Source organism: Ammodytes marinus (assembly GCF_949987685.1).
Source record: "Ammodytes marinus genome assembly, chromosome: 14".
NCBI lineage: Eukaryota > Metazoa > Chordata > Actinopteri > Uranoscopiformes > Ammodytidae > Ammodytes > Ammodytes marinus.
This window is the reverse complement of record NC_137218.1, coordinates 25604008-25736476: the sequence shown is the minus strand read 5'-3', so window position 1 is coordinate 25736476 and position 132469 is coordinate 25604008. Positions and strand designations below refer to the sequence as shown.

Genomic DNA, 132469 nt, shown 5'->3' with positions numbered 1-132469 from the left:
GGATGGATGGATGGATGGATGGATGGATGGATGGATGGATGGATGGATGGATGGATGGATGGATGGATGGATAGATAGATAGATAGATAGATAGATAGATAGATAGATAGATAGATAGATAGATAGATAGATAGATAGATAGATAGATAGATAGATAGATAGATAGATAGATAGATAGATAGATAGATAGATAGATAGATAGATAGATAGATAGATAGATAGATAGATAGATAGATGGATGGATGGATGGATGGATAGATGGATGGTTAGATCTAACCACCATCCTGCTGTTAGCACAAAGCGGAAAAAAGGCACAATGTTTAGTGAGCTGTTTAGGGAGTGGTAGCATGCGTCAAAGTTAGACATTTTATTCGGAGGACCAGAAAAAAAGCAATGATAGGATTTGATAATCCTATTGACTGATCACACACTGATCCTTCTTTGCTGTTATATTTCATATTCGGCCCGGTGGAGGTCTGAAAATCTCTAAATCTGATTTTCAATTTAAAATAAAAATCAATGATGTGTCCATGTTGTGAGAGGGTCGGGGTTGCAGAGATAACCTCTTCTTTTCTTTTTTTGCCTGGACCACATGAACCTCGAATGCAACCGTGCCATGTTTTTCTCACCATGGAATCTCTTGTGATTAATCCCCCTGACTGACACACATGCCTGGCCCCACCAGGGTCTCTGCTGCCACTTATACAGAAACTCCCTCAGGGCTGCAGCTAGTGCCACCGCTGCTCCTTCGCTCCTCTACACTGTGTTATCACGTCCCACACGTCTCCCTACCATTGTTAATGCTGACAACACTAAACTCTACTCTTCTATCGACACACACATCGAGGCTTGCCTAGACTCATCTGCTTGCCGAGTGAGCTGACATCTGCAGTTGGATGTCTTCCAAACACATCAGTCTCAACACTTCCTTTTTTTTACATTACAAATACAGATACAGGCATGTATAGAACATGTGTATAGTAAAAAAAAGACAAGAAATAAAAACAATAAAATAGATATAGAGTAAGGACAGATAGGGAATTTCATGGTTGCAAACAACAAAATAATACATTCTAACATGTAAAGGTGCTACGAGGAACCTTTAAATATTATTGAAACTCTCATTTTCCCTTGATGATCATAAGATACATGTTACAGCAAATGAGTTCTATTTTTATATATATTTTTTTTCCTAATGCCTTTGTCATGGGTCCTTCACCCTGAAACTATAGCTGGCGTATTAAAAACACCCTAACCCTTATTCGAAAGGGGCTGCAAGAATGAACAAAAGCTGAAAGTTCCTCGGAGCACCTTAAAAGCAAACACACATACACAGATAATCAGTCTCAACACTTTATAGTTCGTCTTCAGTTTCTCTGCCCATGTCTAAAAGACTGTCTGTGTGAAGTTACGCATGATACAACCACCTCTTCCTTCTCTTCTATTCTCCAGGTCCAAATTCTAGTTGGCTCTTGTCTGTGCTAACACAACAGAACTCCCTCCTGGCTGAGCTCCCAGCAGACCTTTTTTACTCCAACCCCCTGTACAGCTCATACTAGAAAGCCTGTAAAGCCCTGTCTCACTTTCATCCACACTAAATTCTTCCATTTCGTCGGCCTGCTCACTGGCGCAATAGCTCTGGCTCTCCCTCATATTGAATTCAAAAGCTCAGCTCTCTTTTCTCGCTGTGTTCCCAGTGGTGCCATGACCCTGTCAGGACTACACGCATTTGCTCCCTATCTCTCCAAGTCTCAACTAAAAAAAATTCTATCTCGCTGAAAGATTTCATGTCCCCCCCCCACCACCACCACCCCCACCACTACCACCAGACACTATAGGCTATTCCTTGTGTGTTTTTCCATTTGATCCGGCTCTTTTTTTTTACATTAAGAACCATTCGTGTGTGACTATTTTTCTCTTACACATTGACTACATTTCATTCTGTATACATGAACAGTCAGAATACATGAATATCAATGTGTGGATGGAGAGCTCTGGCTTTTAACATACAATACAATAGGATATCTAGTTTCTGCAGTGGAAGGACCTTTCAAACAAAAACATTAATGAAAAACATTAGAATGTGATGGTTCCCCACGCCATACGCCAATGCAAATCACACTGCGCAAAAAAAAAACTCTTTCATTGTGTCTCACACCATTAAGAGCATTTCCCAGAGAGTTTTAAGCCTGTTGTATTAATTACTTTAAGGCCTGCATGAAACCCAGGGCCATTTAAAACCAGACTCTTTAATTGCCCATGTTGTTTCACGTCTCAATCCAATTGAACACATCAACTATGTTTTCCTGTTAGTTCTGCTTAACCCTATTTGCTTGTTTTTCTGCTTCTTAAATGCTCCAGATAGCAGAATTAGCACAGTTGGAAGAAAAACAGCTATGGTAACAGTTTTTGCTGCCCGGCCTACTGTTGGTTTTTCAATCAATTATTGACCTGCCAATATATTCAGCACACAAATAGCCAACAGCAAGATGGGGTATGTGTTAAGAATAATTGCTACAACCACCAACGCCAAAGTCAAAGGCTGTAAATTGTATTTCCTTAGCCACAGCTAAAACATTTATCCACATAATTTGCCCTCAGTCTTCTTTAACATAATTATTTGTTTAGCATTTTCATTTCAGGTTGGCTCACCAGCTTTATGAATGTGGCTCAGAAGATTGATTTTAAAATGACTCTTGATACCGTTTCTAAACAGAAAGTCAATAATTGGGGTTGCTTGCACATATAGGCATCTGCAGCGCAATGCTGCACCCTGCCATTCTAAACCAAACACTCCATCAGCTTATACAACCACACTGCATATATTCAGTATAATGTGTTGAAAATCGCTACCATCAACACATTTTCAGACTTTTCCTCATATTTAAACCAAACAGCAAACACACTTATTACTTATCAGAGATTCCAAGATGGAGAAGGGGTTTAGTGAGATAAGCCATAACAGTGTTAACAAGACAACACACAAGACAGATGCCAATGCTTTGGGTGACACAATAGAAAATGGCAGTGAGGGGACAGAAAGAAAAGCAACAACAAAAACAGGCAATGTAAACATTGTTTTCGGGATCTAAGGGCTTTTTCATAAAGCAAACTTACCAAATGAGCCAGGCTAATCTTGGTTAGCCTGGCTCATTTACAGGTAATTCAGCTCCATAAAGCAAGCTCAACGTAGTTCAAGCTCAGTCACTATGGAAACGTATGCAGGGAGACTAGCCTGGTCAGGGGCAGGCTAGTTCTCAGGCTCAGCGTGAGTTGCAGCTCAAACAGAGTTTACGTAGCACTGATCCAACAGGAAAGCTGTACGTTTACCACACTCTCTGGAGTGCTGCCTTTTCATTTGACCTTATTAACTCCCTATGTGTAACAAAAAATCCAACATGCAATTGAAACCAGGTTGGCGGCAAAATACGACGGGGTGGTGAGTTTGAAATGACAACAGAGAATAAACAGTGGAGGGGCAGACTCGTTGGAGAGTAATTATCCCTCAGTAGTTCTTCAGCTAGCACATTAGCTCACTGAGTTAAAGTCAAATATATCTGAGGGCACGATAGTGACTCTAAATTCAAAGTTGCATTCATTTATAAAATTAACCACAAAGAAGACCATTGCTTTTCATTCCATCCATTCATAAATTTCTAAGCACAATAGCTTATGTTAACATGGTATGTTACATCATTCCTTACAATATATTTTTCCACACGAAATTAGCACATATTAGAGCCCAGAGCAATGAACTGAAGAGATGTAGCACTGTGCAATAGCACTGTACGTATGCTCCCACCATGCCAAGCAGCTCATTTAAGCCTCTCTGCTACAACTTGCTACTTCTTGTTTGTGGGCAGACTGTGCCTCTGCAAAGCTAAACCATCATTGGCAAGTTCTATACATGCAGATGGTTCCCTTCCCTCATTGTTTCACTGTTAGTTTCTGTTCAAATTCTGCCGAGCTCTCATTGTTTTTGACTGAGAAGGAGTAAAAGTAAAAGGAATGCATTCTTACTTTCTAAGTAAGTACCAGCTCCTAGAAATGTACGACTCCCCAACCTTGACTGAAAATACATGAACCAATGAATGAATGCATGATATGTTAAACTGTGCCTTTTATCTATTCATTTTAGAGTAACTCTTTGTTGTGTTCAGTATGCTGATTGTCTAAGAAACTAAGTCTACATTCACGCTGGCGAGTGTGAGGCTATAGCCAGCGCATAGCAGTATGCTAACAATAGCAAAGTACACAAAATGCAGCTGAGCTTAACTTTTGCAAATACTCAGCTATATACCGTAATGGACAAATTGAAAATTGGACCTAATGATGGCGCTAGATGGAAAGTAAAGAGATCAACAAAGATAGAGTTCATCCCGAGGAGGACATACTGTAAATGTGTTTACCTAATTAAATAGAAATCCATGCAGGATTTGCTGAGACATTTAACTCATAACCCTGAATGTTGACCTCATAATAGTGCTTGTCTAAAGGTGAAAAGTCATGGGATCACTTGCATGACTGCAGAAAAACCAACAGGCTAATACACAAATATTTCATCATACATTGCAAAGCTAATTCTTTGCTAATTCCTTTTTATTTTTTTTAATCTCTCTACATCCATCGTGCCTTGTTACGGTGCAGCAGCTCAGCCTCCCGCTCCGTGCTGCCTCGTCTCTGATTTAATCTCCGGGTTTTAGTTTTAATGAGTGAGTCATTTTTCCCCCCTCCCTCAGGTGTCCATCTCTTTGACATGCCTGTGTGCCAAACGATGGCCCATGCTAACCGAGCACTCTTATTATTTGCTTGCCCAAGGTCAGCGAACAATCAAGAGATTGACTATGAGCAAGCTCACCGTTGCTGCCTCAGAGGGATAAACTGGATTAAGGTATTGGGGAGCGCCGGCGCTGTTAAAGCTTTAGAGATGGAAAACACAATCAGCATCTCTACGTGCCATGCCTCTTTCAATCATCCACAAGCAATCATGGCATGCATGGAACCCCCCTCCCCCCCTCCCCCCATCGCTTTGCAGATCCGACAGAGAGGTAATAGCATAAAATATGATCCTTGTAATACTGTATGTCTGTCATGGGCTTCATGATTCAAATCTGTTTGGCTAAGTTTACATAAGGATATAGATATACGTTCAATATTGAGACATAAGAAAAACAACTAACATGTGACACTCTGGATGTAAATATTAAATGACAATAATATATTCAATTTATATAGCGCTTTTCTCGCAATTAAAGGCAATGTTTTTCTAAGTCACCTTAACCTTGTTTTCTCTACGGAAATATTGCATGAATAATAAACCACATCCTACGCAGATCATGCATGAATCATTCTATGGTCGGAATGTTTTTTGTATTTCAAATAATGATCTCGCACCGCTCCATCTCTCTTTGTTTGCTTCATTCTAAATGCCTTCTGAAGGAACTTGTCATAAATTCTTTTTAAAAGGTATACAGCTCGATTTTCTCTCTCAAGAGGGCTCACAGTTATTATAGCTCAACATTAGGGGAAAATATGCTTTTGCATAGAAAGCCTACGCAAAACTCTCATACATCTGTCCTTCATCTGTGCGTTTGCCATAAAAACATTTTATCTTTTCAATCTTACTGTTGTAAATCTCATAGACCCAGGGTGAAAAAAATGAACCCTCATGTATGAATGCCTTGGTGAGTCAGAACATTTCATTTTGAGACACTCAAAAGATACCTTAAATTATTACTGAAGGAAGCCATTAAAAGAGAATCCCTACTGATTGTACAGGAACTACAGCATATAGTAATTAAGGCTCATTAAATTTGTAATCCATCATATTGAGTTACGTTGATGCCGCCTGGGCATGCCCAATGCTGCGTTCCATTGTACCTCGAGAAATCGGGAAATTCCAAAGACATGGAGGTGCACACAGTGAGCAGCAAGCAGAAACACCTTTGAACCAATTTTGAATTGGCCCTGCATTTGATTTTAGTGCTGGAAAGTCACCACAGACACCCAGAGTGTATTGCTCGGCAAAGCTGCAAGTACAAGCGCCCTAAACAGTTGGTCATTTTCTCCATAATCACCATTGTTTTACAGTAACTGGGCGACTGTGGCTCAGTTGGTAGAGCAGGTCGGCCGATGATCATGGGGTTGGAGGTTTGGTCCCCGCCCTGCCACCTGTGTCATAGTTGTTGTGTCCTTGGGCAAGACACTTCATCCACCTTGCCTCATGAGAATGTCGATAGTTAGCCTGCTATCGGTGTGTGAATGGTAACGTGGGAAAGGAAAACAGGTCTCCCTTGCAAAAGAGTCTTCGGTCTCAATGGGATATACCTGTATAAATAAAGGTAAAAAAAAAAAGTAACTCACTATTTGATAGATAGGACCTTAACAGAACCTTAACAGATCCAATCTTAACAGTACAACTTTAGGTAAAAATAGATAAACACAATAGTACATTTAGTCAAAAGTTATCGCACAGTTACTTTTTAAAGACTCTTCAGTGATGACAGAGGGACCGTTTTGCCTTGCAGAATCATGCCTTGACCTCTTGGGATGAATGCTGAAGGACATGTTTTGAAGTGTGAGGTTACATCTCTGTCTGTAAGGCCTTTTTTTTGCTCTTTCATCGTTGCCTCACTATCATCCTCAGTCCGTCCCCCGTGTTCTCTCCTGAACTGCAGCCCGTAGCCTCCGGTGGAGTCGTCATACTTCATGACTTATACATGAAGAGTCTGCTCTTTATTCATCTTCGGGAATCCCACTGTGTGAGGGCAGCTCTGTCTCTGTCTCTGTCTCTGTGTCTCTCTCTCTCTCTCTCTCTCTCTCTCTCTCTCTCTCTCTCTCTCTGTGCCGTCTGGATCATTTCAGCTACTGTGTCTTTGCTAACCTTTTCATCTTCTCACACACACACACACACACACACACACACACACACACACACACTGTCAGGAGCCTCTGGGAGTTCCATGGAAGTGAAAAAGGACATATATAAAACAGGACCTGTATTTAACCACCTTGCATCCATTAGTGTGTGTGTGTGTGTGTGTGTGTGTGTGTGTGTGTGTGTGTGTGTGTGTGTGTGTGTGTGTGTGTGTGTGTGTGTGTGTGTGTGTTTAGTAAATGTGTATGCTAATGCTAAATAATTAACTGACTGCAATGGTCATTAAAACCTGTGGTAGAGCAAGCGTGTCTTTTTTAAAACTACTTTAACTGTTGTCGATTCTTTGTGTTATTGAAGTCAACTGGACTTACTCAATGCTTTGGTGTCAATTTTAATGGTTGGAGCATCTTGATGACAGAAAACTGCAGTTCACTTTATCTATTTATCCTCCTTTATATTTATTATAACCATACTAGCGGTGGCTAGATGGATGGCAATGTCAGTCTGCCCGTCAGCCTTTCTGACTACTTTGGTCCAGGTTGAAATATCGCAACAATTATTGGATTTTTACATTGAATTTTGTTTGGACCATCTCACACCACCATGGTTGGAAAATCTTTCTAGTGACATAGATGATATTCGCTACAGATCTCCATGGTGCCCAGATGATGAATCTCATGTACTTTGGTGAACCCTCGACTTTTCCTCCTGCTCCATCAGCAAGTAATAGCTCACGTATTTTGTAAAATGCACTTTTTAATGTTATTCCAATATTAATATAGGTCCCCAGGTGTGACTAAAGACCCCCTCAGTATGAGATAAAACAACTTTCTCTCTTTTTCTCCACCTCTCTTAATACCTGTGTTCAATTACCCCCAAAGTGTGCACAGACATTCATACTTTAAAGACAATATACCATAACCACTATGGTGATCCTTTGACTTTTCCTCAAGCACCACCATGAGGTTTGACATGTATGGAGGACACTTATCTCTAACTAAACCTAATAATAAATACCCATACATTCTAAAGAGAGATGATTGTCTCTCACCCACCAGCTTTTCATTATAGGGACTTTAGACTGTATAGAGAGTATGCACTTAGGCTACATATCCCACCATGAGGACCATTCAGACGTTTATCAATAATTCATTACAGTGATTTCCTTCTAATCTAATTATATGTACAAGCTTGAGCACCGCTGTAGCTTTGAATGTCAAGTCATTAGATTTGATCTCACTTATCTTCCTTTCTGAGAGGAAAAACATCAAAACAGCAATCCTTCTCACTGCATTTTTCGTTTGATTTTTGTTCACGCTCCATTTTTGCCAGTAGGATATAAAGAGAAACCCATTAGTTGCGTCTTGCTGGTGTAATGGATTGAAATAGTTTCAACAACTGATAATATTGTGTTATATAGCAGATGATCAGGGGCAATATCTGAACATTTCATTTGAGTTCTGACTTTTGAATTTAGAATACTGACTTCAAATTCAGAAGATTGGATGCCTAATCAATCTGGCCTCTCTCTAATCTCCATGGGAAGGAGCCATGGAAAAATGCCCTGGCCAATCAGAACCCGCGTTGTGACCTCACGTTCGTCCGTTATTGTGGAAGGCAGCTTCTGATTGGTTCATGTAGTATTCAATCTAGATTTGTGACACCAGCCATATCGCACAAGGTTATTCGTCCATCCATGCAACATCAACGACAACAAGAACCAATCAAGGGCTGCCTTCCTCTAACAGAAAGGGCGAGGCTCCTCCCCACAGAGATTGTCCAGACTGATCTGTGAGAGAGAAACTAATGCTAGGGACTGGTCTCAACAGGCTACCTGTATGATAGGCACCAACACAGATCTAGCTTAGATTGTGTTGCTCAATAGTAATGTCTCACATAATTCAAACATAACACTACATGCATCTTTAAAACCATCCACTGTGTCATACAATCATGTCATTAAAATGTGATCTGAGATAAATGAAAATGTGGAATGGACAATAATTCCCTCTAGGATGGAAATACTGTGAGCTGTTGAGGTTACACATCTGTTGATGTATGCTGTTCTCGTCATGTATGCTGTTCTCGTCATGGTTCAATATATCTGTTTTTTTACAATAATTGAAAAAAAGTGTCAATAGTGGACAGAGCTTACTTTTTTTTGCAGATACATAATTTTTGAGTGTTTTTTTAATTGTGAGAAAATGTGGGGAATGCTGCAATTCAGCGTATTTCTGCATCATATTTTCTCCATCTGAGATGTTTGTTTACCAGAAATACACTGAGATTAATTGCGCTCCCTCTTGCAGAAAGCCTAATGAGACTTCTGATGAACAAAATTAGCAATGCTCTGCAGGAAGCATCATTCTTTAACTCCTGAATGTTGCATCATTTAATCATTATTATGAGAAGCTGTTGGGATGAGTAGCATGTTGCCACAAATCATATTTACTACGGAGATGGATTGCAAACACTTGTGCATGCAGGGTATGATGTCGGGAAATAAATGCAGCAAGTGTCCATCGTCAAATGCCTCTGTGTGTTGTCTGTCTCAGAGAATTATATTTTGCTCTTGTGGAAAAATAGATACAAATGAAACTCTGTTTGATTGATATGGAGGTCAGGAATGCTAGTATTGTGCTAATGAGGCGGTGCAGATCCTAATATACATCATCAGTGGCAGCTAATTAGAAGGAGCCACAAAGTAAAGCTAGACTGTGATCGCAGTCAGTAAAATGTTATGTGACTCAACATGCTTTTTACCCCGCTCTAATGGGCTTGTGGTGACATCAAGACAGCGGAGGAGCTCAAAGGTTGAACATGTTTCAGAGCAATAATCAGGGCTGGCCTCCATTTTGTGTCTTAAAAAAAATCATCAAAACAGAGTCCAGACTAGAAGCATTATAAGATCTGAGTTTGACTTCACACATCTTCGAAACTACAGAGACAGTGTCGCCTCATACAGTCATAATTGCAGGATATTTGTCCCAGCGTCTCATTTCCTGGGCGTCCGCAGTTATTTCTTTTAATAAACTCACAGCTCTCGCAGTGTTATTTTTAAGGTTTCAAGGTTTTTATTGTCTTTTTTTTTTTTTTTACTTGCTTACATAAAAAAAATTAAATACCGTTTTCTCCCGTCCGACGACTAATTCTAAAAGTGACTAGTGAGGGTGAAAGTGGCTGGTCATGTGGGGGGGTGGGGGTGGCGGGTGAGTGCAATAAGTTGTGTGTGTTCTGAGTTCTGATGGCTTGGGGGGAAGAAGCTGTTGTACAGCCTGGCAGACTTGTCCCGGATGGTAATAGTGCAAAGAGATGGTGGGAAGGATGGGAGGGGTCGGCTGCTATGTGTGTGTGGCCTTTCACATCCACAAAGCACCATGTGCTGAATAAGACATTGCCATGTACAACAGCAGTTTCTGCTCACCTAAATCAGAATAAGATCATAGAAGACATAATCCTATTAAGACAGCTGGAGTATTCCGATGTTAACTTATTATTGAGGCATACATAGCACTTCAATTGTGAGTTTTCGCTGGATTTTTCAGCATTCACCTCAGTTTGTGACTCATGCCCTGGGAGTTAAACTAGTGTGTGTAAACCATGTCGTAAACCATTGTGTAAACCTGCTTTAGAATTTTTGGCTGATAAAACAATGCAAGACAACCACACCCGCATTTTGTTTAAAATCCTGTCTTAACCTGACCATGGACTTTAATCAGAATGGGCTGTGCGTGTAAAGGTGGTCATGTGTGTCCTTGTGCAAATTTCTCTGACACCTGTGTGTGGAGCTCATGCATGATATAAGCCTGGCTATTTTTATCCAGTCATGAGTTCCAGATGATATACCTGATGGGGCCATGGCCTTAGCGGGGGTGGGGGGTTGTTATTGAGCCCTTCCCAATCAGCGGCCTGATTCATGCCTTGGGACAGATGATGAACAGCAGCTTCCAATAAAACATTACTGGAACGTAGGCGACGGAAAGACTTATTTCTGAGCATTCAGTCAGAACACAATGCAAACTGATTGATAGCCTTTGCTTCACTAGCAGATGATTAGATGTTGCTCTTTTCTTGTCTGAGAATGCCTCTGCCCTGAGGAAGCATGTATGAGAGAAGGGACTCATAGTGAGGGTTACACTGGAACTAAGTGTACTCAGAATTCAGGAAGGTCCTCAACAAAATGTGCAGTTTTATCACCAATGCCACAGATGTATTCAAACAAACTTTGAACAAAAAAAACTTAGATCTTTGGTTTCTGCTCAGAGCAAAAACAAACGTTTCTATTTGTGTCCAGTGTAGCTAGCTTTCTGGTAAATGTGTCATTGACTTGAGTTTCAGAAACAGGCACAGACATTGGATCATTTTGACGCCACTTCAAAAACAGCCTGCTCAAGTGTTCTACTCTGAACAACCAAATAACATAAAATAAGCACGGATAGAGAGAAAGAGAAACCAATATTAGGGGAGGGGGGGCAATGTGAAAGAGTCGGGAACACAAAAGTCTATTTTTTACCGTCTTTTTTTATGGCTCAGAGCTGGATTTTATAGCTGTCGCTAAATCAGCCCATGATCTCGGGCTACCGCAAGCTTTTTACTCCGATGGACATTTCAATTAATCAGTCAGGCTTCAATGCACAGGCAGGCAGAAAGGGACGAGCGCAGGGGGAAAGGTGCTCGTTATTTAAGCCCCGTTCTTCGTGCCACCGTTTCAGAGTTTCATACACAAACTGGGTACCACACTGAAAGAGCCACCTGGTGTAGGCTTGTGATCACATCAAAAGCCCAGGCATGATTCATTAGAGCCAATACGCAGGCTGAAGAATTTCGATTTTTAAATGACACTGGAGACATTCTTGTTACTGTAGGCGCTATCTTAAGAAAAAAAGGCCTTGCTCTAATTCACAGACCCAGTCCCTTTCATCTATTCATCCGGCGTTTTTTTTTCTTCTTCGACCCGGGGGCCGAGTCCACCCGCGCAAACGCAAAATGCATTACTTGTCATTCAAGAGTATAATGACTCACCATCCACTGTTCCTCCTGGCACCATCAAAGGTCATCCCTTCACCGCCATCACACTCACTCTTCGCTATGCAAAGACCACAGCAAAACTTGTCTCCGCTGCCCTCCCAGGTGCCTTTTAAAGACAATATTTCACTTTGGAATAAAATATTTTATAAATTGGCCGCACTTGTCCACCGGTTGTTACTATTCAAGTAGACTCAACCAAAACAAGACCATTCATACCATCGATCCAAACCAGGCTCAGTTCCTTGCTCAAGGACAGTAGACAAAATATTATTTTCATGGAGAAACATACATCCTCATTCATTTCAAAACCAGGGCTTAAAGGTGCAGTGTGTAATATAGGAAAATTCAATTGCATCTAGTGGTGAGATTCCATATTGCAAAGCTCCCTTGGTAACCCCTCCTTCGAATAATTACAAAAGCTTACGGTGGTGTTCAAGGACAAAAAAGCTTTTTACTAAAGATGGCATCATCCACCACTGCCTCAAGTCTCTCCACAATATCAAGTGATGAATTGAAGATGTATTTAGTTATTCATTCTATAGTACCTCGTCTTGTAAAGACAAGTAAGGCCATTTAGTTTGTCCGTTCTGTGCTACTGCAGAAACATGCGGTGCAACATGGTGGCGTCTATGGAGGGTGGTCCTTTCCTATGTAGACTCATTCTAAGGTAATAAAAGAAAACAATGCTTTTATTTTCAAGTGATTATACACTAATTAAAACATACATATGAACTGGGAAAACATGATCAAGTTGGCAGACATTTACTTCATGGTATGGCTCGCCCTCTGCTCAAGGAATTCATTAAACAAAATATAAACTCTTCCACAAGAGGGGATTTTAAAACTCATTAATTGATTTGTCAATTAATGTGCACTGTCCCCTTTAAATAAATAAAAAATATATATAAATATACAGTATAGGGGAGAACGGGGTAATCTGAGCCACTTTTTACATTTGCTCCCCTCTAAGCGAGCTAAAATAATTTTTCACTCAAATTGACACATTTCCCATTAATTCAGGATGTTTCCTAGAAATGGGCATTAGCAGAATTTTTTCAAGACAAAGGGCAGTGAAAATAGGATTGTTTTAAAAAAAGTTGTCATGTGGCTTACTTTACCCCAGCTGTGGGGTAAACTGAGACAGACCAGAAAAATCAAGGGGGTAAACTGATCCACTTACTTTTTCCACTCTGAAACTACCATAACAACACATATTGTAACAGTTAGAATCCTGAAAGCTAGCCACACATTCCAGAACTAATGTCGGACTAGTAAAAGAATGATGGGGTTTGGTCAATTAAGCAAAGCAAATTTTCTAAACACTTGAAAGTAACTCTGAACAAAATCAAATACAACATATTATAATTCAAAAGGTTTTAATAAGATTCAAATGACAGATAGAACCAGTTAGATAAGAACACAGTCTTGGGGTCAGAACACAGGACCCTTGGAGCCAGCTTGTGTCTGGGGGTCAAAGCATAGGAAAATCAGAACCAGCGAGAACAGCCTGGGACTCAGAACACAGGAGAAGACCCAACTGGATTATAACATCAGCCTGTCATACTCTACAACTAGGCCTACTCTACATTCCAGCCCTGAAGGTTACAGGGGAAGATGAGAAGGTGCTCTTTCCGTGTGGTTGCCCCAGGTCGTCTTCCTGGTGTATTTCCTTGGCATGATGGCTTTTCTACTATGTGTATGACATTAAAATAAAACATATGTTATGTAATATTACATTAAAATATGTTTAAGACTAAACTTAACTTGTGCCTCATGGTGGGGGAAAGTGAGACAGTGGCTCAGTTTCCCCCACAGCATTTGGCTCACTTTCCCCCACCACCACAATTTGAGAAAAAACTACCTCTCTTAGCATTTCAGGCTAATCTTTAGCTAATATCATCACATGGTTTTTATATGTTGGTAGTTCATCAACACGTATGATAGAAGTTTTTCTACGTGAATACATTTGCTTTGGCACAACAGTTGATTAAGTTGACAGCAAGAAAATTTACTTTTACATGCAAAATACCTATTTTGGTGAAAAAAACATGATTACCACAGCACCATGAGATCCTCTCTTTCAGGGCCATGGGGAAATGAGAGGGGCTTGAAAACATATATCTCACATGACCAAAAATGTTTTCCGTTGCCTAGATACAGGGGGTGGCTCACATTACCCGATGCCTCAGATTCCCCCGTTCTCCCCTATATGTATTATATTATATTTCACTTACCAAGTCTGTTCTTAAAAGGCCAATAAATGCTGCACACTGCACCTTTAATACAGTGCATTGCTAAGCAAACAGCATAGAGAAACATCGGCTCAGTGAGCAAGTGTGTGTGTTCCTATTTTCTAATTCCAGGGTCATTCTTTTCAGGATGTAATTTTTCCAGTTTGCTGTTATTGATGTTGTGCCGTGGGGGGGAAACAAACCCCTGGATTGCCGGTGGTAACAGCATGGTCCTGGGGGCAGTGCAATTTGGAGGTTGACTGCTCTTCAAACGTGATGGAACAATGGCTGATGAAAAGAAAATATATTGCTGCACTAAACCATCCACCGAGCCCACCACTGGAGCATTATGAAAGGTTCCTGCTTTAAATCAATATTAACACTTTATTTTAACGTTCTTTTCCTTCAAATCATATCCTTGTTTGCTCGCCCTCGCCTACATCAACACTTGGACGGCAGGCAGAGAATGCAACAGTGTGCTGCTGCTCAAGCTGCCGTTCCCCCTGCCAGCTTCAAAGACTCAGCCTCAGTCCTCAGAGGAGCAGTTTTTTGGAGATGGAGGCGCTGCAACAGACTGTGTGCATACATTTCCAAATCACACACAATGGGGGCTATTCTCTCCCAGTCTCATCTTGCCTCCTGTGCTGTCCTAAACGAAACGGCCAAGAACAGTGAATGTACTGTAAATTCTGTTTGTACTTCAACACAAGACAGAGATGAGAAATGTATAACGATCCCATCCTATTAGGAGCCAGTGAATCCGGCCCGCCCACACACACAACACCCTCTTTGGCTCACATGTTTATTTGCACTCCTCCTCCAATCCCACCTTTGGTAATGTCTTGTTTCATCCCGGCATCAATCACTCAGCTCCCCCCTTCTTTTCCTTGGGCATGGTCGTCTACAGATTGATTACCTCTCAGGAGTTCAATGTAATGACAGGAGGCCAAGCTAATTTTTGAAGTGATAAATGGTGAGCTAAGTGACTCCAATCCACTGGGGCAAAAGGCAAAATGGTCCTGGAGCATTCCCCCACTCTTTTAAAATATTTTCATTCGGAGCCTGCAATGCCCCAGTTTGTAACGACAGAGCTCTGGATGCAATACAAAAGTTACATTGAAGCAGGTGAAGTCAGCGATTCTGGAGAACGCTTCTTGTCTAAATCACTTTTTGACAAAATCGTTCAATATTTTCGAACGATTTGACCACTACCTGTCTGAATGTGGCAATTAATCAATGACTTGATTGCCAGACAAAAAAATATCTTGTTCTATTACCATTATTTTTGTTCCAGTTTCAATGAGAGCAATTTGCTCATTTCCCTTGTTTTATATCAATGCAAACTGAATATCTGATGGCTTTTGCAGCTTGTGGTGAAAAAGAATGAGCTAAAATAAGGTTTTTGCTACCAATATTTAATATGAAGGTCACACATATGTCAAATGCATACTGCTGACTGTAAGTACCAGGTAAATCCAGAAATGTTCAGCTAGTTATCGCTATTTATCCATATGTATAGGGTACTTTGTTGTTAGCTACTGTTCCCCTTATTTTCAATATGAAAGGAATGTCACACATGTCAAATTCATATTGCTGACTTGTGGGCCCAAACCAGGCGATTCCCAAAATGTTTAGCCTTGTATGCCTACATTTTTCTTGAAATGACAGCAATTATTTTATTTATAACAAGCAAATCATGCACATTTAATTGAAAAAATGCACCAAATACACTTAAGTGCTGCAAATGTTAAAGCTTTTATGAAAGATACATCAACTGAAAAATACATTGATTCCAAGAGACAGGGGGAAGAGACTGTTCTGTGACTTTTCACATGAAAAGGTTACAGATATTTTATTCCAGCGGGGAAACAAATGGCTCATATCGAGCGACAGAATGGCTGGATTCAGTCTTCTTCTCTACGTATTGACGGTGAAAAGCTATTTCACTACATTTCGTACGAGAGGTCCATCAACGTTGCTCTGTGTCGGTGAAAGCATAAGTGCGCCAGTCATTATGTGCATTAGTGGCAAATTAAATAGATTAGCTGCGAGTTTGTCGGTGCTTTCTCTCTCTCTCTCTCTCTCTCTCTCTCTCTCTCTCTCTCTCTCTCTCCATCTCCATCTCCATCTCTCTCTCTCTCTCTGCCTTTGCTCCACAATAAAAAGCCTCTCCATGCAGTATCAAAAGAGAGTCCAATTTTCCAACGAGCATTCAATTTAGAAACCTACCCTCTAATGGGAGTTGTTGTTGTTCAGCTCAACTAAGATGTCAACTAATGGCTAGGCTCTCAGGCAGCCATCTCCTTTGGCCTCTCAGTCTCTTTGAACCTATTCATCGGGGTAAGTGTACATGCAAAGGCAGAGCTCACTCTCTCAAGGCCCTCAGCACACACACACACAAACACACTCACTCTGTTCTGCTTTTAATGTCGTCTCCCACTCGTAAATAACAATCAAACGGGTCCCGGGTGGCCTTTCATAAAACACATCTGATTATGTGGGAAGAGGAGTTTATTAAAATTGTATCCCATATGCTTTGTGATTTTGCTGTGCGCCTGGAGGCAGGGGGTGTGTGTGTGTGTGACAGGTGCCATAAGTTCCCATTCTACCATTCTAATAATACCTACCCATGTCATCTTGTTTAGAACACAAATCATTTTTCATCATTTGTAATGTCTTTGTGAAAGTCAATCAAAAGCTATTTTGTGGATGAATGGTCAACAAAGGGATTACCGAACAAATGAATTGTTTCAGTCAGTTAATGAATCAGTCAGACATTTTATTGTTACAATTGACTTTTTGCATCCCATAGGCCTACATTTTTTGTTGTTGAAGAATTACCCCCTACAGCGCTTTTATATACAGAACAAAACAAGGCAATTCTATAAATGGATTACCACCTGCTGTAGGGGTACACTTTATTCAGATACACCCCTGTTGCATTATGAAGTCCCAGTACACAGAAAATATGACCTTTGTATTGGCTCATGTTTGACATTAATTAGCTGCCCTGTCCGTCGCTAAGCAACATTCTCCATTCCGGCGGCATCATGGGAGAAATCAATCACAGATAGTTTTGTCCCATGTGATTAATGCTCTCGTTTACATCATGTAGGAATGCTGCTCGCTCTTTGTTTCTGCTGTTGTTGTGATTGTGTTCTCCGGATCGTGAACACAATTTAATCACGTTTATCTTTCTTCTCTCATTTAAAAAGTCACTTTTCATTTGAACTCAAAGCCAAACAATTACCACAGAATTGTAGAAAAAAAGGGCAAGTAAAGTAGCTTATATTCTGTATTTTGTGTGATCTGTATGATGTCCTCTTGTATGATGACTTTGACAGTCACCTAGTGTACAGATAAACATCTACTTAGGGCCAGTCCCATTTCTCATTTTCACCCCTATCACTACCCCTTCACGTGAACGCGCAATTAGGAGGGGTAGGGATAATATAAGGGGTAGGACGAAGGGGTGAATTGGGATTGAGCCCAAATGTCTTGTTGTCCATGTAAAGAATACCCCCCAATATGACATTTGGTCTGCTATTAATGCAACATTTCTTTGCTTTTGTTTTGCTTTGCATATATCATAGGATTTTTTTTCAATTCAATGAAACATGTCCTAATGCAATTTTCTTAAAAACACTCATAATATTAGGTTAATATTTTGTAACAGAATCCTTTGTGCTTTTTAGGCTGTGCACTGTGGCATGCACACGTTTTGTCCACATTAACATGGTCAAACAAACAAGAACTCTGCTTCTCAACTCTCCAGTGAAAGCTGATTCAGCTTAGGACACAGGCACATTCCCATTAAGCCTATCGTTCTCAAAAAAGCATTAACATATGGCATCTATCAGTGAAATGCTGAGAAATAATAACGCATATTGATTAGTGTCACATGTCCAATTAACATTGAAACTCATCAAATGTATGTCCATTGAAATTTAGTGACTGGTAAACGATTCACATGCAGTTCTAAGGTGTCAAGTGTGTGCAGTCCTCTCCTTCCTTTATGTAACATTAGCTTGTTAATCACAGAAGCCTCCACACTTGTTCTAATTATGTACCTAGACCTCTTGTAATAACACGCTGTCAAGTAGCTCGCTGACTGCAATCAGCCATGCCTTCAGAAAATGTTAAGTTGAGGCCAGTGAAACATCATCATTTGTGCCCTGAAAAAGTTACAGCACTTCCCTCTAGGCATTTTTAAAGTGTTTGTGATAAAGAAGATATCAATAACGAGTCAATGAAGCACCTATTTAAAGAGTAAGTCAGGGGTATGGTTGGTTCTAACCGAGAGAAGGATTCATTTGGATTAAATATGAAAGACACTATTTTGTGACACAGGTTTTATAGTAATCATAGATAGTATATTAAAATGGATGTAGCATCCGGGCTGACCTCAGTTATTCACACGGCATCCAATAATCCTGGTTTATGTGCGTCGCCATCTTGTGGGATTTTTACTCCGCCTCACTCCTCTTGCCGAAAAAGGGAATCGACGTCACGTCCGGGGGAGGGAGATACACCCATCGAGCTGACGTATACCTCCGAGGCAAAGTGAGGGACAACGGGCGGAGAGCTGTCACTCAAGAGATCGCGCCAATACATTTTAACCTCCAAAAAGAATAAAAACTACCCCCCTCAGTGTTGTCATGGAGATATGACCTAAACATACAGACTAGAGTGGTTTTGTGGACCAGGCTGTAAATAGGTTTATTAATGGCGCTTTTCCACCGCAAATGTAGCTCGACTCGACTCAACTCGACTCGACTCAACTTGGTTTGGTAGCAGCACGGGTCGTTTTCCACCGCAAATAGTACCTGCTGAACGTGGGCGGGGTCGTCGTAAGGGGCTGAAAGCCTACTCCGGAGCAAAGTAGCAGAGCAGAAATTGCGAGCAGTTGTTGCACTATTAACTGAACCAACCGCCAAAAACACGGATGAAAAATGTTTAAGAAATACCCCCCTTGTATCTGTTTGCTAAAAGAAGTAGAAGAATATTGCTACGGGTCATTAAAAGGGATGGTTGTTGTCCCGATGTGTGACTCTGCCACACAGTCAGCTGTAGGGATGCGTCACGTACATCCCTATGCACGTAAACACGGGCATGATAAAGTTGACTGTTTAGTGCTTGTTTCAGGATACGTGTTTTCAAATGCAAGCTCAGCCTGAATATTTTATTGAGGTAATCAGTTCAGTCCGAGGCTTGTAATGTAATCGCTCGCTATCATGTCTGTCCCAGCTGGCTACTATTTAGCCTAGCTGCTAGCTGCCCTACATGTCTCCTCTCGTATGATAAGTAACTTCCCCAACAACCAGCACTGGATGAGCTTAGCGAATATATGGAAAATAAATTCAGATCTGTGATGCAAATCAAATGAAAGAGAGCCAGAGAAGGCTGCACGCGGCGTAAATACACTCAAAGTCCCAGAGAGTTGGGGAGAATAAACAACAGAATGAAGCCGGTAGTCTCTGGCCACTGATTGGCCAGACAATAGTCTCTGGCCAATCAGTGGCCGGCCGTCTGCCGACGTCACCTTTTAGCATCGGCTCAGCTCGCTTGGAACCTAGAGCGAGGCGATACCAAAAAAGCAGCCGCTACGTGGTACCAGGTACCATGAAATTGCAGTGGAAAAGCCAAAAATGCGAGTTGAGTCGAGTCGAGTCGAGCTGATACCATGCAGTGGAAAAGCGCCATAAGACGGCCTGTTTAACAAGTGAGTCAAAGAAAAATTGCTCAGTCTTGGTACCACCCCCAGTGGCCACCGGAAGGTACTAAAATGTGTGTCACTTCCTTATTGGATGCTGGTAAAAATCGCTGAGTTTGGGGCTTGATTGTAATATTCAAAACTCATCATTAATCATCAGCCAACCTCTTTTGGTTGAAGTATAACATAATAAGTAAATCGTCTTTGTTGTTAGCTCGATTGTTCTTAGTTGTTTTGGATAAGATTTACCAATGGACATTTTGTATAGCAGAGGTAAACAGTGAGTGTGAATTTTAGCATGGGGCCATGGTTCCTCCTGTCCCCCCCCCCCCCCCCCACCCTGAGGGCCACATTGACTGGAATGACTTTTCTGTCTGCTGTTCCCGGGCTACCATGTGCCACGTTAGCCTGCAGTTTCCCTGTCTGCATGTTAAGCAGCATTAATGGAGCTTGGAGGACCTTCTCCACAGGCCTGGGGGTGTTCCATTCATCTTTGACAGAGTGACTTTCCCCTTCCCATGCTGTTATTCTGCTGCAGATCAACTGCTCTGCTGTCACAGGTCTGTACCTCTGCACAGCTCAATCTAGGGGCTGATGAAGGCCAGCTTCACCCTCTGGCAGCTGTTCAGACGTATAGGCTGTTTTTTTGCTTGAAGGCTGACTCTCAATACGACAACAACTCCCTTCTGGCCCCCTGTGGATAAAGTCCTTGGAATGGGATGGGCTCCTTGGGGTCCGATTTAAAGGATGGCCACTTGAGTCTGAAGCCAGACACTTTTTGCGAGATTTAGGGGAACTGCAGCTCGAACCGAGACTTTTGAAGCTGTCGTCCCTTCTAAAATGTAAAATGTAATCTTGTTCCTAGCTTGAAGGCACGCTCTCATTAGAAAGTCCTGACTAATTATTAATTGATAACAATTGTTACTTGTAGTCCGAGGGGGAAGGAGAAGAAAAAAAACATAATTGCTAAATCAAGATCTGCAAGTAGTTGTTGGCTCTGATCAAAATAAAACACTTGTTATTGTTAATTGTTCATTTGAAACACTTGATCAGATAAAGATGGCTGAAAATAATGAGTCTCAATCGTCCTCTTGGAGTATTGCCGCGTAGTTTAGAGGAGTGAGAATATAATCTGAACAAACAGAAAATAACCCAAAGGGTTTTAAAGGAGAAACAGACGGATAATGAATTTCAATGGCGCAATGCAAATTCTCATTTGCATTCCTCATGCAAATGAGAGTCTAAAATGATGCTAAAAAACATTTATTTTCTCAAGTCAGTTTGTTTTCAAGGCCAGACCTACATGAGAAAATGTTGTGTCATACAGCGGGCTCAAAATTTTTTTTCAAGCCCTGGTCAATTTTTATTTTTCGGGCTATTTTGCTTCCATAACATGTCTTTAATACTAGCAATGAAAAGTCCAAACTGTACATTTAGGTCTTTATTTGACTAAAACCTGTCTATTTGCGTCTGTATAGTTTTTCAGGTTCAACTCGTTCAACTTCACCTCGGGCTTGACCAGTGTTACAGTGAAACTGTCAGAAGGAACTCAGTGTTTTCTCTAAGGTTCCTCCCTTGATAGTTCCTCTTTGTTGCACTGTGAACAACAGAGCAAATCAGAAGATGGCTATTTGAAAATGTCTTATTATATATTTATGTTCATGTAATTATGTAATGCTTTAGTCTATCTTAAGTACATTAATTAATTGAAGCCGATCAATGAGTTGAACAGATGGCAAGAATACAAAATCTGACCTGCACTGATTGTTTAAATATATATATATATATATTGCATGATTTACTCGTCTCAGGCCCAGACGGACTTCATTAAGGACTGTCTCTCCCTGTACCACACACTGGTTTGATCTCTTTGCTCATCAGACAAATCGCTCATTACAACAGCAGTGTGTGTACTTGATACCTGACATTTCATTTAGTGGCCTGACTACATGATTCATCTCTGTGTCACTTTGTTCTCGTCTGCAGCCAGACAATGACAGCGACAAAAGTCTCTGAGTCACTTGACTTTCTAAATCCATGAGTCATGTTACACAACTCTAATGAAGTGCACACTGTATATGTTAATGCACTTCAGGATGCCAAAAGGCTCAGAGGCAAATGATGTCACACTGGTGAGAGCTGCCGTCACTGCTGTTCAGAATACGCTCTGTGTTTTCTAAAGTGTCAGTGTGTTATTACTTAAATGTGTGCAGGGAAAGAGGTAGATTTTAGGTGAGCCAGAAAGATCTGTGGGTTCTCATTTGGGGCACTGTGTTTTTCTTCATACATACAGTGTAGAGCAGTTTAGTGGAGTGTGTTAACATCAAAATCTTACAGAGTGCTGTCCCAAAAATGTGTCGTAATTTTTGGGGGCGTTGACAACATTCTCACCAACACAAACACATGTTGTAGCCTATAATCACTGTCCCACTATCTGGTGATGGTTCAACCTATTCACAAATGTATCTTATATCTTGTTTGCACTCTTTGTAATTTGACAGGATTTTTAAATGCATTCAGCTGGCTGTCTGTTGACCTTTTTCAGACTGTCCTGTCTTGAAGTGTTTCAGCTTGCGCTTTTTTTAAAGACATTTATCAAAGTGTGCCACTTTGGTGGCATGAGGTAACGTGCTATTTTAAGCCAGATGAAGCTTGCAATGCCTGATAACACACTAAATCGTCCTTGTCTTAATGAGCCAGCTATGCGCTATATTGTCATGAACAATCTATTTTCTCGTGAGGTTTCAGCATCCTCATCAGTGTGTTGTGCTTTGTCTTGCACTATTCAGACTGAACATGCAAACAGGAATTTGTTTAGCGGTGGCGATACAGGCACTTTCTTTGACATTATTTATTTACTTTATTCTACGTTCATTTCTTATACAAATCAGTCACCCACATAGTATATCTGAAGGCATTAGAAGTCACTACGTTATAAATATGTTTATTTGAGATGCAGGTTTACACATATTAAATGAATTGTTACACTTCAAAATATATTAAACTAAATTAAATGTTTTCACGATAACAAATTTCCCTCTTTCTTTTCATGAATGTTTGTCTTTATTTTGGCATGGGATTTATCATTGGATTAAATGAGACTGTGTGCCCTATTGGTGAATAATCTCCAAAGCTATAGTAGTGCTCCACCATTGTACCAACAGTAGTTTACTGTTTAATTTTTCAACCGAATCTAAGCACATCAGACATCAAATAGAGCTACATGAGATTAATTGATTTTATGAGTGTGTTCATGTTATTTTAGTCTAAATGATTAGTTTATACCCAGTAGGATCAGATATTATATACATGTTTTCATTCTTAAACACAAAGGAAAAACTATGCACGAATTATCACAGTCAGTGCGTTTTCATGGCACAACTGATTGGATTAAGACATATACCGAACTGGACACTCGAACGGACCGTGTCACTTGTCTGAGTATACATGGCCTTTCAGGAATCGGATAAATGTCCGATGCATGGCTGTGTCCACTATGCTAGGTGGCGCTGTAGCCCTTTCAACAAGTGTTTATATAGAGCCACGTCCGGTTCCCTTCCGGCAATAACCCTACTATTTTTTACGTCGTCTCCAACCACTTCCTTGTGAAATCCTCCGCAGGGATTCTCGAGCAAGCGCAGAACGAGAACTCCGATATGCGATATCCGATCCCTGTATACATGCAGAGAGAATGCCGACTATGAATGAGTTATCTATAGGTGTTCTTATCCGACTTCGCTTGTCCGTTAATGTGCCGATTTGTGTGCGAAGTAGATCGGATAAAGGTGTTTACATGCATTTTACAAGTCCTGTTGAAGTCGTATTTGTTTATTTACCCGATTATGAGTGTTTGTCATGTTTTTTTTAAACAGCATCCTCTTCTTTAAAGAGAAAGCCTGGAGCTTTTACTCAGACATTCCTGTGAGTTGTCTCTCAGGATCATTTCCCATGCAGCTTACTCTTTCTCAATAAAACAATTTGACATTTCAATAGAATGGGGGAAGTGAAGCACATTAGTTCTGTAGCATGTACACTTTCAAAGGCAATTACACAGCATCAGAGGCTAAAAAGTGAAGCGATGGAGCAGGAAATCTTTTTTCTATTTGAAATGTGAAATATAGTAGGCCTATGTTAAGTATCGTGCAAGCCTGACTGTTTGCAGACATGAGACGATGCTGCCTTGTTATTGAGTAAATGCACATGATTTAAATTGTGATGCACATTGCACCGATTGATTATAAAAATAATAATAGTTGAAAAAAATGTAACCCCTTAGTGCACTGGTTGTATTCCATGGGAGATGAATTGTGCTCATCTTCCCTTAAAAAGCTGAAAGCTATGTTGGTGTAGTGGTATGTTTATCCATGGGTCTTTCTCACAGCAGACATATTCGATTGTCATAGCAGGAAAAGCATACTTGTATTCAATACCATTAAGGCCATGTCCTTGTTCTAGATATTGAAAAAATATATATAATTATTTCAATAACTTTCATACATTATGAGCATGTGCATTGAGCGTATATAGAAATACAGTTTTCCATAATCTCCGCTTTGGCCTGAGTTTTCAAAATGCTCTGGTTTTAGTGTCCAGTTGTGATGGTTGTGTGTGGGTAAAAGTCAGCACACAAAAAAAAATATATATATGGTTACGAAAATACCCGTGTAGGTGTGGACATGACCTAATAATGGCTTTGTTCCATTTACATGCATGGAACTGGCACACCTGAATTCAAATAAGCCATTTATTCATGTTTACTTGCAGCTGTGTTCGACAAGTCAAGATGTCAGTCTATAAACACACTTCATGATGCATTGAACAAGAAGCTCATAGAAATAAACAACATAATGTGGTTTAGGCTGGAGACTGACAATCAACAGGTTCTAGGTGTAGCCTACAGGGTAAACACCAGCCTTTTTTTGACATGTCACAACATACATTAAGAAGGTGAATGATAAAATGATTGATGGCTGAATTCCATTTAGCTGCTTCAGTTTCAGGGTCGCGCAATTGTGCACGTTTGGCTCACTGCCCGACGGCTTACTGAGACTCTTGAATAGAATGGAGCCGTCATTAATGTGTGTTCGTAACGCCCTTTGCTTTTCCTATACCATGGCGAATCAAAGTGTCGGCATTGAAAGAGGCTTTTAAATGAACACTCACCCTTAAGACCCTCTAAACCAGTAGGCCAATTTCAAATCACTGCAGAAGAGTCGAAAGAAAAATATGTAATAAAATAATGCAGAATTTTAATTTAAAGGACACACGGTTAAGATGCTGCTCAGTCACCATAATATATTTGAAAGTCATTACATTTTGTGCACTGATCCCTTAGATTTGAAGTCATTTAGCAAACCCACACACCAAGAACATTGATTGCAAATCAAATGTTTGCCTACTGAAGTAAATTGCAAAATGCACCCAAACAAGAGCTGCACAGTCCAAAAGTGAGACTCAATGATAGAACAGTATTAAACTTGGCTTGCAGTAATAGATCTAATAGAGCAGCACTGCCTGTGTGAGATAAGATGGTAAATAAGTGAGTATTCCTGCTTTGAGACTGTACAAGGAGAAAAGTGAACAGGTTTCATTAAATTGAGCAGTCACAGGATAGCATCCGGCTGTGTTATGATTGCGTCTGCACACAAAGAGAAAAAAAAGCATAAAGACATATTAGAATATTATAGTGAGCTGCTTTTTTTTCTCAGTTTTAGACCCAATTAATTGATAAGCATTTATCTAAGATATGCCCACTAACGTGTGCCTACATTTGATTTATTAATTTTCAAGTACTAATCAATTTTATGTTATTTAGACCCTTTATTTTCTTAAAAAAATATCAAATTTTGTATAAGCAAGACCATTTACAGTTTGACATATTTACCATGCAGTTGCACAATCCCGCCAATAGGCGGCTCAATGACACTATGGTTTGCGGCCTGTATCCACGTCCCAGGAATGAGGAATCTTTGAAGAAAATTAAGCCATGTCTCTCGTCTATGGTCTCATCATTGTTTTCTGATATTTCAGGTGGGTAATGTGTTTAAAACGTAAGAGAAGTTGCTATAACTGAACGGAGAATGTGCAGAGACGGTTTTAGTAAAGTATAAGTGTGGAAATGACTGTAATGTGTTGTGTAACTCCGACACCCACGAGAGAAGTGGCAGTGCCATAAACTGCTATTGTTAGCAGGAAGCTAGTTGCCAAAAGCTAGTAAAGACCACACTCATCTCTACCATGTTTGTATGGGGATTAAAACACACGTAGCTGGTTCCTTAAATTATTGTATAGTGTTAAAACGTGTATTGGTTTTGTACTGTGTTTAAATAGACTGTTTAAAAACGGGTTATAGACATTCAAGTTGAAGTTCATGAGTAACGTTAAAATATGTTCATGAACTTAAAGGTGCTGTAAGCGGAATGGTTCTTTTAGCTAACTTCCTTTCAGTGACTGCAGTTAGCAGTCCCCTCCCTCGTCACCACGTCACCACATTAATGCACTGCGGTCTTCAAGCAGCGAGTTATCTAGCATCATCTCAGATCCATAAGTGTGATAAAACATGATAAAAACCATCAAAACAGACATTGGGAAGGATTTTTACTTGCTCCGCCATTGTAGGCGCTGTAAGGCGCTTAAACATTCACCCATCTGTTGTTGAGACCATGAGTGAGACGGGTGTCGATTTGTAGCGTTCTCTCTTGTGATAGGATAAAAATTTCGGGATCCTCCAATAAGTTTATTTGCCGATTTCATGCAGAGCAGCTGACTGAGAGATCGGCTTTATGAGACGCTCACATTATGTAAGTGATCACTGTATGAATAAAGAGTGATTTAACACTTATATTAACACAAATAAACCGCTTACTTTACCTTTAACATTAGTGAGAAAGTGTATGTTACAAAATGTAAAAACCTACAGTTTATTTAAAAGATAATGTGAAATATATGAAAACTATGATATATGATATGAAGAAAACTGATATAACTTGTTTTTTGGATTGATGGTATATTTGTGTGTTGATGTTGAAGGAACATTACAATATGTCTACAGAGACAATAAATATATAGCCTACAGTAATATGATACTGGTTAAATAAATGGACAATGTGAAGGCAGAAAGTACAGTAAAGAACATGTGAATATAAACTAATGAGGTGTCGGTGAAGACAAGCCGTCAGACTGTCATCATTGTTTTTTGATATTTCTGCTTTCAATACGTCTGTCCACTGGCACTTTACATAGCAAACCCCCTCAAATTCATTTTTGAAGACGCATTAAGTTAGCTCACTGCTCTCAGTAGCTTTTATATAACCGTTCACTATTTGTGCAATTGTTAGTGAACATTTAATGAAATATAAAGATGACTGCTTTCAAGGAACAGGTCAGGTAGGTTAAACAGTGAAGCAAACAAAAATAACTTATACAACGTATGTTTTGTAATTAAAAATGACAATTTTAGGAAGATTAAAAACTGTAAGGTTAAATAGTGTGAATATTAGTATTTTGCTAATCATATTTAAAGGCAATAGCAGGTATGTGTGTTAGATAAACATGCCTTTGATAATTAAACCATTTTCTTTATTGTGTGTGACTTGTCATTTGCGTTTGTACTAATTTACATTAGATGATTTAGATCAGTGATTGACTCACAATATGGATTAATTCCCCGTAGAAGACAGCTCTGTGCATTTACGTCAAGCCGTGACATTACGATGTTTGGGTTTCATTGTTCCTTAACCATAAACATAAAGCCTGTTTGACTTACCGAACCGAACAAAACTAATCCATCTCCTTTTGACAGTCGGGGGTTCAATTCTTTAGCCTTATCATATTTTCTCCTTCAGTAATTGCCTTTCCTTTCTCTTTCTCAGGCTCAGGAAGGGGAATTGATTAAATTGCCAGTCTCAACGGCATAGACGGAGGAGAGAGAAAAAGCCTCAGTCAAAGAAAAAAACACAGTAAACCCCCCAGAGGGCCAAGTAAGTCTGGCACATAATGTATCTTTATCTATGACTAATGGCACAACTTCTTTGGTATTCTCATAACAGCTGAGCCCTTGCGCTATCTCTCCCAGAGGACACTGCTCATTTGAATGAGCTTGTAACAAATGTGTGTATGAAAATCTGTGTTGCCCCCCGGAGGACGTCAGCTCAAGTCCAATATGGTTTTGGCCACAGGATGTTAAAGTTCAATCAGTGTGGATGATTCTCCTTCTCGTTTGTCTGTGGTGAAATGGTTTCGGTTAGAGGGAGCTAGTGGATTACAAGAGGCGGTAATTGTTTGGAGAGGCAGTTGAAGCGCACACATGAATTTCAGATTATTTACAAATGTGTCTTCCATGTGTGTCTTCACCTACAGCATTTTTCAAAACACCCTACTCCTTCTTAGTTCACTCATCCCCCCTACTGACACCTACCTGCCACCCACTACTCTCATCGAGGTTTTATAAACCGATTTTCCCCCAGCAAGAAAATCAATCGGTAAGAGGTGGATTCCAAGAGGAGGGGAAAATTAAATAATTAAGGGTGCAGCGGTGGAAATAGCTGCTGAAATGAGCCTGTCTGACCACTTTACAAGAGGTTGTTTAATATTCCTGGGAGGTGGCCGAGTGTCAGGTTACAGATAACCTTTTTAAAAGACCAATTTACTTTTCACAATTATTTAGCACCACTATATTAACTAGATTGCAAACTCTAAGTGATCTAGCCTCTGTGAGCTCTTTCAGTTGTTAAGGCCCTATACACGGGGTCTGCGCAGCATGCCAATGACTTTACCTCGAAGTGGACAGATTGGAAAAATGTCGTAACTTTAGCAAGAAATCAACCAAACTTTAAATTGGATAAGTTAAAATATTCAAACTTTATCGCCTCTGAATCCAATCATGTGTGTTGAAATGAAACCAGGCGACAAACAAATAAAACACACTGACATCTGTCAAAGCAAATCATTTCATTTGAGTTAATTGAGTAAAATGAAAGTGCTTCATTGTAAAATGCCAGCAACTGACAGCAGCTCAAAATGCATTCAGTGTGGACTTGTGTTCGTTGACCTTTGAGTTAACAGGCAGTGGATTGTGGAAAATGGGCACGTAGATGTGTGAGAGCTGTCGACGGGTGAGGTCAGCTTGTAAAATTTAAGTCCCTCTCAGTTTGTTGTTTCATTTAAGTGCATTATAGCCTGCTGTACACGTTCATTCAATCTGTTAAATGAACTGAACCCACTCACAGCTTAATGTATTCACATCTCGTTTGTTAAACAGGTGTCAAAGGAAAGATCAGAAACTACTTCCTGGAGATTTATGCCATCCACGGCACCTGAAACATGAGGGTGGGGAAATGGCCGCGTCCCTGACATTCCACATCTGTTCTGCCTGGCATCTTGGCTAAGGATGTAGACTGGTCCCTAGACAAATGACACCCATCTTGACATGTTGTAGGTAAGGCAGAACAAAAAGAAATCATGCTCTTTGGTGTATTATGTCCACTTTTATGTGTCTTTAAGGGTACACTCACACAAGGCCCGTTTGACCCGTACCTGTCCCCCCAGTAGACCCACATGCCCGACCGGGCAAGTGAAAAAAAACCTTAGCGTTGAGCCCTGAATGATGTAATGTAATGATATAAAGCAACAAAACTGCTTCTTTACAAATGATGATATTAATATGAATCGTGATAATATCCTTTTTGGTTCCATTTGATTAAGGTGCTGTGAAGTCATAGCAGCGCCATCACCATAGAAACGATTATGTATGTAATTGGAAGTAGACATGCCTCTGACATTACTGCATGTCAAAGCCATAATGCCACAGGCTTTGAAGTCCTGTCAGCAGCTCAGCAGCCTCTTTGGACCAACTCTAATTGAAGCCAAGAGAACAGAGCTCAGGCCTGCTGGGATATGAACAAATCAAAGACTAATGATCAGAGCACAGGCCAACATGGACAAACCGCAGCATGATACCAACACTGGAGCCTTACGTTTTAGGTCAAGCAAGCTGGATCGCCTTTTAACCCATGTATTGTGCACTGGGGGATCTCAAGTCAGAGCAAGAACAACTTGCTTTGCTTTCATATGAACTGTCACAAACGCAGTACCTATTTTTCTCACCCTTTTGTTGCGGTACTAAGCCGTTCAATGGGTTCCCAAGAGGTTGGAGCTATACGCTGCAGTCCGTTGATTGGTTGACAGAATAATGATTTCCATAACTGCTGTGTGTAATCACCTCAGCAAGAGTGAAGAGTCTTGTGTGTAGAGAAAAATGTGGGCGTGCAGCTCTTTGTTTATTGTGTGCCGCTTTTCCTCTTCATAGGGCTTCACTGTATCCCGCTGCTGAGCTGTCACGAAAGTTATGTAGCTGCCTACACATAGACTATATTCAATGACAGTGGTAATCACCTTCCGGCATAAACCCCATCTACCATGTAATGGTACTGTCGGGAGTGGAAACGCATGCTAGATCTAGAGCTACCGTGCCCTGCCGAACCTTGCTGAACTGAAACGTGCTGTGCATCGGAAACGAGGCAATGGTGAACCGGTACTTGGTGTATGGCGGTCCTGAGAGCATAATGCGCTCTAACTTAAGAAAAACATGCAAATACTTCGACAGAAAAAAAGGAAAAAGAAAAGCATCTCCACCTATTTGACAGCAAATACTCTCTACGTATATTCAGAAACAAAGAAATGTAAGGAAAGGGATAGCAAATACTGCAAACGTCGGAAGTAGCACAGAACAAAAAGCTAGCTTAACATGACAAAAACAGTGCAAGTTCAATCCGACAAACTTGTGAGATTTATTTCTGTGTCCATTTTATACAAGGCATGTTTCCTGGGGTAATAACATGTGGCCACAGATAACTCAGAAATGGCTCACAGTGTGTTAAATGTCTTGTTATGTTATTTTTGGTTGCTGCTACATTAGTGGCAGCTAATGGGATCTGAATGAACGAACAAATGAATACCCACAGGCACAACAGATCCCCCAACCGACTGGCATGTCTTTAGATCATGGAATGATTGTTGTGTTGTTTTGTATTTGAATTCATGTTTTGTTTTTTATGTATCAAAAGAGTTGTGAGATTGGAGACGGTGTCCCAGAAACAGACTGGGTATTATCTGTTTGCAGCATTTCCTCTGAATATTACTTGTGTTTTGTTCACTTTGCGAAGATGTTTTTACTTCATTTGCAAGTCTTCTTAAGTCGCGGTACTTTGAGGTCGCAGCGCCGCCATTGTATTGTTAGATTTCTGAATGTTCAATCGCTTGCCAATTTAATGTGCCCTATTATCGCTGATGGAATTGTGAAATAGCATTTCTCAAAGAGCACATTCCAAGTCTGGACGCAGACAGTTTGAAGAAAGGGCCCAGTTGTTTTGCAGACTGTGCTTTTGTGAGATTTATCTCCTTGCATTTATGACGCAGGCTTAATTGGAACAGACTGTCCATACAGCTGAATTTGAAGAGAAATCACTCGGCGAGCGGAAGGCAGCAAACAGAAAGAAGGTTGGAGTGAATAACAATACAAAAAAAGTAGTTTGCACATACTATATCGAAATACATAGCCAGCACTAAATAAATAGCACTGAGAAGACACAAAGTGCCTTACTCTGTGTGTGTGTGTGTGTGTGTGTGTGTGTGTGTGTGTGTGTGCGCGCGTGTGCGCGCGCGTTTCTCAGAATAGTGGATGTCATCAAATTCCCTTGCCTCTGGTTATTTCCTGCCGCTTATCAAACAGAAGGCTAGCTTTTTGTCCCCCATCTCAAATCAGATGAAGAACTTGCACCGGCAAATGAAGACAGCCTGAGTTTAATGAAAAGGCAGGTCATCATGGGTATGAGGAAAAAGTCAAATATAGAAACTGCATTACGGATCTACAGCTTCACATCTTCCAATTCATAAAACAGAGGCCTCTTTATCTTGAGCACAGCCCCCAGACCCCCGAGCCAGAAGTGACACCCTCTATTCCAAGCTTATCCCTGTGTGTCTGTGACCTCCTTGTCAACACAGGCAGGTTATCCACACTGGATTGGAAGATGTGTCATCTCTGTGCTCTCCTGCCAGAGCCTGCACAGTGGCAGGTTATCTATTTCTTCATATTCTCTGTTCCTTTCTCTTTTATAGTTTCCTTAACAAGAGGCTGAAGACAGGAAAACATAATTACCTTTTCATCTGTGAAAATAATCCAGTGTCAATAAACAACCTAAACCATGCAAACCTGTTATGTTGCTAGCTATGGTGGGCCCCCTTTGTTTACATATAAGTGTACAAAGCCTAGGTTGTGTATTAACACTTTATTATTATTTTCAGCCCACACACAGTAAGGACAGGAGTCCACCATTAATGCAGTCTGTGCTACAGTGTTGCACATGCATGCACACTGGACAGATATTGGAGAAATGGCATCTTCACTTCATGTAATTAGTTCACATGAACATTAAAATCCTTTAAACTGCCATTTATAAGACATGTAATACTCAATAAACTAGTGCCTGGCCCACCCAGAAGTATGTGCGGACCTATAGACAATCCAAAAACATAATACCTCCAGCTATCGCCGGCACAGAGGCATACAACCTTAAGCTAATGCTGGATGTGGCATACAACAGAAAAAGCTAAGTTACAAATCAAAGCAGTACAAGCCTGTGTTTAATCTGACAAACCCGTGGGATTTTAGTGTCGATCCTTTGTTAGGCATGATCTCTGGGTAAGCAAATGTGGCCACAGATAAGACACTCACAATCATGTTAATAAATTCTCCAATCGGTCTGAGTGGCATGTCCTTATATTGTGGAAAGAGGCTCTGGGAAACTGTGTTCACAAACTTCTAACAGATAGAAGCTGCTGTGATACAGTGGGCTTGTTACTCCTTTGGCTAAACTGCAGCTCCTCACCACCACCATTGCTTGTTTCATCAGCCATTAGCATGCCATGCAAATGCTGTGTGAGTTTAAATGTTGTTTTTTCTACTGCAACAGTCAATGTGTTAGCCTGGAAATCCAGACCTGGCGCTGGCAAATTTAAATTTGCTAAGCCTGTTGGTCTGGACACGATCCATTGGAGCTCATTAGCTATGTCGGAAAATTCTGACTTGGTAACCAAATCGTTCTATCTGATGTGGTCGGGCCAGATCCCTCTGTATGGTGCTCTGGGGTGGACGTAAGCAGATGTCGACAGTGCTGGATATGCGCCATCGAAGCCGTGATGTTAAGAAACAAAGATGGATGCGGATACGTTGTTATACTGAACGATTTGGAAGATGGCACTCAAATCTTTCATTAGTAAGTTTGCTAAATGAGTTGGGAAAGTTTATTGATCGTGGCCAGACCCTATATTGTTCTAGATGTGGTTTCCAGGCTATCAATGTGTAGCAGCTCACAAGGAAACCTGGCCCTCCTGATAGGAGGTTGCTTACTGTAGCTTCCCTTCGTAAATCTGCATGGAACATAGTGGTTGGATTCAGCCTCACAATATACTGTAAGTATCATTGAGCACAACAATTTCCAAGAGAGCCCTCGAGCAATGAGCTGCTGTAGTTGCAGCAAAACAAACTCCTCTGCAGTAGATTTGAGAAGAAGCCTCTAACACAGCAAACCAGCTAAAAGCAAACTTTATATCAACTCTGAAATCAGTTTGCTTCAAACTTCACAGCAGTGATGTGGCATCAGATGGGCTCAGGGTTCAGAGCTAACCGTTGTTAGGGTGTAAAAATAAAAAATCGGGGCGTATCACGCACTGAATGGCTAGCTATGCTGAGGTGAAGTCAGGGTTTATACTTCTCTTTCTAGCTACTGTTTTTATTCCTCCGCTCCGGCTATAGCCAAAGGCCAGGGGCAGTATTTTTCCGGGTTGTCCTTCTGTCCATCCATACAGGCCATTCTTGTGGGCGCAATATCCCAAGAATGCTTTGAGGGATTGTTGTTAAACTTTGCACAGATGTCCACTTTGACTCAAAGATGAACGGCATAGAAATTTGAGGTCAAATGTTACTGCAACCTTACATAAGGTGAGGTGGCATTGACCTTGTACCATATTGTAGTTTCTTATGAGCTTTACCTTCATTAAAGCATTGCCCACCACCAGTGCACATTAACCGTTCAGCGATTGCATGTCTCACAGTGGAATATAACCGCCAATTGGAATTTTTTGTTCAACTTTGAAACAGCTATTTCTGTAAATCTTTTCTCAGGCCATTTGTAACACAACGATGTCAGACATCACTTTGTATAAACTATTTCTTTTTGAGCATGACCCAACCCTAACAGCAGACAGGAAAATGGAGTGAACCAAAATACCTTGTTTTGATCCAGTATCGACTGAACCCTCCTAGATTTCTCACCGACCCACCCCTTTCCACTGATTTTTGATTTGCTGAAAAAGCTACACAATGACGACCAGTGTTTTTAAAAAAAATCTCTCAGTTGTCAAGCATTTCTATTTGGATTGAGTATTAGATTAGCAGGATAAAGGAACACAGAGGAGTTAAGTGCCGCTGAAGCCTTTCAAAGCACAGCGGAATTGACTTGTCGGTCCAGTTTTCTGGCTCAGACTTAGTAACGAGTGAAAGGACATTATTTGTTCGTTTGTTCCACGCAGAGACCCTGATGTTTTCTGTGTTGAAAACAAGTTGCTCTTGAGGCCTTTTTTTGTAATGAATGACTGTCTTTAAAAAGCAACCCCAGAGAACAGCCTTAATCTTTTACATGCCAATCACTGAAATATGAATATGTTTCCCCTTTGTGATAGAAAGACCATGGTCCAGGAAAACTGTGTTACTGAGTGAAAGCGATTATATTGATAACAAAAGCCTCAAACCTCTGAAACTAAACAAAAACAGAATAATAAGATTCAATGTTTTCACCTGCCCCTACATGATATTGTCACACCACATGAGCTCTTGGAAAACAAGCCATTAAATCTCTCCAGGAGACACATTTGTTTGCATCATTACAAGAAATGGATGCTGTGTGAATACATTTCAGTTATTTTATGTTATTTATGGTAATGAACTCATCCGCACAACAGTCAGATCTGTATAATGTAAAATATAGTAATGTAATTATTTTGTTATATATTAATTACAGTTTTTCTCAGTTGCTTTGGTGCTTTTCTCAGATCAGAATGAAAATTCTCATAACTATTAGTTCAACCTCCGCAACATTTAGTCATTTGAGCACATCATAGTAGCAATTTCTCCTTCCTCTGAACAAATTGCAAATGCTTTTGGACATGTAGCCTATCAGTTGCTTTCATACAATTCTCTGCTGTTTTATAACATTGTCATTTGCTTATGTCATGTCAGTCAAAATGAACTATACTTATGGATGCTGAATAGTCGTTCCCAATAAAACTAATAGTCTTCATTTCATTGCTTGAGTCATTACATATATATGTCAAGCAAATTTTATACCTTTCTTTATAATTTTTTCCTGGAAATGTCTCCTAAATTGAACAATTGCTATCAGGTGGACTTCAGCTTTTACTCACGAGGAGGTGTGTGAAGTATTAGTTGTAACCAATGACTTTCCTCGCTGCATTGCAAGGGATAATATCCGTTGTGATGTAGATGAAAATATGTGGCCAGACAGACAGGAACGTCTGGATGTGCCAGAATGATTTACCTATATGTTCAGTTACAATATGTCCTCCTGTTATATTGTTCACATTTGTGCACAGCTCTACCAAAAGGGTGTTTTTTTATGTTTGTTCTAAATAAGTGACTGAAGTGTATTTTTCTTTTGCACAATGCTGTAGAATTGCAAAGAGCATACAGTAAAAATGTGAAACATACGTATTCAGTGTCTTGTACTCACTTACTCCCCTAACTACAGCAATGTGTAACTTTACTGTAGTTTTCAAATGGCTGTACAAGTAGTGTATAGTGCTGTCTTGAGCATTTTCAGGTAGTGTCACCGAGTTCTGACCTCTTTTTTGCATTGGAAAACACTGAGAGAATAAACTGTCATAATGAAAACATGACAAAGCCATTTGACTATCTTGTTCATAAACGATGGTGTCAAGACTTCTCATTTTGATGACACTGGCAGTTTCATTGACATGAATACTTGCTTTTGAGGAATAGACTATCCATTTTGAGCAAGTGACGTAGTTTTGCAGGTTATCCACTAGGTTTTGCAGTTTGCACTAATTGTTTTGAGAAATGCACTAACTGCTGTGCAAATGTTAATAGTGATGTGAGAAAAGCACCAAAGCGACTGAGAAACTGTATTTTGTTTTTGCCACCAGTTATTCTGAATATCAGATCTCCATTGTTTTGCCTCCATCTAGTGTTCAGTCAGGAAACTGCTCAGTGCTCTGGCAATCCTGTCTGATCAATAAAGCAAGCTGCAACTTGCCTCATCCGTCAAAATGCAAGGACAGAGACAACACTTCATGGATGAGAGAGGCACCAGTTTTTCTATATTGGAACAAATAAAAATAGCCCTTAAGGGATAGTTCCGTATTTTTTTGAAGTGGGGTTGTATGAGGTACTGCATAATTAGTCTGTTACTTTATGGCGATGGCTGTCAGCGCAGTCATTTTGATAACAGAGTTCTGGGGAGATGTCGCTGTAGCAGAAGTCAGCATTGTACTGTTGTAGATGGGGCGAGCAGAAAACCCTTTTTTCGCCTTGTTTGTTATTGCTTACTTCAAAAAGAAATATCCGGTCTATTCTAAATTTAGGATTTTTTCATTGCAGATTTGTGGACTGATACGATATACAGCAACCAGACCGCCATTTTTTTTTTGCACTTTTTTCAAGCGCGGTTCGAGAATGTATTACTACGGCAACTCGCATAGGTGTAGTGCAGTGTATCAGTCAGCAGCATAATTAAAAAATTCTAAATTTAGTGTAAAATTGAATGGATATTTATTTTAAAGAAATCATTTATATATGTGGCAAAAAATCCTCTGCAACAATACAATGCTGACTTCATCTACAGAGACATCTCTTCCAAACTTCTTATAATGACTACCCTGACAGCTATCTCCATAATGTAACAGACTGACTATAAGTACTTCAGACAACCCCGCTTCAAAAATACAGTACTATCCCTTTAAGTCAGCAACAGTTTTCAAAATAAATCCCACCGGGTGACATAACGGATGTATAGCCCTCCATTTAATACCCGCAAGTGAGTCATCATTCAGCTGTAATGTGTTTGTTTGTACTTGTCAGCAGAACAAACATATCTGTCACATAATGTCCTCTGGCACCTTCACTTCTTTCACCTCCACCAATGATGTCAGAGCAGCATAGTGTGTGTTTGTGCATGTGAAATGTGCAAGTGTGTGTTTGTGTGTGGGTGTGCGAGGGCGTGGGCACAGTACATAGAGCATCAACATGCATCTTCACTCACAAGGCTGACTCATCCCCATATATCACATGAACACACCCCCATGTCTTGGCACAGTTTTTTCTAATGTTTGCTTGTTTTGTTTTCCATCAGCTTGGCAGCGCAGGGTGTCGAGGAGGCGGAACAGTCTGAGCAGAGATGCATCACTGACGGGCTCACACGTCGCAGAAATTAAGTAAATCCTCAGGTGAGTCACAATTCCATATGAAAGTTCAGCTGCGATTTTCTCCCGGTTGGTTAGCCCCTTATTACTTTCGCACAAATGGATTTTAGCCTACACATATACTGTTCAATACATGTCAAAGCACGGCTGCTTAACAAATGATTATTGACACTGCGTGCAAAATATAGTTTTTATCAAGCATTGGGCAATCTTGCGATTTTTGTTTATTTTGCTTACATAACATTTCATTTTTCATATACTAGTATAGATAAAAGGTCCAAAATGTAAATGTATGTGTTTATTTTACCTAACCTTGTCTGTTTGCGCCTGTATATTTCTCCTGTGTATATATCATCCTTAAAGGCCATTCTCAATACACTCATATTTTATTTATAGATTGTTTTTAATGAACATACACACTGAAAGAACACTGAAAAAAGGAATACAAAAATAAAAGATAAAATAAAATGCATAACAAACATGGCGTAGTCTACTATACAGGTTTCTATGTCAAATGTTAAACAGAAAATAAAAAAGTCAAAGTGGGTGTCATGTAGTTCCCTTCAGTACTGTTAAATAGTCAAGGAAAGGCTGACATATCTGTTTACATTTCTCTGCTTTCCCTGAAATCTCATATTGAATTTTCTCCATATCTAAAGTACTGGAAAACTCTACGAGCCAGATGTCAAAACAGGGGCCTATGTCTTTGTTCCAAACTTTAAGAATCGTTTTTTTCGCGATCACCATCCCATACTTTACAATGACTTACAGTCTCTAGTTGTCTTGGCAAGCCTTGAATGGCCGTTTCTGGGTTGGGATGAAGGATGTGGCCTTAGACATCTGAATAAGAAGTAGATTTTAACTCTGGCTTTATTCAACATCTAGAGTTTTGGTTTAGATGCAAATATACACAGAATTAGTTCTGCCAAATAGTCATAGTTATTCAAACATTTCTGAAAAATATGTAATTTGAAAACAAAAAAATCAACTGGAAAAGTAAAAATTTTTCCTGATGAAATCTATAAGCTAGAAATGTAACTGCAGTGTTTTGCCTCAATCCATGGATCATATTGAAAAATGGCCAGCATGATTTCCCGAAGCCCCATGTGACATCAAAAGATGTTTGTCGAAGCAGTCGAAAGTCCAGAAAGATATTCACTTAACCCTAAGAAAACGAAAAGCTGCAAATCCTCACATCTTAAAATTTCTGAACCCATATGTGCAGATTCATTTTTATTATTCAACAATTGCTATAGATTAACAAGGGTGGCACTTTTCAAAAGAAATCTAAACTAATATAAAATATAAGATGTTTTTTCCTTTTTTGATTTGTCTTTTGTTTTAAAATTTTCCGGTTGATCAAATCCGGTAAAGTTCACATTCCTCCCATGCCGTTAAATTTAGATTAATTAAATTACATTGTGTCAAATAAACCAGTGACAGCGATAGAATATATTTTATCTCAGTAGAATTGCGCAGTATTTCCCTCTTACTTTCACTGCTCTTGACTCACACGAATAAACAGTAAAGTGGCACTATAGTGAGTGGACATGTGTTATTGTGCCAAAGAGGGAGGAGGAGGAGACGTGCCGTCATTGAGCGCTTGTCAGCCACACTCGTCTCTCGCTGGTGAGTCAAGGTTCTCTTGTGAATCACGTCTGTGAACGAGTTGAACGATGGGCTCAAAGTTTAGTCACTCTCCTCCTTTTTCTCACCACCAAAATCCTCCTCTTGCTATTATTTCCACTCCTCCTCTCCATTCATCTCTTTGTCCGTATTCCCCTTTCCTTCCTGCCCGCTAATTGTTGTTGTAGCACACCATTTATTTCTCCTGGGAGAGCCTGCAGTAGTTCTCCCCGGGCCAACTCTTTTCAGCAGCATCTTGAGGCCCTTGTTGGTAGACCTCCAGGATGTTCAAAAAAAACCTCTTCACACACCCAATTCCACCTGCGGGCCAGTGCAGCCCCGACAAGGGGATTTCACCGCACTGATGACGGGGCACAGTCTTCCTTCCTGAACTCACATAAATCTGTCGTTGTACCGCTTCCTATAGTCTAATATTAAAGCTGTTTTTCCATGACATACTACTCGGCAGGGGAGGGAAAGCTGTTGACTAGCATGAGCCGATAGTGAATGCACATTTCATATCCCTGCATTGCTTATTGCTTTTTAGGCACACAGCATAATCACTGCAGTGTTTCTCCAGTCTGCCCATGTTTTTATTTTGCTGTGTGTAAATAGCACCTTAACTTTTGTTCCACCAGAAAAATGACAAGAATGGACTTGTAAGGACATTTTTCAACCCAGTGAAGGACCTCTGTCATCTCCGACTTAGAATTGTAGAGGCTACCGACCTTAGGCTATAATCAAACACACACACACCAAGAGGCAGGCATGGTCACATGGCCATGCATGCGAACACATTTGTTAGTCAAAGTTTTGTGTTACTGCTGTATCAAAATAACCAAGGCAATCACAACCAAACATTTCAGTTATGAAAGGAAGAAGATTATGGTATTATATAATTGTAACATTTAATGTAGAACAACTCTTTACAACTTTACAAACATCCATAACTTTTTATGCAACACACAGAATAAATAACACAATGTTGAACTTTGGTTTAAAAATCTTAGTCACATTTTCCTTAATATGCCTTTCCCGCTACTTGAGAGAAAACATTGTGTAACAAAAAGTTACATAACAGTAGAGCACATTTCTAAGCTGTCACATTTTTGTTGTTTACTCTACTAATTTCTCTTTGTCTTCTTACTCAGCTGCAAGTGTTTCCTTTTAATTGAACACATTAAGCAATGTAACATATTACCAAACATTCAGCTTCTGCAGACGTCTGAAATATGACAATCAAACAACTCAGACCCAATTCCGTGGGTGATTGTAGGGTAACATTCTTTTAAAATGTGAAATAAAAGTACATTTCATGATATATACACAACATTCAGCTTATTTACATATTTGTTCACTGCATTACAATGACTCTGCTTTGAAATAGGAGGGTTTTAATGTAATACTGACTCGACTGCAATGGCAGAAACACAAAAAGAGTTTCCTCCCTGAGATTCAACCAAGGACGTATATTTTGTTTCAAAATTGGGGACACACATTATAAACTTAGGGTCTGGGGGATGCAAAAGTAAGGCTCTCATGAATTCTGTAGCCTGTTGCTTTTTCAAATATGTATTCTCCTGTATTACTTTTTGCACATTCAAAACGTTTCACAAGGAAGGACTTTGGGATGTTTTTCTTCAAGTAATCATGTGTAAACTAAGGTGACACTTGACATTGGTAAGGGAAACGTTAGCTATAGGCTAGCTAATGTAAGCTAGTTGGCGTAACTAAGGCAAAAGTTAGAAACTATATAGCCTGATGTTGGCATTCATCCTTAGACACAGCCAGAGATGGTTTGGCCGACTTAGGCAAGGCAAGGCAAGGCAAGGCAAGGCAAGGCAAGGCAAGTTTATTTCTAAAGCACATTTCGGACACAAGGCCATTCAAGGTGCTTTACAGATGCAAAAACAAAATACTTAAGGGGTGTCTGAAATTTTTAGGAACTATATAGTTACAGGAAGGAAGAATATTTAAATGTTTCGACCCCATGAGATGTTATTCTTACCTCTTTTTGGAATAAGTGGGTTGTCTTTAATTTTTTTTTCTATGGCAACACATTTACCTCTTCTAAATATTGAAGGGGACATATCCCTTGCATCCCCACTGCAATCTATGCCTATGCATTCAACAGTCCACCAGTGTTCTCAGCAGTGTTCAGGGATCACAGTATGTCAGAGCACAGGGGGATGTTGTGCTCGGGTTCTTGCAGGTAGCTCACCTGCCAGGGAAGTCCCAGAGTCGGAGACGGCTCCGCATAAGTGTCCATGTACCTCTGATTACAGGAGGCCCACATCCCTTGCTGGTACCCCAACCCCTCACCTGATGCCTGGGGGTATCGCAGAGGGCTGGGCGGATGGCCGCGGGGGCTACTGCAGTGTCCATGTGAGGCATAAAGCTGTCCCTCTGTAGGGTAACAAGGGTAGTGGGGCGAGGGGGGACACGATGACACAGCGTTATCCATGTAGACATGTTGCTCCGCGGGCAGCCTGTGCACGTGAGGCCCTTGCTGTGGCTGCATTTGGTGAGAAATGGACGTGTGCCAAGGGACGTAGCTTTGATGCTCCAGACGGGGAACTGCTGCTACCCTGCTTGGCTCATGTCGAGACGCTCCCATGGCAACCGGTCCCGCCGATGACCTGTTGCACTCCCGATGGGCGCAGGGCTTGCTGGGGGGGTTGGAGTTCAGGAACACGGAGAGAGCAGAGATGCGGTTGATGGCCCTCTGCAAGGTGGCGATCTTGGAGAGCCGTTTACCGCTGAGGTCGTGGTTCAGGGTGAGGCGCAGGGCGTTGAAGGCCTGGTTGTAGTCCATGATGCGTTTTCGCTCACGGACATTGGCAGCCATCCTTCTGGCTTTGGAGCGGACGGGCCGATTGCGCTTCTTGTTCTGACCTTCCTCTGGGTCGCTGGGGCTGCCGGTTGAACTCTCGCTGTCTTGGAAAGATCCTTTGGGACTTCCCTCATCATCCTCCTCCTCCTCCTCGTCCTCACCGTGGTCCAGCTCCCCGCCAAGCTCAAGCTCTTCCTCAGAGAACTCTGATCCTGCCGCACTGCTGCAGCTCATTGTGTCAATAAACGCAGAGGCACTGGATGATGAGTCGGAGTACAACCTTCGTGAATGCTTCTTGGCTTGTTTGTGGGGCTGTCGGTATCTGTTGCTGTGCCGACAGCCCTGGTATTCTCCAAGGCCGTGGCTCCTCCGCTGCCTTGTGATCACTTGTACCTCGACAAGACAGGTCGGCCGGCTTTTTAAAGCTCTTCAAGTCACATGGTACAGTCACCTGTGAGGAATGGTGCACTCTCTCTCCCTCCTCCAGGTTTTATGGGTGCCCTCCAGGCAAATGGCACTGTCACCTCCTCCTCCTACTCTGACTCTCCCTCACATCCCTTACAAGATCTTTCAGAAGAAGTTTCGACACTTCACTTCATTACAAAGCATACGCAAAACATACTAATTATTTGAAAATGGCAATTAACTTCACACTTCCCTTTAACACCTTTTTATAGAGGATTTGATTCAGCTGCTTTTAACTCCTTAACGCTTCCATAATCCCTGACACCAGTTAAGTGTGGTTTTTACTTGAGACTATACATAAAGCGGTAGTTTTGAGGAACTAAGTCACTGCTAGTGACTTTTCCAATTCCGGTCATTACATGGGGAGGCTTACCATACCAGGTCAGTGTTCTTCTGTACTGATGTCCGCCAACTTAATTGGAAATCAACACTTGTCGTCCTTAACAACCTGCCAGTTGAAGAAGTAGAACATTTTAGGCACAATCATTGACCAAAACCGACATTTTAATGAGAACATAGACAGCATTTTTAAGAGACAACCAACGGCTCTTTTGTTGAGGAACTTTGAAAGTATATAATCATAGTAATTAACATAACTGACTGGTACAGAAACCTGAATGTGACAAATAAAAATAAACTCTCAAAAATTATTATTATGGCAGGGAAGGTAATTGGCAAGTCACAAAAACAACTTCCAACAATATTTGGAATTTTTCCCATGAATGCAATTTTTACTTATGAATGCAATTTTTACTTATGAATGCAAATGGAATTATTGAAGAACCTACACACGCTTCAGCATTTGTCCCTTGAGCCAGCTGCAACTTATTTGAGAAGTATTTCATCCCCTCTGCCATTCAGGCATTGGACACAATCTGATTTTACTGAGAACACTTGATATTTTAGATTTGCTCTTTAATACTATTTATTTAACTTATTTTCTGCTACTTGTTATTTGCACTATATTCTCTCGCTGATGTGTATTTGTATGTTTTATTATGATGTTGTGCTTTATGTAATTTATGTCATTGTGTTCGTTGGATTAGGCCAAAGACAAATGCCCAGCAATGAAGAGATATTTATTTAAATAGATGTTCCTCAAATATTGGAGTAGCAGGGGAATGACAAATTGCATCTTTATCCAAACAGTCTAATTGTGTACACGTTTCACCTTTTCTCAGGTCTGGGAAGGGAGGAAGCTTCTTATCAACACTACAACACTAGGTTAGATTTTTCCTTGCAATTAGCTGTCGCTGGAGTGGCGATTCTCTCCCTCTCTCTGTCTGTCTGTCTCTTTCTCTCAACTTGTGTTTTTAAGGGCCATGTAATTTAGAGTAGCTTCCCTGGAACCCTTCGCCATAAATCAGGCCCGGGCAGCACCTGAGGACAAGAGCAGAGGTAGCCCGACACTTCAAAGAGAGGAGGAAAAACAAGGGCAAATATTTTACAATTAGAACCTACAATTGCTGCTGGTTAGGCTATCGCTCTTTCAAAATAATCTTTTGCTAGTAAAGACGTGCTTCAGTTTTGATAAAGATATAGACTGTTGAAAAATCCAATTTTGAAATTAATTATCTATTAAGTTTGAAAGAGGGATTTTAAAAATAATGTCCTCCAAGGCAGATACTAGAAAAAAACTCTTATGTTTTCATATCACCTCTAGTCTTGACCTAAAACATTCTGGTATTACACAGTGGAGAAGAGGAAATACCTGCAACCCCATGAAAGATCTATGTGTAAGATATTGCGGTGGTCAGTGAAAGGTGATGGGACTGACCTTTAGCTAGGCTTCTGGCCAAGTGCAATGGGTCAGGTAACTAAAGGGTATAGGCCCTAAGATGCTGAACTGGGGGTCGTTGAGAGCATTGCTTCCTTCCTGTCCTCTTCTTTTTATTGTACGTGTTGCGGCTCTGAGACGCCGACCTTTAAAACAATTGCAGCCCTGAGTTTGAGCTCTAAATGCTATTGATTTTTGGTGGGAACGTTTAGTCCAGCCTTATTTAGTGCTGTGCCCTGGAGATCAGCATGGACTGAACATGGATTATTATAAAGATTGTATTTTATTTATGTAGCCGAACCTATACTGTATCGTCAAGGGCAGTTCCAATGTTTAGATGGCTCATGAGGTTTTGCAAAAAAAAAATCTTTCATTTCTGCAGAATTATAGCTAATTGAATATATATTTTAATTACTTCCAGGGTCTGCAGACTATTTTCTATAGCATTTATAACAAACCCAGTGCAAGTATGAAGAGAATGTGGCATGGCAGGGGGGGATGTTAATCTGATCACTCAGGGCCCAAATCTGTGGGGGAGGGAGTCTCAAATGCCTGAAAAGAAATTATTTCTAAGTAAAAAGTGTCCTAAATATATTAAAATATAGTGAATAAATCAGTGAAGTGACTTAAGTTATTATTATGTGGAATACATGAAAGGTTTCTGTTTCTACTCTCACTCCAACCTAAATTCAGAAAATGGTTTAATCCAGCAAACCTCTCTGAATCTGAGCCGATTCATGGAGAGTTAAAATGCACAAATATTGTCATGTACACCTCAAAAAAAGAAGATGGAAATTCGAAGACAAAAGAAATGAAGGAATAAGAGAAAGAAGATAAATTGTTGACTTACTTTTAAAAGAAACCCTACTTTACCCATAGTTAAGTTGTATTGTTATTGTAGGCAACAATATGTTAAATAACTATTGAAGGTTGATATGTGGGGTAAATTCACATTCAGATTTTAATTTTAATATGAACAGTTCATAGTAAATACCATAATTAAGTCTTCAGATTCATGTGAACAGTTGTAGGCTCAATTATTTCTATCACAAAATTTAAAAGATTTGCTTTTGACATGGATAAAGGGCGAAATGGGGCCCACAGAGAACACTTAATGTATGGAGCCGGGAGTTTTGTTCTACGTCCCTGGTTAATACTAATAGAAAACATATTGTGAGAGCTTCAACCTTCAAACAAAGTGCACAAAACATTGAACCACGATGATGATGTTTAAGCATTTCAATCATTCTTCTATCTCATGCTTCCATTCCTTCAACCCTGTGTGCATACCACACCTTTTTTACATAACCCCGCTGATCTTTTGCATACCTTTTATAGCTAAAACTGTTTGAAATGTTCAGGCCGCGCCACTCAGCTCCAAGTGTGTACAGCTTTATCACAAGCAGTGATTTATGGCTTCACAAACATGTCAGATTTACTGCTGTGGTGTAAAGAGCATGAGGACTACAGCCTCGGACTCTCCCCGGCCATTCATTTTTTGACAGATGACAAGACACCAGTAATTATAAGCCGCCGGGAATAAATCACAAGATTTTATCGCGCAGCTCGGCCCTGCCCTTGATGGAATAACCATTTTAAAGCAAAGAGAACCTGTCCAACACCGCTGAACCCAAGATTTGTAAATCTCCTGCTCAAGCCCCCATAATAACTGGTTGTTAGCCGTTTGTTATTAGAGGTCTGTGTGCCAAATGTTATAGATGTATATTTCCAAAGGGGTAGTTAGGGGGTAATAAGTGAGTAAGGTCCGGGTCCGCTAACCTTGGCTTTGCAGTGGTATGTTAATGCATGTTTTTGGTGTCTGCCATGGAATTTTCTCACCTCAATAAAAAGCTTCCAGTCAAAAATCTCTGCCCCCCATATTTGTCACACCACAATCCCTCATGGTAGTTAATGTCTGTAACAATCAATGTTATCAACTTCACACATGCCAAAAGAATACTCCAGTAGACGTTAAGCCCATCAATATATCACAAAAAAAATTAAAACATTAGGTTTCACAAAATTGTATTAGGTTAGTTATAAGAAAACATGTTAAGGTAATCTAAGTTAATAAACTTCTGTAACCCAATGATTACGAATTCAGCATACTAAAAAAAAAGACTTCTGATCAACACAAGATTTAAGCTTACCTCAATATATTGAGAGGCTACATATTTTTTAATTGTACACAGATTTTATTTTTACAATACAATACAATACAATGGATTGGATTTATATAGCGCTTTTCAAGGCACTCAAAGACGCTTTACAGGGTTCCAGGTTCCATTCATTCACACACAGTCATACTGGTGGTGGTAAACTACCATAGTAGCCACAGCTGCCCTGGGGCAGACTGACGGAAGCGTGGCTGCCATTCAGCGCCTACGGCCCCTCCGACCACCACCTCAAACATACAACAGTCATACACATTCACACGAGGCAAGGTGGGTGAAGTGTCTTGCCCAAGGACACAACAACCATGACACTGGTGGCAGAGCGGGGATCGAACCGCCAACGCTTGGATCATTGGCCAACCCGCTTAACCACCTGAACCACGGTTGCCCTCATTTAGTAGTTAAGTAATACAAAGTTCATCCAATTTATTGTTTACTTATTAGTTTGACATGAATGTAGTTTTGCAAAAGGTTCCACACAATTTAATTGAGCACATCCAACATTTTGTGGTGAGTTGAGAAATTGCTCAACCATAGGGAGTGTTGTTGCATTGTCAACCAAATAAACATTACGTGGTCACACGCCATGAATTAAACGCTACATTGCTACATAAATGGATCATGCTATCCCAAATTACACAGATAATGAAAACGCATAACAAAACCAACGTTTAACCAAAACATGTCATCTCTAAAACTCAAACATTAAAAAGTCCTTTGAAAATGCTTTTCACTCAATGGTGCATCTAAGAAAAATGTAAATCCTAATTCACTTAACTTTGATGTTTTGTGTTTTAACAGAACAAACATAGTTTGTACATCCAACAAGAGACACTGTTACATGAACTTTATTAGAAAAATATATTTTAACTTAACAAATGTATTAATAATTAATAATGTATTAACAGCTTTCTTTGCTGCGTTGAGCTCTGGCTAATATTTCTGCAGGTAAGCGAGCTGGCCAGCACATCTCTTTACATCTTTAATTTTTTATCTTTGCTGTCAGCACAGAATGGTGCCTGTCATGGCCATTTGTATACCAGACCCTCAAGTGAAGGAGATAAGGCCTGTCTGAGTCACACTTTCCTCTGTGGTGAATGAACACAGTGAGACTTGAAGTCTATAAGGATCATTTGACAATTTGCACAAAAAATATAACCCAACCAAAAAACAACTTGTCACTTGATCCGAGGTATAGTCAAGTTCGCTATGAGCTGTTAACGCGTGTCTGTCAACATTTACTGCACAGACATACTTGAGTGCAACACACGTCTTAAGCTTGGTGGCATGGTGAGAGAGTGTCTGTGTCAAAGGTGTAAAAAAAACAAGTGGAAACTGCAAGTACTACTGACACAACAATTGTGAATCATTCTGTCTAGAATTACTGGCAATTACGTGGAGTTGGCTGCTGTAATCCCTTCCAGTGTGCAGCTATAAAATCTGTGCTGTCGGCTTGAAATGATGCCCGGGGTATTTCAGCACGCACAGCTCAACATTGAAAGTCTTATTCATGGAAATATCTGTCACACTGTTGGCTATTAATCATTGAAGTGTGTTGAAGTTTATTCTACAACATTAGAGATGTTCCCAGTGGGGGGGGGGAGAGTCAAATAGGGGGTTGTTTAATAAGAAAAGGATATTATGATAAGAGCGGCCAATAAATGTTGTCATCCTTTATCATCAAGTAGTTAAACATACCAGTATAGGTTTTGAATGATTACATCTCCACTCTACTTAATCAAATTAATATATATTGTTGTGTACATAGTTGATTGAGTTTTGAGTCTACATGTTTTTTTGAGTGTTAACCCTGTCTTTTGATAGTCCAACCAAATGAATCATGAGATATTTTTCTTTCAGTGAGGTCGTAAAAGGTGAGCCAGTTGCCATGTTGAGAAAAACAGCACACCTCATGTTTGGGTCGCTAAAAATCCCCGCACTCTCTAATTAAGCCATAAGCAGAACATTACTATAACCTCTCTCCTTAGTGATTTACACCTTGTAACAAAACCCTGCATATCTGTCAGTACTGATGTCATGACATGTCTTACACAGTCGCCTCCGCCCAGGAATGTCAGTATACTTCCTCCCCTGCCCAATACTTGAATTATGATATGAATCACTTTTTTTAGGGGATAGTGTTTACGGCAGGACCGTAGGAACTGCACAGTTTATTTGTTTGTTCATTGCACAGGGCAGTGGGCGAGCACAAATCTGTTCACCTAAACCATCTTTCATTTCCTGCAAGGATCATACAGCCAATTTTCTGGAACTTTATGCACACCAGTGGTGTCATGTGAACGTGCCCCACCAGATTTTTGATATTTTTGATTAATATTAATATATATTATTGCTGTCAAACGATTAAAATATTTAATCGCAATAAATCACATTAATGTCATAGTTAACTCGCAATTAATAGCACATTTTTATCTATTCTAAATGTCCCTTGATTTCTTTTTGTCCCATTTTTTCAAATTTTGATGCTCTTATCAACATGGAAAAGTGGATCGGCTTGATTTGTGCAAATATTTTTTTATAGAAAACAACATTGGCATATACTGTAGTGTTCAATTTCACACTACATTCTCACTTGGATCAGTCATTCACACTGTGGCTGGCCTGTTTTAATTTCTTTAAACCAATCACAATCGTCTTGGGTGGCTCTAAGCCCAGGGGCCTGTTTCAGGTAGCTGGTTTTGAGGCAACCCAGAGTTTGTTCGCTCTGAGTTAGTGGAAACTCTGGGTTTTCCGTTTCAGGTAGCAGGTTCAGCGCAACCGAGAGTCAGTTACTGCGGCAACATACGCCGTGGGTGGGTCTAACCTGCTCGGGAGGTGGTTAGACCTACCCTGAGTTTGTTTTCACTTTACGCTGCAGCTCCGACTGAAGAAAGAGTGTCACTGTCACACGCGTCCCTGTACAGTTTAAAGCAAAGTCACTCCATAGAAATCTCCATCGGGATGTTTTTATCATTTCCTGATGATTTTACGTTTGACCGATCATTTATCTGATCAGTAGCCTTGTTCTCAGCCCTCGGTCCGTTCATATAGGCGGCCACCTTACACATCGTGACATGCTCTACATTCAGATTAATAAACCTATTTGTATTGTATGTTTTTTAACGTCTGTGCCACTGAACAGATTTATGTCAGGTGGATTCATGTAACGCTGCGGCTGCACGCGATCGTTACTTGTGCGATCCTAAAGTCACAGATGAGCCTCGTTAAATAGCCTAATATAAATACACTCAACAAAAATATAAACGCAACACTTTTGTTTTTGCTCCCATTTTTCATGAGATGGACTTAAAGATCTAAAATTCATTCCAGATACACAATTGTACCATTTCTCTCAAACATTGTTCACAAATCTGTCTAAATGTGTGATAGTGAGCACTTCTGCTTTGCTGAGATAATCCATCCCACCTCACAGGTGTGCCACATCAAGATGCTGATCTGACATCATGATTAGTGCACAGGTGTGCCTTAGACTGTCCACAATAAAAGGCCACTCTGGAATGTGCATTTTTTTGCTTTATTGGGGGTCTGGGGACTCAGAACCAGTCAGTATCTGGTGTGACCACCATTTGCCTCATGCAGTGCAACACATCTTCTTCGCATAGAGTTTATCAGATTGTCAATTGTGGCTTGTGGAATGTTGGTCCACTCCTCTTCAATGGCTGTGCGAAGTTGCTGGAGACGGCTTATGGTGGAGAAATGAACATTCAATGCACGAGCAACAGATCTGGTTGACATTCCTGCTGTCAGCATGCCAATTGCACGCTCCCTCAATGCTTGTGGCATCTGTGGCATTTTGCTGTGAGACAAAACTGCACATTTCAGGGTGGCCTTTTATTGTGGACAGTCTAAGGCACACCTGTGCACTAATCATGATGTCAGATCAGCATCTTGATGTGGCACACCTGTGAGGTGGGATGGATTATCTCAGCAAAGCAGAAGTGCTCACTATCACACATTTAGACAGATTTGTGAACAATGTTTGAGAGAAATGGTACAATTGTATATCTGGAATGAATTTTAGATCTTTAAGTCCATCTCATGAAAAATGGGAGCAAAAACAAAAGCGTTGCGTTTATATTTTTGTTGAGTGTATAACAATGATATAATCATTTAAACTGTGATCACTTGAGGAAAATGGATCTGGTAATAAATCAATCAAGGCTCTTCAATGGAAACTGTCACCTAATGTGTCTCATGTTAATGTCTTTCACTCCCCATTTAAAAGAAGCGACAGTCTGTTCTGTTCACTGCACAGTAGGCTATTAGGCTATAGCTTGCCAACATATTATACAGTGAATATAAAACACTGTCAGCAATGCTGTGCCGCGCCAGCTTTATTACTTTACAGCTGATATGAGTAACTTTTTAAAATAGACAATAGCTTCTCATACGGAAGCGAAATGATTATCTTGACAAAAAATGTTTGCTCTATTTTTTTTCTGAATTGCCGAGGAGATTAGATCAGAGTTATGAGACAATATCCCGTTAATTCTTCTCCATAGGCTACCATAAGCTCATTCGTTAATATTTCTAACTCAGTGGGAGGAGCGGAGATTTCTTTTTTTCTTTTTTGAGAAGTGGAGAAGTGGGAGGATCAAGCATTTGTTTCTTCTGTTTCCATGGTGAATCATGTTATCAGCGATCCATTGACGATGGCTTTTACGCACATGCTCCACCCAGAGTGAACACGCTCAGAGTTGATAAACCCAACGCTGATCCACTGTTCTGAAACCGAAAACCCAGAGTTACTCATCAACCCTGCGCTCTGAGTTTACCAACTCAGAGCGCAGGATTAAACTCAGAGTATGTAAAACCAGCTACCTGAAACAGGCCCCAGGAAGCTGCAACGCTTCCTTTCAAAATAGTGCAATTTGATGTCGACCATGGTCCTTTTAGAAAAGGTGCCGACTCAAAACCGATAATGACACACACGTTTGTGTGCAACAACATTATGAGCTGGATACTATCAAACCATATCAAAAACACACGCACACTTTATGTTCTCCCGTTCTGAGTGACTACAGCGGGGAAGAGGAAAGGGAACATACGTTAGCCTACCCTTTGGGCGGCTCGCAAGCCCAAACAAGTGTGTGCGGCGTGCCTGTTGTTGTGTTTCCGGTCTAGCTAGATCCGGTATGGAGTTGTAGTTTTTCTAACGTTACTAGTTGTTTTAACGGCATGTGAAAAAAACACAAAGTTAGTTAAGCCAAAAAGAACTTTAATCTTGCGATAAAAAAATTGCCGCTGTTAAAATGGGTTTGCGTTAACGCCGTTAATAACGCGTTTAACTGACAGCACTAATATATATAATGTAGATATATACACAGTATATACATATGTATATATATTTATTAGGGCTGTCAAAATTAACGCGTTAACGCAGGATGATTAATTTCTGGAATTAACGCGTTCATTTTTTTAACGCAATTAATTACTTACTTACTTACGCCTTACACCCCTACTGGGGTATAGGCCGTCGACAAGGGACCTCCAGAGTTCACGGTCACTGGCGTTCTTTTCTATCTGCGACCAGGTGCCTCCCAGTCTCTTGGTGTCTGCCTGGAGGTCCCGGCGCCAGGTGTTTTTAGGACGTCCTCCGCTTCTCTTCCCTTGAGGGTTCCAGGTCAGAGCCTGTCTGGTGGTGCTTGGTTGTGGTTTGCGTAATGTGTGCCCGATCCATCTCCATCTTCTTCGTCCAATTTTGTCTGCTGCTGGGGGTTGTTTTGTTCTTGTCCACAGATCGTTGTTGCTGATCTTGTTCGGGCAGTACATTTTCAGTATTCTTCTGAGACATTTGTTTATGAAGGTTTGCACTTTATTTATTGTGATCTTATTGATTCTCCATGTCTCTGCCCCATAGAGCAGGACGGATTTTACATTGGAGTTAAAGATTCTGATTTTAGTCGTTTCCCGTATCTCTCTAGAGTTCCAGATGTTCTTGAGAAGTAGAAATGATGTCCTTGCCTTACCTATCCTAGCTTTTACATCTGCATCTGTACCACCCTGACTGCTGATGATACTCCCCAAGTAGGTGAAGGACTCTACCTCTTCTAACATGGTGTCACCAAGGGTGATCGGTTCGGTACTAGTTGTATTTATCCTTATGTTTTTTGTTTTACCCTTATGGATGTTATGTCCTACTTGTGAGGAAGTCTCTGTGAGTGTATTGATCTTGTCTTGCATCTGGTGGTAGCTATGTGACAGTAGTGCCAGGCCATCTGCGAAATCTAAGTCATCCAGTTGTGTCCATAATGTCCATCGGATTCCGTTCTTCCTTTGTTCTGTTGTTGTTCTCATGATCCAGTCAATGGCTAGTAAAAACAGGAATGGGGATAGAAGACAACCCTGTCTGACCCCAGTCTTGATCTGGAACTGTTCTGTGAGCTGTCCATCATGTATCACTCTACAGCAGGGGCGTTCCTAGGTTTTTGAGAGATCCGGGGCTTAGCCCAGGCCGTTCACGGCGATGCGCGCGCGAAGAATTATGCGCGCGGCGCGCGCGAAAATACGCATTTTAATAGCCTAGATATAGTAGTAGCAGGCTTAATGCCTCTGGTACCATCACACTACAGTCACTAACGTTAGCTAGCTAGAGCATTCTAGCCGCAGACAAAGTACAAGTACATTTACCATAAGTAAGGTTTTCAAACGTTTACAGACATTTGCATTACTGACATATAGTAAAGACATTGTAAAATCTAGGGCTTGTCCTCACTACTACTCACCTGTTGTAAACACTGAGAGACTGGCTGGCTGCTGAAGTGTACTGACGCACTTGTTGCTCTAGTCTGGTAAATGAGGGGCGTTCAAGGACCGTCGGAAATTCGAGTTTTTATTATTATTTTTTTTTTTCAAAATTAGATTCGGGGCTAATCAAATTAGATCCGGGGCTTTAGCCCCGAATAAAACAGCCTAGCGACGCCACTGCTCTACAGGTCATTCCAGAATAGCTGTTTTTAATGATGTTCACTAGCTTAGTGGGCACTCCATGGTGTCTCAATAACTTCCATGCGGTCTCTCTATGTACACTGTCGAATGCCTTCTCGTAGTCGACAAAGTTGACATGGAGTGGGGAGTTCCACTCTAGTGACTGCTCTATGATAATGCGAAGAGTGGCAATCTGGTCAACACAGGTCCTATTCTTTCTAAATCCTGCTTGCTCGTCCCTCAGTTGGTGGTCAACTGCATCCTTCATTCTGTCCAGGATGACTCTATTTAGCACTTTTCCTGGCACAGAGAGTAGGGTGATCCCTCTATAGTTGTTGCAGTTTCCCAGGTCTCCTTTCTTTGGGAGCTTGCTAATAAGGCCCTCTTTCCAGTGTGATGGTATCTCTTCTGCTTCCCAGATCCTTTTGAAGAGTGGATGCAGCAGGCTCACCGTGGTACCAACGTCTGCCTTTAGGGCTTCTGCCGGGATGCTATCTGGCCCAGTTGCTTTCCCACTCTTCAGCTGTTGTATCGCTTTCCTGATCTCCTCTCTGCTGGGTATGTCACAGCTGATGGGGAGGTCGGTCTGTGCTGGTTGGATATCTGGTGGGTTTACTGGTGGGGGTCTATTTAGCAGTTCCTCAAAGTGTTCTGCTCATCTGTGTAGTTGTCCGTCCTTTGTTTTAATGCTGTTTCCCTCTTTATCCCTGACCGGTCTTTGTGGCCTGCTGTATTTGCCCGACAGCTTTCTGGTGGTGTCATTCAACTGTTTCATGTTTCCATTTCTTGCTGCTTCCTCTGCTTCTTCGGCTAGGTTGTCGATGTATTTCCGCTTGTCCGCCTTAATGCTCCTCTTAACCATTCTATTGATATTTGTATACTCTTCTTGTGCCTTTGCTTTGGATGCTTTGTCACTGCTGCTTTCTTCTCTTTTCTTGATATCCACTCCTTTTGCTGGAATTTCCTGTAGCCAACCACTTCTTGGCATGTGGATATTACGCAATTAATGCATGTGCAGAATGATTCGCCCCATACATCCCACCGGCTCTGCACTACAGTCACTCTAGCGTTGTGGCTGACCCAGGATCAGTAGCTGTGCGCAGCCAAACATAGCAGCACGTTAGCCCATGCCGTGTTTTTTGGGCACAGAAAGTATATAAAATCAACCGCCGCGGATGGCAGTTGATGTCGAAGCAACAGGAGGAGAAAGGACAAGGACGCAAGGACACAAACGTCTGCAGTTTTCAGAGGTGTGTGCGATTAGACATTAACATAACGTCGGCTTCCTGGTACAAATGAACAGTCCCCTAGGACGTGGTCGTGCGTACAAACGGTACAACACACACACACACACACACACACACACACACACACACACACACACACACCGCGGACTGTAATCAAGTTGTATTCAAGAATGCACAACCTATAGATTCACCAAATAAATGCCATTATATAGCCTATATTTGCCCAAAGACATAGTAAAGACTAAGAGACAGACCAATTGAATTATGGTGTGGTAGGTATATATTTTAGTTTGATTTAAATTTATTTTCAGTATTAAAACCATCATTTGGATTTTTCAATTAATAAAAATACTAATTTAAAATGTACATATCCACCGTCTGTCATTGTCATTTATCTTTCCGTTCATACAACAATATACAGAGAAAATTCAAATTTTTCAGGCATATTTCGAATGGTAAAATTAATCATGATTAATCGTGATTAATCCACAGAATCCTGTGATTAATCTGATTAAAAATTGTAATCGTTTGACAGCCCTAATATTTATATACTGTATATACAGTATATATAAATTCAATTATTATAATAATTATTCAAGGGGTCATTAACGGTGGAGCTGAAGTGGTTAGCATCAAACTCCTTCTCAACATGTGAAAATGAAATGCAATTACTTCTACACACTTGATAGCATTTGTTAGCAAAATAATTGGCAAGTAGCCCCAATAATATTAGCAAAAGCCAGTGGTCATCAATCCCTCAGTCCATTTGTTAAGCCCTCTGGCTCGCTAGCTAGTTACGTCTTGTAGCAGGAATCACTTTTCATAAAAGATATGGTTTACCAAAACTATCTACTGTGTGTAGAAGTGAGTACAAAAGTGAGTTATTTGCAATAGCAGCAAAAATAAGTGTACATGAAAATCTCAAAACAAAGATCCAGTATTTACCGTAAGATAACGTGGGAGATGACTGTGTTTTAGTGAAGAGGCTCCTGCTGCAAGAAACAACAAAAAAATGCACATACATTAAAACCAAAAAAAAAGAGAAAGAAAACCCTAAATAGGCAGTGAGCGGTGTATATTCATAGTGCATTCCTTCCAAAGAGAAGTCAGTCATTACGCTAGGTTATCATTACAGGATCCATTTGTGTTGGAACTTGTGGTCAAGGTTAACTGTCTGTAGGCTAGTTCCCACACAACCCACTGCAGTTAAGGGCTACCCTCTGACTGCAGCCATGGTAACAAAGCATTGCAGAAGCACTCTGCTTAAATGAGTCTAATACTTTTACAACACTCTTAAATGGATGTGTGTGAAGCGGCTGCTCCCAGGGGACACAGCTTGATTGACAGTTGTTTAGAGTCACTGGTTTGATAGCATGAATAAGTGACGAAAACTACATGACAACTGTCTTGCTGGAAAATCAGCATATTTGTCCAAAGACAAAAGAAAGTTACAATCAAACTTGGGAGTTTTGTCATTACGCGCTCATTGATAATTGTAACTTTGCGCTGCAGGTCAGTCCTTCGTAGGTCATAACCCTGTCTTGCCTCTGGCCATTAACCTCTCTCCCTCTCTCTCTCTCTCTCTCTCTCTCTCTCTCTCTCTATATATATATATATATATATATATCATCTCTTTCCATCGATATATATATATATATATATATATATCGATGGAAAGAGATGTGCTGCAGGTCTTATGTAATAAGAATAGATTTTCTAACCGTCAGAAATTTGACTATGGCCTCAATCCATCATATTAAGCCCTGAGGGATATCTTAAATTTAATATTCTCTTTTATCCTGAGGAGCAAATTCGTTAGAGCAATACTTCCAGCACAGGTCACCATAGTTCGTGGTGTTACGGGTTATGATCACTTTTTTCAAAGGTCTGACAACAATAACCAGGTGCAAATTTTTTCATACTGGCCATTGAACATACCCTTTCTAATGCAAATTTGATGCAGGATCAAAATCCACAGTCCAGTCACAGGCTCACATTTTGACAGTCAGCAGCAGCCTGCCACACAACACAAGAGCCACAGAGAAAAAATCCCATCGGCTGTTATCATACCTGCAAACTCGTCGCTTTTCGGCGATTTTCGCCGTTTTGAATCAAAATATATGACCCACGTGAATCGTATAGATCCGAAGAGTTTTTGTTTTTGGGAGGGGGGGGGGGAGTAGGGGTAGCGGCAGCTGCCAGAAAAGTCAGCCAGCGCTTCCCAGACTGGACTGTGTGGGCGAGTTACCGTAGTGTGAGACAAGGGAATATAGTCATCTTGGCAATAAAACATCTTTGGTAGACGTCATGAGTAGCCTATTGTCCAATCAGCGTTAAGATCGGGCACCGTAAAGTATCACTAATGCTGCCGCTGTGTGTGTGTTCAGACTTTAGAATTGGCTAAAAGTCTCAATCAAAGCGTTTTTGATAATACAAAATAAAAAATTAGAGGCTTTGATTAAACACTGTCAATGGTTTAGAGGTGAATGTGACTTTATTTAGTCGCTTTATTTAGTCGCGCTGTCAGTTTGCCGACATGGCTCTCTGTATTCTGTATATGTCCATGATTTAGACTCGATATATAGAAACAGATCGCGTAAGCCGTTCCCGTAGACAACGTTAACGGGCAGGATATCCCCGACTGTGATTTCATCCATCAAACCACAGAGTTTTTTCTGAGTGGCGTCTCACTCGCTCACACTGGCGAGGTCTCCCGAGTCCCGGTGATTTTCACCGTCACAGCGATCGACTCGCTGCTTTGCTCGGGCGGAGGCTTTGTGTGAAGGTGATTTAACATCACGGTCGTTGACGAATGTTATAACTTTATGCTGCATATTTTGCACTGCACTGTTCTGACCCACACAACTGTTGACGCTTAAGTGAAGCTGACATTTTAATGAGCGCACATTGCAGAAATGAAGCGTCTGCAGTGCGCTCACAATCAGAGCCGGGCCCGAGGCACAAGCAAATTTAGGGGTTGCTTAGGGCCCCCGACCGACAGGCCCCCCCCCAATTTTTTTTTTTTTTTTTTTTTTTTTTTGAATTTTATGTGTTTGATATTAACATCATATTATTATATCATACAAAAAAATGAATACAATGTTTTGGTCTAGATAGTTAATAGCCCAATAATTTAATCAGTTCATCTGGGAGGTAATCCAAGTTTAACTGATCACGTCACGTTCACGTCCATGCACAGTGTGTATTGAGTTTATTTAAAAACATTTGGAAATGGGGCTCGGATGCCCATGCACTGTAGAACCTATTTCAGCCTCGTCTGTGGAAAAAAAGATAGCTGGACAACAGAGTTCTTCTGCTTCGTTCCTCTCATTGCATTTAAATGTATTCATTACATTACAGAGAAATATGTCCCATAAAAGAAAAAGAGCACCAAGCCCAACCCAGAGGACCCTGCATAACATTTTATTTTAAATGAACATTTTAATGGAAAATCCAAGTGTCTTTCTTCAATAGCTTCTAATTCATCCGACCCAGTGTCTCCAAATTATTTATTCACACAAAATTTCTCAGATTTAGCCTCTTAATTTTCCTCTCAAAGTGCACCAGATTCATGCATTTCACTTTAAAAAGTTAAAAAAAAATCTCCCGGGGGGGCATACCCCCAGACCCCCCTAGGAGGGTCAGGATCTCAGCTGGCTATTATTTTCATCCAGCTGGACATTGGAGGCAATAGTGGAAAACTCTGGTTGTGTGAATGATATTTAACATTAGTCAATCATTTGGACAGCGAAAAACACCCGACCCCCCTCCCCCCAGAAGGGACGGGTGTTTGTCACCTTTTTCACCTCCTATGAGTTTGCAGGTCTGGTTATGCTAAAGTCTCCTTTTTAGCTTATTTACAAGCATGAACACGTTTTGTCCTGCACCTTATCTTGTAAAACAAGCGACCAAAAAGCTAATTGGCAATCGGCGCTATGGCCGCACATATCAAAAACAGACACGCCCTTCCAGCTGACCCCAACTAAAGTATATCAACGTCAAATAAGTAGAAACTGCTTCACCTGCTTTTTTTCTTATATGAAAAGATAAGTAGAGTATCAGGAGTGATTTGCAGTAGCTAAATTACTGACCAATGAAGAACATTCCACCTCAAAAGAAAACACTAAGTCTGAGGTTTATACTTGACTGCATCTTGTGTCAAGACTCGTTAAGTTCATATAGTAAATGTTAAGATTAAAGAAGTAAGCTACTACGAAATGGCCATTCATTCATTCATTTTATTGAGTGCTAAAAAGGAAATTTGGTGTAGGTAAGTAGGAGTGTCTCTACCCACAGAAAAATTGTTGTGATACAGGAAAGACCCCTTCATCTCCTATCCTGTCTGGGATTTTCATTTTGTTGCATAATCATCTCAAAATGAAATCTTATTCACTGCAGACTCCATCATTGCGCAGGCTGAGCTCCTCCTTTATATTAGTCATCTAAATGAGCTGGAAAGAAAGAAACACATTTGTAAGGAGGTGGCCCTCTAGTGGCAAAAAATCACACACACAACGACTGATATTAAATTTAAATTATACAGTATCTGTAAAATAACTGAACAGAAAAACCGGCAGACTTATTTCAATTGTGGACCACTAAACAGTCAGCATAGACATATGTAATGAGAGTTACAATAGCACCAACAGCATAGTGACACACAGTTCATGACATACTGTCCAAGTTGTGCTTTGCACAGCAAAACAGAATTATACTTGACAAACTGTAGGGTGCAGACCTTAACAACATTTTAATAATTCCTTAGTTAGGAAATACTTTGGCATCCAAAGCTGTACATAGCAGGAATAACTATATGGAAGCCAGCAAAAGTTCAAGTGAATGTAAGCCAAGCAGTGGAGGATAGTTCATGGAAACACTAAAATCACTTCATAGGGTCTTTCTCTAGGAAGTATGACATCTTTATGAGTTATAGGTTCAGGAGAAGGAAGTGGAATTTGAAAGCTGAACCTCTCACCTTCTGGTGATGCTAATACTGGCAGGCCTAGCTAGCCTATGATGATGCAACAGAAGTATGTGTCTGCCTGGCCAAACATCCCTTCCAGCTGCTTGATGTCCCCTGTCTATGGATAGACCAAGGAATTATTGATAATTCCAGAGGCCTCCAGAGCGTGCAAAAGGGGATTGTTCCATCTGCAAATGCAGGACTGCTCAGCACTTTGCACGTGCAATCGGAACAAATACTCAATGTGACTTTTAATTTGACCCTGGTAGGAAAATTCTCTCTTATGGAAAGATTTGAAATTTTGTATCATTTCAGATGACCTAAGGATGTAACCTTTTGCAGATTTCCCCTGGACATTTTCCTCACACAGTATGATGCATATTCTCATTTGACATTTGCAATAAGGATAATATTGTTAATACTCTATAATTGTAATGGTACACTAGCATTTTGGAAGTAATCTGATCGTCATATGATGCCTAGGGACTTGAAAATAGTTAGTTTTCATATTATTTCATACATTTTGATGGTCTCGCAATTTTGTAATTCACACAGGCATTTCCCAAGTGCATCTAGGCTAAATTTAGATGAAGGAAACATGACATAGCCAGTGCCAAAATCGAAATCAGATTTAGTTTACACAGTGTATTACCATCAGTTAGGCTGTTCTAAAGTCTCAAGAAAACCGATAATTTCTTTCATGGATTTTGATCATTATTACCAGGAAAGAAAAACAACCACTTTACATAATGTGCATATAAAATATCAACCCAAACGTTATTAGGGATGCACGTAGAGACTATTTTCCCCAACGTTTAAACAGATGTTTTAATTTAGACTAGTCGACTAAAACAGTGAGAAAACCAAGCACAGTGTGAACGCTTCAGGAGCCCTTCAGCCTTAACATTCTTCTAGACAATTACAGAGCGATTATTGTAAATGTTGTTATAATGTGCAGCACACTGTTTATTATTAATATAACGGCACATCATCAGATACACGTACCGGATGGATTTACACTCATCGATCGCTCCGTCAAGTTATCCCAGTCAGAGCTTTTTGTATGGCGTACGAACAAGGGTCACAGCGGGCCTTTAGGCAGCGGTCAAGAAAACCATTTTGCTTTGTTATGCTCTCACCTTTTTATCTTTCTCTCTCTCTCCCTCTTTTACTAGCACAAAACTATAGGCCTACACACATGTTCATTTTAATATATTATATGTTAAAAGTCCAAGTGATGGGCAATACATTACTAACCGACTTCTGGTGCCGTCTTGTGAGGCAGCGGACGTTTAAACGTTTAACTGACTAGTCATGTGCATCCCTAATAGTTAGGTAGACTGCACAACTTGAAGTTGAAGGCAAGGCAAGGCAAGTTTATTTATATAGCACAATTCATTCAACACAAGGCTCAGACCTCAACCTCAGAACTGGGGTGATGTGATCCAATTTTTTGGTCCTGGTGAGTACTCGAGCAGCAGCGTTCTGAATTAGCTGAAGCTGTCGGATAGATTTTTTTGGAAGGCTTGCAAGGACACTGTTACAATAGTCAAGTCTACTAAAGATAAATGCATGTACAAGTTTTTCTAAATCTTGCTGAGACATAAGCCCTTTAATTCTTGGTATGTTTTTAAGGTGGTATAGTAGGCTGACTTATTAATTGATTTAATGTGTTTTTTGAAATTCAAGTCTTGAGTGACAACACCAAGATTTCTGGCTTGGTGTGTGCTTTCTAACATAACAGATTTAAGCTGTGCGCTGACTTTTAATTGTTCTTCTTTGGCACCAAAGACAATTACTTCAGTTTTGTCGTTGTTTGATTGGCACATCCAATCATTGATTTGTTCAATGCACTTACTCAGTGCTTATATAGGACTATAGTCTTCTGGTGATATGGTTATGTAAATTTGTGTGTCGTCTGCATAATTATGGTAGCATAATTTGTTCTTATTCGTAATCTGAGCTAGTGGGAGCATGTAGATGTTAAACATAAGAGGCCCAAGAATGGAACCTTGGGGGACCCTGCATTCAATATTTGTTTGCTCAGATGTGAAATAAATTGCCTATTGACACATAGTATTCTCTGTCCTTTAAGTAGGATTCAAAGCAGTTTAGTACAGTTCCAGAAAGTCCAACCCAATTTGCAAGGCGATCTAGTAATATGTTGTGGTCAAGTTGAAGTCTTAAAACAAAGAGAAAACATACGTAGGAATTTTTTTTCTCCTTTTCTTTTCTTATTTATTATTGTGCAGGACTTATGGAAGGTGTGTGAGGTACCAGATGTCCCTGCACTATATTTTACACAATATTTTACACATCATTTGGAAGGTCTACTGGCCAGTGACCAAAATAAAATCAGATTCAGCTCATTTAGTGGACAAAAAACAGCATATGAGATTGTTATTCTTATGACTCAAGAAAACAAGAGCATTAAGCCACTAATCGGGGAAGAAATACAATTGCAAATTCAAGGGATGAACAGATTTTATGAGACAATATCATAGTTCATATTTCCACAGACAGATATTGGCAGATGTTATTCAATTCAATAAATAAATCATAATTAAAATGTAGATTCTTAAAACATACATCAAGTTGTGCAGAATTTGTGCAATACTGTATACATATTTGTATGTTCCTGTGTTTTGCAATAGAATAGTGCCTGCATCACTGCTGCCCTCTCACACTGTGCATGTGCTGTACTTTAGCACAAAACAAAAGTTGCATGGACCTTTTATTTTTACTCACATGAATTATTCACACGCCCACTCACATTTTATTTTAAACTGCACGTACGTAGCTTGGGTGAGATCGGATGAGACGCAGCATTCCCATTTGTTTGCTATAAGAAAGCCATAAATACAGCAGCGTGGAAATGTTTGTGTTGTACCGGTAAGTGTGTGCATGGAAGCAAGCAGGACCGAATCTGAAGCATTTTCAGACAAACCCTCGGCATGAACACAGTTTAGAAAATAACAACCCTTCAGTTCATTTCCATGGTTCAATCTTGCAGTAGTGTCAGTATGAAGGCCAGTGCAGCTTCAACTCCAGGGGACACATAACTCTTATGTCAAGGACACACACATACTGATGTTTTAAAAAAAGATATTTTCATCATATTAATAAGTGCATCAGTAGAGTGTGTTTACATATCAATGTCATACCTACATACATTACTGTAGCACTCCAGTTATATTTTACATATGACCTCCATCATTTGTTCCATAAGGTTGCAGTATAGGCATAAAGTATATGGAGCGTATCATATACAAACAGCCCTGAACAATGCTGCTGCAACCTCGCAATGATGACGTTGTCTTTCAGCTGGACTCTTCAGCTTCAAATTCACGGATGCTCACAGTTGCAGTAAAAGTTCACTGTAAAGTTTAAAAAATGTGCAATGGAGAAGAAGGAACCATGTTTCCATTCATTGTGTGTGTGTGTGTGTGTGTGTGTGTGTGTGTGTGTGTGTGTGTGTGTGTGTGTGTGTGTGTGTGTGTGTGTGTCCACATCAATTCCACGTCAGGTTTGCATCAGCAGGTTTGGAGGTTTATTTAATGTCATAGCAGCAAGTTGTAATGTAAAGTAACAAATACATACACATTTGTAAGACCATCAATGAAGGGAACACAGTTTTGCACAATATATTTTTTTCTTCTTCAGTCAAGGTTTATGTTGCCTAGTTAACTTGAACTGTTACTGTTATGACATAGTGGAAAAAAATCCCCCGTGTGTGTTCCATAAAAGTGATGAGAAGCGCACACACGTAACACGGCGATGCGGGCTAAATATCTGCCGTGAGCGATGATTATGAACAATCACAGCCACATGAAAATACTATAGCTCCTATTTCAATGATAAAAATGTGTATTGCAATGACAGGCTCACACTGTCAAACCAGTGTCAAGTTCGAGTGAAACCTTATTCATGTTTCAATAACCAGTTGCTTCCTCTTCTGAACCCCCTTGTTTCAGCAAATTGCATGACATGGCACTTATGTAAAAAACAAAAACAGTGACTGACAAACAAAAACATTCACATCATTGTACATAGCTCATCTATTCTCGTTGACCAATTTGAAGGCTGCAGTAACACAGGCAGACACAGCATACTGTCACTACAATCCTCAAGTCAGTGAATTCAAATATGGCCGCATCGGATATATACTGTACTATCTGAGAGGAAGACTGTTAATTAGTCTCTTTTTTTATTTCTTTTTTTATACATGTTTGAGGTGTAGTTTGGTTGGATGGAAGAGGGAAAAAGACTAAGTACATTTCTCAGCTCCTGTCTGCGTTGTACTGCGCACTGTGTATTTCCTCCCGGGAGTACAATGTGTCAGAATGGCTACATTTTACCGACATTTCAGGAGTTTTACTTATGTGTAAAAAGGAAAAAAAAGTGGACTTATGCCTGTTTATATGTGCGATTACAGCAAACTGTACCTCACTTTAGTCACCAATAATTCAATTATACAGAGCAGCATGTACTGAGCAGTCCTGACTCGTATATTTTTTTGTACCTTGTCTGTAATACATACATTTAGCACACCTCTCACAGACACATGGACTACTCAGTTGGCTATTATCACAAGGTCTTATTGGGGAAATCTGATATGAATAAATAAATGTATATAAAAATACAACAAGCATACCTACAGTATGTCCTGCTGCTCTTCCCTGGTAAAAGGTGTTTCATACATCTAGTTACTGGTGTACGTATATACACTATGATATTTAATAGTGACTCCTAATTTGCATAATTTTCATTTAAATGTAATAAACATTAATATATTTGAGTGATGATTGTTTTTATTTGTGGATTAATACAAATGTTTTAATTTTACCCATTTCAGTTCAGAGTATGGTTTTATTAGAGCACAGGATTTATTGGTATACATACAAAGATAGGTATATACAATTCATGACTCGAATCATGACAGTTTTACATTTAACTTGCCTTTGACGGAGAGATTCCAATCAGTTTGAACTTGAAATGAAAGACACAGGGTACAGAGAGGTGTAACTCTCAGTGAACTGCTTCAGGGCTTGTTTGTTTTTTCTTTTTTTTTCTTTACAATGTTGGGCACCACAACCTCGGCGGCAATTGAACATTTCGCAGCTGAAATCAGTACATTCTGTGGGGAAAAAAATCGCAGTAATACAGTACAAACAGCATAGCGGCCATTTGGCTTCTTAATTCATGTAACAGATCAAGGAGTAGTCACTTCTCTGGTATACCACCCCTCCCCCCCCAAAAAAAAACACCCTTTTCTTGTCATGCTTACTGTGGAGAGAAGACAGCCAGCTGCGTTGTCAAACTTACCTCTGGATTAGGAGAAAATGGACCATGATCACAAAGTCCATTTTTCCCCACTCACATTAAGTTATTGCAATTCCAATACTGCCCAAATAATTTCAAGAACATAAAAATTAAACGGCAAGTTTAACAGGTGCACTAATAGACTATTTCATGCAATGTTCTGATTTTTGTCATGTATACAAAAGCACTGTGTCACATAGGCATAGTGTCACTTTGAGCATCGCCACGTTGAACACACCTTAGGTTAATGGATTAGAATTTGATGGGAAGCTCTTTTCTTGACATGGATCATTGTGGACACATAATAATAATAATAATAATAATAATAATAATAATAATAATAATAATAATAATAATAATGATAATAATAATAATAATAATAATAATAATAATAGTAATAATAATAATAATAACAAAAACTGAAAAGAAACTGTAGAAATGTGTATTCATTGACACCAATGAAGTCAGGTGGGTCACACCAGCATTCCATTATATTAAGATGATTCAAAGTTAGCCATGTGATGGGATTAAATGTCATTATGATTAGTATACAGATGTGTCAAGTGTCTAAGGTGCACAACTGCCTGGAGTAAGCTTAAGTGGATGTGACAAATCACATTAGCAATTATTTCTTGTTTCCTCAACCCCTTTTTTCTCTCTTTAACAAAGAGAAGAAATAAAAAAGTATATTGCTTCAAAAAAACGTTTTTTTTTTTTATATTGTGAAACATTTCATTCACCTCTTCTCGGGTTTTGTCTAGACAGAGCATTACATTATCAGTCAAAGATACATACAGAAAGATGCTGTGAATCCAAGAGATTAAACGATCAACGATGGGACGTGTGACAGTGGCTAATTCCTGGGACCACCTGTTGGAGGAGTGTGTCTGTCTGTGCCAACCTCCTTTCTACCAGCAGGTGGCACAATGCAAGCACTGATGTATTGCCTGGGTGAAGGGGAGGGGCTGAGAGAATAGTCTGTCACAGTAACAATAGTCAGTCCAAGGACTGTGGCCTCAGTGTGTTCTGGCTCTGTGACTGAGGATCTGCAAACCTATAGCTGCACATGCTCTCCATCCATCCATCCCTCCCACCCGCCACCTCCTACGCCTTTAGTCAGTGAGTAATGTTAAAACACAAAGGGGGGCTTTCTCATTTGCTCTTTCCAGACGTGCTGGAGCCCCCGGCCCCCTCTATTTTGTCGGCAATTTCGGACGTGTCTAACTTCTCAGAGCCATCCCCTTTCTCTGACCTCTCCTTCTCGGACCGTTCCTCCCCGTCGGCGAGCTCAGAGCGCTCTGACCTGGCATCCGCGTCCCCCTCCGACTTCTCCTTTCTCTCCGAGTTGTCCGGGTCCATCGACGAGGTGCCTGGCATGTCCAACTTAGCCATGGCCTCATGCTCAGCTATACTGGTGGTGACACATGAAGTCCAGGCCCTCATGTCCTCCTACGGAGACCAGCAAAAGACCAGCCCTGTTAGGAGTCCCCTTTTATCACATAATATCTTTATCCTTTGCGTATTTTCCATATTGTGTTTTGGGGATTGACACCATTTCATCATGTGACGTTCTGGTCGTGGTTAGTATTAACATAAACAGCTGCTGGCCAGCTGTTTTAGATCACCGTTAGCCAAGCCTCGGCTGTGTGTAAATACCTGATTTTCTTTCAGCGTACACACACAACTTACAGGTAGTGGATGGTTAGTAGATATTAGCTGATTTTGACAAAAAGTGTCCTAGATAACTATAGCTAAGTATGCCTTTAATGTTTGCTTTTTGAGGTGTAGTCTCTCCTTGCTAAAGTAAAGGAAAGTCGAGTATATCCTAATGTCTGTTGCTCTTAAACTTGACTAAAATATAAAGTGCTTACCTCATCCTTTGCATGGAATGCAAAGTTGTTGCCATCATCCATTCTGTTGCAAAGAAAATAAACAAGAATTTCTCAGTTTCTCATCCACTGCAATGCCTTTTATAATGATATGTGTAATGAATGCTAGTTGTAATATTCTGTTATTTTTCTCTCCTAAACCTGGAGAAACATTACACTCTTACTTTCAAATCACTTACTTAAGAATGAAGACATTTTTCTTCTTCTTGTATCCCATTGAAGGATCATACGAGCAAGTACTAAGTTCAACGGGAGGCTCTTCGTTGTACGTTGTGGTTAGGTACCTAGCATCCTTGTAGAAGGTCAGCTGTCCATCTTTTAGTATACAATATACGTTCACCCAGGACTTGCTGTTGAATCAAAATGACACATTAGGGGGTCTTAACAGATTCTTTTTTTAATATACTGTATTTACTGTTACTGTTACTCCTTACACCAAAAGTGATATTATAGTAAAAGTAATAATTTAAAAGATGTAAGAAACATTATAGGACAGTAATAACAAAGGTACAACAAAATACAGCTTCAGAAATACATTTAAATAGCATATAGTAGCTCCATAGAGTGCAGTCTCAGACCCCCTCCCCCCTCTCATGCTCCTGAAGCTCCCTCAGAGGCTGTTCACACGGTGAAAACGCAAAGGTTTTCCCCTTTTAAGTTTTCCAAAGTTTGCAAGTTCAGACACAATTGTTTTGAAAACTTTAATCAAGCAAATGGTTTCGGAGAAAATTAATGCCACTAACGTTCAAGTATTGCAAATGACAAGCTTTCTGTGCTCTTTTTTCACTGTGTAGAACTCGTGAAAACAAATGACATGCTGCAGAGCTGTGAATGGGGCTGTGTTAGCGGCTACCTTCCTGTTAGGCCTACTTCAAAATAAAAGTCAACTCACGTTTGTCCAGTTAATGCTATTAATGTGAAGCCATTGAAATGTTATAATGTGAAGACCCAGCCTTAATGCTCTATTTGCTTTAACAGTACATTTACTGCTGTGCGCTGGTCTATAGATAGTGTTTTTTTTAATGCAGAAAGCCGTGTCCCTGGCATTACCGGTGGTGACACAAGTTTATTTTGCTAGAAGAACTGACAGAGCACACATCTTTCCCCAGCCAAAGTGGCGGGTGGTCTCTATAACTTACTACTCGCTTGAACTAAATTTACCCCCATTTGGCGATTATTTTCTGTAAATAAAGATCTGTGTTTAAATATACTGGTTTCTTTAATGTTGTACCAATTGAATCTTGCCAACCTCTTCTATGTAGAACTTTCCTTGACCTACTAGCTATTAATATGGTGATTTGGTTATAGTTATTCATTTAGTTAATCATCAGACTTCCAAATTAATTATGTTGTCATTTTATGATACTGATTTAGATGATAAGCTCTCAATTTCTGTTTAACTGAGTGGTGCCCCGTAAGAAGTTAATTTGAATTCATTTCTGTAATTTTCTTTGATTTTCTTGATAGCTGGAAGTAGAGATCAAAACCTTTACTTCCTCCTACTGCATCTTGTGCATTTTACAGGCATTCTAACATAGTAAAGCACTGCACTGTGTAGTTTACACAAAAAAAAACGATTTAGATTTAGTTTTTGTTGTGTTTTGGAAAAGCTTGAACATGTACTGTTCTCTAAACTTATTAATGTCCAAACCTGGCAGGCCTGTTGTGCCAAATTACAGTTGCTATAATTGGACTACTGCTGAACAGTCAATGGTAAGCTTTTTGTGTTTTGTATGTTTTATCAGTAGTGTGGTACCTGTTTGGGCTTCTCTGCTGAGCTTCCAGGTCAGAGCTGGAGGCTTTTTTGCGGTAGAGGAAGCCTTCGTTATGGGCAGTGTGTGAAGGCGGCTGAGGCGTAGTTGGGGCACCAGTAGCTGGGGCTGAGCGAGAACGTCTTGTCTCCTCTGGCTCTTTTGGACGGGGCCTCCTTCTCGGCTTGGGGCGGTCTCGGGCACGGGGACGTCCATCAAATCGAGTCACAGGTGCTGAGAGGCTGCTAGCGGGCCGATAGGGCTCTCCTCGTGCCTGAGAAAGCAGTGGGGGAAAAAAGAATGGGACATCAAGATCCAAAAATGAAAGTAAAATTAACAACGACCACAACCCCATTTTGATTAATTGTATTTTCGCTGACTCACTTGTGCTGCTTCTCTCTCCTGGGCCTGTTCTACAATCTCTGCCATTGTGGATTTCTTCTCCCTGCAGTGATAACAGACATTAGTCACCAAAACAGGGATACATTCATTATGTGACCTTAAGGTGAGACACTGCAGGTGAATACATTTGCAGCATATGAACAAATCCTTCTGTAACAACCTTCAGAATAGTTCTTAGAATGATTATGGAAATGATTTAGATGATGTAAGTGCTTTTGAAGTTGGGATTTGTGGTTCAGAGCATTGAAAAACATGTATGTTGAGATGGTCATTAAAGATGGTTGTATAGGAGAAATATACAGGCGCAAACAGACTAGGTTTAGTACATAAACAGACAAATATCTCAAAACTGAGCAGTTTTTGAAAAAACAATGTTTTTGCCTGCAGTGTCTAACCATGACAATCATTAGGATCACGCTGGAAAGTGCTGACTAGGCAAACTTTGAAGCCAAACTTTGTAAAAATCATTTGAATTTCACTGTAACCAGCACGACTCATTCACACCTACCCTGAGCGTTTGTCAGAGCCCTCCTTCACAGAGCCCTCCAGGTCGCTGGAGTCCTGCCTCTGCAGCCCCTTTTTGGTGCTCCCCTCCTGTTCGCTGGAAGACTGTCTCTCCAGGCGCCTGCGGTAGCGCTCTTGACGCACGATCATGGGCAGCTCATTCAGCCTGGCCTGAATCTCCTGCTCGCTGGAGGTCTGTCTGCCCAGCTTATACTCCCTCTCTCGCCTCAGGTGGTCCATCTGAGGGTCGGAGCGGCTGCCGCGGGGATCCCGTTGGAGGCGGCCGTGGAGGAGCTCCAGCCCGGACTCTGGCCCCATGTCAGCCATTGGGATATCCCCGTACTGCTCCCGCTGCACCCTGCTGGCCTCCAGGAGGGGGTTCACAGCCTTGTGGATGTGGTTGATCCTGGGCTGCATGAAGTCGGCTTTCAGATGCTGCCATGCGTATGCCATTTTAGGGTCCATGATGCCGCCGCTCTGTGCAATTAAACTAGAACTGCCCAGACTTCCACTGCTGTAATTGTTTTGTGCCAGAAAGCCTGAGCTACCCAGTGCCCCACCGCTCTGATAATTCTGCGCTAGGTATCCAGAACTCACCACACTAGGCGGTTGTGCCAAATACCCAGAGCTCCCCATGTTAGGCTGTTGTTGTGCCAAATATCCTGAACTCCCCATATTGGGCTGTTGTGCCAAATATCCTGAACTCCCTAAATTAGGCTGCTGACCTAAGTATCCAGAACTCCCCATATTCTGTTGTTGGGCTAGGTATCCAGAACTCCCCATATTCTGTTGTTGGGCTAGGTATCCAGAGCTCCCCATATTCTGTTGTTGGGCTAGGTATCCAGAACTTCCCATATTCTGTTGAGGCAGAAGGCCAGGGCTTCCCATACCTCCACTGCTTGGCTGCTGAGCTAGGTTACCTGAACTTCCTAACCTGCCACTGCCTAGATGGTTTTGTATACCACTGGCACACCCAGCTGTAAGTCCATAGTACCCAGAGCTCTCTGCACTGCCAGTCTGATGGTTTTTCCCAAGGTAAGTAGAAGAGTCCACTCCACCACTGTTGGAGGTCAGCGCTGAGAAACCGGAATCACTTCCAGCTCCGGCCGCCTGGTTGCTCATCACAAGGTACGAGGAGCTCACCAACTTCGCACTGGAATGCTGTTCCACTCCCTGGTATCCCGAGCCATTTATGACTGGGTTGTAGCTGGCTAATGTTGACGACAATCGCTGGGAACCCAGATCGAGGCTGGTCTGTAAGGGTTTGGGTTGCGCCTGTACAGTGTGCCTCAAGAAAGATGAGGTAGCACTGGTTGAGGGAACACTGGGAGTCAGACAAGACAATGGGAACATCCTCCGGCTGGAAAGTGGGGTTGTCTTCTTCTCCTCCTCTATTTTCTTCTCAGCCTAAAGAGAGAGTTAAATAAATGACAGTTACCACTGCATAAACCCAATTAAAATGGGAAAACTAAGGCAGGATGACCCAATAAAATTAAGAGTTAAATCAAGTCATTAGGAATTATTTGCTTAAAATAATCAGTTTTTATTGGCTATTTAACAATGTAGCATGGGAGGCAAATGGGGGGGGGGGGGTTCAGCCCATGCATTAAATGTCATAAAACAGATTGAGCCCATGACGATGTTAACTCATGGCAAGCGCCCATGCCTGCTAAGCAAACACAACATCCCAAGGTTATATTTTCCACTCAGCAGAATTAAACTATGACTCCACAAGAGTGATTAAACATTTATCTACAGTCAAACTTACTGCAGAAAGCTGGCGAAGAGAGCTGAAGCGCTCTTTCCAGGTTACAGCAGCCTTGCGAAAGGCCTCGTGGCGAAGGATGAGCTGCTCAACCTCATCTGTTTGGGCCCGGGCCTCTCCTCCCTCTGGCTCTCTAGAGGTGATCAGCGGCTCCTTGGCCTTCAGCCAGGCTTCTGCCTTCACCGTCTCCTGGGCAAACTGGAAACTTTCCTTTTCTGGAGGTGACAGCAGACGAGCTGAACAGTTATCATCATGCAACAATGCAATCTCCAGTAGAAATCTGTTGCTTAAAAGTTTTTGTGTGAATAATTGGGAGGTTTTTGCTCTAGATCATAGCTTGGGTGTCATTTTAGTTATGTTCTGAGTAAATGCATCATGCTAGCTCAACCAAGAAGAAAATAAGATTCATAAATGATTCATGGTAACTTGACAAAGCATTTATAGTTTGAGCCCATTTGACATTTAACACTGTTGTGTTAAGAGCTGCTTCTGCTCTGATCCAGTCGTCTAGTGAGTTACTCACTGTGTTGTAACCTTTCCTGGTGTCTGTCCCATTTTTCAACCATATCCTTCTGCTTGGCCAGGAGGCTGTCCAACTTCTCTTTAATCTGTGGTGACAAACAGATTGCAGTCACACTCACAACAACGTATTGTTGCATCTTAATCAAGTAATTGTTTGTTTTGTTTTGGTCTCATATGTCAAAATCATTTGTATGTGTTTTACTGTTTGTTAGCCTGACCTCCTCTGATGCAGGGTTGCCTGCAGCTATTAGGATCTTGCCAAGATCGGCACACTGCTGTATGGTCTTGCTGCGGCCGTCCACTTTGGCTTTCAACTCCTGATGTTGTCTCATCATCACCTCCAGATGAGTCAAATCCCTGAAGAGAAAGATCAGTTTATTCAAATTACATTAAGCAAAATAAATACTATTAGGGAATCGTTGTAACTATAGAGTGTAAAATGTTAGCTGACGCTTCACAAATATACCAATTTACATAATGTAATCCAACACTAGTGCTGAACACGATTAGTCAAATAATTGATTAGTTGATATTCATTTTAGTTTGTGTCGCGGCTCTAGAAATGGCAATGTCAGTCAGTTATGGTTATGGTTACATGGTATTTGTTTTAAATTTGTCTTAGCCCAAAGTGATGGCCCATTGCCTGAAAAAATAAAAATGATATTCAATTCATGATTACATTTTAAGTAAACATGTCAAGTCAAAAACATTTCCACAGAAAAAACAGCACACAGATCCTTCTCACCTGTTATGTTTGGTAATTGTGTCTTTTCTCTGTTTGGTATCATTGTAAATCAAACATCTTTCAGGTTCGATTGGACTGTTGATTGAACAAAACAAGCAATTTGAAGACAACCCCTCAGACTGGGCATTTTTTATTTTTTCACTTTATAGACTAAAAAATAAGTTATTTTAAAATAGGCCACATACTAAACAGCAATGGATGTAGGCTGAAATTAACAACTATTGAAATCGTTTTGAAAATTGTCGAAAAGTAATTGTTTAGTCTATAACATTTCACAAAGCTATGAAACAAAATGTCAAACCCAATGATGTGTCTTCAAACATCTTGCTTGTTCAACCATTGTTCCAAAACCCATACCCTAATTAACTACACCTCTCAGCTCCAAATGTGAAAAAGTGGGTTACAGCCCTATTCAGGACATGTTTTGCCATTTTAATGTTATGTTTGTGATGTTGATATATCATATTGAGGACAGCTGCTAAAAGACCTCAATCCAAGGGTGAAAGTGCGACAAGATCATTGAGGAAAAATGACAAATAATGGCAGTCACAGCATGAAATAAATAGCCCTCAGTTATTTCATATGAAACAAAAACAGATGAAGTTGACACTGCATAGTTATAACAAAAAAGTAATATGTCTTACCTGGGTTCATCCCATCCTATCTGGCCCATGATGCCTTCCATCCACATCAGGTTTTCACGCACCACTGAGAAGAACTGCACTTTGTCCGTGACTGAGGTGACCTGGACACGACTGGCCTCGCAAGCGCTCAGCAGCACCCTCCAAGCCTCGATCAGTTGCTGCTCTTTCACCATGATGGCCTCAGCCTTCTCCCCAGCATAGATGGTCCTCAACTGGCCAGCATTCTCCTGCAGCTGCCTCACCTACAGTACACCAAGGCAGGATAAAATAAGTAAGTGGCTTCATCGCAGTACAATATAGTCAGTGTAGAAGATCGGTTGTGTTTGTAGAACATTGAACTGAACTGATTTGCCCCTTAGGTCCCCTTACATTTTTTGTTATGTTTGTTACCCTAGCGGACAAAAAGTCCCCTCCCTATAAACTGCCATAAAAACATTATAATTTTTTTTTGGCAGGACAACAACCAGGAGAATTGCCTTTAATTCACCCTATGGTGAAATGGCTCAAAATGGTGATGATGGTGAAAATGAAAAATGTTGATGCTTTGTGTCAAGGATGAAAGCATAACATAATATAAAAAAATATGTTATGCTGTTAAGAAAGCAGGATCAAATTGGTACAAAAAGAGGCCATTTTGAATGGAAGTCAATGGGTGACAAAAACGTCCTTAGTAAAGAGTGTAAGAACAAAAAGTGTCCTGCCTTTAATATAGGTGGTACGAAGGTGCTGAGTAAAAATTCACAAAATATTTGAGGAGGAAAAAAAGCCCTGGCTGGTTAACATTACCACAGCCAAAGTTATACACAAAACAAAGCATAAGGACAGTGCAAAAGGACACAAACGTCCCCAGGAGCACCTAAGGTTTAAGGTGAGACACTGCAGGTGAATAGGGTAACAACGTTACCTTATAGATATCATGAAACTGCAAGCTGATTACCTACATTAAAACAATAATTTTTTTAACTGTTGAATAAATATTCAAATTAGGCAATCTTCATTATGCATAAATGTGCATCTATCTATAAAGCAACAAACGTCTGTCTGTCTGTGTGTGTGCCTGTCTGTCTGTGACTCGCATATCTCTCTCACTGTTAGTCAGATCGGCCCGAGCTTCCGGATATTGCTTGCGCACGGCACAAAGGTGTGCATCCTTGATTGATTATGAAGTTTTGAACCAAATATGTAGAAGTTATCATATTTATATCATGCTGGCGGCGAATACATGCGCACACTGAAGGCCACCTGTGTCATGGTTGTTGTGTCCTTGGGCAAGACACTTCACCCACCCCCAGTGTGAATGTGTATGACTGTAAAGTGCTTTGAGTTCCTAGGAAATAAAGCGCTATAAAAATCCAATCCATTATTAGATTCTGTATACAGCCTTTTTTTCCTTGTATAAATCAAAACATACTATGGACCAGTCTTAAAAATGCAACTTCTGCAAGTAAAAAAAAAAAAAAAGGAAATGTATCATAAATCAGACAAATAAAAAAATATGAACGGGGGGGGGGGCACTCGTGTAGTGGTGGTTAGAGTGCCCGCCCATAGAGGCCCAGTCCTCAGAAGCAGTAGACCACGGGTTTAAATCTGGCCCGTGGTTGTCTCTGCATGTCATTCCCCTCTCCCCCCCATTTCATCTCTGTCTCTCTGACCTGTCTAATAGAGCATAAAAATAAAAAGAGATGAACAAATCCTTTTGTACCAACCTTAGGAATAGAGCCAAGTATGATCCTGGAACGTTTAGTTGATGAAAGTGCTTTAAAAGATGTGATTTTTGATTCAGACAAAAAAACACTAATGTTAAGATAATGGCCTTTAAAGGTGGTTTTATAGGAGAAATATAAAGGACCTAACAGACAAGGTTCAGTCAAATAAACAAAGACATGTCATGGAGGAAAAATAGACAAGAATCTCAAAATTGACCTGTGAAAGAACACTTTTTTTGCCTGCAGGGTCTCACCTTTATTAGGATTTCTGACAGTTGGTCAGGAAAAAGTACTTATCCTTATGTTATCTTGTGTTCTTGTGCAGCATGTCAGCACTGTGAGACTGATGGGTTCATATGACTTGCCTGTGCGACTAGCAGTTGAAGGGCATGCTCAAAAGAGTGCATGAGTCTCTGCAGGGTGGCTGGATTGGTGATGTTGGCTTGGCACGCCCTCACCTCTGGCAGCTGCTTCATCTTCCCTGCGATCTGAGCCAAGACCTACAACACAGGACGGCATCGTCACGACCAGCACTTTAAAAATAGCTGCCGCATTTCACGGCCAGACTGTCTACCTTTTGAAACGGCGATGAAGAATACGATACACCCAAATCACAGGCTGATATTTGTTTCCACCGTACCAAGGCCCACCCACACAAATGTCTGGGCCCCTGTAAAGGTAGGGTCAATGGGTCCCCTTTCCTATGTAGCATTAAACTATTTTGAAAGGCATTTAGAAATATCTCCAATGACAAAATGACACAAACACAGAAAACAACTTACAAAAAAAAACAGCATTCAATCATCAATGCAATCTGCATGTATTGTATACATTACATGTATAACTGAAGCATATCTGTTTTAGACACATTAAAGCAAGGCACCAGAAGCACATAATGATAGAACACTCGTTTGGTTGACCTTTTTACTTCGCACACAAAGGTGGACAAAACTACTCATACTAATTTGTTGGAGTTGTGTCACTCCAACAGCATCGCATAGAGGCTCAGTCCTCGTCGCAGCAAACAGCCCTTTTGGTTCTCTGTATGTCATTCCCCCTCTCTAACCCTAACCCTAGTAGCTGGGCCCTAGAAAGCTTTTCCACTCCCCCCCCCCCCACACACCTTATGAGCAGCCCTGACCCGTACCTCTCTGCAGTCAGTGAAGAACTTGTGTAGCTGGTGTGAGGCTGCCAGCATCTGTCTGCGGGTCTCCATCAGCTCCAGTAGATCGGCCCACGACTCATTGAGTCCGTCCTTCCACTCGGCGATGGTCGCCGCGTCTGAGTGGCCGCAGTCGATCATTTCATTCACCATTTTGTTGACCTGCTCCATGCGCTGCTGCCCAACGCTGTTTGTCTCTGAGGCAAACTTAGTGAATCTCTCCTGGAGCACCTGAAACACATACAACCACACAACACTGCAGGGACCAGATGCAGTAATATGAATAAAGGTGGAGTCAGTGATTCTGATTCTCTTTTTGTCAGATCAGTGAATAACTCCTCATGACTACCTGTCTGTACAGTGTGGACACTGAAAAAAATTCAATGTTAATAAAACAGCCTTTAGTCTGTAAATGTGCATGGTGCTATACTGCGGTGAGCATAAGTATTCTGCTAATTATGCTTTCTCCCATGCTCACTCTTCTGTCTTCTAGCCCGTGACCCAGAAATCAACGATTCAAACCCTTAAAAGCGACTCTGAGGAAGAGGAGCTAGGGTCCACAGGTGTATCCCATCATGAAGTTGTGTTGATTTAATGTGCTGTGGTGAGGTCTGATTGACTTGTGTATTTGACATCAACTTGCCAAAGGGACTAAAGATGGAAACAAGCTACTGGCTACAATCTTGCATATTTACAATACATCATGTAAAAGTTCATCATTATACACTGTTCCTTTTTTTAAATGTAAATGAATGAATATCTGAAATCTGAAATAAATGACTGTTAAATTTAAATATCTCCTGTGGTGTGCAGTGCAGCAACTAAAACCCTGTTAATGGACTTACCGTGACTTCCTCCAGGTCTTGGCCCAGGTCAGTGGAGCTGGCCACGGTCTCCCGCTCAGTAATCCACTTCTCCAACTCCTCCACATCTTTGTTGAGCTGATAAAGCCAATACTGCTGCTCCAGCTTGGTCTTCCTGTGCTCCACCATGTCCTTCAGAGACACATACAGGCGGTCTATGTGGGACTGCTGCTTGGTGATCTGACTACTGTTGACAATTGAGAGAGAAAACAAAATGTTACTACCGTCTACCATCAAGATGAGCGCTGACAATGCCACTCTCAACCCATTTCTTTTCTTGGGGCTATGTGTGTGTGCTTTGTGAGTGCACTTTGTGATGGCGGATCATGCCACACCTTTCTGGGTGTCCAAGTTCCCGTAGATGCTGGCACTGCTGGGATAACATGCCCACTGTCTCCGCGTATGTTTCCACCGTTTGCTCCAAAGCCAGGTGGGCCTTTAGCAGCTGCAGGGTGCTCGCCTCGTCCTGACAAGTATCAGAATAACGTAAGGATATAGGTTTTACATGTTTCTCTTGGGGTTTATACCAACAAATACCACAGGGTTTCCCCCAGTGTATTCCAGACATGGCCGCCTGCCATGCCTAAATTGACCATGGTCATGTCAAGCGTGGTTCATCTCTTTTTAACACACACCACAGACGCGCAATGCAGAAAATAGGGTAATTGGCTAGTGTACATACTATATTTATTTTTTATATTTTATACTGTATGCATCTTTATATTCTTATGTTTTAAATTGAGAAATACATATTTCAAACTATCATCTCAGTATTCCCTCAAAAACCAAGCAATTACTTTTCATTCTCCACTATAATCGCAATCACTCCAATTTCACCAAATCGTGCAGCATCATTTGCCACCATGCCTGACAACTTTTTCTGGGGGAAACCCTGCTACCCGTATGACGGTCACTCAGGGCTTATCCGTACCGTGCCTTTTTCCTCATTGACCAGATGGAGCTTCTGGCCAGAGAGCCAGGACTCCACTTTAGCCGCCTCACTGGTGTACTGCTGGGACTGCAGTGAAGCGTCCAGCATCACCGACCTCCTCTCCGTCTCCAGATGCAAAACCTCCCACAGCTGGCGGACATGCCCCGCGCCTTCACGCACAAACTCCACCTCGGGAGTTCTCAGGGACGCGATGATCCCCGCCCGATCCAGGACCTCCTCTACACGAGCCCGCCGGCCGGTCAGCTCCCTCTGGAGCGTCTGGAGGACCAATAAGAGGTTAGAGTACCCCAGACTGAGCGTTGGCCAAGGAGGGACATTTCAGCTGAGCAGCATGGCCAGAGGAAGTCATCTTTGACACTTACCTGGTTCTTTTTCACATGCTGCTGTACACTCTGGAGGTTAGTCCCATAATCCTTACAGGAGGCCAAGGGGAGCCTCTCCTGAATCCACAGCTATCAAGGAACCACAGTCAGCTCATTATATCTTTCAGAATGTGTACGTATGGATCTATGTTCAGTATCACACGTGGAAACCGTGGGCAAGACACAAGTGCTTTTCATGATGCTTTAAAATAAGGGTACATTAACTAACAGTTAGTTGATGCTTAATACGCATTCACTAACCAATAGCTAACAGTTGACTAATGTGTCTAGTAATCATCTACTAATGGTGTTTGTGTAAGGTATTAATAATCAAAATTATTGTTATAAATATGCTTTTATTCTTTAATACTATGAATAAAGCATTAACTAACATTTATAAATACAATAATAAGCATTCATTAACTGCTCACAAATACTATTAACATGTATTAATGGTTTACATGTTAATTAAGGTATAATGTAATTAGTGAATGATTGATTAATAAAGATGTTAATTAACAAGGTTTGCCTGTTCCTTTATCTTCATACTCACTTATAGTCTATCCCTTACGTAACACTTCATGAATGTATAAGACTGCTGAATAAGGAGTACTAATCTATTAATAACCATGTATCTGTGCTCTTTGTGAACCTTGGTTCATGCTTATCAATGCTTGTCAAGCATTAACCAACCGTTATTAATGTAACCTTATTGTGAGGTGTTATCCTTTAGTTTCTGAATTTTGAATCCTGATTCTTAAATAACACAACACCATAAATGTTTCCTATATACTATGATAAATGCACAAGAGGACGAAAATAAGTGAAAACTCACTATCTCGTCCTCCAGGTCCTGGGCCACTTGGTGCATCTCTTTGGAAGCGAGCAGGATGCGGCGTCTCTCCTTCAGGGGCTCAATGAGGCGCACAATGCGGGTCTCCACCTCGCCTGACTGCTCACCGCCCTGACTGTCCCCCACCATCAGGCCTCCGCGCTGGGGTAAGCACACCCCCTGCACGCTGCCAAGCTCTCCTGCATCCTTGTAAAAGTCCCCGATCTGAGACTCCATAGCCTGGAAGAGGGAAGGTCATGTGAGGGATGGACCAATACAGTCCACATCAGCTGTCTTCCTATCAGAACATTTCAGGGTTATGTAATGGGTTGCCTCACTTTGGGGGGGGGGGATATGGTGCATTTTATTTTTGTTAATGCCACTGAACCTCATGTTTTAGAACACGTCACAACAGCGGCTTCTGTGGCCACATGTCAGAGCTGGGGAGAATTACATAAACAACAATAAGCTGAAGTTTGCAGTCTGCCAAATGCATTAGGGGCAGATTAGAGAGTTTCAGTCATACAAACATTTGTCATGGACAAGTGGCTGGGAAATTGTCCCTGTGGTTTAGTTAAATGCCAAATGTCAAAGGACCAGGCATATACTTTAATGTTTCCATGTACGGTAATACTGCTACATTATACTTCTACATATAAGCGAACAGTGTACCTCTTACTCCCCTACATTTATTTTACAGCTTGACCCTGAATTGTGTAATTCTGCACAATGAGTATTTTTTCACTTTTTAAACATTTAACTGCTAATACTTTTGAATTGTGTACTTTGTAACTAAAAGTTGTGTTCTTATTACCTTTAATTAACTAAAAGATTTCAATATTTCCTTTGCCACTGCCGAAGCCCAGTTAAAAAGATAAAAGATTGTACTGTAACTAACCACTATGGTAAAAGTGCTGGCTAGTTGGTCTGCACAGAAAACATACTGGGCAAAAAACTTTCGAACCCATTTATCCTCGAAGGTTTCATTTCACTTATATATAATTGTCATAGGACTTGACTAGCGAAATGCATGGTGGAGAGCAGATGATGCTCAGATGGGAGAGCCTGGAGAGCATTTGGACTTGCCTGGAATTTTTGGAGTTGCTCGTTAAAGGTGGGCAGATGGTGTGCCTGCTCCAACTGTGGGGGCTGCTGCTCCAGGTTGGAGAGCTGGTTGTCCAGGTCCGAGTAGCTTTTCATGGCCGGCTCAGGCTTGTTGTTCTCAAAGAGCTGGCGGGCCTTGGCCTTGGTGGTGCTCTCCAGGTCCGACCAGCACTCCCTGATCTCCTCCAACTTCTGCTGCACCACCGGACGCAGCTCCGGCTTCTCCTGGATCAGCTCCTGGCCCTCCTGGAGATTAAAAAAAAGTCATTCTGTCATTGTTAAAGATGCAGTGTGTGTGTTTTGGTGACATTTAGTGGTGAGATTCTAGATTGCAACGCCCCCTTTGCTTACCCCCTACCATTGGGAGAATTTCAAGAAGCTACGTTGGTCTTCAAGGACAATAAGCTAGTTACTTAAGATGGCATCATCCACCACTGCCACATTTTTACAATATCAAGTGTTGAGGTGAAGATGTATTTAGCTATTTATTCTATAGTACCTCTTCGGCCATTAAGTTTGTCCATTCTGTGCTACTGTAGAAACATGGCGTTGCCCCGCTCCTACGTAGATATAAAAGACTCATTTATAGGTTTAAAAAATATATATTAAACAATAATTTAACCATACTTATATATTAATTAATATTACATTCCATTTCCACCAAGTCTGTTCTGAAAAACGACGATTCCCTTCACACACTGCACCTTAAAGGACCAATCTTTAAACTGACAATGTAAACAGTGCATAACACATCAGATTAGTCAAAATCATACCATTGACATACAGTAAATGTGGCTCAGGAGATAGAGTGGGTCATCCATTGATCACAAAGTTGGCACTGAAGCCCAAACCCTATGATAAGCCAGCAACCTGCATACCTGGCTGCAATCCGTGTGTGCATAAATGAATGCATTAGTGGCAACAACCTTGTGACGCTCTACTTAATTGTAGCCAATCACTTAATGAAGTCGCCATGTATTTTCTAACATGTTAAACCTTTTTGAAAATGACATTGTGTGTTGGACTGCCATTTCTGGGCCGAGTGCCTCTTTGCCTCTTGCTCGTATACACTCCTATAATGTCAGCTTTTGCTTCAAGGAAGGGTTCTCATGGGCTGAGATAATTGCTGCTTCACTTGGTACCAGAAATCTGTAAACTGCACTATTGCTGTCCACCATTTTAGATTTCAAGTGAAAAGAAAAATCTCTTTCTAAAATCGAAATACACACTAATTTCATCTTTGGCAATTGTTAAACTTAAAAATCAATTGCATTTCAAAAGCAGCACTATTAGAAATGTACTCACGCGTATACCGAAACACATCAGGCTATTCTAATCTATGAACCTGTGGATCTTGTTTTTTTTCAGTTGTATCCACCAAAAATAGCTTGGGAAAACACAGCTCCATGCCAAAGCTAGCGCCACATTGCTTGCAGAGTGGCAGGTGTACTGTATGGAGAAAAATTCTGGCCTTGGGCTGACCTAAAAATCATGCATGGCAAGTCTAATAAAGCCCTGGTTCTGTCCTTTGCCTGAGCTCTTCCTTTTCCCCCTAAATCCTGGGCTTTATTCATGACGTGATGTGGATGAGGAGATGCGGAGAGATAAAAGCTTGTGGCATTTTCCATGGTGTCTGTGAAGCTCTTCCCCTGAAATAGATGATAACCGCTCTCCTCCCATACCTAGACTGAGGGCTGAGGAGGTCTTTTCCTTTTTATGTCAAAATGTTCGATCATTTTGCATCAGACTCACAAACACGGGGGGCCTTTGTTTAATTGAAACCTCATATTTTAAGACGCAAGCATTTATGCTCCACAATCTCCTGTTCTATATGATAATGGGTGTAGCTTCTCTTATTTACTTTCTAAAATCTGCCTCTTCAAACATAGAGCTGGACCTATATCCTATGGCTTTCATAATGCAGTGCTGCATTCCTCCTCTTGGCACAGGCTCTCTCTGCTTAACTGCTGCTAGCGCTCTCTCCCTCACATCCCTTTCTCTCTCTCGCTCTCGCCTATCTTTCCTCACCCTCGCTCTCCCTCTCATAATGCAGAGCCAGCAGAAAGCAGGTCTCTCTCTCTCTCTTTCTCTCTCTCTCTCTCTCTCTCTCTCGGCTTCACTGACACACAGAGTGAGGCAGAGGGAAAGGCAGAGTAAAGAAAGAAGGGAAGCGAAAAAGGAGGAGGAATCAAAGGTTTCTGGAACAGGAATGAGGCTGCGGGTGTGCCGGGCTATGCTACAGCCTGGGCACAGTTGGATCCAAAGGGCATCTGTGAAGTGAATTTGGGAGGCAGTCATGGCTGACATAGTGCGATATTTTAATGGCTACCACGTATGAATCATGCTATTATGGCAGTATTGTGTTGCCAAATTCTGCAGGCTTCCTCGTAACGCTGATGCAGCATTGTGAAAATAGTGGGTGGGATTAAAGGGCTCGTTTAATGCTACTGGCACAAACAACAATGTATTCACACCTACGGTATTGCACAAAAGTAACACTATGCAACTTATGCTATCATCTGCAAAACAGTGATGGTAAATCAATAGAAGTAAAACATCCTCTCACAAAGAACACGTCCAAACTGGAATTTACAAAGAGTCATAGACATAGTGCTGCATATGTCACAAAATGAAGATGCCAGATTCCACCTTGGATGCCATGTTGTCCCTTCAGCCACAATGCAACACTAACACTATGTATTGCTGACACGTCAAACCGGCAAACTGTCTTACTTATAGAGGATGTGACAATATTGACAATTCTGGATTTTTCCCTGTTGATACAACTTTCAGATGTGACATACGCTAAAAAGACTTCAGCAGTATCATGCAGTCATGAGCTTTTATTAATATTTTATATATTTACTATATATACTATATACTGTATTTTCAAAACACATGAAAATTAGTACATGATTAAATGCATTCTACTATTTCTAATAAAGGCGAAATAGTCTTTACTCTACATGGTTGGCATGCAATGCTAGCAGCATGTTCTGTCTGAACTTGCCATTGCCATTAAGAGAGAAATCATTGATTTAACACTGTACCATGCTGTTATATTTCCTTTCCCTTTTATAATAGTGGTCACAACAGCATCCAGTTAGGCCTATTAAAAATATGCTTTCATGGGTTTTGATGGTGAAATTGGACATTAGCCACAACAGTGGATTTTATAAAAAAAAAAAAATAGGCTAATATTTGTAGCATATTTTATAAAACATTCTTTAAATAATACTGTAAATCATTTGATTAATTGGTTTGTTAAAAATATATTTATCATGTATACAGGGGAAAAAGTCCTGACTGCGTTTGTTGTTATTCATGCATGAAGGGGCAACATGGACATTTATTTACAATGCTTTATGAGCAGGTATAATAAGAATTTAATTTTGATTCAGATTTAACCTATTTCCTTACCCGGTTGAATAAAGGTTAAACAAAAAAAAACACACATGTAATATGAAAAATAGCAACTTCTGAAAAGTTATGCGGTGTAGTGACTTCATGTTAGTTTTAGAATAGATTTTCCTGTTTATTGGTAAAAATATACAGTGAAAATAGTTATTAAAGGTACAGTGTGTAAAATGACTTAATGATAACTTTTTAGCACCCTCTAATGGTAAGATCCCCTTGCTAATCCCTCCCTTTGGGATCATTTATAGAGGCTACAGTGGCCTTCAAGGACAAGAAGCTAGTTACTAAAGCATTAGTCTGACTAACTGGATGTAGTCAACAAGTATCACACTTGCGACAGATAATTTTGCCAAACTCCTCCCCTTCCCCTTCTTCTTTCCTTAAAGATCCAAGGAAACGATGTAGCATGTGTCCACCACTGCTTCAAGATCAAGTAGATGTGAGCTAACTAATTGTGCAAATATGATGTCAATGTTGTTTGTCAAACAATAAGATGATGCATATGATCATAGTACAGATTTACTTTGTGAATTATAATCCTTGTTTATTGGAATGAATGCCTGACATTATAACATATGTAATGTGCAGCATTATATGAAATAATTGGACATTTAATCCAAGCTTTTACAATATCAAGCTTCAGCATCGTCTCTACTTAATGTGTTAAATAATGAGTGTGCAAATCCCATGAAAATACTAAAACCAACATGAAATTGATCCCACTAACAACAAGTAGTAGCCGTAGCCTTATACAGTGGCGTATTGCTTTGGTGCCATAGCTGGTTATTTAGGAACATTATTGTCCACACCTAGGGAAATAGTCTTTTGCTTTTACCACGTCTTTAAAAATGACACCAGACAATCCGTGAAGTCAGACAATTAGACGCAGCACTGACAAACAGCATTACCTTTAAAAAGCTTGAATACAGATTTTAACAAAAAAGTAGAGAGGGGCTTTCAGACTTAGTTTGAAATGATAATCCATATGGAAAACACTGTATACACAAACCTGCTACAACCCTCTCAAGATTGCCAAATGTAGTGCTGAAAATAGCCCCCAACAAATGCACAGTTTTCACCTCTTTGCCCAATGTTAACTCAAACTAAAGGGTCTGGCTATTTTAGGAAATTGAAAGACAAGAAAGTGTACTGTATATTTGTGACCCCTTTTTTAAGATGGGTTATGCTCCTTGTTGGACAGAATAGGCCTTTTTCACAGCAGACATCTTGACTTGAGCAAAACCATAGGTATTGCTATTGATATTGTTTTTTTTTTCTATCAGTAAGTCATGAAAGTGATGGTAAGTCAGCATGCTATTTAACCCTGAAACTGAAGCAGCTAAATGGAATGTTTGGGATGTATTACTTTATCATGTAATTTATTGACAATGAGAAAGTATAGAATAATGCCAGCTAAATACGCATTGGCAATGCTGAATGACTGTATGGAAGTGAAGCAAGCAATCCCTGAGAAGTTGGCAGCATGTATTTACAGCACAGTAATAAGATGGTAATATTGGGATAATAAAGAGTTAATACATATGTCATAACATGGAACTTCCGAAGTTATAACTACCTAATAGCTTGGCAATAACGATGGGCATATCAGGGTAATATTTGACCAGATTCTATGTAACAGGGTTATAAATGCATTAGATGGAGACAAGTTAAAACTATTTGGCAATAGTCCAGTAATACTTTGGTAACATGCCAATATGGCAATCAATAAAAATATGTTCATTTTGCAGTTTGAAATGTAAAATACGTACAGTCACAGTGTAAATAGTTTGAATATGTTTAGTGTAATGTGGGAAATTAAATAGAAACATTTATTGTTGCATTTTGCAGCAGTTATCCATAACCTAGAAACTACCAGTTGAGTTTTCTGGTAAGAAGTCGCAGCAATCATTTGTACAGGATTACCTTGACATTAAAGAAGTGTGTTTGGAACAAAAGGTGTGGATGAATTTCAGCATTATAATATGGCAATTACCTATTTTGATTTCCAAGAGGTCTCATGTATCCAAAATCTGTTCTGCTAAAACTTTGGACTATAATATGATTTAACAATGAAATAAAGATGTTAACTCAAGCTTTATCCAACATTTTTGGTTTCTAAAGGAATAGTTCAACATTTTGAATTGTTTGCTTTGTGCCTCACTCTCAGGCTCAAGAAAAGGCGATAGAAACCGTTCTGTTCAAAAACGCAAACTGTGCGTGCGTTTTTGATACATAAATGGACATAGGTCTCTCATCCAGGTTAGCTTAGCTCAAACACTGGTAGTCAAGGGGAGCAGGTCAAAAGATTAACTTTGCCACATTACTAAAATAAATCAAATCAGCTTTATTTGTATAGCCCAATATCACAAATAGACATTTGCCTCAGTGGGCTTCACATTACATACAGTATGACACCCTCTGTCCTCAGACCCTTAGCTCGATTGAGAAAAAAAATCCCAGGAAAAGCAAACTGGAATAAAAATGTTTAGAAATCAAAAAAAAAAGAGAGTGACAGAGGAAGGGATTTGTCTCCCAGAACGGACATCGTGCAATAGATGTCACGTGTAGAAAAAAAAATTGTCCTGTGTGCTTACCTAGTTACACAGTTTAAAATGACCTAACGTGTAAAATATAGAGCGCAACATAACGTGGTAAATAAACAAGTCCCATCAAGCACACAGGCGCGTTAAGTGATGTTGTAAAGTTTATATGTTGACCTGCTCCCCTTGACTACCAGTGTTTGAGCTAAGCTGCCCTGGATGAGCCTCCTTTGCCTATTTCTGTATCAAATATAAAAAGGTTACCCTATTCATCTGCAGTGACTCGCCTTAATTTGGACTGTTGGAGAGGGGCAACTTAATATGAATATAGTTTCATCATTTTTTATTCTGAAAAATCAACATTCATATCTATATCTATCATATTCTAAATCACTGTAAAAATGTATTGGGTAGTCGATTGATAGGCCTGTAGTGTCCAGAGATTTGTGTCTCTTTCATCTGTCAGGGTTTTGACTGTGGTTCTGTCTGTGTGTTTACCCAGCATTGACCCCTGAGCCCCATGGTAAGGGCTTGGCACAAGGTCAGCGGAGAGTCCTCTGGTTGTAACAGAGAGAGTCACCCACAGATCCCCAACACATGCACAGACAGGCCCGGTGCTGCTGTGAGCCTGGCCTTCATGTGCTGAGTAAGTACTGAGAGAAGAGAACAGAGAGGTGAGGGGGCCGAACAAAACGGGAACCCTTCCAAAAGGACGCACAGTTCTCCATCACGGCAGGACGCCGCGTCATCTTTTCTCTCTCCGTCTCTCAGGTAACGATAGACAGAGCGATGGGGGTGGATTAGGTGATGTAAGTTGGGCCTTTTAAGACACCAGTGTCTCTGTAAATGACCGTATACGGGGCCTAGTACACCAAAATCATGTCAGTCAGCACAGGGGAGACAACCTCTTTGGGAGCAGCCATCTTCTGCACTCTCTGTCAATCCTTTCAGTGGATTTATCTGGTATTTGGCACCAAAGCGAACACAAAAAAAAAACACGCTGACGATTCACTAAAGCAGTATCCTGTTTCAGTCCGTTTTCATTTCAAGCTGAGATGTCATTCTGGGCAGAGGACCTCTCCGTGTCTGTCCGTGTGGAGTCACGTGATAGGCTAACCATCGACTACAATCTCGTAATAAATCTGGAAACATGAAACATTCAAAATTTGTGATGGGGAATTGAAGAAGCATATCACGTCAGCTGCGTTGCCACTGGTTCAATCCTGGATATGCGTTGCTTGTTGTACCCTCTCGACTTTTCCTCATATTTGTAGGCTATCCCGTAAAGCCCAAAAAAAAACACTCTGGGTTACACTGCCCTGATTGGTCACAGGACATGCCCTGGCAAGGCACTCTTTCCAGCCACAGTGGAGCTGCCAAATAAAATTTCTAATGTGCTAAATATAGTTGTTCATTGAATTCAATAAAGAAAAGTTCAAGAGCTTTGAAGGGTTTTAAATGTATCCATGCAGTCATATAGAAAGGTTAACTTGTCAGTGAACCGTGACAATAAAACTTTAAATGCAGAGTAATTAGTTATTTTATTTTAGCAGTGTCATTGATCCACCATCTGATAATCTACCAATATAATGTTCTGCTTATATAATTGCTTATCTTTTATGGTGAGACACTGCAGGTAATATGTTTAACTTAAAGATATCATCATCAAACATTGCCAGTTGATTAATTACATATAAAGTATTATTTATTGTATAAAATAATTTGAATCTCTTCATAGAACAACAAATCTAAGAGTTAATATCTGTATTTCATTTTTACAACATATTATTGTCAAGGTTTTTACTGAACAGATTTCATAGCCTTTTTTCATTTTCTAAATCAAAAAATAATATATAAAATGTATCACAAATCAGACAATTGACAACATGTGAAGTTTATGAACATATCCTTTTGTAACAACCTTCATGAAAGTGGAAAGTGGTAAGAATGATTTGGAACGTTTAGTTGATTTAAGTGTTTTAGAAGTTAAGATTTTTGGTTCACACTAATCTAATGTTGAGATGATTGCTGTTAAAGATGGTTGTATAGGAGAAATATACCAATCCAAACAGACAACGTTTAGTCAAATAAACACTTAATGTACGTTTTGGAAATTAAAGAAATAATAGACAAAAATCTCTAAATTGACCAGTGCTTGAAAAAAATCATGTTTTTGCCTGCAGTGTATTGCCTTAAGAATTTCTGAAAATGTCTTTAAATTCTCATCATCAAACTAAACACACAACATTCAGCAACTGAGGTGCACAAACATAGCTAATCATTGAGGTGATTCAGGATGGCCAACAACAAAAAATTAAAAAAGGATCATATGATACATTGATATACTGCTTCTACACCTGGGCTGCAATTAAACAATTTGTATTACGAATGACAATTCTTTTCTTCTGTTTTTCAGATATCAGAGATAAACAATTGTCTAAAGGCTCAAGTTGGTCTTAAAGTTTCTGTTTTTTTCTAACAGTCCCTAACCCTAACCCAAAGATAATTACAATATATAAAGTGAGAGATAGAAATTGGGATAGAAAAGCAGCAAACATATGAAAAGCTGGAACCATAGAATGGTCTAAATAATTGAATGAATGGATTATTAAAACCAGTTACTGATGAATTTTCTGTCAATTAATGGTTTCAGTGCTACATCATAGGAAACAAAATAAAAAAAAAATAGTAAAAATAGATATAACAAATGATATTTGTTTTAGGTAAAAGTGATTGGCTTTTTTTGGATTTGATTCTCTCGTTATCATTGTCTTGTAATATGTATTTTACAATCAATACGAAAGCAAATAGCTATTGATGTTTCATTTCAAATGAATGAAGAAGTATAATGCACTCATGCGTGACTAACTGTAACTGTAACTGTCAGACAACATTTAATCTTTCAAAGTTCCCATCATTAATTTAATGCACTGTATTGTTCAACTGACAATATTCAAACAATCAAATATCCTCCACTACTAAGCCTAAGGACTTAACACCGCTCAGCCTGTAAACATTTAAACAATGTCTCTCGAAAAGAAATAATAAATCCAGAGTTGTCCATTAAAAGCACAAACCTATCTGCACACACACATTGATTAGTATGCAGAAGACATTTATTTGCCCTTTTGAGGTGGGGGCATGCTGGCTTAATGAAAGGTGTAGACCATAGCATGATAATCCTAAAATACATTTAAAACATGGATAACCAAGATGGCTATACAGAACTTGTCTTCATGGTCCATGGTTATAATTAGTTGCACTGCTGTCTTATGAATATTTAATAATACTGTATATACTATAAAAAGTAATGTGTCAAAATCTATACACTTTAATGAATGTCCTAATGTACTCAATACAAAATTAATAATTAAAACACTTGGTAATTTCAACAAACCCTCGCAGGATATTATCAGAGATGTAAATACACTGTATCAAGGTTACCAAACATGTGACAAGGAGCCACACTAGTACAGGTAGAGGACTGATGGGAGCCTCTTAATTGCTTCTAGACATGAAGTTTGGGTAAGGAAACAAAGTATGGAATTGCCAAAAACAATGTTTTAGTTATTTAATAAACAAGTAATTTGATCAATAACCTGTCTTCAGTTTTAAAGCATACGTATCAAAGGAGGTCACACTGTGCTGACCAACATAGATACACTATAGATGTTTACTCAATGCACAATTCTAAATTATAAGCAAAGGTAATGGTTAAAGCAAACTTCAATGAACTAAGTCTTAAATGCACTTGTGTTGTCATATTCTTGTCATCAGCAGCGGTGACAAGTGAATTATCTGAAAATCTCGCAGCCCAGAATACAGCATACAGTATGTGTGACTTAAACTGGCCAAATGTGATGTACCATAAGCAGAAATGGAGTTTCGCCCAATTTACATCTGGAGAGCCCACCTGAGCTTCACCGAGGCAGAGGGCATGTAGAACATTCTGTGTGTGGATGGTGGGACGTTGCTCTGTCGGAGGAGCAAAGCATGATGGGAAAATTGGGTAAAAAAAAATGAGAATGTTGTCATGATGGGCACTGACCCTTACATCAGCTGTGGGTTTCCCAACAGATACCATTGGTAAACGTGCAGAATGATAAGGAATAGGCATGCATCTGTATGTTAGGCCCAATTTACTGCTGCAAGGGGTTTATGTGTCCTCTAAATGATTCACTGTAACCTCCATAGCTGAGCAATGGAATTCAGACAGTATAACCTCTGTGTGAAAAGACCATAGAAGAACCACATGCAGGGATCGCACCACCTGTGAACCGGAATACAACGCGGCCGCTGTAGCCATGCTGTAACCTTGAGAATGTAATGCAGGACGTCCTCGAGCCAAGTGATGAAATGAAAGCTGAGTGATGACATCTTTTCCCCACTTTCACCTATTCCATTTTGCTGCCACCACCACACCCACATCCACACTGTGTCTCAGTCATGTGCTCTCTCTTTAGCATGGCACCCTCATCCCCCACCCACCCACCCCCCCTCCTCCCCCATCCCCGACTCACCTGCTCTGCCAATCTGACCTCCCTACTCCCCTATCCAACCCTCCATGCATCATGCCCTGGTCGCCTCTCACTCACCTGTTCTATCTTGGCCAGCCATTCCTTATTGCGGGCCAGTTCCGCCATAAAGGCCTGGTGCTTCAGCCACTTCCTGTGTAGCTTTTGAGCCTCATCCCGCGCCGTGTCTCGGGCCATAAGCATCTTCTCTGTTCACCCGCTGTCCCAATCACTCAGCTATGGAAGACAAAAATAGCCACCATCAGGAGCCCAACGCTTTGAGCCAGCCCTTCTTTCTCCCCCCACCCACCCCTTTCCCACAGGACGTCCTGCCTGCCTCGACGCAAGAGCCACCCGCTCTGCTTCTGCTCTGCAGGGGCCTGGGTACCTGTGCTGTCACCAACCCACCCCAACCCCCCAACCAGACACCCTTCTTTCTGGAGGAAAAAAAAATCAAGATAAGCACCTCAGCAGCAGCAGTGGTAGCAATGGAAGCACTCAAGCCTTTCCTTTGGGTGGCCCCTGGGTCCTCATGCCCTACCGCTTCATGGGTCTTGCGGTGCTGATGCTGCAGTGCCTCTGCTAGCCAGTCTCAGTGAAAGGCAAAACAACCGGTGAAAATACAGGAAAATGCGCCAATGACAACACTCCTAAAAAACGACACACACATCCAAGATTCCTTGCCGGATTGTGGGTTCAATCTTCTCGCTTCCAAAATGTCGATTACAATCCAGCCATCAGCGAGGAGGGATGTAGATGTAGCATATAGCCAGAGAGGAATCTTTCAGCCAGCTGGGGCCAAAACCTGACCATCCAGCACTTGCCAGTCACCGGTCAATCTGTAGTCCTAGTCTAATGATGCTGTAGATGGCAGGAGGAGGAGGAGGTAGAGTTGGAGTGGGAGGAGCAGGGTGTATGGGGATGGATGCAGAGGCAGTGCAGAGGAGGCCGGATAACATAAGCTATCCGCTCCTGAAATGCATCCTTCCCCACCGCTGCAAAGATGCACACACACGCAGGCAGGCGGCTGTGAGAGATAGCAGCACACTATTTTTTTTCTCTCTCCTCGGTTCCCCTTTCCCGTGTGCCCGAACAGCTCAGCCGTGGTTGGTGCATGCTGCTGCAGTCCTCGCCTCTCAGCTACGCTCCCGTGTGTGCGTGCGTGAGTGTGTGTGTGCTTGCATGATTGTGTGTGTGAGTGTGTGTGTGTGTGTGTGTGTGCAATCACAATCAGCACTGCAGTGCCGGAGCAGAGAGAGAGAGAGAGAGAGAGGGATGGAGAGGGGAGGGGAGGAATGGGGGAGACAGGGAGGGAAAATGGAGGAAGGGGGAGCGCCTGAGCAAAAAAAAGAAGAATAAGAAGAGATGGAGAGCAGTAGTCAAAAGAAGGAAAAGATGGTTTTGGTGGGGGGTTAAGGGAACAGAGAAAAGGAAGAGAGAGCCTGCGTCATCCCTCAGTGTCACCAGGGACATTTCTCTGCACTAGAAATGACTGCACTCGGAGCGGGAGCAGGATTTGGGAAGGAGGGGGGGAGGTGTCGTTTTAAAACAGCTGAATGAGAGGGAAGGAAGGAGGATGCATGCACACATGGTCCACAGTGCAGCTGACTGATTCGGATCACTGTGCACTCTCCCTCTTTCAGGGAAAGGGACCTGCATGTGATCTCCCATGCTGCAAATATGTCAATCGGGGCGCGGAGGGTGCATACCTTTTATTGTGTACTTTGTCTAATACTGCTTCCTCAGATCTGAATTTCAGTGTTATTTGATCAAAAAATTTGTTTTGAGCTCAGTTCTAATTTTGAGTCTTCGTTTTTTCCTGCTGCACCATCAAACACATTTTTTTGATAAAACTGTTCTTTAAAAATACCAATTTTTACCAAATTGTATCATCACAGCCTCCTGGGTTGATTAAAGTTTCATGAGTAGAGGCTGAAGTGAAGCCCTACCCTAAAACCACCCAGTTTTGATGTTTAAGCTACTACGTATTCATCTCAATTCTTTTGGTCAGTTTAAAATTCAATATTATCAATAACACCTATTCGACCAGACATTCATAAGTATATAATAAAAGTAATTGACTCGTAGATTCTAATTTTTTCTCATTAAATCAGATGTGAAAATAGAGGAAATACCTGTGTTCACAAACATTACTGATGTAAACATTAGACATTTATAAAACATGAATCGTTTAGATAAGTTGCCTTGCTGTGTTTAAGGGCTGTCAATTAAATTGAGAGGTTTATATTCTTTGTTGTAATTTTTTTTTTTAAATCATTCAAATCAGTTCTGTATCTTCTAAATCAGATACAAAAGTGCTTAGTCTCATATTATTACGGGCAACCTGAGAACTGGACCGGGTAAGTGCTTGGGGTGTCAGGCGGGCAGCCAGGGAACTCTTACGGACGGCCTCGGGGCTAGGTTGCGGCGAGAGCAAGCCCCTTTTGGAGGCCGGCAACGACAAGGGAGGATCCTCTCGGGAAACACGTTGAGAGAGCTGACCCCCTCTAGAAGGCGAAAGAGGGCGGTCCCCCTATGGAAGGCGAATTGAGCTGGGATCAGGCCCCAGGAGAGCAGGACACAACTCAAGTGCAGTGAACTGCGGGATCGGAGTGGGCTTTGAGGCAGAACTGGGCTGGCTAGGAGTAGATTGTGGGACTGGAATTAACTGCTGAGCCAGACTGCAGGACTGGACTGGCGGCAAAGACTGGACCTCAGGCTGGGCCTCAGCTAGCTCGGCCAACTCGGGTTCTGGCTTGGTGCTGACTGGCTCAGCTGACCGTGAAACAGCCAGGAGGATGGCAGCCATGGCCAACTGGGAAACTTTGGGGCCCGGGGGAAGAGTCACTCGGGCAGTCACTGGGGAGATTGAAAGTGTGGTCTGCCAATGTGTCTCCTATTGGAGAATAGGCAGGTGGCTTGCTGTGGCTAGCTGGATGTCTAGGCTATTAGCAGCATGGCTAATCCTAAAAGCCAAGATGTTTCCGAGGATATTTTCTCCCCTCTCCCGAAATAAAGACGGGTCAACCGATAAATCACAAATAGTATTCAAAAAGTGCCGTTACTTCTGACATGTCCGGGCACCTCAAGAAGAAATACGGCATTGACCCCCATGAAGCAAGTGCCAACGTAAATGTTTCTGATGGCAGCCCCGCTTCGTCAAAAACATCAGCCCTGACCAGTTTTTTCCCACAAAAACTGAACCACAACTCCAAAAGAGCGAGAGTATCACAGTTGCCATTTCATTTGCAAAGACATGAGGCCGTACTGTGTCGAGAACACCAGCTTAATATGAGCTGCTTAATATTCTTGAGCCGTAATACACTCCTGAACAAAATCGGCGGAAAATTGCAAATATTTTCATTTTGCGGTGGTTGATCGTAACCAAGTTGTAAGTAGAGATTCAAAATGCAAACAGGAGCAAGAGACAAAAAACAAATTAAGCAATTTATTTTAAAAAATGAATTTAAATTAAATTTAAACTTGAACAGGCTGTTCATCAACTGATCAAAAGTTGAAGACCATAGCCTTAAAGACTCAAAATGTGTGCCAAAATCTGGCTTTCATGTCATGTTCTGTCAGACATTCACACTATCATGACCTTCTGATGGCGAAGGCAAAAAGGCTTTCTGTCTTTGCACGTGGCATGATTGTTTAGCTGCACAAGCAAGTCCTCTCGCAACGTGCAAGACACAGGCCATTCCTTGACCCAAATAAAGGCCCTAACTGATGCTGAGTACATCCCGATATCCATAAGACGGCATCTGCGAGAGAAAAAAACCTATTCAAAGACCACGTCTCCTCCCATGCCAAAAACTTGCCCGTTTTGACTTTGCAAGGGAGCACCATACACGGGAAATTGAAAGGTGGAAGAAAGTTTTATTCTCTGAAGAGAAAACATTTAACCTAGAAGGTCCTGATGGCTTCCAACGCTACTGGCATGACAAGGAGCTCCCACTAGAGATGTTTTCTACGTGGCACAGTAGAGGAGGCTCCATCATGATCTGGGGTGCTTTTTTCTTCAATGGAACAATGGTGCTCCAAGTTGTGCAGGAGCGTCAAACGGCGGCTGGCTATGTGGAGATGTTGCGGTGGGCATCCCTCTTGACTGAGGGACCTTGTCTGTGCGGAGATAGCTGGGTCTTTCAACAGGACAACACTGCAGTTCACATCGCCCAGCTGACGAAGGCCTTCTTTCAGGAGAATAACGTTGCTCTTTTGGATCCATCCTCCTGATCTAGATCCCATTGAGAATGATTGGGGAAGGATGGCAAGGGAAGTCTACAAAAACGGACGCCAGTTCCAGACCATGGATTCCCTACATGAAGCCATCAGCACATGGAGCAACATTCCCACCAGCCTCCCACCTCCTGGAAACACTTGCATCAAACATGCCTAAACAAATCTTTGAGGTGATCAACAAGAACGGTGGGCCTACGGAGTCCTTTTTTGAAACTTTTGTTTGCGTTTGAGTTTTTAAGGCTATGGTCTTAAACTTTTGATCAGATGATGAACAGCCTGTTTGAGTTTAAATTCAGTTTATATATATATTTTTTTTATGCATGTGAAAAACGCAACTCTATTGCGCCAATCGCCGATGGAATCATCGATCGGCGCCTAAGGCCTGGAGGGTCACGCTCTCCCCCGATGCAGTTCTCAGGCCGGCCGCTTGTTTCCCTTGGTTCAGGTCTGCTGCCCCCGGTTCAACTGCTCAGGCCGACCAACCTGACACACCCAGCACAACCCCGCTTCAGGCCACCCATCGGAAATTCCAGCTCGGATCTGCAGTCACATGCCAATTAAAATGATTGATACATTTTGCTATAAATTCTAATAAGAAAATGTATGTTATTAAGAAATCATTAGCGTAATTACCACTATTTAACTTGAACAATTCAGAGTTACTTATACTTAAATATAGGGATGGGAATCGAGACCCGGTTCCTCTTCAGAACCGGTGCCGAGTCAACCAATTCCTTGGAATCGTTAACATGCCTGCTTAACGATTCCGCTTATCGGTTCCGCTCGTTGCAAATGCGTCATGACTTGACACTCACGCTGCGTTGTTTTGGTTCAGAACGCAGCAAACATGGCGTTGAGACAGAATCTCTCTAATGAAATGCCACATGTTCATGCTCCATTGGTCCGTAAGCTGTAAGAATCTTTGAGTTGACTAAACTTGTTTTTGTTCACAGTTTCTTAAACTACATTTAGCTGTTTTGGGTCCCTTTCAATTTTTAAATCTTATTTTAAATATTTCATCATGTTTAAGTAGGGATGGGAATTAATAAGAATTTAACGATTCTGATTCCGATTCTGCTTATCGATCCGATTCCTTATCGATTCTCTTATCGATACTCTTTGAGTGAGAAAATAAGTACAAATTTGTTTATTTGTATTAACCTGGTTAAATATCTGATCAGAAGTGTGTCTAGTGTGTGCAAAGATTATCAAGAGTACTTTAGTAAATTGTCAATTTTCACATTAATTGGTCCGGACAAAAAAAAAGTTTGCCTTTTTAAGCCCAAATGCCATTATGTTCCCTAAAAACTAAAAACACAGACTGAAAACAGTCAAGGAAGAGCTTGTGCCTTTTGGAAAATTAACTGTGCTTGTTTGCATTCAACTTGAAACAAAATTCAACTGACATTGAAAAAAATACAAAGAAGTCTTCTGTAAAGATAAGACCAACTATCAACTTTGGCAAATTAACCATTTGTTCGCAGAAAAAATATCATGTATGCCCTCTCAGGAAGGATACGAGATATTTTATGTACATGCTGTTCTAATGTGCAGCGCGCTGTTTATTATTAATATAATGGCCCGTCATCAGACACATTTGCACATCGGTCGCTCCTCAAGTTATCAAAGTCTTTTTTTGTATGGGCAGAGATCGTTATTTTAAGTGTGTAGTTACAAAGTTTCTTGTTTAACTTTAGTGTAGGCTACTGTTTCCTTCTCACCGGACCGCCGTGTTCCGCTGTGTGTTGTTTTGGGTTCGTCTCAACCACAGTGCATGAAGGGCGCATTGGAACAGCTGACGGGAGGGGAAAAAAAAGGCTCTCGCCTTTTTATCTCTCCTCCTTTTTTATAAGCCCGCCCGCTGTTTATTATTAATATAACGGCCCGTCATCAGACACATGTGCCAGATGGTTTTTGCACATCGATCGCTCCATCAAGTTATCCAAGTCGGTGCTTTTTGTATGGGCAGAGATCGTCTTTATGAAGTTTAAGTGTAGACCGGACTGCGGACATTTAAACGTTTAACCGTCAGGATCGGCGTCTGCTCGCTTGCACTCGTGCGCGTGTCATTTGACGAAATGGAAACTTTACAATTGTTGCAAGTGGCCGTATTGTCGTCTTATCAAGTGAAAAACAACCAACATTTAGAGAGATTCTGTCTCAACGCCATGTTTGCTGCATTCTGAACCAAAACAACGCAGCGTGAGTGTCAAGCATGGGGTGTCAAGTCATGACACATTTGCAACGAGCAGAACCGATAAGCGGAATCGTTAAGCAGGCATGTTAACGATTCCAAGGAATTGGTTGACTCGGCACCGGTTCTGAAGAGGAACCGGGTCTCGATTCCCATCCCTACATTTCATGTGACATTAAAAAGGGAATTTGTCATTTAAAAACTAAATCTTATTAAATTATGAACTGCAGTCTTCACATTGCTGAAAATAGTTTTTGTTTTTGAAGACTGTTTCATGTTGCCAGCATGAATAACAAAGTTGATCATCATTTTAAAATAAACATGTATTGTATGTGAGCTTATAAATTCAAAGTAAAGCAGCAACACAACTAGTTATACGTAGAGCTAGTTATAGATTGGTTGATTGTGTGTTTGTTTCATTCAGAGCTTGGTCATCTCTCCTCCTCTGTTGAGCTGACCTCAAAGTATCCTCTTAAAGTTATATATAGTACCTAAAAATAACTGGACAAGTATCATTCCTAATCGTAGCAGCCACTAGAGGCTACAATGTTCCTTACATGCTACAACAAGAAAAGTGTCAGACACAACCACATACTGATGAAGGAAACCAAATAGGCTAAGTCAATTGAAAATGATCCGTCCCAAAAGGAGCATGAACTTTCAAAGCAAATTGAAGTACATAATACAATAATTCATCCTTCAAACAAAATGTATTATAATCTGTACTAGTATGATGTTTAATTTATTAGCATATTCTAGACCAAACCCAATGTCTACACCAAGAGCGTCTCGCATTTTTATGCATGTGAAAAACGCTGTGGTGGCCAGGGTGGGGTACAGACCTAGAAATGGGGTGGTCATCGCAAACCTGAAAAAATGGCATGTGATATGCATTATAACCAATGCAAAGATGATTCATAATCATACTTGCCAACCTTGAGACTTAGAAAATAGAAAGATTTATAAAACCAAAGCGGGGGTCTGGGGATTCCCATCCAGAAAAAATTGCTTTAAAGACATTGTTTCCAGAATTCTGGTGACTTCAAAATAATGAAAATAACAAGTTCATTAAATCGTAAATTTTGAGGAGGAACATGGGAGAGGATAGTGAAATAAGGGAGTGTCCCGTCAAAATTGTGAGGGTTGGTAAGTATGTTCATAATTAAATTACAAAAATCATGGAAAAAAACTTATTATCATCTCTGAACTACCTATCCGAGAAAAAAAATTAAATACCTATTAGATCTGGGACAATTTTTATAACTAGGACATAAATCATTTCTAGATCTAATCTAAATGTTTCAATAATCATTTCATTATAGAAACAGAACAACACGGGTGTATTAGTTAATTCCAGATTCATGCAGGCAAAGAAGCCTTAAAACTGTTTTGGATATGTTTTTAACAGAAAGCAAATACAGCCTCCTCACACACCCTTCAGGTGAGAGTGAGCACACCGGGACAGGATATTCCAACCTTTTGTGTCTTTCCTGTCACTTTTTGACAACCTCAAGACACCACCAGTTAGACAGTTGTTCCATTTGTTTAGTACTTGAATGGTCCAAAAGGGTTGTGCATGGGAATGAGTTGACAAACAGATTTCTAACCTATATATTTAATTTCCATTATAATAAAGGCCTATAGAAATATATCATAGTATCAATAGTATATCATATCAACATAACATCCATTCAATTCAAATGGCTTCATAGGCACAAAAGTTTCAAAAACAATGTTAACAAACCATGAAAATACAATTTGTCCAATGGACAGTACAAAATAATAATCAATAATAGCCTACAAACATTAAATACGTTAAGATTAGAGTCAAATTCATAATTTGAATATCATTCTATAAGATGTTTCAAACGTGTAAGCATAAGAAGTGAACCCTCAATAGGTCCTGGCTTCACTTTATTTCTATAACATCATTTCCCTCACTTGATTCTTTTTTCTCATTTGATTTATTAACACAATTTCTTATTAGTAAAAAGTACAACTGAATAAGTTATTCTGTAACCCTTAATTTGACTATTAATTATGTAATTAACAAGAATTAAATTCCAAATAAACCAAACAACACAAAATTACCGCTAGAGGGGGACAATTGACCTTTGGTCCAGCTGCTGCCAGTAGCCTACAACAGTAGTACGCAGCTACGGAAGCCTATGAACTTTCGCAACTTGCAAGCGTAGCTGTGTGTGAAAATGGCCAGTTGGGGAAGGGTCGCCGCTGTCTTCAGGAATGCTCTGAGGAGCTCTCGGTCTCTCCAAAGTTTAGCGCCGCGTCGTGCTGTCGGCTCTGGGGTTTTGGGCTCTGTTGTCGGAACCGGTCTTATCTGTTATTACTATCATGCTAACAACAGGACTCTGCCATTTGCCGTTCTCGCGGAAGAAGAAAAAGTGAGTACTGAGTAGCCATAACACCGAGCTGCTGAAAGTTTCTATCGTCCAAAACCGACCGCAAAGCACATATAAATGGATGTACTGAAGCGTCACATGTTGTTAAATGTTAGGCTAAGTAATAGCGACGTATGTAGCTATCTTAATGTTTACACAAAGGGCGTAAATATTCAGCCAAGAGTTCGGTATGATATGGCATCAGCATTAACGTACGCCCCCCCAGCTGTCACTCACCGACACACGCACACACACGCATCGAAGGAGGGTCGTCTTGAAAGAAAATCCAAATTGGAAAACTGATAGGCCCCCTTTTTTATTTTATTTTATCCTAATTAAGTTCATGCTTCTATTCTGTCTCTAGTGAAATGTAATTACTGGTATGGTGTTACAGTAGTAAGTGTCTATGTTGGTTAATGACTATTTAGTTGGATGCTGCATGCCTGTTGTAGCATATAAATGTATTTCTTTATTTATATTTTCTATACCAATATATTGGGGGAAACATTTTGAGCATAGTTTTATTATTATAAATACAGCCTTGTCTTACAGTGATATTAATGTGATGTTTCAGGCAGCCGAAGCTGTTGTGCCCCAGCAGCGTTCTGCGAGGAAGGTCCGTTTCATCCAGTTTGCCTCGATGGTGTATGAAGACGAGCCCTACATGACCCCCAGGGACTTCCTCTTCTCTGTCATGCTGGAGAATGTGGACCGTAAGCTGCACACTCATGTCCACTCAGTTTATAGGCTCCATCTACCGACAGTGTCAGGCTAAGCAAGTGACTCTACAGGTTTCTGGGTGACAAATGAAAGGAAAAGCTGAATAAAAACAAGTGAAAACAACAAACAAACAGAAAAAACAGAAAACATTTATATTCTTCCCTACAGGTTCTTATGAGGTCTCTTTCAATGATTTGATGAGTATGAAAAATATGTCAACCATGTATTTTGCCCAATATATCTCAACTCAGCTGCATGGCTGTGCTGGTAGTTGCAGTTCGTGTCCATTAAATATTACCAAGTTCATAAAACTCTTGTATGTTTTTTACATGATTTATATAGACCTATGATTGGAGCATTTTGAACAAAATAGCTTTTAAAATTCAGGTAGCCATTATGTCCACTGATACCTGATTTATCCCTAACCACCGCTAAGCGGTTAGAGTTCAATTAGTTAATTCTTTATAAGGTAATTATTTAAAAAAACAGTATCAATTGAATGTGTTGCACATCGTTTTGAGTGAAGCACAGTGGATGGATAAAGAATGCTGCAGACATTCAGATGGGTAAAACCAGTCTGCGTTAATAATGCATTCATAATATGTATTTGTTTGTTCTCAGTGTGTTGTGGTCTTGTCTTGTTTCTTCTCATGTAGGAAAGCTGCATAAGAAAAATTTAACAACCGAGGTATGTTTTACAACACCGCACTGTGTCAATAAGTTAGTTTATAATAACTGCACATTCAGTGCATAGTCATCAATCCTGTGTCTTATTCTGTTTCCCATTGGTGTCTTTGCAGGAACTTGACCAAATGTTGGCGGCTGCCTCTAAAGCTCAGGCTGGTAATGAGCTGTTCAGAAGCTTAGGAGACAATGGTAAGTCTTCACACTGGACTGGAGATGTGATGTGCTGTGTCCAGATCATGCATACTCTGCACTGCAGGATATTCCCTTAAGGCTGGAGAATGTTTGATGACAAATCACTTTTTATCAAAATCAATTTATATCTCCTCACAATCTTCTACCTGTCGGTATTGTGTTTTTTGAGGAATATCCTGCCTAGAATGCTTTGAACTTTATCTATTTGATTCATGTCTGTATTCATGTGTGTATTCATATTATGTTGTTTTTTCAAAGTCAGTCAATATATTTGCTGGTTATTTTATCGCCAAAATGTAATCCATATCCCTGTGTCCTGCAGGTTTGATATCCTACACAGAGTATCTATTCCTGCTGACTATCCTGACCAGTAAGTAGATTCCCAGACTGTGAGTGAGATGCTGGGCTGTACCAGGTTTACCCCCTGCTCTTAGTCATATGTGCTGAATGGACTGGCCTATTATTTAGTGATTTCATTTGAAAGGATTTTCTTTTTAAGTTTGGTTGTGTTACTTTTGCATAATTAGTCTGTTAACTTATGGAGATTGTGATCAGGGCTATCACTATAAGGAGTTTGGGTGAGTCGTTGCTGTAGCAGAAGTCAGCTTTGTACTGTTGCAGAGGGGACCAGTAGAAAACGTGTTTTTTCGCCACATATATAAAGCTTAACTCAAAAAGAAATATCCCTAAAATTTTACACTAAATGTAGAATTTTTTTCACTGCTTTAGTTTGCCACCGGACAGCCGATTTTTATTTTTGCTCTTTTTTTTCAAGCATAATTTGGTCATTTATCCCTACGCCAACTCCCATAGCTCTGAGTAGAACAGCTGATTGGCGGAGTGATATGCTGCATCTCACCAGCAAGCGCGAGGTAACAGACTTACTATGCATAAGTACCTCATACAACCCCACTTCAAAAATAAATAAACTATCCCTGTAAGTCTTTGGTTTTTCTTCAGTACGAATATTTCCCTTGGTTCTGTCGAGCTTCGCACACCTGCACACCTCAGCAGAGCTGGATAATTTATCAGCTGTTGACCTGATTTGTGTTTCTATTTCTCAACCCACTTTCCCAGGCTGTTCTGAGAAATGCTACTTTGACCTACTAACCAAGTGTATGTGACTTTTTTCTGAAATACTCAGCTATGGCTTAAATAACATTGCATTGCTTTTGCAGAGCCAGGCACAGGATTTCACATAGCTTTCAAAATGCTTGATGTTGACGGCAATGAGCAGGTGGACAAAAAGGAATTTCTCAAGGTAAGACCTCTGATGTAGCAAGTTTTTTTTTTTTAATATTGTATTAACCACTTTTATCAAGGGAGGACACATTGTACGGAGATAATTGTGATTCTGTTTGTTAAAATGTGTACTAAATTAACATAACTGCCACCTTTAATGCTGCCTCAAGCACTGATGCCAGCGCAGTTGTAAGTATGGACCATGGCACCGTGTGAAGGTGAGGGAGAGCTGCACTGCTAGCTACCTTAGTCTTTTTTTCATTTGAAATGTGTTTGCATCTCTGAGTCTGCCTCTCATTTTAGTCCAATGATTTGGCGTCACTTGACATATTTGTGTCTGTTCCAACCAGACATGTCCTGTGTGTGCTAACAGGAGGGGACCTTAGTGTGTTCACTTTAAATCAGGCCTAAGCTAGGAGACTGCATGTTGGCCTGCTAAGCATTCAATAAAAGAGTAGAAGTGCATGGAACATCATCTGCTCCAGTGTCTGTTGTGTGTGTGATTGAGTTGAAGGTCGAATCACTTTGACCAGTGTTCATTTCCGTGATAGGTCAGAGCAGAAGGATAGTTGTTTAAATTGTGAAATTCCCTAAAAACTGAATGCAGGAAATCATTTAGTTTCTGTTTTTTTTAATTGTTCTTCTCTTTCTTTTTTGCTTCTGAAGCTGAAGAAAATCATTGGAAAAAGTAAACGGAGAGTTCAGACAGACAGCACAGAGGTGGGTGTTTACATTTCCTTTAAAGGACAGCTCAGCATGCCTTTGGCCTCTTTTTAACATCACTAACAGTAGTAGTTGTAGTAGCAACTATTCACCACATTGTTTTAAATTCCCCTGGATGTTTACAGAGACCAGCTGAAGAAGGAGACAGTGTGAACACAACCCTGCAGGCTTACTTCTTTGGGAAGAAAGGAGAAAACAAGTTGCAGTTTCAGGAGTTCCGCAGGTAACACGTCACACACAGACACATCTGCTGCCTCCACTGATCACATAGGGCCTGTATCCATCTACATTTGGGTAATGTAAAAAACATGTAGTTTGACTTTTAGTTTTTGTCAGACTTATTAGGGACAGCTCTGTGGTCAGTTGTCGCAATTTAAGAATAATGCATTATTTGATATGTATTTCCTAAATTATGGAGGAATAGAAAAGTATTACAGATAGTAAGTAACATGTCAGATAAAATATGCTGAAGGTTTAAGAGAGTTTACATTTTCTTAAGGAGATAACAAAGAGAGATACAGTATGCCCTTACTATTAAATGTCTTTTTAACTATCCTTGGCTAGGTGCTTGTGTGCCAGAAGAAAGCCTTAGTGCTTCCTCTTTTCATATATATATATATATATATATATATATTAGAGGTGGGCATAGATTAATTTTTTTAATCTAGATTAATCTCATTGAATTTTGGAATTAATCTAGATTAATCTAGATTAAAATGGCTCATTTGAATTCATTCATAATATGTGTGTGCTCCCTAAATAATGACTCAAAGTAAGTCTTTGAGAACGTGTTTCTCAAGCCAGGTGGCTTTCATTTCGTCATCAGAACGAGTGTCTAATTATTGCGAACAAATAATATTCTAACAATTTAATCAGATATAAGGCTAAAAATCACAACATTGCACTGTTTTTTGTGCTTAAAAAAACGAAAAAACGAATTTGTTGGGTATAGGCTATAACAGAAAATAAAGCCATTAATTTTGTGCTTCAAGTGAAACATTAAATATTATTTTTACATAAATAATAAAGTCCTTATAAACTTTTCAAGAAGCTGGACTAGAGTGAATATTGGACAGGCTTTATAGGTCCATGGCTCTTACCTGTGGGACAGCGCTTCCCCTAACAGCTGGCTGCAACACCAACCTACACAGTCTATTGTGCGACGGAGAGCTAGTTATCATTAGCATCAGCGTTAGCCGACATCACGGCAACAGCTGAATAATGTAACACATTACACAAGTTACACTACATGAAAACAACGGGCTGTAGACGCTAGAGTTATAATTGCGTGTAGGAAACATTGTTGAGACTGGAATTTCGTACCACAGCGGCCGTTCCATAATACAACACTCCCTTTAGCAATGGCTGAATATAAGACCTCCCTCTGCTGTGTATCTGCGGGAGCGAGTGGCATTAATAACTTAAAAACAGTAAACGTTTAACATGATTACGGGCTTTTAGATGCTTTAATCATATGCCGAATTTATAAACAGACCATATTATTAACAATAAATTAAGTTATGTACATGTCAGAGTTACGTACATGGATACATTCATAAGTAAACATTGAATAGACAGATTTGTGAAGGGGGTTTGGCGCTGAGTGTTACATTAGCGATCCTGCAGCCAGGTGGTGTGTGTCGTGGGCAAGTGATGGAGAGAGAGAGCGGCGGGTGTGTGAGAGAAGCTTCGCTCCTGCAATAAAGGCTCCTCAAGTGTCAACAACGGCCCCGGCTATTATTACCCGTCCAGAGAACACACGGAAGGGGGTTCACCCTGACGGCGAACAGCCATCGGCCCTGGAGGGAACCATCTCCCCTGAGCCGAACAGGAGGTGGAATAAGAGATTAACGGCGATATTTTTTTTATCGCCGATAAGAGTTTTGCGTTAACGCAGCACGTTAACGCCGATAACGGCCCACCACTAATATATATATATATATATATATATACACTCAACAAAAATATAAACGCAACACTTTTGTTTTTGCTCCCATTTTTCATGAGATGGACTTAAAGATCTAAAATTCATTCCAGATACACAATATTACCATTTCTCTCAAACATTGTTCACAAATCTGTCTAAATGTGTGATAGTGAGCACTTCTGCTTTGCTGAGATAATCCATCCCACCTCACAGGTGTGCCACATCAAGATGCTGATCTGACATCATGATTAGTGCACAGGTGTGCCTTAGACTGTCCACAATAAAAGGCCACCCTGAAATGTGCAGTTTTGTCTCATAGCAAAATGCCACAGATGCCACAAGCATTGAGGGAGCGTACAATTGGCATGCTGACAGCAGGAATGTCAACCAGATCTGTTGCTCGTGCATTGAATGTTCATTTCTCCACCATAAGCCGTCTCCAAAGGCGTTTCAGAGAATATGGCAGTACATCCAACCGGCCTCACAACCGCAGACCACGTGTAACCACACCAGCCCAGGACCTCCACATCCAGCAGGTTCACCTCCAAGATCGTCTGAGACCAGCCACTGAGACAGCTGCTGAAACAATTGGTTTGCATAACCAAACAATTTCTGCACAAACTGTCAGAAACCGTCTCAGGGAAGCTCAACTGCATGCTCGTCGTCCTCATCGGGGTCTTGACCTGACTCCAGCTCGTCGCCGTAACAGACTTGAGTGGGCAAATGCTCACATTCGATGGCGTCTGGCACGTTGGAGAGGTGTTCTCTTCACGGATGAATCTCGGTTTACATTGTTCAGGGCAGATGGCAGACAGCGTGTGTGGCGTCGTGTGGGTGAGCGCTTTGCTGATGTCAATGTTGTGGATCGAGTGGCCCGTGGTGGTGGGGTTATGGTATGGGCAGGCATCTGTTATGGACGAAGAACACATGCATTTTATTGATGGCATTTTGAATGCAGAGATACCGTGATGAGATCCTGAGGCCCATTGTTGTGCCATACATCCATGAACATCACCTCACGTTTCAGCAAGATAATGCACGGCCCCATGTTGCAAGGATCTGTACACAATTCTTGGAAGCTGAAAATGTCCCAGTTCTTGCATGGCCAGCATACTCACCGGACATGTCACCCATTGAGCATGTTTGGGATGTGCTTGACCCGCGTATACGACAGCGTGCACCACTTCCCACTAATATCCAGCAACTTCGCACAGCCATTGAAGAGGAGTGGACCAACATTCCACAGGAACTCTATGCGAAGAAGATGTGTTGCACTGCATGAGGCAAATGGTGGTCACACCAGATACTGACTGGTTCTGAGTCCCCAGACCCCCAATAAAGCAAAAAAATTCACATTTCAGAGTGGCCTTTTATTGTGGACAGTCTAAGGCACACCTGTGCACTAATCATGATGTCAGATCAGCATCTTGATGTGGCACACCTGTGAGGTGGGATGGATTATCTCAGCAAAGCAGAAGTGCTCACTATCACACATTTAGACAGATGTGTGAACAATGTTTGAGAGAAATGGTAATATTGTGTATCTGGAATGAATTTTAGATCTTTAAGTCCATCTCATGAAAAATGGGAGCAAAAACAAAACTGTTGCGTTTATATTTTTGTTGAGTGTATATATATATATATTTTTTTTTACCTTTTGTGATTTTAAGGTGGGTTCAGCAATTCTCGAAAGGGTTTGTAATCAAAATCACTTTTTTGACAAAATCAGTGAATGTCTCCTCATGATCCGCAACCTGTCCGTACTGTGTGCACTGAAAAAAATCCAGTACTATTACTAAATAGCCTATGATGTAAACGGGCAGGTTTCTAGCAACGGTGGGCCCACATGTTTACATATCAGTTTACGGAGCCAAGGCTGTGTATTAAGACAAGATTTTTCATGGACGAGATAGTGAGGAGATATTGACTGATTATGACAAAGTGATTTTGACAGCAGGCCTTTCTCCATAATCACTTATCATCCAATTTCTTGACTTTTTTCCTTTTGATTTGAATCCAAATTCGTCTTCATTCTCAGATGAAGTGTGTAGGTGCTTTTGCCACTCTTTGTTTTCAGAGCTTCAGAAGTGTAGTAAACCACTTGTGTTGGTCAGGTTCATGGAGGACCTGCAGGCTGAAGTCCATGAGATGGAGTTCCTGCAGTTCTCCAGAGGGATGGACACCATGCGGAGAGAAGACTTTGCTGAGTGGCTGCTACACTACACCAATGAAGAAGACAACGAAGTCTACTGGGAAAACATGAGGAAGAAGATCCCTGCTGGCCAGGTGAATGGAGCTGCCTCCCACGCTCCTTTAGTGTTGAATCAAACGCTCTTAACTGACAAATGTTCTCTTACAGAGTATCACATTCGACGAGTTCAAGGTGTTCTGTCTCTTCACCAACAATCTGGAGGATTTTGCCTTTTCAATGAAAATGGTCTCAGGAACTCACCGCCCTGTTGGAATGGGTAACAACAACAACCTCTATGGATTACAATCTGAATGGGTCCTTCAAACATTATGTACCTAGATGACAACATTCTTCCTTTCCTCTCACTTCAGCCCAGTTTAAGCGCGCTGTGAAGATCGCCACGGGCCACGACCTGTCTGAGAACGTGCTGGATACTGTGTTTAAACTCTTTGATATGGACGGAGACAACTGTCTGAGCCATAAGGAATTCATTGCTGTGATGAAAGACAGAGTCCTGCGAGGTCTGAGGGTGAGTCCATCCATCTCCACCTTTTCCATTGTGTTTTAGTAGCTGCAAAACCATCCATCTTAAAGGTGAAGTCTCTGTTTCTGGATAATGCTTGTAATCAAATCACTTCTTTTTAGCAGATCGTGAGGAGGTATTTACTGATTTTGACAAAAAGCATTCTCCAGAATGGCTGACACCACCTTCTAAGGGGATAGTGGCATAGGAAGTTTGGGGAAAAATAGGCTCACTTGCTTTCCTGTTGAATTTCATGTAGATGTTAAGCTTGTTACCAGCCAGCAGCTGCTTAGCTTGGCATAAAAACGGGCAACAGTTAGCCTGGCTCTGTCGCAAGGAGAAAAAAATTATCCCCCCAGCACCTCTAACCGTAATGAAAAGTAACAATATACGTGAAGTGTATTTCCCAAAATGCCTTACTATTCCTTGAACAGGTCACTTACTGTAAGTGAAGTCATCAAATTGACTGCTGATTAAGATAAGAGAAAAAAACGTTTAACCGACTTAAGATTGGAGTTTCATTTATAAAATGTCAACATTTATGTATTTTGTATTTTAGAATTACAAACTATTGTATTTGCATGAATACAAAAAAAAAATGAATCTTACTAGTTGAAAACTTGATGTGCTCTTTAGGTGCAGCATCAGAGCGGCTTCTCTGGCTACTGGAAGTGTGTGAAGAGAGAGACGCTGAAGGGAGCTCAGGAGGCCCTTGGGGACACTGGGTCCCCCCTGTGAACCACCACCATGTTCCAGGACAAGGATGATCACTTATACCACTGCTCACCTCGGTATCTTACCATAAGTGTGAACAATATTGTAATGTAAATGTAACCAGTGGTGTGTGCAGGGGGGAAACCGTCCCTGCCCTTTTGGTTTTCAAAGAGCTTAAAGTTGTAGATCAGTATTTTTGAACCGGGGTTGTTTGGGGTACTTACGCATAGTTCGTCTATTACCTTATGGAGATGGCAATCAGTGCAGTCACTTATAAGGAGTTTAAAGGATATGACGCTGTAGCATAAGTCAGCCTTGTACTGTTGCAGACAGAGCCAGGAGAAAACGTTTTGTTTTCCTCCGCATATATAAATGCTAACCTTAAACTTAATTATCTGTTCAATTGTAGGCTAAACTGAGATTTTTCCCACATCTTTAGTTTGCCGGCAGACAGCTGTTTATTTTTTGTATAACTTTGCCAATTAGCCGCTCGACTCTGAGCTACAGCGGATTATTCAAGAGACGCAGGAACACAAAAAGAAATGACTGTCGGATACTAAAGCTGTTAAAAATCTCAATTCGGGAATTAGATACACGAAGAAAACAAGTTTTTCTTGTGGCCCTGTCTACAACAGTACAAAGCTGATTCCTGCTACAGCGAGATCTTCCCATAACTTCTTACAGTGACTGCACTGATCTCCATATCAATAAGATAACATTAACTATGCCTAAGTACCTCATACAACCACAATTTAAAAATACTGAACTATCCCTTTAAATCTTTAATCAAACCAGTTTATTTTACCTGACAGCTAATGGGACTTCAACACTTTCCCTAAGGTCTTACAATGAGCATTTTCCCCTCTGGTTTGACCTTAGGACAACATTTTTACTTTTTTCTACTGTAGGGGCACCAAAGTAACACATGAGAATTTCACTTTTTTTTATCTGAACAGACGCCCTGGTGGAACACTTTGAGTGACTTTGTGTCAGCTCATTTATCTATCCAAAAATAATTTTGGATAGATGTGCTACCCATTTGTTCACATACAGGAAGCACCATGTTTCCTATTTCACCCCGTAGTCTATGCACTCCATTGAATGTAACCACGTGTAAAGAAACCTAGGATTCGCACCACTAATTTGTGTACATGTGTTTACAGATCAACAATGTTTTGTCTGGTATTAGCTAAAGGAGTGTGGGTTTGTTGTGTTTACAATATTTTTGTAATGTTTGGTGCAGTGTGCACCGTTTCTGCTTAATCAAGTCATACATTTTATATTCAGAATGGCTGATCACTAAAATATAATTTAGTACCTTTTTTTAACTTGGGTGGTTGGTTATCTGTGGTTTGAGGGTTCAATGCTAATGCTGTGCATATTGACACCTTTTAAGTGCTTTATGGTCAAAATCAAATAAAGTTTTATAACAATGCCAGTCTCAACAATGTGCTGCACATTTGCGGTTCACAGAATAAAGCAGCTATAACTAAGGGCTATTTTGTAATTTATTGTAGAATTGACCCGTTAAGATCACATGAGTATGTAGGTTAACCATTGAAGATTGTGGTGCTAATTATCTTACCATACATATTATTCCAAAAAGTAAATAGACAAAACAAGCATACGTGTGTGATAAAATGACAAATTAGTGACTGACGCCAAGATTATCAGTGAATACAGCATACACAGCTACAATACAATAAAATTACATTGAGCATGAAGCCATCTTTGGTCTTCTTATCACTATAAACAAATACATAGAAATTTGTATTGTATCAAAAATAGAAATTACATAGCCATATTGAAAGTAAATTCACATTTCTGACATACAATATAAGGAGAGATTACCTAAGAGACATATTGTGGGATTACATTTTTTTTTTTCAATCCTTGGCATTTAAGGACCCAATGGTTTTGCCACATTTTGAACATTCATTTGTTTTTCGGAGAATTGTATGATTCTGTCAAACCCATCTTATCAATATCGCTGTCATTCATCTGTATAGGACTGTATGCAACGTATATAACAAAACACAAATGAAAGACAAAATAGATTGTCGTTCTTAAAAACAAGCATGTGCTTTCTATCCTGGGCTTTTGAAAACGAGGCCTCTGCTGCGCTGGACAAAGGGAGAGAGAGAGAGACTTGGTCGTGATGTAGCAGGCCAGCCTTTACAGGGGAGCCTGGCCCTGACACGCGGACATGTCCCTCTTCTCCATAGTGAGTCTTTACTTGACAGGTGTTTTTGTAGCTGGGGTTCAGAGTTCTTCTGCTCTCAGAGGCACACATGATGAACTGCAGCCAAAGTGGACCTCTGCTTGACATGATAGGGAAGTGCTTTCAAAGTGTTGTATCCACTGTGGAAATAGAAGAAAGGCATGTGTAAGTGTATATAATAAAATCATTTTAGTTTGCCAGCATCATCGTACTAATAGCTAGAACCCCCTAGGTCTGGGATTACAGGGATTTGGGATGGTTTTTTTTTCTGGTATCAGTTTTCAGATTTTGAACTTTCCTGTCTTTATTTTTATTCAGTAATTTGATGTTGCAATGTGTTTTGAACTGACTTGCAGAGGAGATATGACTCAGTGTGTGTTCTACTGCAGCCTGTGTAATGAACTGTAAACAACACAAGGTGGGGAAAGTATTTCTCACAAGCAACTTGACATATACAGTATTTACATGCCGATGAGCTAAAGTTAGAAATGCTTTTTATAGCAAGTAAAATAAAAGATTAGATAATATTTACACTGCTTATTCCTGTCATGTTGCTCTACAGCCATTATGACATTGAGCCTGCCTTATCCAACAGGGTGCTGCCACCAAAAGGCAGTTAGCCTACAGGAGCCTGTGTAGGTCACTTCTATAATAATACTAAGCATTGTGAATACAAATTGAAATTATAGTTAAGATTTTTTAAATCCATAATTTATTCTGTCTCTTTTCACAGTAACTCAGACAAACAAAGTATAGCTATTCTTCTAATAGCAGAATAATCTAACCACACTCGAGTGACTCTGAAGTACGCTTGTTGTAGTTTAAATCATTTGTAAAAATCAGTGAATTTTAAAACTCACGATCCCCTACCTGTCCGCAAAAAAAACTGGTGTTAATATACAGTTTAGGATCTGTAAACAGGCCTGTCGCTAGCTATGGTTGACCACTTTTGTTTACAGAGCCTAGGCTGTGTATTAACACCAGAACTTTTCCAGAGCACACACAGTATAGACATGCAGTAGATGGTCAGATAGTCACCAATTTTTGACAAAATGTGTTTTGACTAAAGTGTTCTCTAGAATCGCTGACTCCACCTTTAAAGCTGATTACAAAGCCCCCTAATAATCCCTCTGAGGACAGCTGCCATCTCACCATTCACCATGACGATAGGATGGAGTCGTCAAGGGTCGCTCTCCTTCTTGACAGTCACGTCTCCGTCCCCGGCCAGGATGGTGGAGATCTCTCCCTGCATGAAGGCCCAGGGCACGGAGGAGCCGGCCAGGGGACAGCGCTCTCCGCTGGGGCAGTACACCTCGCCGCCGCCCCCTTGGCTGCGGATGAACCCTCGGGTGCAGGGGAAGCAGAACTTGTGATGGGGGACGGAGGGACACTGGACAAAGTGCGTGTCCTCCAGGCGCTCTCTGCAGAGGGTGCAGCAGAGCAGAGTGCCCTGGGCGCCACTCGTAGACTCCCCGGTGACACTGGTGTTTGCACTCAGCCCCGACACGCTTAGACCCTGGCCCGCGGACGCCTGGGACACCGAGGTGGAGGCTGTGGACGGGCTGCTGCTGCTGGTGGGACGCCCGGCTGAGGAGGAGTGAGCCGAGGACATGCCAGGACTTTCCCTGGCCATCTGGCTGGAGCTCAGACTGTCTGCCACTCCCATGAGCGCCGAGATGGGCGAGGGCTGGCTGTGTAAACGCGGTGGGCCCTCTTGGGGGGCGGCCATGCCAGGGAGGGGTTCCATGCCCGAGTAAGCGCCTCTGGGCCAGGGTTCTCTGGATGGGTGATCTGGCCTGCTGTCGCTCTCTCCGTTTTCAGAGCCCGGAGAAGGCTTGCGGCGCCGAGCCGTGCCCTTCCCCTGTACGGTGCGTCCAGCGGTAGTTATGATAGGCAGCCCTGCATCGGGCTGAGGCAGGACCTCTGGGATGGGTGGCTCTTTGAACATACGCACGCCATCGTTCAGCAGCTCCGACAGCCCGCGCCAGTCGCCCGTCCCTTGCCTCTTCTCGTACTCCACGTAGCGCAGCCCAGAGTTCACTGCTTTGCCTGCGTCTTTGGCCGAGTCGCGGAACATCTGCCTGACCAGGTCTGGGACTCCTGAGAAGATCATCCCACAGCCGGCTGGATACTCCACAAACACCTTCAACTCAAACTCTGGAGTGGGGCTGGCATCAAAGGCCAGAACGCGACCCATCAGGTTATGGTCTTTCCTGAAACGCACATTAAAGGGCACACAGCTGCTGAGAGCCATCAGTACCTCCCGTACCCCTTTGGGGCGGTTGGGCCAGCCCTCCACCCTGCTGCGAGCCACCTCGTTCAGTTCGGCCATCACCTCATTGTTCCTCCACAGCGCAGGGTCTATGCCCACCAGAGTGGAGGTGCTAGCTCCCACGCCCAGGGATACAGCCTGTCTTCTGCCAGCGTCACCCATTATGGGGCCAGCAGAAACCGCAATAGCTCCTGCCCTGGAGCCTGCTAATTGGCTAAGAAGCCCATGAGGGGCCGGTACTAAACCCTGAGCTATCAATGCATGGGATATGGTGCCATGGAGACTAGTAGGAACTGCCCCAACTATAGCCCGACGAGTGTTTGGGCTCTGCCTGCTGCCCTCTGACAAGGCCACATCTTCAGCTCTGTGCAGGCCATTGGGGAGGCGAGAAGAAGACACCCCATACTCACCCCTCCCCCTCTCTATCCGCTCTCCATGCTGCTGCCGCCCCGCTTCAATGGGCCCGGCCGAGCTGGGCTTCCCCTGCTGTGGACCGGGGGACCTGCCGTCTAAAACCCCGTGCGTGCTCTTAAGTTGCCTGGCGGTCTCAATGAGCAGCTCTATTCTGTCCGCGCCGTCGTAGTTGACACATCCGCGGCACACTGCCTCACTGAACTCCCACAGCATGGCCCAGGGCATCTTCGGCAGATCGCAGAGGTAGCACCATTGCCGTCTGGAGGAAGACTGCGAGGCGGAGGACATGTTGTTTATCAAGGCCCCTCGACCAAACTTTCTTCTTCGGGAGGCCTACACGTTACGCTCTACGGTTTTTTTCAACAACGCTTCAATCCCTAGACAGCACTCGCCAAACGGCGCGCATTTTACGATGGAAATTAAACGAAATCTAAGCCCTAAACGCGACCGTTGACGACGGCATTTAAAAGTTAGCAACGTCTCCTTTTCTCGATTTGTTCGCGTCGGTCTGTGTGGAAGGAAGTAAAATGTCATAAGACACCGGAAACACCTACGCGGCGGAGGCCCCAGTGCGCTCTGGGAGTTGTAGTGATTTTCTTTTCCTCTCGTTCTGTAAATATTGGAGTAGGCCTAGGCCTACTTACGAGCAGAACATGTCAAGGAGTGCAGGTTATGTTTGAAGTGAACATATTTTACTGCCAAAATATGAGAATATAAAAAGCCTATCGGAGCAACTTTCACCAAAAGTAAATGTTACTTTAACAGGTTCCCGTTTGTATGCTTGAACGTTAATTGGGAAGCAGGATATATGGGAGTCATTCTATAATTAGGGGTACATTTCATATCAACCAAAAAGTGAAGAAATCAGTGTGCCATTTTGAAGAAGTGTGCCAAATAATCTAGTTGTTTCCATAATATACCCCTTTATTGTGTTAAATACATTAATTGCCAAGCTTAATCTGTAATTAATTTTTAAATATTTAATTGAAAGTAGGCCTAACCATTTGATTCGTTACTATGTCAACTGTGTTACGGACAAGCATGTGTCATTAAATACATTAATGAACCACTACACATTTGATAAAACGTGTATGAAAGTTTTTGAGTCTATTCACCAGGGGGTTTGAGGTTGTTTGTCTAACTGATTTGAAAATAGGCCTATGAATATTGAGCTAGATAATGAAGATTCTGTGGGAGGCTACTATCAAATATATTTACAACATATACAACCTATTTAATTCTCCCCAAACAGTTACTCGGCTCCTAAGCTTTCAGTTAAATCGTCTTCATCATACGTGATGCCAGTAATTGCGTTACTTTGTAGGCTAGTAGGCCTAACGCGTGACTGGTATCGGACCACTTTTTTCAGTAACGAATAATCTAACACGTTACTATTTCCAAACCAGCAGTCAGATTAAATATACTCATCAAAGTCACTGTACGTTAGGCTATTCGTCATGTCCTTAGTTAAACATTTTCATAACCGCACAAATGGCTGCGAGCTGCGATTTAATGTAAATGTGCGTGTGTGTGTGTGTGTCTCTTTCATTCTCAGATATTAACTGATTTAGTGCATTGATGCTATGAAACGGTGAATACATTTTTACAACGCGATTTAAGTAACAACCGCGATAGTTTTTTTCAACCAAACATGTTGCTTGTATGTAATGACGCCTAGCGACCAGTGTGGTTGTAGTAATGATTGATGGCCACAGGAGGGCGCCTGCACACACGCTCTGAATAGGATTTAACTGATTGAGAACTGTTGGACTGACTCCATAAATGTCTGTGGGTGTAGTACCTCATTGTGGCCACATGAAAGCAGTAAAGAGGCGTCATTATAAAGAGATTTATGTCTTATTGAAACAAGTTCCTCACTGAAAACAGACAATAAACAGTTCTTAAATATCCGGCAAATATACATATAATATAATTTATAAATATAATCTTTAATTGTTCCTTCATAATTTTTTCATAGAGATTAATTAAAGAGAAATTAAAAAGGTATTTTTTTTATTTGTATCACATTTGTCTTGAGCTCTTTTGAGAAAATAGATTGACATGATTTTCTGTGGGTTTACCAGTAGACTATTGGTAGTTATGAACTGTAACAATGACAACAGACATGTGTGACAAATAATCTGAACAATGGTGAAACTGACAGCACTGAATATAGTGTGTAAAAAGTGCTTAATAATCAGTGATGCTGAATTATAAATGAGACATTAAGATGAATATGTAAGTAAAAGGTCGACTATTAAATTTTTTAAACTTCTTTAATTATTCTAGCACTTGTGAATACAAACAGTGACGGTGAAAAGAATGTGTGTTAGGTCTGAGTACATGTCATAATGTTACATGTTAATGAGGCTTGGAGTTCTCTTCAGAAGTTGTGTGGATAGATTTGGCTGGCTTCTGACCAAATAAAGGCAGTCTTCTCCAAATGCAGGTATGTGACAAAGTGACAATTTGAACTTTTGATAGTGACTGAACAGTCTTATTAATCTACAAAATGATAATCTTCTATAGTCCAGGTATCACACATCTCTGATGATGTGGACCCTTGGTTACAAAAGTATTCACATGATGGTTGCTGTTCACTTGATATAAAAACCAAAAACTAAGGTCCACAGTGAAATATTGTTGCTGGGTAGTGGAGAGGTTATTCAAATCTAGTGTTGTGAACATACAAAATAAACAACTGATTGAAAAACAAGGTCAAAGTCAAATAGATCAATACAAAATCATAGTTTAAGGTAACACGTTCTAAACCACATCATTCCTAGTTTTTGTCAATACTGATTGTATGTTTAAATGGGAAATTACGAAAAAAAAACTACAGCATACTCTATGCAAAGACAAAAATGTTACAAATATTATGAGGGGTGAGTTATTAGTTGACATGGTGTGTGGTTGAGAAACACAGCTTCAGTGTGTAAGGGTAAGGGCCACCTGTAAAAGAGAAAGAAAATTATACTTTAACGATAAAAATAAGACATGAAAAAATGTCCCATGAATCATAACAACTACATTGCCAGCTTTTAAAAGCCATTTTGTGTTAATTTGACGAGGGAAGAACTTACTGGGGTTTTTCATCTGGAAATGGTTCAACAAAGCGAGGGCTTCCATGGCATCATTGATGGATTCCCACTCCAGGAGGCCAGAGGAACTTCGCTCACCTTGAAGGTTAGAATACCATAGGTAGTTAAGAGTGGCAGCACAGACATGAGAGCAATACTCAAAACAATCTGGACTGTATGTAAAGCGATTTGAAATCTGGTGAATTCAGATACATTTAGAATTATAAGCTTACATTATATAACCTTTCTGCCTCCCAAATTCCCCCATCTAAACACTAAGAATTCATTACTAAGTACTAATTAGGATCTAATTTTTAAAATTCTATAACATTGCATTAAAAGAAGAGCTGGGATTTTAAATGATGTGGATCAGTTTGAAGACCAAATGCAGGACATAGGAACTTTAAGGTGTACATACACATTGTATTCTGTGTATACCTATAGAAATGGTACCCACTTATTACTTAAACTGTTTTATATTTATCCAAACAGCCATCATTTCAATTGTACATCGGAAAATCAAAGCACACATAAAAATAAACCCATTATAGAATTGGCCTTGCTGTAACTCCATTACTCACTCTTTCCAGTGAAAAGTTTCACACTTGTTGGAGTCTTAAGCCCCATTTCATCGCAGACCTGAAAGGAAAGACCAGTTTCAGTAAAACATGGAACGTTTTGGTTTGTGGAGAATCTACACTTAAAGAGTTAGAACCCTGTTGGCTCTTCTTACCTGGTTGAACATCTCAATAGAGATGTCTGGTTGTGCGTTAAAGAAGTGTAAGACGTTGCTGGGGTGCTGGATCCGGTTCTTGGCCGCCTGCTCTGCCGAGGTGAAGCGGTTGTTGCGGGATCCGTGGAAGTCTTTGAAGCTGCTGCTGTTGTCCTCCAGCTGGTAGTACTGACCTGGCACGATGGCCTGCTGCTTGGACACACTGCAGAGGGAAGAGGGACACTGGTGTAAGGTATCTAGTCTATATCTAGCTCTGTGCCCTACTCTACGCTTATCTTCAGTAACAGCTGCTCTTACCAAACGTTGAGTTTCTGTCCAAATAGGAAGTTGTTGTTGAGGTGAGAGATGGCCCGGTCCACAGAGTAACAGTCTCCCATCTCCACCATGGCTGCTCCGGGCTTACTCTTCATGAACTTGATCTGGAAGAAGAACAACAAACCAGAGCATGAGACTACTGCTACTTACAACTAGGATGTCATAGTTGTCTAATAAACTAAACAATTTGTCAATAATCGAAACCAAAAAATCGAAACCAAAAAAACTAAAAATCCTTCTTTGTTATTTGGGGAGTTGCATGCTAGTAAGCATCTGAAGAGAGTTATACAGTGCGTTCCAAATTATTATGCAAATTATATTTTTCTCAGATTTTTCTAAATAGTCGATGCAAATGACAGTCAGTATAATTTTCAAGTCATCAACTGTTGATTCAAATTGTATTGAAAAAACCTCCAAATGATAACAGTATTTTTTTCAAAAATAAAAAACTCAAAATGCACTGTTCCAAATTATTATGCACAACAGAGTATCAAAAAAATGTATAGGTTGTGAAGAACTAAAAATGGTCATTTATTGAATTTGCAGGATGTGAAGGTCATATTTAATGAAATCAAAAGCTATTTCAATCAAAAACATCTTAACAGGCCAAGTTACATATTAACATAGGACCCCTTATTTGATATCACCTTCACAATTCTTGCATCCATTGAACTTGTGAGTTTTTGGAGAGTTTCTGCTTGAATATCTTTGCAGGATGCCAAAATAGCCTCCCATATCTGCTGTTTTGATGTGAACTGCCTCCCAACCTCATAGATCTTTTGCCTGAGGATGCTCCAAAGGTTCTCAACAGGGTTGAGGTCAGGGAAAGATGGGGCCACACCATGAGGTTCTCTCCTTTTATGCCCAAAGCAGCCAGTGACACAGAGGTATTCTTTGCAGCATGAGATGGTGCATTGTCATGCATGAAGATGATTTTACTACGGAAGGCACTGTCCTTCTTTTTGTACCACGGAAGAAAGTGGTCAGTCAGAAACTAAACATACTTTGCCGAGGTCATTTTCACACCGTCAGGGACCTTAAAGGGGCCTACCAGTTCTCTCCCCATGACTCCGCCAACTCCTTGCTGACGTCGCAGCCTTATTGGGACATGGTGGCCATTCACCAACCATCCACTACTCCATCCATCTGGACCATCCAGGGTTGCACGGCACTCATCAGTAAACAAGACTGTTTGAAAATTAGTCTTCATGTATTTCTGAGCCCAGTGCAACTGTTTCTGCTTGTGAGTAGGGCTGGCCCGAATGCCATTTTTCAGGCTTCGAATATTCGTTGGTTTTTCCGAGCGAATATTCGTTCCAGAAAAACACACCATCAAAAACAACATACATTTTTTTTTTTTTAAACGTTAATAATCCCTATATACTCCCTGGAAAAAAAAACGAAGCTCCGAATAGTAATTTAAGCTCCGAATAGTAATTTTCCGAACGAGTATTCAAATATTCAAATAATTCGGGCCAGCCCTACTTGTGAGCATTGTTTAGGGGTGGCCGAATAATAGGTTTATGCACAACTGCAAACCTCTGGAGGATCCTACACATTGAAGTTCGCGGGACTCCAGAGGCACCAGCGGCTTCAAATACCTGTCTGCTGCTTTGTAATGGCATTTTAGCAGCTGCTCTCCTAATCCGATGAATTTGTCTGGCAGAAACCTTCCTCATTATGCCTTTATCTGCACCAACCCGTCTGTGCTCTGAATCAGCCACAAATCTCTTCACAGTACGATGATCACGCTTCAGTTTCTGTGAAATATCTAATGTTGCCATACCTTATCCAAGGTATTGCACTATTTGACGCTTTTCCGCAGCAGAGAGATCCTTTTTCTTTCCCATATTGCGTGAAACATGTGGCTTGCTTAATAATGTGGAACGTCCTTCTTAAGTAGTTTTTCCTTTGATTGGGCTCACATGGCAAACTAATTATCACAGGAGTATTAGATTGATTCCAATGATCCAAGGCATCCTGAGACACAATATCATACATGAGTTTAATTGAAAAACAAAAAATTTAAAGTTTATGACACTTCAATCCAATTTGCATAATAATTTGGAACACGGTGTATGTATCAATCCAAATTAAAGATATTGTTATTTAAGTTTGATAAACTGCAGAAATACTGAAGGTTGAGGCGGGCTATGCTCAGGTTCTTATTACACAATTAGTATTTCAAACTAATCACGGCAGTTGCCTGAACGTTCTATAAAAACAGGGACTGCAGTGTTTCCCACAGGTTGAGAATTGACCTGTTGTGGTGGTTGGCGGGTTCAGTAGTAAATTAGTCAAACAAAGGTTTATGAACTATTTATTGATAAACAATGAGTCAATAAGGTTAAATAATTTAGAAAGGAATACATATTTACATATTAAACAAACTATTTATGAACAAGTCAAAACAAAGAAATGACTGTTTTGGCCCGTAGTTGCAGGGCTAACAAGCTTTAGCTGCCCAATCAATCCTGTCGATAGAGCAATATGTTGTGATATTATCCGTGATAAGCTGTATCGTATCGTCAGCTCCAAAATCAATATTTTTTGTAAAAAGAAAATTCAAGTTTTAAATGGGTTGGAGCTACACCTCAGCTCCTGTAGATGTTGCATCACAGGTTTTGAATTTGAATAACAGTTTTGAATTCAATTGTTTTTACTCAATTTGACTGGAGTTATCAGTATAAAGCGATGTGATGTATTAAGACCACAAGATCGTACACAGCAACTTGTATTTCAACTATGTTTTTACATCAGGGAACTATATGTTGAATATCGCAATATATCAGAATATGTATGGTATAGTAATATATTGTGATATATATCTCTGTGTATCGTATCGTAAAGTCCTTGCCAATACACAGCCCTATTTATGAACATATATTTTCTATCAGATTTTTGTAAAAGCTTATTGAGACACCCAACTTTGATATCTTATCTTTCAGTATTTTAGACAAGGGTTCCAGAGGCTTTAAGCATTTTAAAAAGGCCTTATTTTACTCACCCTCTCTACATTGCCGTAGAGGCAGAAGATGTTGAAGACCTTGTCGGCATTGACCTTAGCAGGTTCAAGGCCATAAACCATAAGGACCGGGGAGTCAGCATGAGGACCATACTCAGGGGGCGGTGGACCATACCCAGGGCCATAGCGCTGGCTTCCACCCCGACCACGCCCTCCCAAACCTGGCCCCATGCGGTGGGGGGGAGGGGGGCCGTAGCTGTCCTCATTGTAGTTATGGTAACCTCCTTGAGGGCCGCCTTAATTAGATAAAAGAAACATCTCAGGTAGAGATTACCTTATTGGAACATGATCCATTCTTCCAAATGTACGACTGATTTCTTTATTTGATATTTACCATAATCAGGCGGGTGGTCACCCAGGAGAGCAGGCTGCCTCTGGCGTTTGTTGGGATTGGCATTGGGATCTAAAATGGTCAAATAAAAATGTGCCGATCAAACGGCTTCCTTGCTTAAGCTATTGAACAGAGAGCTTACATGGGCTACTATGTGCTAAGGGACAAGGTTGTGACAGACATGCAGGAGAAGGGCCTGACCTATTTAGTGCTTAAAGAAAAGTGTGCAGGCTCTGTTTTGCTAATCCAACACGTACACACAGACATAATGGAGATTTTTCTAAACAGTGATTTGGAAAAAAGTCTTTTAAATATCTTTTTTAAAAGACTTTTTATGGCAGCCACCCTAGTACTACCAACACACACACACACACACCTTGTGAATTGTTCCAATTGCCTTCACCATCAGCATCTGTGCAGGTACACATATACACATGTCAAATCCAAATGAACATTAAACAAGTTCACATTTCTAAACAGTGTATAAATCCTAGCCATTACATGGAATCATCCAAGTAGAAGATCAGGTAGAAAATATGTATCAGTGCTATGAGCAGCACCCGCAGTCTAAGCATGTTTTATTGATCACCATAAGAACTATACAATTACAGACCAGGAGAAGACAGAGGTATAAAATACACATCAGGCATATTGACTAAATTACATAGTGGAAGGGAGAAAATGACACCAAAATGGACATTCTCAACAGTCACTCGCTTTGTATGTTAACACGTCAACAATCTGGTCAATAGCAATTATTTATGAAAAGTAAATTACATTTTTTTAAATTTAAAATCAAGTTTTTTAATTACATATTTAACTTTGGTTCTAAACACTGAGATATGTTTTAGACTGTAGAATCCAATTATAAAGTATTGATATCATTGTAAAAACAAGTTTTCAAACAGACGTGCAGGCTATAGGGATCTTCTTCCTCATTACTATCATTTGACAATAACCTGATGTGTGTGGAAAGTCAGAGCTGTCCATCTTAAATGTATTTCACATTTGTTAGATGAAACAGACACTATCCCAAATAACCAAAATATCTGCAGGAAATGTTTATAGACACTGCAGGTCCACGCAGTGATATGAGCACTGGGAGACTGTGTAATGAACACTGGCTGCTCACATTGTGCCTTGAATTACAAACAGATAACAAAAGGCAATACAAAGGTGATCACTGTGTATTAATTGCATTATATGAATATTTCAAATGTAATATTTTTGTCCATCACAAAGTGAACAGAAATAAAAACCCTTAATCTATCAGAGTTGCATTCACCCTTATTGGGGCAAATAAAACCTCCTGTGGTTATGTCATTTCACTGAGTCACCACCAGGTGTGATAGCAACCTTAGCATAGTGCTGAGACCAAATAAATAAATAAAACCTCTGAACAATAAAATCATACCTTTAGAAATGACCATTTAGAATATTGTTTGCAACAACAAACTAATTGCAACTGCTGCTCCAGTGAAGTCCAACACTCCCTTAACAGACCTGTTTAGCTAGATAACAAACCATTTGTGATGGGCCCTACTAATTCCCCTTGATACTAACAAGCTAACTGCTCACTCATTCCATAAATAGTACATTCTTAAAGTAATATCACATTAAGTTGTAAAGGAAAGAGGTTGCCAGGGGCATTCAGAGCCAGTTTTTCGATTACATTGCTAAACTCTGTTATTTTCTGGTGTTATTATGGGACTATATCACATTGTAGTATCAACAATGTGTGAAGCAACAGTCACGTTGCTTTGGTTTCACAATAACTTTCAACCATCAATTCAGATTATTCATTCATGTCTTTCTTTGGAGTACTTACAGCACCACACATGGAGCATGGGACACAGTGGGCAGGTAGGGGGCAGTCTTCACCTGCCAACCTCTTGACTCCAGCCTCAACTCATTCCCCCTCTTCAGCCTTTTCTTCCTTCCTTACTTCCTTCTTTTTTTGCATCCCCACCACCAGAGAGAAAAGTACATCCACGCTTGGTTTTCACTGCTGCCGGTTTTGTTTTCTAGAGTTGCTATTAGAGGCTCATTTCCATCTTACCGTGCTCTGACATTTGCACCGTTTCAGAGTGGGCTGTCTGTCTGTCCACAGACACACTGAGCCAAACCTGCATCACACGGGAGGCGTTAAAGGCGTCACTATGGGCCATTGAAGAAAAAAAAAAGAAAAAAAAGGGAAAATGAAAACAATGCAAAAAAACAACACAAGAACAGCACAGAGAGGAGGGGAAATGAGGAAGGTATAGGGGAGAAGAACAGAACACCAGAGTCCATACATGTAGAAGGATTTAGGAAAAGGGGGTTTGAATCTGTTTGCCTCTGTGCTTGTATGCTTGATAGGTGTTTGATGCTTGTGTCTTCATAGGCCCCCCTGTGGATAATTCTTCTCATGTAAAAAAAAAAATGACGCTCACATGATGCTTGCTTATTTGGTGTTAATACCTGTCGGCTGCTTGCAAAGTGAAAAGGCGTCTAGTGCTCGACAATAAAGTTGTCTGGAATATCTGCGTGACGCTGTGCGCTCGTGGGCGGTTCAGGCTGTGTGTTGCCTTGGATATTCGGTTGCTTGTGTTGTCGTGTTGTGTTCGGCACAGGAAAAGGTTTTGTTTATTGCCCCAGTGTGTGGTATCGTCTGAAACTCCTCTGTTGCTCCCTGAGGCTGTGTTATGGCAGGTACGTCCCAGGGGGCTAGGAGGCGTGGCCAAGCGACCACACCCACCTGACTCCCGCCCCCCCCCATCGTCAATGTATTGTGTCAAAAGTGTTGACTCCTCGTGGCCTCTGCGGATGAGATGTGCTGTACTGGTAAAAGAGGCGGTGGAAGATGCGTATCAGTCTGTGATGGATATGCGAGGTGTCTGTTCGCGTGGGGGCCTCGAGGTATTTCTGTCCCTCAAACTCAAAATGGCGGCTACTGTCCAACACCAAAAAGTAATATGGATTCCCGTGTCAGGTGGTGGAGATAGAGGGGTGAAGATGGACTTGGAATAAGGAAGTACTGGGTTGAGGTTGTGTTCCGGTGTTTTTTTTTTGCCCCCACTGTGTCCGATGTGTGCCACGGAGCAGATTTACATGAGCTGTGGCTGTGGGTGCTGTTGTAATATTGTAGCTGTAGAAGTTGAGGTAAGAATGTCTGAGTTTGCACAGTGAGGACACAAGGAGAACCTCTGCTTCATAAGGCAGCGCAAACTTTACAACGTCAAGGAATATGTCAAACACCTGTATGAGACTTGCATGTACATGTAGGTTGTGTACAAGAAAAAACAACTACATTGTTTTACAGTGGCGAAAAATCAAATGAAACATGTCATCCATACATATCTTAAGGTACTTGTTATCATTCTATTGCTGTCCAGGGTTAGTATGCCTACTTGCATTTAGCAGTATCCTGTATTTTGATCATTGAAGTGGCTGGTTGAGTTCCTGTCCCAATAGTGTCAGGCATGCAATGATCTTCATTTTAAGTTCTTAAATCTTATACACATTGTTTTAGCATTACATCAACTAAAAAACATTTCTATCAACTTAAAACTCTATGCTCCCATTATCTGGTCTTGGACAAATTTCATCTCAAAACAATAAGAATCGGTGGCAGTACTACAAATATATGATTGGAAAGCTTAACAATTAAGATGACACTGTGTTTGTAATATATGTTTTACATTAGAGGTCCCATAAATGTTGTTCCACTATCAAAGATTTAACCCATCATTGAAGTGGTTGAGGATTAAACAACCAACAACACAGTGTCACTGAAAGTGTTCATCCCGCCTTGTTTCCACTGAGCACCACAGTTTGGTTTAGCAAGGTAAGCCTGGATCTGGCTTGTGTTTCCACTGCTGATAGCACCCATACTTCTACTACTGTTCGCTAGCCGTGAGTAAATACTGTACAGTTTATGGGTCAGAGCAGTTGAACAGCACTTTGACACTGGAAACGCAAATGAATGCATGCCAAGCCGCACCAAACGGAACTGTACCGCTCAGAGAAAACCAGGCATTAATTCAAGTTGTGCCTATGGTCACAACAAGTCCACTCAGCTGGCTGGTGCATTGTCTTACTTAAGCTATGATTGAAATCTCCACTATGTTTAAAGAATGCCAACAGGTCTGATGTCTCTGTAGTGTTTTGGCTTGGAGTAGGCAGGATTTGAGGTTGTGCAGCTGCTGTGCCATGCTCTACAGGGAATGTGAACCTATGTGAAGAATGGTGCGCCTGCGTATGCTTGTGTGACGGGTGCGTTGGGCCTTTCACATGCATGAGCCTTGTCCTTGAGGTCGGCTGCCCTTGAGGTTGCTCCTCATGCCCTTACTTTGAGCCTGCTGTGTGGTGAGAAAATGCATGAAGACTGTGAATGCATCACAGGACTACTGCCTTTGAACACTGAGCTGGTGGATGGTGGGAACATTTCAAAAGAAACATTCATCTGTGATCAAAGGCAATACCCCCGGAGGCAGAGAACCCCAACAATCCCATACAGTGGCATGAGAGGAGAAGAGGAAGAGAAAAGGGGAAGGAAGGATTTGGGGACTAGAGGTTACCTTGGCCACTGAGGGTGGGGTTTGTATAGTCCCACGTGTCCTGGTCGTTCTTGAAGACGTTAAGGCGCGGTGGCTGTGAATAGGATGGCATTTAAAAAAGTCAAAACTACCCACAGTTCACCAACTTCTGACCTTAAAGCTATAGTGTGTAACTTCTGTCACCCCATGAGGAATTCTGAGGAATTACAACAACGCTGTCAGTATCTGGGGGGATACTGTTTGTAAACAATATAAAGAAATACAGTGTGTTTTGTGGAGCTGATCGGCTTAATCAACTTTGTGTCAACTCGTTTGCCGATTGCTTGAATGTAACCGACATTCACTTAAAATAAAATGTTGTTACACACTATAGCTTTAACTCAAAAGGGACCACAGTCACACACCAGGGCGTGTTCACACCAGCTTTGTTTAGTGCGATTGAAACAAACTTTAAAGCCACTACGAGTAACATGGTCCGTTGGCGGCCCCTTTTGGACAAAAGCGGGAGTATTTTTACGACGGCCGCTGTCGCAAAGCTGTTTTCTAGCTTGTGCCAGGCGTGCGAGTATGAACTGAGAAGGGCGCAATATAGTGCATGTCCGTGTGTTGAAAGTGTGAGGGCACGGACTCTTTTCGGCTCCGTGAGAGTGGTTTTGACACTGCATCAACTAATGCCAGTCAGTGCTACACACACCTGATTGCAATGAGTTGATGCAGCAGCGTCACCTAACTACTCTCTCTCACGGAGCTGAAAGATTACGTGTCCTCACAGAAAGCGAATGAACGAGAGATTATGGATCACGATGAGGTAATGTGTTTGTGTTGTTGATGAAAATAATGACTATTTCAGATAATGGTTATCTGATGATGGTGAAGCAAAGCAAACTTTGTGTTAGTACCAACCGCTCATTCATTTAGGAGTAAACACTGCAGTCTAGTTCGCTCCCGTGAAATTGTATACACGTTGCTTGGCAACGCCCTCGTCCCGCCCGTAGCTTATATCACTCTCTTCTTTATATGTCCATGGTCACTCTCCCTTTTAGCTTTTCTTCATTGCATTCTCTTTTTTTTATTTGATGGTTAAGCCCGTTATCAGTCATTATGATGACAAATAACTGTCTCAAACAAGGCTCCCGCTCCCCTTCCCTCACCTGGAGGGATAGGCTTCTCAAATCGCGTTGCTGCGCCACACTGAAATCTGCGACCATGTGACTGCACGAGCAAAACGAAAATCGAACTGGGTGTACGACCAGACCAAAAGCAGTAATAAAAACTATATAAAAACGTCTTTCTTTGCACTGATGGTCTTGTTTGCTGTTAAAGGTCATTTATGATTATCAGAGGAAACATAAGGCTGTTTAAAAGATATTTAAATGTTACTCGTAGCTGCTTTAAGCGCTTGGTGCGGTTCACTAGGGTTGGTTTGAACGCAGTCCGAGACTCTTGTGCATACTAAATAACTGGACTCTGCTCCTCTTGTAAGAGGTGGTCTACGGCTGCTTGCAAGTGAACTCTGGAGCGGATCATCTCTAGTGTGAACCCCATCTGCACTAATCACCGGAAGCTAAGTATTTACGCATCAACAACCTTTTGCATAATGTCTTTCATTTAATGTACGTGTTATTACATTATTTAGCGCACATTGTCATATAATACTAGGGCTGGCCCAAATTATTTGAATATTCGAAAACTCGTTTCATGTTTTAGTATTCGAAGCTCAATTTAGTATTGAGCTTCAGTAAAAAATAAATTTTCTTGGGGGGGGGGGGGGCTTTAAAAAAAAATCAGTAGTAGCTTTAACTGCAATATATTTTGCCAGAAAATAATATGAATGAATATGCTCATGTAAGGTCTGCGATGGCACATCGGACAGCTGATTTGGAACGGAAGAACAGCTGTTCGCTTCCACAGGAAAAAAGTAAGGAACTCTGACTTTATTACCGTTCAAAAGTTATTAAAGCATCTACAAACTACGCAAATTACTGTCTCGGGCCACAAACTCGTTTTCAGGGAATACATTGGGATTATTAATGTTGTTTTTGATGGTGTATTTTTTTAGAACGGGTATTCGAACTTGCTCTGAAAATCAAACAAGTATTCGAAGCCTGTAGAATGGTATTCGGGACAGCCCTAGAGCATACGCCCATATGCTCCGCCCATTACAGTCTGCTGCTATTGTAATGTGGGCTGACAGAGGAAAGTAGCATTATATCTAATAGATTCTGGCTGTTACGGTATGCGCTCCATATTAAGCATGAAAATAACCGACTGACGCTCTGTAATGTGAACGATGGTAGATATTGGGAGCAATTTGCTCGCCAATTTTTCCTCACCAAACTGTCTGACAGCCTTTCCATGCACTTGACTTTTGTTTACAATATCATATTTTAGTTTTGCCTTTTTGAACGCGAACCAAACCATCTATAAAACAAAAGAATGTATCCGCTCTCATATGGTGCGCACCAAAGAAGCGTAGTATTAGGTGTGAACACGACCTTAGACATACATACCTTGGCATATTCGATCTTTAATGTGCAGCAGCCAGAATAGATGTCTGCCCCATTCAGAGAGGCTTTGGCCCTCTGGGCGCTCTGGACCGAATCAAATGTGGAAGCAATGAGTTAAGGAGAGCTCTGATTATATGAGGTTTTGGAGGGTATAATTTAACATTGACATATTGTACAAAAACAGAGTTTCCAAATGGAAAGGCCCATGACCAATAAAAAAGGCAATTCTATAAAAGGATATTCCACCATGGCCTGAACACCATTCTTTCTGAAGATGACGATCCTCTGTACAGGACCACAGTTGTTACAAACGGTGTAGAGTACATCCTGCACAGGCACACAGACAGTAGTAAGCAAACTAAATGCAATGCATGTCACCTTTAAAAAAACGATCACACCATGAACCCACACTAAAACAAACTTCTGCTCTATTTGTTATCTAAGTTTAGATAAGATTGCTAGATTTTGGCCATTTCTCTAAAAAATTATTCTCACAACATCCCAGTAATTGTGACAAATACAGTAGGCTATATATAATAAATGATACGTGTCATATATATAATCTAAAAAAAGAAAGGTTCACGTTATTTGCATTATATAAAGAAGATGGTGCAGAAGAATAGATCAGTATGCTTTAATATAATAATATAATTCCTTCATTTTTCATGAAGCCAATTTGAATCATGGCTCATATTTGTCCTGAAATTGACACTGCTGTCGTAAAGCGCAGCTTATTGTAGTACCTAAAGTTATCAGAGCAGGACGGGAGCAACAATTTACTGACCGTAGCTAGACCTTCATCAAGACATAAAAAAGGTGTTTAATCCTGTCAATAAGTTTGAGGTGACGTGACGGACTGGATTTTACTTAAAAACATTTCTGTTTTGTTTATAACCAGGTTACCGTGGTGATGGGGTAGATGGGGTTTAGGATGGTGAGCAGCAGGACATTGTTGACGCTGCGTGTGTCGTCAGAGTCTCCTGGCCTGGAGATCTTCTGGCTGGTGGAGTAGTTGATGAAGGCCGGGTGGCCTGCAATGTAAACCTGGTTCTCTGCTGCATACGTCACAGCATTGCAGGAGCTGTTCATGTCCTCATACTCCACCAGGGCCTGCCGCTTCTTGGGCATCATCACCACAAAACTGAGAAGGAATATGTCAAGAGAAAATTATAGGCAAATGTATTATATATTTATTTCCCCTTTTTTAAGATAATTGGACAGGACTTGGGTTTCTGCGAGTGCCTTTATGAGGTTATTCAGACTGCCCACACAAGGCCGTAACCATTGAGTTGAAATTGGGAGGGGGGAGAGGGGGACAAAATCAGCCTGGGGTTCCTAATGAAAAAAATTCTAAATTTTAAAACATATGTCATAGCACTCTAATTTATACTACATACATTCAAACATGTGGGATGAACTTTTTCATTTATTTTTGAATATAATGTTTTTTTTCTGACTTTTTCCCTTTCTTGTTTTATAGAAGGTAATGGTAGATATGAAAAGAATGAATAATAAAGCAGTACAACATAATACTTGGACATGTTGTGATGATAATGTTTAGAGTAGTTATTATACCTACATTTGATCAATATTATTTCAGGTGATGGTGAAGCATTTCATATTACATCAAAACAAAATGAAGCCAAATATATCATTCTGGCCTTGGTTCACACACATCTGGATCCATAAGACTTGCAGCGAGACTCACAACGTTGAACGTGTACAATAAAGTATCCGGTGCTCTCTTGTTACCTGACGGCCCCAAACTCCTGCAGGGCCTCCACCAGATCTGTCTCCATGATGCCGTCCACCAAGCCCCTGATGTGCACCACCGAGGAGGGCAGCGGTTTATGAGGGTCATCGTAGTTGTCCTGCAAACCGAACACACAGCGTCATGCTTGTAGGCTCACAAAATACTTTCACTTGTAGTGCGAAGGGGATGGAGCAGCCAGCCAGCACACCGACATAATGAGTACATAGCATGCCAGTGTGTAGGAGCCATATCACATGAAATAACCGTTATTGCGTTGGAGATTAGCATCCCAAACTAAGTGACGGGTGCATAAATAGCTGGACTGAGGAGAAAAAAAATATTATTTGTCTTTATATGCACAATGTATGGTATGTTAATCGAAATTGTATTTTTTATTAATCTTCATAAAAGCAGCTGCATGTCATTTAGTAGCCGAGGAATATTATTGAGACTACTCCGTGTCCGCTAGCTAAACCTAACCGAACTGACGTTAACGTGAATGGGTTTGCTTCATGGTTTGCTTCGATTAGCTAGCTAGCATCTCCTCTATTGGAAAAACATTTACTGGCACGTTTAAGAATAATACCACCACAACGACGAGCCTCACCGTTGTCATTCCTCCCTCCTCAGTTTTCTGTCTTTTCGTCGCTCTGCCTCCTTCTCCGTAGTATCGGCCCGCAGCAGCAGCCATGTTGTCCTATCCCCTGCCGGGCTAGTGCTGCATTCACGGGGTATGGGGGGAAAAAGGGGAATGCCCTTCCTTCATACTGCATTTTCTAGACATGAATACATCTACTCCAATCGTATTCAAACCTTGTGATCACACACCATGATTAGCCTACAACAGTTAACTTGTATCATTCTTAAAAAAAACATTGTGGTTGATATAGACTGATTTATCTTTGCTTAAAACGTTCTATTATTTCCCATGATGGGTTGTGTTGTGAATGCAGCAGCTGAGCGTCACACGCTTTACACGTTACTGTAACCTGTCAATCATAAGTATGAAGGTATGTTCTACGAGAGAAGGTTGGGTAATTTGGTGTATATTATATCTATGATTTGGGTTAACCGTGCAAAACTACCTCTTATATGTCCATGAATACAACCCATTTTATGAATACTAAGTCCAAGCCCAGAAGCACGGCTTACTTGAAGCAAACCTGTAATCCTACTCATAACTATAAAAACTTAACCAAACAGCAACGACCTTCACTCATTGCTTCCTAACCGGAACCGGATGATAACATTTACATAATCTAATATGATTTTTAAGAACATGCTACAATGTTTGATTGTTTTGTTTTTACCTTAATGACACTGCATTGCTTGCAATTAATAAAAAAATGCAAAGCTCTGAAAACCAGAACATAGTCTACTTCATGCAAACAAAAGTTACCTGAAAATTGAGTTAGTTGCTGCATTTTCATTTAGGCTAATTGTGCTTATTCACTCATGCCTTGATTTGTTTAGTTTTATATCTAAAGGAACATTCCAACGCAATGTACCTTAAAATAGTCTGTAGAAGAAAAAAAAAAGTCCTGTCTACTGTCAGACCTGTAGTGCAACTAACCTTTGTAATACACTAAAACTCAGGCTCATAAGATAGTATACAGGTGATACTCTTATTATTAGAATATCATGGAAAATAAATTGGAATTGAGGCAATAATTCATTCAAAAGGGGCCCAAATCAAGTACTGAGTACATATGGATGATTATACTTTGTAGAGGGCCGACATTTCTGTATTTAAAATCCCTTCTTTATTGATTTCATGTAATATTCAAATTTTCTGAGATTTTGAATTTGGGTTCATAAGCTGTTAGCTATAATAATAAAAACTATAACAAATAAAGGCTTGAGATATCACACTTTGCATGTCATTAGTCTATATAATATATTATTTTCACCTTTTAAGTTGAATTACTGAAATAAATGAACTTTTGCATGATATTCAAATTTTTCGAGTTTCACCTGTATATCTCTGAGAAGTGTCAATCTGGCTTTGCACTGCAGCACTGACAGCTCTGCTCAGAGGGCCGACCACTGACAGCGGAATTCTAGTCCAAGTCCTTTTAGAACTTAATACAGCACTGTATAGCCATCAACTCACCCTGCTTCAATGCAAGGTCTGTCTTTTTCACGTAAACACCCAACATTGTTTTTGATCCTTTTAAGAATCTTAAAGCCAATATACATGTTGTTTTTTTAGATGCATAATCCTAAAATGTATCTTCAGTTTAACATCAAAAACAGAAATCAATCAGAACAAATTCCCTAAATATCATGTCATATTATCTCACAAACAATCTTGATATTATTTCATATCCATAGACAGTCTGTCTTCTCCGGCTCCGATGAGGAAGACATTTAGTATTCAAACAACCAGTGTGGACGATGAATCCAATAGAGACACACTCTGGGAGTTAAAATTTCAATGTAATTATGACAACTTACAATAAATTACAACATATTTTTGTCCATATCAGCTCAAATACATAAAATTACAAAGACATTCAATTACACCATTGATAAATTAACTGAAACAACTTCAGGGGTGAATGAATCATCACTTTCAAAAAGTCACACTCAATGGCAGATAATACTAGGTACATTTCTTTTTCATTTCACAGCTTATTAGAAATGCATTGCCTGTGGAATTCTTTGTCAATTTTACAATGGGTCCATCTAGTGCATTTTTTTAATCATTAATATTATCAATCCTTATAGTGAGATCAGATTCAGTAGGTGCAAAACATTATACTCAACAATGCCTGGTGTGTCACATATAACTCAACACAGACAAATACAATTGATCAGTGAGAGATATTATAGAAAAGCAGCTTATCTCCCAAACTGTAGATTTGAACTTAACTGTGCTCAGTTTTTCATACCACGGCCGCAGAAAGCACTCTCTTCTGATTGGCTGATAGTTCAAAATCATACGACAAGACAGCTGAGACACTTGTAGTCAACAGTTAAACTGCTGTTCTCAATCTGTGTACGAAACCCGGAGGTAACCAAAGCAACAGCCATTTACTGTGCACTATTACCAATTAACTGTAACTGGTCAAACATACCTAACTATGGGTTAATGCTTACTGACGACAAACAGACTAACAGATGACAGTTTGAGC

At 40.8% G+C, this 132469-nt stretch overlaps 5 protein-coding genes and 1 long non-coding RNA gene across 7 annotated transcripts; 2 read left to right on the top strand and 4 right to left on the bottom strand.

Annotated features, from left to right (window-relative positions):
• The first annotated feature begins 25800 nt into the window (after positions 1-25800).
• LOC307260361 lies at positions 25801-73137 on the top strand. Its single transcript, XR_013845184.1, has 5 exons — positions 25801-25879; positions 27721-27828; positions 29109-29285; positions 37291-37384; positions 72988-73137. It is a non-coding gene; the product is annotated as an uncharacterized lncRNA (long non-coding RNA).
• bhlha9 (basic helix-loop-helix family, member a9) lies at positions 40819-42194 on the bottom strand. Its single transcript, XM_080040699.1, has one exon. It carries the CDS (start codon positions 42051-42053, stop codon positions 41151-41153), a length of 903 nt encoding a protein of 300 aa, XP_079896825.1. The 5' UTR covers positions 42054-42194; the 3' UTR covers positions 40819-41150.
• A 1835-nt stretch (positions 73138-74972) lies between the features above and the next one.
• Positions 74973-92540, bottom strand: LOC307261060 (spectrin beta chain, non-erythrocytic 4-like; the record flags this gene model as incomplete). The annotated part of the gene is made up of 10 exons (XM_080041497.1): positions 74973-75143; positions 75791-76036; positions 76651-76855; positions 77004-77134; positions 77600-77878; positions 77983-78072; positions 78818-79054; positions 79901-80164; positions 90471-90598; positions 92525-92540. 10 exons carry the CDS (start codon positions 92538-92540, stop codon positions 74973-74975), a joined length of 1767 nt encoding a protein of 588 aa, XP_079897623.1.
• Positions 92541-99006: 6466 nt separating this feature from the next.
• On the top strand, positions 99007-110567 carry micu2 (mitochondrial calcium uptake 2). The gene is made up of 12 exons (XM_080040789.1): positions 99007-99227; positions 99799-99937; positions 100601-100632; positions 100745-100820; positions 101146-101193; positions 102002-102084; positions 102732-102785; positions 102914-103011; positions 106830-107001; positions 107075-107183; positions 107278-107435; positions 108066-110567. The coding sequence occupies exons 1-12, from the start codon at positions 99033-99035 to the stop codon at positions 108165-108167; spliced, it is 1266 nt and encodes a 421-aa protein (XP_079896915.1). The 5' UTR covers positions 99007-99032; the 3' UTR covers positions 108168-110567.
• LOC307260524 (interferon regulatory factor 2-binding protein 1-like) lies at positions 110367-113557 on the bottom strand. The gene is made up of 2 exons (XM_080040788.1): positions 111517-113557; positions 110367-110504 (listed from the first exon to the last, which is right to left on the bottom strand). The coding sequence occupies exon 1, from the start codon at positions 113336-113338 to the stop codon at positions 111545-111547; it is 1794 nt and encodes a 597-aa protein (XP_079896914.1). The 5' UTR covers positions 113339-113557; the 3' UTR covers positions 110367-110504; positions 111517-111544.
• Positions 113558-115261: 1704 nt separating this feature from the next.
• hnrnpl (heterogeneous nuclear ribonucleoprotein L) lies at positions 115262-130052 on the bottom strand. 2 transcript variants are annotated; one of them, XM_080041542.1, is made up of 14 exons: positions 129940-130052; positions 129332-129450; positions 128483-128720; positions 127821-127906; positions 127583-127679; positions 125094-125166; positions 120911-120946; positions 120538-120606; positions 120186-120439; positions 117161-117282; positions 116864-117065; positions 116712-116769; positions 116134-116229; positions 115262-116002 (listed from the first exon to the last, which is right to left on the bottom strand). In XM_080041542.1, exons 1-14 carry the CDS (start codon positions 130021-130023, stop codon positions 115944-115946), a joined length of 1593 nt encoding a protein of 530 aa, XP_079897668.1. In that variant the 5' UTR covers positions 130024-130052; the 3' UTR covers positions 115262-115943. The 2 variants fall into 2 exon arrangements, with proteins under 2 accessions (XP_079897668.1, XP_079897669.1); XM_080041543.1 differs by lacking the exon at positions 120911-120946.
• Between the last annotated feature and the right edge of the window lie 2417 nt (positions 130053-132469).

Coding starts and splice junctions, on each gene's coding strand:
- bhlha9 (XM_080040699.1), bottom strand. CDS start 42,053: ATGAGCTGCAGCAGTGCGGCAGGATCAGAGTTCTCTGAGGAAGAGCTT.
- micu2 (XM_080040789.1), top strand. CDS start 99,033: ATGGCCAGTTGGGGAAGGGTCGCCGCTGTCTTCAGGAATGCTCTGAGG. Junction 101,194..102,001: donor CCTGCTGACTATCCTGACCA/GTAAGTAGATTC, acceptor TTGCTTTTGCAG/AGCCAGGCACAGGATTTCAC. Junction 107,002..107,074: donor AGAAGATCCCTGCTGGCCAG/GTGAATGGAGCT, acceptor GTTCTCTTACAG/AGTATCACATTCGACGAGTT.
- LOC307260524 (XM_080040788.1), bottom strand. CDS start 113,338: ATGTCCTCCGCCTCGCAGTCTTCCTCCAGACGGCAATGGTGCTACCTC.
- hnrnpl (XM_080041542.1), bottom strand. CDS start 130,023: ATGGCTGCTGCTGCGGGCCGATACTACGGAGAAGGAGGCAGAGCGACG. Junction 117,283..120,185: donor TCTACGGCAATGTAGAGAGG/GTGAGTAAAATA, acceptor TTCTTCTTCCAG/ATCAAGTTCATGAAGAGTAA. Junction 116,003..116,133: donor TTTCCAGATGAAAAACCCCA/GTAAGTTCTTCC, acceptor TCTCTTTTACAG/GTGGCCCTTACCCTTACACA.